Source organism: Lepidochelys kempii, chromosome 18 (assembly GCF_965140285.1).
Source record: "Lepidochelys kempii isolate rLepKem1 chromosome 18, rLepKem1.hap1, whole genome shotgun sequence".
NCBI lineage: Eukaryota > Metazoa > Chordata > Testudines > Cheloniidae > Lepidochelys > Lepidochelys kempii.
The window spans coordinates 18,432,843-18,543,329 of NC_136397.1; the positions used below are offsets into that span (position 1 = coordinate 18,432,843).

At 41.5% G+C, this 110,487-nt stretch overlaps 3 protein-coding genes across 8 annotated transcripts; 1 reads left to right on the forward strand and 2 right to left on the reverse strand.

Moving 5' to 3' along the window:
* Positions 1-3,839: 3,839 nt before the first annotated feature.
* SLC35E2B (solute carrier family 35 member E2B) lies at positions 3,840-33,746 on the reverse strand. 2 transcript variants are annotated; one of them, XM_073317107.2, is made up of 9 exons: positions 33,661-33,746; positions 21,559-22,099; positions 20,657-20,792; positions 19,683-19,810; positions 16,100-16,220; positions 13,427-13,480; positions 12,525-12,597; positions 10,060-10,205; positions 3,840-9,137 (listed from the first exon to the last, which is right to left on the reverse strand). In XM_073317107.2, the coding sequence occupies exons 2-9, from the start codon at positions 21,881-21,883 to the stop codon at positions 8,900-8,902; spliced, it is 1,221 nt and encodes a 406-aa protein (XP_073173208.1). In that variant the 5' UTR covers positions 21,884-22,099; positions 33,661-33,746; the 3' UTR covers positions 3,840-8,899. The 2 variants fall into 2 exon arrangements, with proteins under 2 accessions (XP_073173208.1, XP_073173207.1); XM_073317106.2 differs by having other exon boundaries at positions 33,657-33,740.
* Positions 33,747-37,768: 4,022 nt separating this feature from the next.
* Positions 37,769-57,652, forward strand: LOC140900231 (uncharacterized). 4 transcript variants are annotated; one of them, XM_073317108.2, is made up of 9 exons: positions 37,989-38,824; positions 38,967-39,063; positions 41,275-41,428; positions 45,965-46,110; positions 47,837-48,013; positions 48,854-48,970; positions 52,105-52,191; positions 55,875-56,022; positions 56,620-57,652. In XM_073317108.2, exons 1-9 carry the CDS (start codon positions 38,787-38,789, stop codon positions 56,649-56,651), a joined length of 996 nt encoding a protein of 331 aa, XP_073173209.1. In that variant the 5' UTR covers positions 37,989-38,786; the 3' UTR covers positions 56,652-57,652. The 4 variants fall into 4 exon arrangements, with proteins under 4 accessions (XP_078705495.1, XP_078705494.1, XP_078705496.1 ...); XM_078849369.1 differs by lacking the exons at positions 37,989-38,824; positions 55,875-56,022; positions 56,620-57,652 and adding exons at positions 37,769-37,908; positions 55,442-55,866; XM_078849368.1 differs by lacking the exons at positions 55,875-56,022; positions 56,620-57,652 and adding an exon at positions 55,442-55,866 and having other exon boundaries at positions 37,983-38,824.
* A 4,459-nt stretch (positions 57,653-62,111) lies between these two features.
* NADK (NAD kinase) lies at positions 62,112-109,982 on the reverse strand. 2 transcript variants are annotated; one of them, XM_073316399.2, is made up of 12 exons: positions 109,776-109,982; positions 101,000-101,219; positions 80,995-81,078; positions 75,304-75,433; positions 74,639-74,747; positions 74,306-74,391; positions 73,868-73,970; positions 71,979-72,133; positions 69,766-69,865; positions 68,700-68,857; positions 67,337-67,419; positions 62,114-65,309 (listed from the first exon to the last, which is right to left on the reverse strand). In XM_073316399.2, the coding sequence occupies exons 2-12, from the start codon at positions 101,176-101,178 to the stop codon at positions 65,165-65,167; spliced, it is 1,332 nt and encodes a 443-aa protein (XP_073172500.1). In that variant the 5' UTR covers positions 101,179-101,219; positions 109,776-109,982; the 3' UTR covers positions 62,114-65,164. The 2 variants fall into 2 exon arrangements, with proteins under 2 accessions (XP_073172501.1, XP_073172500.1); XM_073316400.2 differs by lacking the exons at positions 80,995-81,078; positions 101,000-101,219; positions 109,776-109,982 and adding an exon at positions 78,001-78,869 and having other exon boundaries at positions 62,112-65,309.
* Between the last annotated feature and the right edge of the window lie 505 nt (positions 109,983-110,487).

A 110,487-nucleotide genomic window follows, 5' to 3' on the forward strand; every position in this document is an offset into this window, starting at 1 on the left:
GGCGCGTTGTCCCGCTCTTCCAAGTGGGGAAACTGAGGCACGGAGTCTCGGCTGGGGCCCTGCAGGGCGAGGAAAAGACAACACCAGTGCGGCATCCCCGTCCTCTATTTTATAAGCACGAGCCATTCAGCCTCCCTTCTTGCAGTGCCATTAATGAGTTCTTTGCAGATCCTGCTATTGTCGTGAAAATGATTAAACGGTCCATGGGGCTTTCTAGTTCCCGGGGCCACTTCTCAGCCACCTCCCTGGGCCTGCAAATCTCGTTCTGAATTCTGTCTCCTTACGTTTTAGTTCATTAAATTCTTTGATTGCATTTGCAAAATAAGAATAAAAAACTGACACTACAGTTTATATTTCACAGTTACTTGTTTTGAATATTAGAAGTAGAAATTAGGGCTGTCAAGCAATTAAAAAAATTAATCACAATCGGACTGTTAAGAATAGACTATCTTTTATTTAAATTTTTTTGATGTTTTCTACATTTTCAAATATATTGATTTCAATTACAACACAGACTACAAAATGTACAGTCCTCACTTTATTTTTGATTACAAGAATTTGCACTGTTTAAAAGCAAAAGAAATAGTATTTTTTCAATTACCCAGTACTGTAGTGCAATCTCTTTATCAGGAAGGTTGAAGTACAAAAAAAACAGCATTCAAAAATAAACTAAAATTTTAGAGCCTACAAGTCCACTCAGTCCTACTTCTTGTTCAGCCAATTACTCAAACAAGTTTGTTTACATTTGCAGAAGATAATGCTGCCTGATTCTTGTTCACATCACATGAAAGTGAGAATGGGGGTTCTCAAAGCACTGTTTTAGCCAGTGTTGCAAGATATTTACATGCCAGATGCGCTAGAGAGTCATATGTCCCTTCATGCTTTAACCATCATTCCAGGGGACATACATCCATGCTGATGACGGGTTCTGCTTGATAACAATCCAAAGCACTGCAGACTGATGCATGTTCATTTTCATTATCACCAGCAGAAGGCTGATTTTCTTTTTTGGTGGTTCAAGTTCTGTACTTTCCACTTTGGAGTGTTGCTCTTTTAAGACTTCTGAAAGCATGCTCCATACCTCATCCCTCTCAGATTTTGGAAGGCACTTCAGATTCTTAAACCTTAGGTTGAGTGCTGTAGCTATCTTTAGAAATCTCACATTGGTACCTTCTTTGTGCTTTGTCAAATCTGTAGTGAAAGTGTTCTTAAAGTGAACATGTGCTGGGTCATCCCCCCAAACTGCTATAACATGATATATATGGCAGAATGTGGGTAAAACAGAACAGGGGACATATAATTCTCCCTCAAGGAGTTCAGTCACAAATTTAATTAACACATTTTTTTTTAAAATGAGCGTCATCAGCATGGAAGCATATCCTCTGGAATGGTGGCCAAAGAATGAAGGAGCCAACGAATGTTTAGCGTATCTGGCACAAATATCTGGCACTGCCTGCTACAAAAGTGCCATGCCTGTTCTCACTTTCAGGTGATATTGTAATTAAGAAGTGGACAGCATTATCTCCCGTAAATGTAAACAAACTTGTCTGTCTTAGTGATTGGCTGAACAAGAAGTAGGCCTGTGTGGATGTGTAGGCTCTGAAGTTTTACACTGTTTTGTTTTAGAGTGCAGCTATGTAACACACACACACACACAAAAAAAATCTACATTTGTAAATTGAACTGTCACAATAAAGATTGCGCTACAGCACTTGTAGGAGGTGAACTGAAAAATGCTATTTCTTTTGTTTATCATTTTTACAGAGCAAATATTTGTAATCAAAAACAACATACACTTTGATTTCAATTACAACACAGAATACTATATGAAATATAGAAGAACATCCAAAATATATAATAAATTTCAATTGGTATTCTACTGTTTAACAGTGCAATTAAAACTGCGATTAATCGCTATTAATTTTTTTTAAGTTAATCGTGAGAGTTAACTGATTAAATCGGCAGCCGTAGTAGAAATTAAGGGTAAAGTCCCCATAAAACTAAATTTTGCTTATTTTCAATAACCTCTATTAAAATAAATTTCTCATATAAAATATTTAATTTTTATTTAACAACTTAAGCCAAAATTTTTCCTTGTGGTTCTGTAATGAACTAGGAGGTACTAATTACCTCCAGTGTACCAGCTAAATCCACACCAGATGCCTTACCTGTTTATTCTGGATTGGAAATTTACAGGAAACTGTGTGTCCCCACAGTGAAAAAAACACCACAACTGGGAGTCTCACTGCAAGTGTCAAGAGAAGCCAGGACAGGTATACTGATACGTTCGTTATAATATGGGTCATCATTCTGACATTAGAGTGCCTCTGTCTGGTTCAGCTTTTATTGCACATATTCTGTCCATAAATAGGACAACTTCAGGTTTCAGAGCTATCATGCTCTGGTAATCTTTTATCAACATTAAAGATTTTTAGATTTTAAGACCAGAAGGTACCATTATGATTATCTAGTCTGACTTCTGGCATGAAAAAAAGGCACAGAAATTTAACCAAGAATTGCTTGCATTAAGCCCTAATTTCTGTTGAGCTAGAGCAACTTTTGATGAGCTAAAGCATCACTGTTAGAAAGACATTAAAATTAACAAAATCAAGACACCCAAGTTACCCAAAAGCTCTGAAGTAAAGCAATAAATGTCATAGATCAAGGACAGGTTTCAGAGCAGCAGCCGTGTTAGTCTGTATTCGCAAAAAGAAAAGGAGAACTAGTGGCACCTTAGAGACTAACCAATTTATTTGAGCATAAGCTTTCGTGAGCTACAGCTCACTTCATCGGATGCATTCAGTGGAAAATACAGCGAGGAGATTTATATACACACAGACCATGAAAAGATCAAGGAATGAATGCACACTAGGAGGCAGCACATTGAAAGAACAAGCATTACAAATTCTGACATAATGGTGCCTAGACCTTGAAAACAGGCACTGTGAAGAACAAACAGCAGATGAAGAAAGCCATATATGGTTATAGCAGATTAAGAAATTAGATGACAAAAAGCAATCAAAGTGGAATTCAGTTTAATTATATAATTATAACAAAAATTAGCACTGTCAAACAGAAGGGTTGTTGAAACATTAAACCTCACAAACTCTCACCCCAATGAGATACAAATGTATGAATCTTATTTTGCAGATGGGCAAAATTGCTAGGGTGATTAAGCAACTTGCCAAAGGTCTCAAGGCAGTTCACTAGCAGAAATGAGACTGCAATTCAGATGGCATAATCCCCAGTCCCAGACTCTAATGTTTAGACCACACTCCACTCCTAGAGACAGCATTTAGAATCTAAGGATATGACTACACAGGGATAAAAGACCTGCAGCATGGCTGCAGTTGGCCCAGGTCAGCTGACTTGGGCTGACAGGGCTCGGGCAGTGAGGTTAAAAATTGCTGTGTAGACATTTTGGCTCGGACTCCAGCCTAAGCTCTGGGACCATCAACCCTTGCAGATCCTAGAGTTCGGGATCCAGCCCAAACAAACCTGAATGTTTACAAAGCAATTTTTCAGCCCCAAAGCCCAAGCAAGCCCTGTGAGTCAGAAATAGCTGACCGGGCCACCATGGGGTTTTTTTTTTAATCCCTTTGTAGACATACTCTAAAAAAGTCCTGACTTGTTAGCTGCTCTACTCACCACAATACGCTGCTCCCCACTTTCCCCAGAAAGAGATTTACATTGTCTAATAGAAAAAGGCTGGTTTGTTTCCTCATCATCCCCAGTATGCCTGGGGTTTGGGAGTTTCGGCTTCATTACTAAGGTACAGTCACTGATCACTGAAGAAAGTTTTCATATATATTTAAATAACCACATTCACAGATAGAAACTTACATGATGGAATTTTTTATTTTTTTCTTAGAAGAAATAATGAATAAAAACATTATACATTAACTTTCTTCTTTTCAAGAATAAGTAAAAAACGAGGATGTTTAATCATGTCTGTTTGCATCATACACAGGAACAATCACGACTGGTATTCACAGGATCAGATATTTATTACAAACAGAATTAACAGTTATATTTAATTGATTATGCATGAGGGATTTTATTTTTTTTTATAAAGTACTCAAATGTCCTACCTTACATAAACACTGGAATTGTGACTATACAAAATACCTACAAAATAATATGTATCATGTATTTCAGTCCAACATTCGTAGTTTGGTATCAAATACATAAAGGTTTGGCCCTGACATAGAAGCAGCAATTAGAGTTACTGTGTTTTCAAGTTTCTCAGACGCTAAAGTATCTTCCATTTAAAGGACTGCTGAATGGTGAGCCAATACCCTTATCTAGGGTGACCAGAGATCCTCATATTATTGGGACCATCCTGATATTAGGGGCTCTGTCTTACATACAACTATCTCGTTCCCCCGGGGAAAAAAAGGGTCCCGATTTTTCTCACTTGCTATCTGGTCACCCTACTATTACCCACTTGATAAATTCCTCTCTTCTGTAACATACTTATTTAAATCTTCATTTAGAACCGTTTGCCTGCACTGAAACAGCAATTCACTGATTCTTTCTTCTGATCAATGACTAGTTAGCAAAAACTTGGCTCTGAGGGTGCTGAACCATGGCAGCTTTCTGAGGCTTCCAGGAAGCCTTGCTTTATTGCAGTTCAGGAGCTGAAATTCTCTCCAAGTGGATACTGATGACCATTTCTGGTGTCCTGCTCCTCCTCCTCTTCTCCATCCCTTACCGACAGGATAGAGAAGATGTGATTAGATTCTCTCCTAAAAACAGTTAGAAGAGGAGCTGCCCAACTGGGGTAGTTCGAGTCATATTTTCTTAGATAGGGTTACTAATGTGACTAGCAAAATGTGGTTCGGGAAGCTCCATTAAATTAATAAAATGCTGCTTAAATAGGCATGAAGTGTTCAGCTTTCAAGAAGTGGCTTAAAAGCTAAACATTCACCCCAGTTCTGAGGCATCATGTTGGACTGTGCAAAAACTGGGCTTGGGAGCACTTTCATTCCTTAAGACAAACACAAGAGTGATTATAGAGATCTGCAGTGGCTGGAAAGAGAACAAGAGAAAAGAAAATGTCCGAGTTATTTTCCAGACACCTATCCCTTGCTATTGGTATGAGGGGAAACTTAAAAGCAGCTACACTGGGGATATAAAATATTAAACGGTGAACCAGTAAGCATTAGTCTTACTGGTTAACCCACCCTAACCGTTAACTCCCAACCCTAGGCCAGCTGGCTGAAGCAGCCCCAGTCCCGAGCCAGCTGACCTCAGCCCCAGCCCGACCAACCAACCCCAGCCCCTCTCCCTTTAATCGGTTAACCGATTAAACCATGTAATTTTAATTGTTTAAACAGTTAACTTTTTAAACAATATTTACATCTCTAACCTACACCCACTAAAAGACAAAAACACAGGGGAAATAACCTGCAGAAAAGGGGAGAAACTATGAATAAAAGTCAGGAATAGGCCATGAGCTATAATTTTTAAAACAAACAAAAAAAATATTAGCTTTGATTCATATTTGAAAAAGAAATTATTCCTTATGACTGCTTAAGTAAGTCACTTGTGCTAAAATCCAGGCAGCAGAGTCAATGCACGATAATGGAGTCTTCACAGTAACTCATTTGTACCACAAATGCTACTCAGATTTTTATAAGAAAGTTAGAGAAAGATCAAATTGCAGGGTGACTAGAACACTGGGATCGCTTAGTCATAAGGGGAGAGAGGGATTCAACATGAAATGGTCACAACCTAATTACAATTAACCCAGCATTTTATATCCATGGGGAGATTAATATATATAATAATCATTGTCCAACAGCAGCTTTATTAACCACATCTTCAGATGGCAGATATGTAGTTTTGGGGATAGTATCATCATCGTTAATGTACATAATGAACTGTTTCCTTATATCTGCAAGTCAGTTGGTCCCGTCAGTCAAGCATCAGTATGCCATACTAGGGGTGAGGGGGATTTTAAAATAAATACCCACCCTATCCTACTGTGATTTATGTTTACCCTGTGGTTTTCAGTATCACTCTCCTTGCCAAATTAGCTAGGTATTTACACAATGGTTTATTTGAAGGCCCTTTGACATCCCAGAAATCCAAGGCGATATATTTATTCTGATGTAGTAAAATCATGCATGCAAAATAAGGATATGCCCTTTGATTTTCAAATAAACATATTATACACTTTGGCAACAGGAAATCTGTCATGTTTTCCAAAGAGAAAACATTAGAGAACTCTGTTCTTGGACTTCAATGGACCTCAAAGGCCTGACTGTTGAGCCACGTAATAATCCAAATCCAAACAATCTTTGCATGCAGTTCGCATATTTTCTCTTTAACAAAAAGGCATATGCAATCAAAAAGAAACTGGCAGTGAAAATAATGCATTGGGTAACTTACATCAGGACAAGCTTAAAAAAAAATCAAATGTTTTCATTAAGCCACTTATATTACATCTTAGAATGGCAGTTCATGGAAGATGTGTACTTTTTATAAAAAATATGCTAGACAGTTAAAATATTGGTTCCGTGCACAACTATTGACAATTATCTACCTTTATGTAAGCCAAGAAGAGATACTGGACTTTGAAAATCTCAGTGAAATTGCGACTGTAAATTCTTGGCAGAACGCTAAGTCAACTATTGGAAGGCAGAACTTAAAAATGAGCTTGATCTCACATAGTCCACAGCTTTACCTATGACTTTGCATCTAGATGACATTCATCAGAAATTTGGCTGATTCACGTAGTTGATTTGGCTAGATGTTGAGCTGTCACAAGGCAAATGGAGCTACAGATCTGTTTATCCCTTGTGTAGATGAGAAAAATAGTGCCAGGCTGGAAACATATGCCAATTGGCTATGTGCAGAATGTGTCCAATAAATTCTACTGACTATGCTCAATTTATTTATGGGATAGATGGTGGACTCTTTCATATAGACAGACTCTTCTGAAGCTAGCATCTTGTCAAACAGAACTCCAAGCTTAACTTTTTATTTCCCTAAAGGGATCTAGACATGCAGCAGATTTGCCCAAATAAGTAAACAGGTCTAAAGAGACCACTACAATTGCAAGTTATATCTAACAGCTAAAAGGAAACAGTTTTATATTGCAGCACGTCCACTCTACATTAACTACTGGATTTTTAAACAATGCATAGCTTTGTTTCGGTGTGTTCCCAATATCCCTGACCTTACAGCACAGACCACTCTCCAGATCATGTCAGATGGTCAGACACAAAGCTAGTGCAATTAGTGCAATTTTACTGCCTACATTAGTGTGTAGGCAGTAAAAAAGGATGAACACTTTGAGAATAATACCTTAGCTTTGTTTTTTATTCCCAATTTTTCACAGCCCAAACTCTTCATGATCCCCAGATTGCATCTTGTATGGATTTGTTACTTGTAGTTTAATGCTTTGGTTTACTGGAGAAAAGCACTTATTGTTTGCAGTTGGAGGGGCAATTTCTTTTATATTAAAAGCCCTATATGAGTGAGCAAATCCATCACTTTGTTTGAGAGTGAAATCTGGCTGTACCACAGATCAAGTTGCTATATTTTTGTCTGGTAAAAGTTAGACATGCCTATGGCATGATACACTGTGCTTCACGGCACTGATTTGGGTTTCACTAACATTAGGTAAAACCAGGACTACACCGGTTATTGTAGGGTATTTCTAAATCTTGATTGATGACCATGGCTGCCCTATGGAGAGAGAGGCCTATGCTGTAATTCTGACAACAATGAAGAAAGATTTAGCGTTTTTTAAAAGTGAAATAATCAAAATGAAGCTGAAGCTTTCTACCTTCTTTCTCTCAAAGCACTGATTTTTTTTTTAACATTATATCATGCAAAATTTTTAAAAAAAACTTAAAAGAAACAGACGTCAGAATATTCTCAATTTAAGGTTAAAACTCTATCCATTCTGACTTATCACTGTAACAGGACATACTAAAATATTTGAGCACAAAAGCTAAAGACAGTTGTAACCCCGAATTTCAAGAAGTCTATTGTTTTTTTACTGCTCTCCTATAGATTAAAACAAACAAACTCATTCCCCTCTTGCCTCAAAAATATTTTATGATAAATTACAATGCAAAGGAAACTTTTGTATTTCTAAAATTAAGACAGTACTTACTATAGAAATGCTGATGCCTCATTTATTTCTGAAAATTTCCAGTGGTTTTTGCCTGATAGCAACTATACTTATTTGTGTTGACTCCTAGTTTATAGGCATGTGTGCGTGTTTCATTTTTGCAGAAACATGCATGTGGTCGGTACCCAGGCAAACTGCAATGCTCCAGTTGTTAGAGAATTTCAAAGGAAAGCAAAATTCTCTTTGCTGGCTTTATACTCAAGAGTAGCTGCCTATTTTCATCATTTACACCAACAGCTGTGTAAGCAAAAATTACTGATTTTGTCTTTCAAAGTGCTTTCTCCCAGATCCTCTCCATACACACAGGCAGTCTAGGATGTTTAAGAAGAGTGGCAACTAGACATTTTTTTCCTCCGCACTAGTTTCATCCTACTGCAAGCATGCAGAAAACAGGGATGGGTCATGTTATCACATTACTTTGGTGGGGCTGGGGCACAAGTTATTTTTCCATCCGACACTGAATTTTTATCTCCAGTATAGTCTTGTTATTTATTTGCAGAGTCAAGAAAGGAGTATGACGCCAATGTTTACCATATTGGATTACTCTTGGTCTTCTGTTCTACATGTCAGTTTCTAGTAAGCCAGGGCTTATAGGATCTTCTCCTTTTTTCCTTCTCTGCAGTGAAGTCCATTCTTTCACCTGTTGTGAATTCAAAGAAACCAAGCATTGCCAACAGCTAGGGTAGCGTCCATTTAAGAGAGAGTTCCTCTGAGTTATGTCAGGTTGTGGTAGAAGAATTAAGAGCCGTATCACTCATATGGCTTTAAATCTTTGGATATTAGTGGCTTGGTATCTTCAGTTGTGTTCTGTGAGGCTGCCACTGCCAGGCTTTGTATTGTTTCTTGCTGATGTTGCTTTGCCTTGTTATATAGCAAAACGCCAATTGTTACTAGAACTGTCCCAATGGCTGAGAGGCTTGTAATTTTGTTACCAAACACAATAATACTTAGCCAGATTGACAACGCATGCTTCACAGTACTAGCAACACTGAAACAACAAAACACAAATATTAAGGACTGAAAGGCTTTGACACACACAATATATTCAAAAAGAAGAGTACTTGTGGCACCTTAGAGACTAACCAATTTATTTGAGCATGAGCTTTCGTGACCTACAGCTCACTTAGGTGCTCACGGAAGCTCATGCTCAAATAAATTGGTTAGTCTCTAAGGTGCCACAAGTACTCCTTTTCTTTTTGCAAAGACAGACTAACACGGCTGTTACTCTGAAACCTGACAATATATTCAGTATGCTCTAATCACACTTGGATCTTTCGGTGCTTTATCTTGCAGAAAGTCAGATTCCACTTTTCCTACTTAGGCAAATAAAAAAGTGACTGTGGAATTCTTTAAGTATCAGCAATTACATTTGTGTAATATCCCTAAACTGAGAGCTAGTGGGAATAATTAAAGTCACCAAGTAAGAGACATGCTATTTTTTGAAAAGCGTACAATAGAATGTCACTAATTCTCCCTTGGCTAATCCACTTACCTACTCATTCCCACCAGAAAACTGGCAGTATTAGCAAATATTTTAAAATTAGAATCACATACCTAAAACTTCATTCCGCAATTTGTAAGTGTATCCCTATGTAGTTGCTTATTTATGTGAAATGAGGCCAAGAACTGTGCGTATCTGTCCCACAAGCATAATGCCAAGGGTCAAATCCTGTTTTCCTTACACACAAAAGCAGTAGTCCCTTTGCAACCAATGGTACTACTCATACAAGGAAAGTACAAGGATTTGGCCCTATGTTTGCTTTTAGGATTTGGAAAACATCCTTATTAATTTGGACTACATATAGAATTTATTTTATTTATTCCACCATATAGCATTTTCAATCAGTTACCTGTATGAGATGGTCTAAGGAAGGAAAGAACAATAATTTTGACACAATCTATAATTTTACCTGAAAGTTACAGGAGAAATCTTTCCCATCAAGGCATATGCTGTAACACTCTGCAAATGGAACAAGACTCCATCTATTAGGAGCAGTACAATGACATCTTGGTTGTAACTGAAACGCCTTCCACTTTTCCCAATCACTGGCACATCCTAAAGCCAAAGAATGGAACAGGATTTTAAGAGTCTAGCTGTGTCCTGTTTTCTTTTACAAGCAAACATAGGCTAGGCAACTTAAATTTTACTCCTAGGCCTAAGGGAGACACTTCTTTATACTGGAAATAAAGACAGGAATATTTAATCTAATTTTCAGAAGTAGGAGATGGAATGTTTATACCCTTCATGTTTTATCTTCTCTGCAGGAGAGAGCAAGGAGAGCCTAAGCCCTATCTATCTGAACTTTTCATTATTTGTCACTTATCCTGTGTGATATTTCCTCCTTTGAATATTAACATGTTACAACAAAAAGCTTCTCTATTAACCCTCCACCAACCCTGACACCTAGCCTCAACGTGAAGTTATTATGACAGATTTAATTTTGTAACTGTTGATGTAATTTGATTGTCATGATGACTTGGTCCATTCACAATGAGATGAGTTCGTAACCCACCCTAAACAGAGCACACTGACCCTGAGTTAGTGTCCAAACTCATCCCCTCTCAGTATCTACCCTGAATTCATGTTGAGGTCTTAACCAGCTATTATAACACTACTAATGAAAGGTTTTAGCACCAAAATCTCAGGTGATTCAGCAGAAGAACTCTCTATTCCTGTAAAGAGCCTAAAGTCTGCCAATCTGTTGTAGTCATCTAGCACAGGAATTTATGGTAATCACAATTAGAGGCATACGTTCTCTCACTATTGCTGCTCTCTTCCTCCCTTTGTATATGAAATGGTGATCACACAAGAGGATTTTAAAGAGAACCAAGAACCATGCATCTTCTGAATTAAACACTGATGTGTGCAAGCACCGCATGGGGATATTTTTGAAGACATCTTTAATCTAGCTAGCATGGTTACAATAATTGCTTTTGTGACAGATATTGTAACTGCCTACAGGATCTTTGGTGGAACATATCATATTAAGTTTATATATCACTGTGGTCCAGGGATTGTATGCAGGATTGTGATCTACTGCATGATGGAGGATTATCACAGCTCTTCCAGGAACCAAAACCAGTAGGGGGTTATTAAGATGACTCACATAGGATTTAAACACATCCAGAGGGGTACCACCCTTTGGTATCCACGCATATGCTGGTTCAAACTGGATTTTCCAGAGACCAAGTAACAAACAAAGAAAGGGTTCTGGCAAAGAAGGACTGCAGTTAAAATGACTCAAGGCCTTCTTTCTGATCCAGCAAACAGGATCTTCTCTCCAAGGGGGTAGGGGGGACAACCCTTGTTGAAGCGTTGGAAGGACTTTGTCCTCTTAGGGCCCCAATACACTGACGTGTGACCTTTAATAAGCTTTCAGCATGCATATAGGAACTTCCATTGTTTTGTATAGGTTTTCTCAGTAAAGCTTTTGCTTTAAGAATGAATGTGCTTGATTAGAAGGAACCGTGAAGTAATTTGTAGCTGCTGGCAATACACTGTTCATAGCCGTTTGGGAGAAAACAAAGCACAGGTGCTCACATGTAGGCAGACTGGCTTGCTGGGGACCTTACAGTGCAAGGCAGGGAGCTGTGCAGCCTTCAAACCCCAGTCACGGGGTAGAGAAACGCAAGTCTCCACCCCAAGAGAGGTGATGGCTAGGGAGCCAGACACCTTAAGTAAGTGCCTTCAAGGGACCATGGAGGGGAATATGGGTGCAGTTACTCTGAAACTATGATTGCATTTATCTCCTCTGTTGTCATACATAAGGTAATAGGACAGGTTTATCTATCATTATTTTTGCTATTCTATCACTATCTTACCACAGCATATCATACTTTCATGTACTGTTAATTAAGTCAACTTTTTTCTGCTGCATTTGGTTAATGCAGTTTAATGGTTGGAACACAGAAATGGAAGCTAGGAACCACACAGTTCTACCCAGCCTCTAACAAATTGTATCTACTATGCCTCAATTTCTTCTTTTATAATTAAGGTTACAAGTACCATGTGAATACAAAGTGCTATTATCCAAGAAGCCTACAAACATTAGGATTTATTTTTTAAGTCTTCAAGTGTCTGCCTCTTTGGGTATTACCTCATCCACCTTGCCCCTTTGGAGGCATTTATTCAGACTAAATTACTTGCTCCCTAAACTCCTGAAACAAACTTTCTCTTTCTGGTTTACTTGTCATGTCATGTCTATATGAAACTGCTTCTTAAAACATATTTTCTGAATCTCTTGCTTAAACACCACAAGTAAACAGGGATGCATGCCAGCATGATTGTACGGAAGGGGAAAAGAAAACTGAAAGTTAGCCATTTGGACAAATCAAACAGCAACATTAATCTTTGTTAACAAATAAAAATTCTTACCATGAAAAATATCCAAGCTGGAATGAGCATAATAACTGCAGCAGCACTTGTGTAAAACTGAAGTTCTGGAGCACTATAAATGGAAATCAAATAATACAAAAATAAATATTTTTAAAAGCTTTTCCTTAACTGTAACAGAAAGAAAGCTGTATTACATTTAAATAGAAATCTCTACACTGACACTTTACAGTGGTCAAAAAACCTTTTAAAAGCTTCATGGAAGATAAATTCAAAGTTTCTGAAAGAACTAACAAAGTTTGCTTTCCATGCTGGCTGAGATGGTCTTGAATTTAATAGGCAAGCTGTTTTTAAAAAACAAATTCAGTTTAAAAAAAATTGTGTTTATGGAATTGCTTCTGAACAACACACTGTAGTGTTCATTTAACATTCTGTATCGTTTGTTTTTAAAGGTGTTGTAATTGTGGATAGGCAGAATTTGCTGCAATAATTGATTACTGATTCATGCGTTCTGTATTGTTCATGCCTTCGTGTACTGTTCATGAGTTTTAAACTGTGGAATGGAAATTAAGGGCCTGTTTCTGCAAGCCTACTGATTTCAGTGGGAGTTCTATGCAGATGGAGGGCTTCCAGGTTTGGGCCCCAAGGAGTTATTTTTGTGTTTGGGAGTAAGTGACTGTCATTTTAGGTATCCTGAGGGAATTTCTGGTTGATCATGATTTAATCTCCCCAGCAAATGCTTATGGGTATTTTGGATACAAAAGTTTTTCCTCCCACTCCTGACACACAATCATTTAAAGTATATAGGATACCTGTCATCAGCAAACTACATAGAGAAGACAGAAAGTCTTGTCCCAGTCCCACATGACTATAAACAAGTAGTTCCCAGATGTTTCCTGGGACCGTTCTGTACGCTGTATATTTGAAATATTGTAGATACTTACGAAAACCTATATTTGTCTCCACTGAGCAGCTTTTTGGAAAAAACATTTTGCAAACTGGGGAAATAAAAATAAAAAAAATTATCTGTAGGCGCCATTTATAATGAACAGATGAAGCAATGAACTTAACGGTAATTTCCATAAGACACAAAATGAGGTTTTCGATAAAATACTTGCTGACAGTCGCATACAACTTCAGATTTACACTGGGTTTTCTTCTATTTCATGCATTTAAACAGAATACTTAACAGATCACAACAAAGATGTATTCAGAAAGAAGTCCTTTAGTAAGCAATTTAACTTCTTTTGCTCTGTGTGTGTGTGTGTATATACATATAAAAATAAATACATATCCTATAACATACTGTAAAATTTTTCAGAGTAACAGCCGTGTTAGTCTGTATTCGCAAAAAGAAAAGGAGGACTTGTGGCACCTTAGAGACTAACCAATTTATTAGAGCATAAGCTTTCGTGAGCTACAGCTCACTTCTTCAGATGCATATCGTGGGAACTGCAGTTCCCACGATATGCATCTGAAGAAGTGAGCTGTAGCTCACGAAAGCTTATGCTCTAATAAATTGGTTAGTCTCTAAGGTGCCACAAGTCCTCCTTTTCTTTTTGTAAAATTTTTATATCCTGTTTTAAATTTAATTAATTTGCTTTAAAATTCACATTTTATAAACAGCACACTATTCACTATTAAGTAATACACTTTTTAAAAAGAAATGAAAGCAAGATCAGAGAATTACAGAAGGCACTATAACACAATTACTGTATTGAACAAAATCTTCCCAGACTTATAAAGTTACCACAATACAACAATATTAAAATGATATATGGTATAACAACTGCACTACTTTTTTCTTTTAACCAGTTAAGTCTCAGATTCATATATTACTGTCTTTGGAATATATACAAAACACCAATCTACTCCACACATTCTATATAAATATTGACATACTGCAAGTGAAGATGCGAATTTACATTTTTGCATTGCCTTATTAACTTTTAACATTCAGAAGCAGCATAAGGTTCCTTTGCAGTTAACATTGTAAATATAAATGATTTAGACTTTAAATTTTCAAGTGCTTCACAGAGAACTGAACTAAAATACTCTTTATTTTTCTTTTACTGTTCAGCTGTGCTCTAGGAAACAGTGATAAAAATTAAAACAAGACAAGAATATCCAGCCTGTGATGGTGTAGTGCACTGACATGGGCATTTAGAACAAATGAGTGCGTAGGTTATTCAGTATTCAGACTAATCTACAACACTGCAATTAACCAAAAGCAGAAGCACACACCTGATTTGCAGGTACATAATTTTAAAAATAAAAAATGCACACACCCTCTCATGCCTGTACTTGCATCTGCCTTGAAATATAGACACAAATTATTTGAAATATAGGCTGGAGGCATCACTGTCTTGCACCTTGTATATTTATTTATACTTGTGCTAAGTGAATACAAATGAACATGTGTGGAGAATCAGGCCTACTATCATCTTATCTGCCTATTTTGTTTTAACACAGGGATGGATATCTGGACTCCAATTAGATCTAAAAGGCAAAACTTTTAAAGGAAATGACAGACGCTGGACATGAATACTAATCCAAATACAACCATGGCAAGAACCAGTGTCCCCTGTAAACAATTCTGGACCACAGAATTTGACATTTCGTAAACAAAAATTCCCAGCAGTCTATTACACTGATTATTTTTGAATTGCCCACCATTTAATGGAGACATGCAACTGAAGAGTTTTGTAGACAATCTCGACTGCCTTAAACATATTTAAGAATCAGAAAGTTCTCCGCATTTTAGTTTATTTATTTTACCTTGCAATCAGATATGAAAAGGCTTTCTTTACAGAGAGAAAAGTGTTCTTATAAATAGAAATTTATTAGAAAACTGTCATGGCTTTCTGATTACTTTGAGTTTAACTACAGTCAATGATTTACCATGCCTGAAGTTTTCCATTTTCTTGTGTTATCTGAACTCATTGTTAACCTAGCATATTAAAATATTACCCCAATAACCTAACTTAGGAGTATTTCAATTATCTTATTAGCAACATTAAAAATATATATCTGCTCAACCTGAAGTTTAGAGGTGCTAGTGCTCTTCCATACTATATTAGTTGCAACATATTTGTGCATTACTGGTTTTACGCATTTGGCAATTCTTCCATAACATGGTCACATATTTTATTAAAAAAAAACATAAGCAACTTATATTCACCCTTTGTGTTCACCAGCAATAAGAACCTGCAGTTGACTGGCTCTGTCCCACCCTCCGCCTCGTAGTTAAAAGACAAAGCTACCACCGGCTACAAACCAGGACACTGCTAGTCACAAATGACAAAATGGTTGCATGCTGGTAATCCCTTGTAAATAGACTTTGTCAAGAATCATGAACGGAGATAATTCAATTGTACATGACTTTGTAGCATAGGAGTTGTTCTATTCTTTATCCACTGTGTTCTGACAGGTATGGCATTCTCACCTCTAAGAGCACTATGTTTTCTATTAAGAAATAGATATCTGAATACCAAGAATTAAAATACTGTATGGGAAACACCAGCTGAACTGTACAGCCTGGGACAAGATATGGCTTAGTTTACAAATAAACTAACAATTCCTTCTCTGCTCCACATGCAACCTTCATCAGGCCTCACCAGTCCATGATGTTAGTAGACAAAGCTGCCGAAAAACCCAGAATGTTGAAACTGATTTCAGTGGCTGTACATAGAGCTAATCCTCCCATGACAGGAATGAGAGACAGATTCACCAGCAATCCTGTAAGTAAAATAAATAAATAAATAAAAATTGGCTTTAAACCAGAGCTGAGTGAGTAATGGATTTTTCTGTTTGCTAGCAGTTCCAATTTAAAAAAAAAAAAAAATCAATCATTTTGGGTCACACAAAAACTAATTTTTGGGGAATTTCAGCAAAAGGAAAAAATTGAAAAATATCTGTTTCAAGTTGAACAAAATGTTCTGTTCTACATAAAACTTTTGTTTCTATTTTGACTGCTTAATGTTTTTGCATCTTTTAAAATAAAATTGAAGGTAATTTCAAAATGAAAACATCAAAATGTTTCATTTCAAAAATGTCAAAATGAATCATTGTATGCAGTACTGAGCCCTGTCAGTCCCAGGAAATTAGTGAAACAACGTGGGTGAGAACTTTTATTGGACCAGCGTCTGTTGGTGAAAGAGACAAGCTTCAAAGCTTACACAGAGCTCTTTTTCGGGTCTGGTTTTTCCAGAATATATCCTAGTTATGATATACTTTGTACCACGTATGCCTTGTGAGGTATCACTGGAAAAGTCATAATCTGTTGAACATTACTGTCCTGTTGAAATGTGTGTGTCACTACATATGAAGTTATGAGATTTTGCTATATGTTTGTTACTGAAACGTGTTGAGAGTCTGGGAAATGCCCACAGACCAACTCCTTAGAAATAACAAAGGAACTGTGAACACAAATCTTACATGTCAAGCCTCATGTACACAAAAGCAAGAAATTGCAATTCATATGAAGGACTGAATGCTGGGCAAGTAGGCAATGGGGCTGATGAGGACTGGATTTACCATGAAACAAACCATCCGGTGGCACGGAGCCCCCAGTGACGGGAGGGCGGGGGGAAGGGGGGGCAAAAATGCAGGACAAATCTCATCTCACAACCTGTACCTGAGTCCCGGCCAGCAGCATAGCAGGGCTCAGGCAGGCTGCATGCATGCTACGGCCAGTGGCCCCATGCTGCTCCTGTAAGCGTCCAGCTACTGGCATGTCTCTGCGCGCCCCCGGTGTGGGGGGAGGTGCCCGCCCTGGGTAGCTCACGGAGACCCACTGCCCCCTTCACCCCAAGGGGTGCGCATAGACGTGCCAGCAGCAGGGCTAAGGCGGCTCCCTGCCTGTTCTGCCTCTCTCCCTCCATGCTGTGCCGCTCCCGGAAGCGGCTGGCATGTCCCTGCAGCTGCTGGGGGGGTCTCTGTGGGCTGCCCCCGCCCCGAGCGCCGACACTGCAGCTCCCATTGGCCAGGAACTGCAGCCAATGAGAGCTGCAGGGGCAGCACTTGTGGGCAGCGGCGCGCAGAGACTCCTTGGCCCCCCGCCTAGGAGCTGCTGCCAAAGGGGTGTGTGCGCCGGTGGCTTTGGGAGCTGCATCTCCTGAGGTAAGCGCTGCTCCCCTGCCCTCCTCCCACACTCCAACCCCCTGCCCCAGCCCGCACCCCAACTTCCTCCCAGAGCCCAACCCCCACACTCTCTCTTTCACCCCAACCCCCTGCCTCAATCAAGGTACCTCACTTTATTTTAAAATACTTCCCATTACTTATAATATAGGGGGAGGATGAAGAAAAAAAGAATGAAAAATGGGGGCAGGGGGGAGGAAGATGTAAGAGAATGATCTTTTTCTTGGCTGGGTCCCAAGGGAGGGGCCCTGAAAATGAAGCTGTGCACAGGGCCCCACTAACTCTATATCCGCCATTGGGGCTGCCTAACCCCAGGACATAGTAAAGATTTTTCCAGCACCTGGAGGAGAGTATAAAATAAGGGACAGTGACATCATCAGGCCCCCTCTCTTCCCCAACCTTTACTGAAGGCAAGAAGATCACTTGGAAGACAAAGAAACATTTGAACTGGGAGAAGTGGTCCTAACTGGAAGAGGTTTCCAGTTAGCACAGACTGTTGTAGGCTTTTGGGTCAGAGAAACCTTCAAATCTGACTTAACTTGATAAACTTTAGGAATTAGACTGAGATTTTATCTTTACTTTCTTTTTGTAACCAATTCTGATCTTCAAGATTATGTCATTTATAATTACTTGAAATCTATTTTTCTGTAGCTAATAACTTATTTTTATGTTTTATCTAAGCCAGTGTGTTTTTGACTGAAGTTTGGGGAATCTACTCAGGTTACAAAGGCTGGAGCATATTCATACCCTTTGATGGAACAACAAACTAATTAATGAGTTTACCCTGATCAAAGCGGTTTTAAGCAGTGTAAAATGGACATTTCTGGGGTGCAAGTCTGGACTAGGAATATGCGGGTGTTGCCCTGTATGTAATTCAAGAGTGGTTGTGCACAGCACTCTGGTATATGTCTGTGGGTGACTTGCATACTAGAGGGCTGGGGTGGGCGGGCAGAGCAGCCGCTCACATAACAAAGCAGGGCATAGTGCATTCCAGACTGTAGAGTTAAGAGGGCACAACGATCCAACAATCCAGATTGTACTCTGGGGCATGTCACAATTACTTCACGCACCCTGTCTTTCTAAAATGAATAATTACGACTGAGAGTTTTTTTTCTGTGAACAATTCACCTAACCAGAAAGGAAATCATGAATTGTTTCAGTGTCGCTGAATCTGCCTTTTTTCAGTGAAAAAATTCTGGCCAAAAAAATTCATCCAGCTCTACTTTACATTACTGTACTTACAAAACTACATGCGTCAGATAATACAAATTTAGAAAAACTTAATGAGCTCCATCTTAACTTGTTTAGTAATGACTCCTCTCATTTCAAAACTAATGGATATTTTAGTTTCAATCAAAGGAGATTTCAGACAAGCTGTTGACCTGCACTTAAAGATATTATAGGTGTACTGAGTTACCAGCACATCTGCCCTGCAGAGGTAAATTAAAATTGACCTTCTCCAGCCTTGGTTTTCTTGTCAGTGTCCTCAAATGGCAGAAGAAATTAATATTTGCCCTCCATCCCTGCAATGGTGCTAATCCTCCTTCCTCTGGCTTCATTCAGTCCTCAACCCCTCAGACTTCATGTCAGGAAGAATGCACATTGCTGATTAGGGCAAGGTCCCTCAAAGACTAGAAGATTGGAATGCAATTGCAATTCAGTGGTGATTATGAAAAAGCATTTAAGAGGCCAGTTTTATTTTTTAGCCTCAGGCTGGACACAGTGAAGACACTCAAGATTTTTAAAATGCTTGTCAGATCAGCGGCTTTCCACACGGGAAGAACATACACATAAACGTCATTTTTAGAAAAATGTATCTAAAAAATTGTAACAGTATTTTTTTTTTTGGGTCAGAAAAGCAAATTTCCAACCAATACTGTCCTTTGACAAATTACTTTTTATACGGTCCTTGCCTGCTCAATTTATAGTTGAGACTCTGTTCAATAAGGACAACTTTTCCAGCTGCATTAATCACTAAACAACTCAGATGGAATCTCTTTATCAATCACCAAATAGCCCACATTACATTGCAAAATGATAACATTCCAACAAACTACTTACCAGTGTATTCCCCTAAAATCATCCGGGACATAATGACAGTAAAAATAGGTGCAGAGCTTTTAACTGTTTCAGCAAATGAAACAGCCACATTTTTCAAGCTTACTAGACCTAAAACCACTGTTGCAAACCTGAAAGAGAGACATACAAAGTCAAGCAGAGACAGTAAAACAACGCTTAAAAGGCACATTTTAGCTTTAGATGCTTAACATAATTTAGTTACTGTGCCACAATTTTTAAATATACACATTTGGGGTATAGTAACTAAATTATGTATGCTACATTTAAGCTTCCTATTTCATCAGAATGAAAGGTCACTTCTATTCAGTTTCCTTTTAAATCATAAAACACAACAGTGCTGAAAGACTCTGTTCAATAGCTGCTACCAGTTTAGTAAAAAACAGTTTAGACTTGAAGTGAAGGTGAGCCCAAACAATGTTTTAATAGCCTCTCATCAGGCATGATATATAGTCTTGCTCTGTCCAAGGCTATAGCAAATACTTTCTTTTAAAGGTGTAGGTTTAAAAACAAAATGTAATTTTATAAATATTTTAAATAACTTCTGATATAAATTGCTGGGAAAGGATAATAGGAGGACACAGCAACACCACAATAAGTAGTAATAATCAGAACGAGAACAAAGTACTAGTCTTACAGAGAAGAGAAACATCACATCACCAAAAGAAAACACTGAGAGAGAGAGAGAGAGAGAGAGAGAGATTTTTTTTAGATGGCGGATTAAAACCGATGGAGTGCAAAGAGTTTCAAAGACTTGTTTTTCAGAAGAAAAGAGGTGTTTAGAAAGAGCAACTAAAGGATGGATGGATCATTGTGAGATTTCTGAGAAAAAGTTTTGTTTGAACAATGCCCTCTGCCCTTCTCATGAAGGAAGAAGAGATGTGAAAGTGGGTCTCCTGCAAGGCAATACACAGTGCTACCACGTATACTGCCCGCCCTGGAAATATTCAGCCATTTACCTCATCAGTCCAACAAACAACATTGTCATGATGAAATTGGGAGGGTAAGAGATACGTGTTTTGTGCTGGTACAAACAGCACGGAACAAACATTTTTATACAGCCAATGAAAGTGGTTGAAAGCATCTGAACAGCACCTAAGAAAAAATGAGAAACCAAGAGGGGTCAGAAGATGAATACAGCATTAAGTACCAAGCTATTAATTAGATTAATTTAGTTTCAGAGATCCTTGGTAGGTGTCAACAAATATGGATGCTTATCTCTAAGCTTCATAAAATTCTAGTAAAAGCCCTTTCCCTCTGAAACGACCAGCAGGATAAGAGACAAAGATGGAGGATTAACTGTGTGCCTATGCAAATTAGTTCACAGTTACCATGTCCCTCTACTCCTTAAAAACCAGATATGTTAACATGGTCATATGAAGACCAAACCTTTGCAATTCAGTGAGACCTTAGATACATGTAGGTCTCTGGAGATAAGAATACAAATAATTTATTTAAAATTAGACTAAGTTATTAAAAAAAACCCTAAAACACAATTTTACCACTCAATAGACTACAAGGTTTCATTGTATACAAAAATTATATAGCACTCCTCTTTAAAGCGCTTTACAAACATTACCTTACAAATCATCACAGAATCTCTATGAAATAGTTTTATCCCACCTTACAGAGGGGGAAACTGAGGCACAGAAATTTAGCAGATTCACTAAAAGCCAGAGGGAGTCCATGTCAAGTCCAAAATTACAACTTAGGCATTCCTAGATCCCAGTCCTGTGCTTAGACCACTTGACCATGCTGCTCTCACTCTGAACAAACCGCTCGTCAATTTAAGTCTATCGCACAGAATCTGACACTCAAATATTTTAATGGAACCGAAGCTTATAATGAAAATCATAATTACCTAGCATGCTGGGTTCTCCTTCCAGTAGTGAAAGAATGTATTTGTTAAGAAAAAGGGTACAAAAGCTAAAGAAAAACCACAATGTGAGGTAGATCAGAGCATGATAATTCCAGATGCCCAAGTCCGACTCAATGACTGTAGTCTCAGTGATGGTTATTTTCAGTACATTTTCTTCTGGTACACTGTCACTCCTGGCAATTACAATTTTCTCACTCCTGTTAGCAAAGAAGGGGCCCAACTGAAATAATGATTTCCCCTTTGACTTTTCCTCAGGGACAGGAGGATCAAAGTCCGCTAGAGTCTGAGTGTTTGTTACAGACGACATGTTGATGTCAGGAGACTACTGTTTGGTCTTAACATAAAGCAACATTGACTTGGTACAGAACTGCACAGTGAAGAGACAAAAATAATGTCATGTAACTAATCTTTCGGCTCCAATGGTCCATAAAAGTTTATTTGGTCCTCCAGACAACATCTTGTTTAGAAATAAACTTCACATACTGGTGAACTTCACATTCCTTCTGGTGGTCAACTGCTTTTTCTGAAGATTTAAAAAAAGAAGAAAAGTTCACAGTTATCTGAGTACACTTCCATTTTCTGAATATTTCACATCACAGAAATGCCATGTTTCATCTACAGCTTATGAAGAGGATAAAGATTTGTATTTGTTTTAAAAACTGATTTCTCCCTGCTAGCATGATCAAGATATCAAGTCCTAGAAGAAAATCTTGCCTAAACATAGCTTTTGAAGTGCTCAAGATAGCACTGGCAAAATGAAACCCCAACGGTCTGTTTTTTCCTCTCCATCAAAATATATTAAGTGAATACCTTCACTTTCAATTAGAGAATCTATTCTTATTCAATGTGCTGTTCTCTGTTCTGCTTATTCATAGATTCAAAGGCCAGAAAGGACCATTGTGATCATCTGTCTGTCTCACCTCCTGTATAACACAGGCCATAAAACATCTCCAAAATAATTCCTAGAGCAGAGCTTTTAGAAAAGCATCCAATCTTGACAACCAATTGGTGGAAAAATCTCCATGTAAGAGTCAATCACTGCTTTACAACTCAGTTATCGGCAACAGAGCATGTCTCTTCATTTCTATTCTCTTATGAGTTACACAAAGTCTGGTGAACCACAGAAGAATTTAGTGAGTAACAGAACAAGGAACAACACTCTATGCTGTCTGTTCTTCCACATAAACTAGGTGACATAATCACAGTAAGGCAACTGATCTGTTTTCACAAATAGGGTCCAAAGTTTGCAACAAGGACTAAATTGTTCTACAGTAACTTTTTACCATCAGCATAAAAAGCCACCAACAGATTTACTTTTTTAGTTTTTAGTCCATATTTTGGGAGTGGGGGAGAGTGAAGACAAGAGAACAGCTCAGGTAGAAAGGAAATGAATTATAGGTGGGGCTTTTCATGGTTCCAAACAAGTAGTTCCTACACGAATGAGCAAGTTGGAAAGGTATATTTAGAGCAATGACACAGACTGAGGCTCAAGAGCCACAAAAGTGGCTCTTTACTTTGTCTCCTGCGGCTCTCTGCAGCACATGATGTTAAAACACTGTATGATTTAATTATTAATAAACTAAATTATAAACGGAACAGGATGCATTTACTATGTTATTAACCAATTGTAGTAGATAAAATAATAATACTTGGTCAGTCATTTTGCTATGAGAATACATACACACACAAAATGGTAAATGAAACAATAAATTCACATTACTGCGGCTCTTTTGAGTAACGTTGATCGCTAAGTTGACTCCTGAACCACCGAGGTCTTAGTATCACTGATTTAGAGTATCAGTGGCTCTGAGGACACTCAACTGATTGAAGAGTTTAAAAAATGCCACTATTTGGTGGCAGGTTACCATGGACATTTTGGAAACAATGTCTGCAATGAGGTCTTGTGGCACAAGTACTCCTTTTCTTTTTGCGAATACAGACTAACACGGCTGTTCCTCTGAAACCTGCAATGAGGTCGTTATACAACAGTGCATCTGAACAATGGCAGCACAGCAAACACTACACAGCAAGTATAAAACCCACAGGAGTTAGCAAGAGCTAATGCACTGGTTTTATGGGAAAATGTTTATTCAGTAAATTGGCCAGGATACATATTTGCTTTCTTCACTTTTTTTTTTTTTAAGCCAGACTTGACAGGGGCATTACAAAACCTTTGATAAATGAGACTGAAAAGTTAATAAGTTTTCACCATATCACACCTCTTGTATTCCCCCTGAACTTCAACTATTTTGTATTGAAAGTTTCTACTTTGCAGATATGACTTTTATTCTGTAGCAAAATGGACCTCCGCCTACCCACCCCTGGCCCTTTTTCTTCTACCAGCAGCAGAACACCCATTGTTATGAAGTGATGCTAGGGCACTGGCTCTTCCTATACTGATTCCAGTACATAATATATTCATGTTGATCCAAAAATGCTTTTATGGTGGTTAATTTCACCCATGAGCTAAATACATTCAGTATTATTTCTTTTAAACAGACAAATTGCTTAAGAGTGCTGCAGCACAAATTCTGGGCAAAGTCCTTTCTTCTCTAAGTCTGACACTTTGAAGCACTGAGTTTTACATAATTGTAAATTCTATAGTAATACAGAAAGCCCCCTTGCCCTCTGATCCAACTAGTTCAGCCTGGATTCGCCCACATGCACCCTCAAACATTCATGCAGAACAAGGCCATGAAATTGTAGGATCTCATGATCTGAGGATGACCAATTTCTGAACCTGTCAGTGAACCAGAACTGCTAACATTTAACATTTCCCTGGGAAAAAATGAACATTTTCTTCTGTTGCACAGGGATAGATTTAGGCTCGGTACTGCTCTCTCTCAGGTACTTATAAGTTACCCCACTACCACAGTATCTGAGAACTTAATCTGATGACTTGGCCTGACCAAAGGAAATGAATGGTAGCAATCTCATTAAAAAATATGTCCAATTCTAAAGCTCGCTAGCAGGAACACCGTTCATATCAGCTCTAGTCATTATCTGCTGATTATAAATTTATTAAGAATAGTGTTAATTTTCCAAAGGTTTCAGGGAGACAGCTATAATATTTGGGAAAAATAAGAGATTCATAAAAGTCAGGTTTGAACCCAGCCAGTCAACCAGCTTCCCAAAACATCCGTCAGCATAGTGAAAGACACGTCCCTGTTCCACAGTGATCCAGGATTGGGGGAACCTACAACAGTGTCTCTGAGGAGAGGCACATGAAATCCTAGAGGTGGGGATGGGAGGTAAGCTGCTTCAACTGCTGACTGGTTCTCAGTAAATCTGTGTTTTATTATACCTGTCCATAAGTTTTGAGAAGTATTTCAACCACTGTATCCTTTCTCACAGAATTCCCTTGATTAAATTTACATTGTACACTGCTGAATCAGTAAAGAATAGGCGTTCAATGAACCATAATGTAGTGAAAAATTTAGTTCCAGTACTAATCGCATTGACTTCAAAAGCATTATCTTCCTTGAGCATAGTTACGAATGTGGAAGTGTTCACAGGATGGGACCCTAAATATATTTACAACATGACAACCAATGAAACATGTACGGGAAACTACATTAATGCCATGATGAACAAACTAAAATAGACTACAGCAGCTGCTAGCCAAGAGAGATATTAAATGTCATAAAATATTTATCTTTATCATTCATAGCCATTTAATGTACAGCAGAATTGGACTGAGTCTTCTGTCTTAAGATCAGTGCTCTGTTTATTGAGCTGTTAATGAAGATAGGGAATCCAAGATTGAGTTCTTTGCCACATATACAGTAACTGTGTCCTCCCTTCAAGAACTTGGTTTTAAAGGGGGAAAAAAGGTACAAGGACACAAACCATGGAGATTACACAGCAAAACATCTTCCTAGGGCAATATGCTGGTCTCTGATCAGGAAAGAATTCACTTGTTGAATTCCTACTACAGCAAAATAGACCTATTTTCATATAAATGCGATTTTTTAAAAAAAATATAAATCAATGGAATAAAAGGGAATGATGCAGAGTGGGGAAAAGCAATGTGTCAGTTACTCACTATAAAGCAATTATACTGTAGTAATACTCAGCTATTTCTGCACAAGCATTACATTTGCAGGGGATTAACATAAACTGAAAAAAATCACTCTCTGGCCTGGAGGTGGGCTTCAACTGTCTTCAGAGCAATCCACTACCTGGAGATATAAGACAATAGTGGCAAACTTCAGGGAGGACTCCATCTCTGGAGAACTTGATGGGATAGTACAATGTTTTTCTGATTCCTTCCAGCATAAGAATTAAGACTTCACAATTCCCACACTCAAGAAACAAAACTCCCAACTGTAAAAATTGTTTATAGTGCAAAGTAACTCCACGCAATAATGAAAGACAGGAAGTGAAGAATATATCCACTTGAAACTGCAGTGGGAGCTTTGGTTGGTGGAATGTAATTACACAAGTTGGAATTTAGCCAAGTCACTTGGGCTTTTTAGTGACAAATGGTCAAAAAATATCAAGATGGCAGCAGTTTTAGCAACACTGTGTCCCCTACTTCCATTCTATTATTTTTGTTCAGTAATGAAACAAAGGAAAGACTGCTACCTACTGAATCAGCATTACTATTTCTTATAGCCCCTGGTACACCTTGGGAGTATTGCATCAAACCAATGACTTGCCATCCCCTTCTGAGATATGAAAGGATCACAACATATGGTGGCTTGGCTTTGCCCCTTGGGTACAGATGTAGTGAATCCAAAACAGTGGCTAATAATTTGTGGCTCCCTTGCGCCCGGTACAATCCTGCTGAAATATTCATAATTTGTAGAGAGAATAGCTACACTTTTTTTCCTTTTTTTATTTGGGTAGAACCATTGTTCCTGGTTTCCTACTTTTTAGCTCAGAGAAAATACCCTGAATATTTAAGATGAAAGTGCCATCGCAGCCTTGAGATGGTGCCACTGGTGCTATAGTAACAAGGGCAACAAAATATAATAATGAGGTTCCCAACCCCCGCACCATTGTTATATCATATTTGGTATCATTTTGTTAAACAGCATGACATTCAGTAAAAGTTAACACTCTAGCAATGAAAGGATTTTAAGAGAAAACAAACACACACACCCAAATTACTGACCTGCTACCTTAAATTAACTGGAAAGTCTGACACTGGCTGAAATAGGTCCCCATCTGGGATTAATTTGGTCGTCTTCCCCTGATACCAACAGTCATGCTGTTTACAGATAGATGAAAACGTGGCAGTAGTTGGGAGACTGGGTTGGATTACACACAGAAATTGAATCTTCTGGCATGTTAGAACAAGCAGCAGGCAGTGTACTTTATAGAGCTTCCCTAGTTCACTCCCAACACCAAAAGTGCATTAAAAATAAAGCATGCTACATTAAAAATTAGAAAATTAATATACAATAAAACCTTTGAGTGACTCAAATCAATGCTGGAGTATAAAAGAAGAAACTAGATAAGAATCCAGAGACTGCTACCTCTTAGTTAGGCATGAAAACATCACATTTGAGAAGCTATTTGAAGGATATCCTGCACTTGTAGACTCATAGGATACATCTATACTGCAAAAAAACCACCCACAGCAGTGAATCTCAGAGCCCAGGTCCACTGACTTGGACTCATGGAGACTGCACTATGGGGCTAAAAATACCAGTGTAGATGTTCCCACTCGTGCTGGAGCCTGGGCTTGGAGAGGCTCCCCGGATTCCAGAGCCTGGGCACATGCCCAAGCCCAAATGTCTACACTTCTATTTTTAGCCCCATAGCACAAGCCCAAGTCTGCTGACCTGGCCTCTGAAACTTGCTGCCACAGGATTGATTTTTTTTTTTTTTTTTTTTTGACGTGTAGATGTACCCAAAGATTCCAAGGCCAGTGAGGACCATCATATAACACAGGCCAAAAAACTACCCCCAAAATAATGATTTTTGAACTACAGCGTATCTTTTAAAAAAAATCCCATTCCCCCTTCCTCTCCATTTCTAAAAGTTCACAGTTTGACCATAAATACTCTAAACTGAAACTGACAGCTCACTGAAGCAGCAATATTTTCTTAAGGAATTTGATAAGAAAAATGTTAGACAACAAATAAGTGGCCTTTGTCATAAATATACTCTTACTGATGGCAGCAGCCAGTTTGCACAACTATAGGAACAACATCCAGGTGGCAATCTGTAGGATACTGTGTAATGGATAAGCCTGTCTTATCTAGAAATTTTCTTCAAGACAACCAGTCATCATAACAGTTCTGCAGAGTATAAGGCAATTGTTCTTCTCCAAGTACTCACAAAGAAAACATACTTCTGAAGAAAGATTTTTTTTCTTTCTAGAAAATATGAAAGAAAGGACCAGTGTCCTTTTAAATCAACATATACCTGCCTCTGGAAATTTCCACTACATGCATCCGACAAAGTGGGTATTCACCCACGAAAGTTTATGCTCCAATACGTCTGTTAGTCTATAAGGTGCCACAGGACTCTTTGCTGCTAAATCAACATTGATCAGTAAGATTACTGATAATTACATTCTGCTATCTATCTACAGTTCTTTAGTCAACACAGATTTGTTCATACTAAAGCATAACATTCCAAATTAATGTAACTGAGTATGGTGGACAAGTTAATACATAGGTCTCAATTAAAGCTTATGTAGCAAGATAATCAATTCCAACTAGAACTGGGAGAATAACTGATTTTTCAGTTTGGTGGCAGTTTGAAATTTAAAAATAAAAAAACTGGTTTGGGTCTGTTCTAGAGTAGGGATTCAAACTTGGATCTCCAACACAGGGCCAAATATTATAAGGCAGGGAGAGGTTGGCACTACCTCTTCCTTCTCCTCCTTTTTTGTGAATGGCCAAAACTTTGTGGGTCAATTTTGCAAATATTTTCAGGTCAAACAATACAATTCATCCAAAAATTTTCCTCCAGCTTTACTTACAACAATTTTAAAAATAGGCAAAAGCTTTTACCTCTAGGAATGCATCAGAGATGCCAAGGAAACAAGAGGCAGCTGGTGAAAATCCAGTTGGAGACACTGAGCAGAAATTGAGTACTTGTGGCACCTTCGAGACTAACCAATTTATTTGAGCATGAGCTTTCGTGAGCTACAGCTCACTTCATCGGATGCATACCGTGGAAACTGCAGAAGACATTATATACACAGAGACCATGAAACAATACCTCCTCCCACCCCACTCTTCTATTACCAGCAGGAGAGTGGGGTGGGAGGAGGTATTGTTTCATGGTCTCTGTGTATATAATGTCTTCTGCAGTTTCCACGGTATGCATCCGATGAAGTGAGCTGTAGCTCACGAAAGCTCATGCTCAAATAAATTGGTTAGTCTCGAAGGTGCCAAAAGTACTCCTTTTCTTTTTGCGAATACAGACTAACATGGCTGTTACTCTGAAACCTGAGCAGAAATTATAACACTGACCTGAATTTTCCTTGCACAATCCTTTTGAGAACTTCTGTGGCAGAGCTACAGATGATTGGACTGTTTCCATCCAACTCTGCCTAAGAACACCCAGTAATCTTGTTTACAAAGTGAAAAAGCCAAGAGCCTTTCAGAGCCAGGTTCTCATTAACAACAAAAGACCAGGAAAGATAAAAGTAACTGCAGATTCAAAACCAACTTGGGTATCAAACCTTGTTCTATATAAGACTGCCTCACTATCTAACACAGGATCAAAATCCTCACAACAGTTATTTAAACTAACTTTTTGGAGGCAAATGTAATTATGACCCTCATTTAGAAGTGTGTGTTATTATATATATTATGCAGAAGTTGCATAAGACTAAAATCCAGATACACAGGATTTATGTCATAGATAAAATATGCATGCACACACATTTACTGTTTTAAATTGACCAAAAGAAATACATTAAATACATGAAAGATAGCACGTCAAGAAAAACAATACAAAGAACATAAAAGAATCACATTATAAAAGAAAGCATGTATGCTAACAAGAAATACGATATACAATAGAGTAGAAATAAAAAATATTATTCCCAATACACTTGGTATCTTACTTGTTAAATGCATATTGCAGCTCAATATTTTGAGTACACAGTACACTGCATAACCTTATAACAATCTATCATGGCAGTTCCAATAAGCATCCTGAGTATTTCTATATTTGAAGAATTTTAATTGGAGGGTGCAGAGAATTTCTTGTGTCTGCGATGTGTGGTCTAATAGTTTCTTCTGGACACTTCAATTTCTCAGCTCATGTCATTTTCAGGTATTTCACTGAATCTTTAGCGCAAAATTCTGCCCTTGTACCCAACTGATTGGCTTCAAATCAGATACCCTGCGCACCTGACCTAGGTGTGTCTGCCATTAAGGAAGCAGACTCTAAAGATCAAGATCTGCCCTGTGCACCTGAGAGGAGAATTTTCCTCTTAGTCCACTTATTTTTCAGAGACTGGAAATTCAATAAGCAATCTGAAGAGACTTCTTGTGATGACTGGGACAACAAATTTACCCTAATTGTGAGTTCAAGTGTAAAAAGTATATTAATGTTCATAAGATATTACAATAACCTATAACAACAAATGATAATGAAAGTAGGTCAAGTTGTTTTTAATAGTGAATGTTATAAACAGGTGCAAGAGAACCAGACAGAGAGACTAAATTAGTCCAAACAAAAAGCCAAGTTGATATGATTCCAGGACTATGTTGGAATCATGTTTGGTAAAAATAGATTGTACTGGAAATTAAGGAACCAAAACTGATGTGTTGGATATTAGGCCTACCTGGTGGACAAAATAACAAGAGGATGGGCTATTCCACCCATCACTCCCTTTTTGGGTCCTTCAAAAAAAGAGACTTTGGAGTGAAAGAACAGATGGAGGCTACTGAAGCAAGCTTCACTATCATGGCTGCCAGCCACACAACCTGCTGGGACTCTTGGCCTTTGTCATCCTAATTTTGAGAGGTGTCCTGACGAGACCAGGCCAAAGAGAGGGACACAGATAACACTGCCACCTCTACCAGCTCCAGTTGAAACCCATACACCACCCTGGATGAAACGGGATCAGACTTCAACAAGAGCAGCAGCAGCAACAGCTCCAGCAAATCTCAACTAACTTTTTCTCTTTTGCCCAAAAGAACAGTTACCACCATCTTTGATACCATCTAAGAGACTGTCAGACAAGGGTGATTTTCCTTCTTAAACTCTCTCCAGATAAAGGGAAAGGGAACAAGAAATGTTGCTAAAATTAAAGCCTTACTTAAATGCTTTAACTGTTTTTCCTCCTTTTCTGTATCTCTCCTAAAAGGTTAAAAAGGATTCGTCATGGTACTAAGCAGAAAGGGCGATGGAACAATTTGTATAGTGGAGGTGCTGAGAGCCACTGAACCAAACTGTAAACCCTGTATATGATGGAAACCACTTCAAGCCAGGGGTGCGTCAGCACCACTAGTTCCACCACCTGTGCTAAGCAGACTGAGGTCTCTGCATACCAAACCCTGAACACTGTTCAAAACTGTTTAATGTTGCACAGTGAGAGTTTATAACACTGTTAACACTTTTGATTAATACAATGCCCTCAAGAGGAACACAACCTAGCAAAGAGAACAAAGAAAATCTGTGCTATGTTCTCTCTACCTACAACACCTATATCTCTTATACGAAACAGGATATTCTCCGTGGGCAATTTCTGCAAAGTATACTGTAAACAAACTCTTTTTCATCTCAAAACACCAGAGGAAGATGGTTGCAAACTATTTAAAGTAGTGAATAAAGCTAATCTACTGGGAAAGACAAATCCCAGCCCCCTTCCTCTGCCAAGCATAGTACCCTGCAGACAAAAGCTCTGTGTGCACATCTCTCATTTTAATCTAGTATGCGATATGGGTCACTTAAACATTGCCTACAGAGCGACAAACATGCATAAAATATAATTCTAAACATTTACAAACATGCATTTCATTATACAGAGATCAGAACACTCAAGACACTGATGAGCAAGTATTTAAGATGTGGCTGCTAAGCAAAGACCACGCAACACTCGCTTTTGAGAAATGTCAGCATTTGAACACTAAGAGCAAGACTGAAGTTGTTTGATACTTCATTGTGCCCAATAGGTGAAGCATCTAAAACGGAAGTAACTCAGTGAGAGAATATTCAGCCCTAAGCACCACCCCTCCCTGACCTGATGTCACCAAACAGGGTTTTATTTTAAAACAGCACTTGGAACTAGTGTGTAGATTGGTGCCACAAAAGTGTCTCTGCGCCCACAACAGCTTTGCCAGTGCATCTCAAACCCAGTGCTACCATTCCATGCCTCCATTCTACTGACACTCTGGGCTTGTCTATACTTGAAATGCAATAGCGGCACAACTGCACCACTATAGAGCTTCAGTGTAGACACTGCCTATGCCAACAGGAAGGATTCTCCCATCAGCGTAGTTAATCCACCTCCCTCCCCGAGAAGTGGTACCTAGGTCGACAGAAAAATTATTCTAGTGACCTAGCACCGTCTACAGCAGGGGTTAGGTTAGTTTAACTATGCAGGGATGTGGATTTTTCACACCTCTGAGCGACGCAGTTGGGTCAACCTAACTTTTTAGTTTAGACCAGGCTTAAGATCTGCTAGTGCACCACAGTCTTGGAGCATCTTTACTATTCCAGTTCAGGGAATCCCACACAGCACAGCAAATGCATCTAAATCAATCCTGACCGAAAATCCAGTGCAAGGCCTCTCTAGAACTCAACTGTAAATCATACAGCAGCTTTGCAATGCAGACATCTCTCTCCTGAAGACTAGACTGAGCTGATAAAAAAAAATGAATACACATGTTTTTTTAAAAAGTAATATTTTCACTCATGACTTACTCCAGGCTTTGAACCTTCATCTCCAGAGGTGAGAAGCTGGTGTATTAAGCCAATTATTAATTAGCCTCCAAAATGGAAACATTAAGAATTCTAAGGCATAAAAATAAGAGCTGTAGTTCAGAAGTGATACTCTTATCTGGAAGGGTCCACCTTGAACAGAAGTGTAACTCAGCACACGCATTTCATGCCACATTCCTGACATCTGCACTTTCTGGACTGCAACAAGCTGCTCCACACAGGCAGAGCCCTGCACTCACATTGAGCCCTGGGTTTAAATACTTATAATAGAATGATACCACCGCCTAGTAGCTGAATTCCTGATAGTCTTATGCAAGGAACTTTGCAGGAGGGAGAAGGGGAGGCCTACAAACTTGCATTTATTTCAAAACCTTTTTTTGTTGTTAGATCACCACTGGTTATGCTATGAAACAAGCCTTAGTTGTTTCAAATTCTGCAAACTGTCAGCCATAAAAGTGTTTTTAGTTATTTTACTTCAGAGGTCAGAAAAGTAAATACTCAAAACTACTGTCTCAGGGAGAAGCAAAACTCATAGTCAAAGATGATCAAATCAACACCTACATAGCACCTCGATCACAGATCCCCAATCATTCTACAAAGCAATGCAGGTGTTATTATGCCCATTTTACTGAGAGAGAAACAGACACACAGACTTGCCTAAAGTCAGTTTGTAGCAGTCAGGATTAGACCCCCACAAGCTCCCAACTCCCAGTCCAGGGACCCCCACCCCAGATTATACCTGCCATTGTGATACTGCACCTACCCACTACCCCCAACAAAGACCACCTCCCCCAACAGAGACCCACCAAATAAACTGCCTACCCCCTCCTCCAGCAAACACCGCCCCCAAATAACCACCTGCCCCTCCCCAGCAAAGACCCCCCCAATAAACCGCCTGCCCCTCCCCCAGCACAGACCACCCCAATAAACCGCCTCCCCCCAGCACAGACCACCCCAATAAACCGCCTGCCCCTCCCCCAGCAGACCCCCCAATAAATCGCCTCACGCCAGCAAAGACGCCCCCAAATAACCACCTGCCCCTCCCCAGCACAGACCCCCCCCCAATAAACCGCCTCCCCTCAGCAACGCCCTACCCAAATAACCGCCTGCCCCTCCCCCAGCACAGACCACCCCCCAAAATAACCGCCTGCCCCTCCCCCAGCACAGACCCCCCCCAAAATAACCGCCTGCCCCTGCAGGGGGCCGGCCCGCCCCACCTGCCTCTCGCCGGACCTCAGCCCGGGCCCTCCCCGCCACCTGCCGCAGTCCCGGCGCGAGCCATTCCGCCACTCGGCTCCCCCCGCCCGGGCCGACCAAAACTCTGTCCCCGCCCGCTGCCGGCAGGGCCAACCGGCCTCCACCGCGGCGTTGGGAGCGGGGCCGGCGCTGTGGGCTGGCCAGGAACGCCCCACGCGGCTCCACCGGCAGCCTCCGGGGCGGGGGCCCGAGCCCCGCACCCCCGCGGGTGGGGTAACACCCCCCGTCCCCCAGGGGCCCGAGCCCCGCACCCCCCCAAGAGGGGTACCTCCCCCCTCCCCCAGGGGCCTGAGTCCTGCACCCCCAGGAGGGGTAACACCCCCATGTGCCAAAGGCCTGACCCCGCACCCTCCAGGAGGGGTAACACCCCCATCCCTGGGGATCCTGAGCCCTGCATAATCCCAGGAGGGGTAATGCCCCAACCCTGGGTGGCCTGAGCCCTGCACACCCCCAGGAGGGATAACCCCCCAACCACCTGTGGGGACTGAGCCCCCCCATTGCCCCCACAGAAAGGTCAACCCCTCAATCCTGGGGGGCGAGAAGCTGAGCCCTGCATACCCTCCCAGAAAGGGTACCCCTCCAAATCCTTGGAGGGCCTGAGTGCCTTTTGCCCCCCTCCAGCACCTAGGGAGAGGCCCTCCCACAGGGTGTAGTTACACCCGCTCTTCAGACATGGTCCCTTTCACAGCCTCTCCAAAGAAAAACAAGAAGCAATTTTCTGGCAGGGAGCAGAATGCTTCTGAAGAGACAGCCCACCACCACCATTCCAGGGATGGGGAACCTGGGTGGGGTGGCAGGGTGACGGGGGACAGCCCCCTAATGGGGGAAACAAACAAAGGCTGTGAATCCATCCTGTTTAGGAGTGCTAGTTGGGCAGTGCTGAGGTTGCCATCTTTGAGACATGTTGCCACCTCAAGATGTGGCGCTGTCCACAAAGACACTTTGGGGCTGCTTGGACTCTGGAGGTTCAGGATGTGGCCATGAAAACCAGGCTTGTCTCTTGCATAGGCAGCAACCTGTGCAATTGTGTGAAATGAGGACAAGACCTCACAAAACCCACCCACACGACTAGCCCCCCTTAGTGGCAGGCTCAGCAGTGCAGCCAAGCAGTAATGAGCTTTGGGGCCAAAATTCCCTCACATTGCTGGAGAGATTTCAGAAACAATACCTACAATTCTGGAGTAAACAGCATTTAATGAATAAACACACATAAAAATGTAATGGACTAAATGAAGGAAGCCCTGGAGTTATTTGTCTCAGTCCAAAACTCTGCTGACTGTAGACTAAATCTACCCAGTTACACTGCAGAAAATCCAGAATAACTCTACTGAAGTCAATGAATCTGGTCCAGTCTCATTATGATAGATGCAGGCTTGTAATACTGATAGATACATGGGTAATACTGCCCTCTACTGGTACATATGTGTTTCAAACCTCCCCATGTTTAAACATACAAAGTTTAAACTCCCCCCACCACTGCCAGAAAGGAGGCTCAACTTTCATAAACCCACTGAGTCCAAAAGTAAAAGAGAAAACTATGCGTCAAAAGTAAGGTCTGAAGACTCTACACTTCAACCTTTATTATCCAAACTTTCAATATCAGCAATTCCTAATTATCCGCTACAGGATCATATTTTCCAACATCTATTAATCACATTGAAATTTTTCTAAAACCTGGTTTATCTGAAATTATTCATTGTCCTCCTTTACCTTTCAATAACTGAGCTTCATGTGATACTCCACAATATAAACCCACTAGGGCAGGGACCATGCATGATATTCTGGCCCCATTGAAGAAGACAAGGACAAAACACTCCCATTCACTTCAATGAGCCCAGAGTTTCACCCCATATTCTCTAGAGGTCAGAGGCTACTCTGGAGCCTTAATCATAATAAATGTGCACTGACTTGGTTTTTACTGGTAGTCCTGTAAAATGTCAAGAGTATCTTCTATCACAACTGCAGTCAGGAAAGAATGTTATACTTTACAGGTCTGAGTGGGCAAATAATCTACTCAAGTCTTCTCAGTGATGATCAACATCTACAGAAGTGAAAACTAGAGGGTATTATTATTTCAATTTTGCACATTTAAAATGTCAATATAGACAATTTAGTAGTGTGGTTCAGAAAATAATTGGGTATGGCACAGCAACTGAAAAACACAATCATGCACCCTTTAATCTAAGTATATGTACATTGGTGATTCCAGGAGAAACAGACAAATGCTCAACATACAATTTTATGACAAACATTCAACAAAATGGGAAAAACAAATAGGAATTTCTAAAATTGCTAGTTCATTCTGAGAGCCAAAATTGGGGAGGCTACTAGAATCTGGCTAGTTTGTGACTGTGGAGAGGGGATAGTTGGTGTATTGTCTATTACTGGGTAGACAACATGTTCAAAGGAAGAAGATTTAGATTAGAGATAAACAAGAACTACATGTACAGGAAACAGAAATATCAAGTCAGAATTGGATACTTGGGTGCAAAACTCACTCAATTTGTTCTTCAAAGATTGAGAGTTCACTGCTCAGATTTTGGTCTAAACTATTTGACAAGACAAGTTTATTAATGAGAACAAAAAAGATAAGACCAACGTGAACTGATTTAAATAACTGATTTTAATCATTATTTAAACCAGAAAGCAGGAAATCTTGATTAAAATGACCTAGATCAGTTCATGGAGAATAGGTCCATCAATGGCTATTAGTCACAATGGCAGGGTTGGTGTCCCTAGCTTCTGTTAGGTCACTTGATGATTACCTGTTCTGTTCATTCTCTCTGGGGCACCTGGCACTAGCCACTGTTGGAAGACAGGATACTGGGCTACTTTGGTCTGATCCAGTATGGCCATTCTTATGTTCTTATCAGTCTTAACCTTGTTTTGCATTTGTACTTTTAATTATTTTCCTAAAGGAAGGTCGATTCTCATTGATTGGTTACCATTAAAACATCTGTGACTAAATATAGCCTTTACACTACATTTGCTGCTTTTTTTTGGCTAATCAGGAGGATAAACTATATATACACATTTATTTAAGCAATTACAGCATATACATCATAAGCAGCATTTCAAGACTCCAGTAATAAATATAATACTTCTGATAAAAATAGCAAAAATTGGCAACCTGCGCCATAAGGAAGGCTGAGGCTGAAGGACCAAGCTCTGGATTCCAGCCTTGCTGCGGAAAAGATCAAAAAATGCCTGAGAACGGGATATTATTGGTACCTGGGTAAAAAACACTGGCTTCCCTGCTCTGCAGAAAGATGGAGCACTTGATCTAACAGCTCTTTTCTCTCTATCTTCTGTTAATTTATCTCAGTATTATTCTGCAGCAAAGACATGCTCAGAGAAGACATGGTTTGAAAGCTTCTTGATCTTGGTACATCACCAGCCAGAACTGTAACCAGCTCCTTTCAGGTCAGTGGAAATACATAATTTAATAAGCAGAAGCAAGTACTAATACAGCTGCCTGCACGGACAGAGGAGGTTACAGCAACATACTCAGTATACTCATGTCACTGAGCCTAGGCCAAAGGGTGTTTCTGCCCCCAGCATAGTCAAGCACTCCAGTTTTAATGCTCCAGTGTGCACTAGATCAGATCCTCATGGGGAAGATACCTGCATGTGACCACTTAATTATATTTATGTCACAATATATGGGGGGCAGGTTCACCCTCCAGGGACCCCTCTCCAGCACCAGCTTGGGTTGGGCTGTTCAGCCTCCAGGAGCCTCTCTCCAGCTGTTGCAGGGTCATCCTCCAGGGGCCCCTCTCCAGCACTACCTTGGGGGTGGGGGGTTCAGCCTCCGGGGGCCCCTCTCCAGCACTAGCTTCGGGGTGGGGGGTTCAGCCTCCGGGGGCCCCTCTCCAGCACTAGCTTCGGGGTGGGGGGGTTCAGCCTCCGGGGGCCCCTCTCCAGCACTACCTTGGGGGTGGGGGGTTCAGCCTCCGGGGGTCCCTCTCCAGCTGTGGGGGGGGGTCAGCCTCCAGGGGTCACTCTCGAGCTGCGGGGGGGGAGAGGAAAATTCAGCGGCAGCCCAGCTACGGGTCGCGGGCGGGGGAAGTGACGTCTAGCCGGTTGCCAGGCCCCTCCCGGAAGCGCGCCGAGGACCCGGATGCCGAGCCCAGCCGCTGCAGCCATGTAGCCACCGTTACCGGCGCGAGGGGGGCGGAGTGTCGGCGCTGCCATGGAGCCGCTGGACAACAGGTAGGGGAGGGGCGGGGCCTGGTCCCAGCGGGGTCCCACCCCCGGGCTGCACCTTCGGGGGAGGGGAGTCGGGGACACCTTGTTGCCTGAGGGGGGGGAAAGGAGGAGTTCAGCCTCCCCCTCTACCTGTCACTGGTTGGTACAGTCCAGCCAGGAGGGCAGGAAGGGCTCCCTCCGGCCCACACCGTAAGTCCTCACTTCGGTCCGCTTGTGAACGGGGGCGGGGGGATGACATCATTGTGTCAGTGTGCAGCGCCCCCCCCTTCCCCACCGTCGACTCACGGCACTGCCCGGTGAGCTCATCCCACAGCGCTGGCTTCACCACCCGGCCCAGTGACGTCATGCATCTCTGCGCTGCCCTGCGATGAGGTTGCCTCGCTGCACGGCAACGTCACAGGCTCTCTGCCCTGTGACATCATTGGAGCCCGGCCCTGACCCGCGACGTCGTTGCATCATCCCACTTGTCCCATGACATCACAGAGGCAACACGGACGATGACGCACATTGTCGATGACCGCCTGCTGCCCAGGTTCAGCGGTAGCCTAGACGCACTGCATCACGCCACTGAAGATGCCATCGCTTGGCCAGACGGCTGTGCACACACTCAATAAAGAACAGAGGCATTGTGGCACTACACTGCACTGTCACATCAGCGCACTACCAGCATCACATCCAGCCTTTCCCGTAACACATCGCTACTGCCCCAACCTCATGCTAGGCCAGAACGTGCCTGAGGATGTTGCATGAGGAAGGTGCTATGATGCAGCAGCACAAATGCACCCTGACCTCACGTTTTGCACGAAGATGTCACGGTGTGATGCATACCTCCAGTGGCATCCCCCTGCTAAAACTGGGCCATCCTGGAAAAATTGGGAGAGATGGCAACTGAACATCTGCAGCCACATCTCTTAAATAGGTACAGCTTGGCAACCTCATGAGGAGGTTGTAAGACCATGTTTACTAAATGCTTTGAGATGGTTGTACTCCTGTCTTTCCTTCCTGCAGAATATTGCTAATAAAACATATCTTAGTTCCACTCTTTTTTATTATCATTTAAGGGATCCTCTTTTTCCTCCACCTAATGAGACTGCAGATCTTCCACTGCCAAATTTAACACCAAGGCATCAAGAACTTATTCCTACTCCCTGTGGCCCTGTAAGTACCTGTACTATGTAATCTTGATTTAGAATATGTCATTTTAGTAATTTTACAGCAGAAAAGGGTCCATAACCCCTCAAGGAAAATCTCTTACAAACCATCTATAATATGTAATACTTTGGCTCTCTAAGAGGCCAGATGGGCTAGGTGTGTTAGCAGCATATTTAGCTCTTTTAAAGATTGACATGCAGCTGTAAATCATTGTTAGAGGTGAGGGCAGCATGAAAATGCAGATCTAAAATGCGCACAATGGTATCATCTTTAGTGCCATTAATTACAGACACTATCAGGTTAAAATCACATTTTTAAAAACCCACACATTGCCTTTCATAGGTTACAAAAACAACTTAGATTATTAAAAAGGAAGGCATTTTTTAATGCTCTGTAATAAAAATAACTAGTCATTCCCTCTTTAATTTCTAGTCAGTTTCAGAGTTTTGTACTTGTATAACATTGGGTTGCAAGCACAGCAAGAGAATGTGTGTTTAAGACTTCTTCCTACTGGAATTTTAAAAGAAGCAAATGGGAAAAAAAAGTAGAAAATGAACCAGATTTGATCTAGAATTGCTCCCTTAAAAAAAGAAAAAAACAAAAACGAAACAGTAAAAGGTAGGGAGCATTGAAAACATGTCCACATTGTCAGTTGATTCTTTACTAGCCCAAAAGCAAAGTACCAGAAATGCCACAGTCCAATAGTTTAAACAGCTTGAACTGTATTACGTATGCCTGCATAGCTTTTGTTGTAAAAATCCAGAAGACAATAGACACAAATGGTTACTTTATATGTGGTCTCATTAGAAATTTTTAACTAATTACTTGTGTTCATAACTGGCAGAATATTTATGCTGTGAGGTTTTTGTATTTGCTGTTGCTGTGATCTATAAAGTGAAATCCATTATTACATATCACCCACTGTGAAGCAAATTCCATTATTTAACTCCAATGGGTATGTCCAGATGGAGATAAAAGCCCTGCAGCATGGTCGCGGCTGGCCCAGGTCACCCGACTCAGGCCACAGGGCTAAAAATTGTTATGTAGACATTTGAGCTTGGGCTAGGGCCCAAGCTCTAGGACCCTCCACCTTTGCGGGGTCTCAGACCCTGATCCCAAACATCTACACAGGAATTTTTCAGCCCCGGAATCCAAACCCTGCAAACCCAAATTAGCTGACCCAGGTCAGCTGCAGGTTTTTTATCCCCATATAGACATACCCACTGTGGCCAGTGTATTGCCAATGTACTTATGTACGTGCTTAATTTTAAGTATGTGCTGAAGTCCCATTGATGTCAGTGAGACTTGCACATGCTTACATGCTTTCCTGAATAGTGGTGATCTTAAGCATGTGCTTATGTGCTTTCCTGCACCGGGGGGTCTGTGTGAATAAATCCTAATATTTTAATGGAGAAATGTTACTGGTCTATGCAATAGATATTGTACAAAGGGAAAATGTAATAAATACAACCCTATCATATGCAGTAAACTAATATGTAGTAACCTCTTACTGTCATCAGTAAGGGAAAGTTACAAAATGAAACTGTGTGGCAACAATCATGTTCTGCTAAACCCTGTCTCCAGATGACTCATCCGCTCTATGTGCCTGTTAATATTTAAGTCTTTTTCGTGTTGCTAATGGCACAGAAAAATGAAGAACATTGTATCTGTATGGCATAGTTTCTCAGTAACTCAGCTGGATCTGAGGTTTTGGCTGCCCTGGGGAAGAGAGAAAATATGGCTCATTTACATTCTCTGGACACGGCTGAGGAATCTGAAGGATTCAGTTAATTTTCTAACAAAAGTTCTATAGCTAAAAACACTTTTTTGTGTCGATGGGGAAAATATCACTTGATATGTTTTAGTATGTGTATTTGTATGGGTCAAAACCTTGGATTTCAGAGGGTGGAGGGTAACAGCATTCTGGCCTTCTATTCAGGGCTACTAAGAGCAGAATTTGGCCCCTCTGGATAAACTTGAAAATTAATGATCAGGTCTAGGGATAGGAACTACTACACAACAAACTGGCCATCTCTGGTCCTGCATAGTTTTGGAGTAATTTCTTCCGTTCCATAGAGTTTCCCTTCACCTTTGTAAGTAATGCCCTGTAGTTAGACAAGTATCATTTAAATAATTTAGTGTCATGCATTTTTTTTAGAAGTGTTAATGTTCTGATTTTAAAGAGACCTGTCTGAGTTTAAATATTTTCTATTCCAGATAAAACCTTGGTCAGAATTATCCTCTCCTGTCAAGATCTACTTCTGTGTAACTATCCTTTCTCTGTTGAGCGTAATAGGACTAACCACAGAGACCCTCTTTCGACAGACTCATGAAGATTTCACCATTTCTCTTATACAGTTAATTGGAGTTGGTAAGAAATGACCAGTTTCTGCACTTCAAAAATAGATGCACTAATTCATTATTTACTAATTTGGTAAAGAACACTCAGATTTTGGATTTTGTTCTAGTTGATATAATATACACATTGAACCTCAATACCTGCAGAGGCAGCATTACACAAGTTGAGGAGTGTACATGCTAGATACTTCTGTGGCAGTTGTTTTTTGGTGTTATTGTAGAAGGAAGATCGAGTGTCATGTAGAAAGCAGTTCTCTGAATAGCATAAAATAAACACTCTGGTTTTAGGATGTTTTGGCTTAGGACTGTTTTGCTGCTTCTGTTATTATTTGGTTAGTATAGTAGTTTCCCACTGAGCAACTGTACCAATGATTTCGGTTTTGGACAACTATCATTTTACTAGACCAAGTCCTCATCTGTGCCAGAGTGTACCTGTCAGCTCCGGTTTAAATTTCTTATGCTCTAACCCATCACGGAATTTGGGCAGGTCAACGTGCATAGTACTTCTGGTCATCCCTGGTCTCCTTTGAGTGATATCTGGTTCCAAAAGTGCCTTCTTCCACTGCAGGAAAACAAGCAGAGGCAGTTTGGTTCTTAAACATCAGAAAGTGCAGACCATCTCTCTGTGCCAACCCTTGAATAGTTCTTGTCCTTTTAGTTTAAATTGCTGCTCTATAGGAAATCCACAGATAAAATATTTCCAATGATCATAACTTCAATAGAAACCATACCTCACCTTTTGGGATACTCCCTAATTAAATCAAAATGAAGCTTCATTTGAAAATAAATAAAACAAAGGTGTGTGAGGAGGCCCTGGCATGTGGTACTAGCAGGTTTTGGCTGTTAGCTGGCCAACATAAGCCTAGGAAGAACTGCTCGTCTGTGTGGGAATCACACCTGGAGACTGAGAAGGGCAGCAGGTCTTCACGCTGGGTGTAAGCAATTGCTGCCAGCCGGCTTTGGTGTTGTCACCAAAACACAACGAAGGCCGTTGATGATGTTCCATATTCTCTAATTAACACACGCACAAACACATTAATTCATTCGGGAAAACTCTGCTCTGATTAGCAGCTTTTCACACAGGAATCATCAGTACAAGATAGAATTTTGGACACTAGTGCAGAGCACTAGTCCAGCCAATCCAGCATCCTGCCTCTGTTAGTGATAGAGTCTGAGTCTTCAGAGAAAGATGAAGAATCCCATAACATCCCAACCCAACTATGCAGTGTTACAGATGGGGATAGCGAGAGCATTCCTGACTCCAACCTGTTTTTTTCCTACCTCTTATGGTTGAGCGCAGAATACTAAGTTTTCTACTCTCCAGCCAGTAGGTGGAGACAGGAAATCTATCTATCTATGCATCTCTACCACCATGTTCACAACAAGAAAAAGAGGTGTATGTTAACACAGGTGACCGAATAGGATTTTAACACATTGCTTAAGACTCAACGTAGATAAGCCAAATTGCAGTTTTAACACATGAGCTGGTTGAGGTAATGGGAGAATGGGACTGGGACCAGGAACCAAAGGTGGGGAAGAGACGGGGCTGGAACAGGGACAGGTTGGAGGGGATGGGGCAGAAGAGGCCAAGCTTGGGTGGGGAATGGACAGAAGAGGCTATCCCCACTAGAGCACACTCTCTTTCAGAGGCTGGAAGGTAACCCAGGATTCCTTGAGTCTCACCACCTCTCAGCTGTCAGCAAATATCTGTAAAATCCACTGGCTAGATTTTTTTTCTTTTCAAGATCAGTCTCCTGCCCCCCTCCCCTTTTTTTAAAAAAAAAAATAAGATGAGAATCATCACATTTGTTCTTCCTGGTTTTGCTGGAGGACCTCTTGGAGGGCTCAGACATATGATCAGTGAGCTCTCACACTTCACCTTAATTGAAGGGGCAGATGTCTTGAATCTCTAACAAAGATGTCCTTTCTCTCAAATGTGCATGAAGCTTTGGAATTTAACATGTGCTAACAAGACTTGAGTTTTAAAAAGAGTCGGATTAAAATCCCTTTCCCTTTTAATTGGTCAGCTTTCATCTCTCACGGTAGCGTAGTTTCATTAGTTCTGTTATCACTATACAGTCTTCCACGGTGGACAAGAACTGAAGTTCTAATATAAACAAAAATATCAAGCAGAAACCACTTTTCTTTTTGACAAAAACATTTCACATAAACATACAAACAAAAAATTCACAAGGCTAATTTTTCAGTTTTGCCACTTATTGTTAGTGGCCTTATTTACCATCAGCAAGAGTGAAAGAGGAACAGTCCATTGTTCATTTCCTGGGGTGGTTTGTCTGGGGAAGAACACGTATCTATAAAATTATGGTTACATTAGCTGGGAAACTCTGATGATGCTCCATCCACATGTCCCAAAGAGTCAGACCCACTCACATCCCACTGGTACTTGCTCACTCGATGTGGAGGGAAGGAGAGTTGGGCAGAAAGTCAGATGAATGAAATAGAGTGGGATCAGAGAAGCAAGTAGAACAGAGAACTGATTCTGATTCTCACAAAGGGAAGGTTTGTTCCTTTGTTCCAGTCTGGGCAGAAGGTGATGCAGAGATGAACAGAGACTATTGACTAAAAATCTTGGTGTTCTTTGGGGTGCCTCAACACAATTTCACCCTCAAGTATCTATCCTAGGGTGGTTCTTACCTGTTTTAGGGATTACTATAACATCGTTTTTCAAACTGGGGTGAGGTGCGATGAAGTTATCATGGGGGTGCCAGGACCCAAGGTGAAGGAGAACATCCCTGCATCCTTGCTACTTTCTGAGGAACAGGAACCAGCACCTCTCTGCTGGCAGGTGTGGCAGGAGCAGCCAGCACACAACGGGAGACCTGGAGGGAAGGGTTGGAGAGTAACCTACCCTCACAGTGTTTATTGCTGCCCCCCACACCCCCACCCCACTCAGCACATGCCTCAGATGCTAGGTTGGTGGCAGCAGGCAGTGGCGTGAGGAGCCAGGGTTCAGGATCCGCAGGAGATCAGGATTGTACTTGAAGAGGGAAGAAAGGATTTAATTTCCCAGAAACAATATTGTTTTGTATGGTGTGTCTGGGCCAACTGTTATTTTGGGGGACTCTGCACACCTACTCCTAATGTGGTTTATGAAACCGTTCCCCAGCAGTCATATTGCAATGCTTTTGTCTTCACTAGTCACATTTGCTTACAAATCTCATCTGGGAGCACTCCATCTCTCTCAAGGACTTTATCAACATTTGCCTGGGAGGTGGGGGATGAAGCCATTCTTTTTTTAACTGTTCATTGTCAGCCGTGCTAACTGTACTTCGCAGCTGTAATAGAGCACTAAGCCCTACTACGGTTGAAACCGGTCAAGGTTTGGGAGAGTGGACAGCAGGTGCTGTCATTGCCTGCATTGTTAGTTAACTGCATTGTGCTCCAGTTAGTTTTCTGCTTGTGAACGAACCATAAAGAAATACGTACCCCTTTTCTGTGTGGTGGAATTCTGCTGCATTGAAAACTATAGAGCTTTGTGTAAGCACATATCACTAACTGCATTTTCCCCATTCCTCGCCTGTGTCCTTGGGACTGGGGATATTTCTGAACGTGGGGATGGGGGAGAGATAGAAAAATGTGTGGTGTATGACGGCACCAGGCAGTCACCATATTCCATTTCCATGGGGTGTGAATCATGGATATGAGTCAGGAAGAAAAGGGCTCAGTGTATTTTGGGAATGGGGGTAGAGGACTATTGAAACTTGGGACCTGATACACACCCCTTACCCTAGCCATGCTACAGACTGGCACGGGTACAGGGCCATACCACAGCTTGAGGCATGTACTTACCCATACCCCTCAGCTATAAGTAGAGTTGCCAATTTGTTTGGATGTATACCTGGAGGTTTCATCACTTCACATCATCTTTCATTAAAGATTAATCTTTAATTCCTAGAGACACCAGGACAATCCTGTAGGGTTGGCAACCCTAGGTATAAACTAGCTTATTTGTCCTCTACTTGCCTTCAGACACTTGCTTCTGTGACCAATAGGGGGGTTATTTATGACACAATCATGCACATAGACGTGTGTACAGTTGCTAGTATAGATGTACCCTAATGTTTCAACCCAGCACAGAAGTTGACATTAGACTGCTGTCAAATCTGTTTGTCTACCTTTCGCAATAGTCTATCCATTAAGGCTTGAGAGCTATCCCATAATGTACTTAGCCAGTTGAACAGTGCTGTAAACATGTGTGTGTGTGAGCGTGTGTGGTTAATTCCTTGCCATCCATAGAATTATTGCTCTCTCATTAATTACTTCCACTAGGAAGGTTAAATGATTTCCCTTGCTTTTCTTTAACACACACACACACACAAATCAAATACTATTTCATAGAAGCTGCTAATTGGTTGAGGGAGTTGATAAGGTAATATTTGTCAGATGGAGTATGAAAGGCAAGCCAAAAAATGGATCTCATAAGTTGTGTGTTAAACACATTGTGTCATCTGCATCAGGGGTCAAGAACATATGCCCCTTGTGTGTTCTCAGTCCGAGGTGGTTACTGACCTGTCTTTCTCCTTCTCAGTGTTCTGCGTCTACTATGTAACCAGAGGGATCCTGCAGGAGAATCGCCAAGAGCTCATTGTCTTCGTTCTCTCCATCTTGCTGGTGATGTTTCGATCCATTGTCAACTTCACACTTGTCTCTGCTCAACAAAAGCCAAATGTCCTGGTCAGCATCTCAGTTTCATTCTCTTTGCTTTTCTCTAAATACTGACTTTGAAGATCTTAGGAAAGTAAAGAATCCTGCGAATGTGGTAAGACAGCTGACATGGGGAAAGTCAGGCATCTTATTCCATAGAGTTTTCGGTGTTCTTATAGAAGTTGTGGAAGTTTGATTATCAGAGATGGCAAATTTCTTTCTCTCTGTTCAAGTAGTTTTGTGGTTCTCATCATGGGAGTATCTGAGTGCAGCACAAACATCAATGGATTTTACCTCACAACACTCCCTCTGAAGTAGGGAACTACTATCTTCACGTTACAGATGGGTACTGGCACAGAGCAGGTTAAGTGAGTTGCCTAAGATAGGAAGTCTGAGCTAGGAATTGAATGCAGGTCTCCTGAGCCCCTAGCCAACAACCCAAACATTCCTACCATTATGTTCAGTGGGAAAAGCAATAATTTTGCCATGCTGGAAAGTTGCAGTGTCTGTTGGAAAACAAATGGCTGGTGGGGCTTGTAGTTTTGTTCTAATGGCTTGTTTACACAGCAATTTACTGCACTGCAAGCCAGGGTTACAGCAAATCCACCCTCACTGCACTGTAGCAGTGTCCACACAGGATATTAGTGTGTGGCAAACTGGTGCGCTGTAGATTCACAGCTTGGCTTGCAGCGCAGTACCTTGACATGTAGACAAAGCCCTATGTTATTATAAGCAAATAGGGTGCAGGATTTGGAGCTAAGCTGCATCCTTCACACACCTGTCACACCCAGACTGTCCTTCTAGGTACTCCTTCCCCCTTATTTGCATGCTATCCTCCGGGATGGGAAAGAGGTTCCTTCCTCCAGAGTGACACTGAAATATGAACTCTAGCAGGGAGGAACACTGCAGAAAATAAGCTAACAAGATTAAAGCAGCATAGGATTGGCCTGCTCAGTTTACATAGCAATGGCTCATTCAATTCCTGGTACTTATTGGCAGTGAACAGAATCTTGGGGCTTACCAGGGGAAAGGCATCAAGGAAATGCTGATTAATTTAATGTACAAACCCCAGCTATCTGCCTGTATGGTAAACAAGAACCAGGAAGGAGATGAAAACAAAGCTATGTTTATTGATTCCAGCCAAAAAAGAAGTTTCAGACTCAGGTGAAAAAAACATGGTATTAAAATTAAACTGCTTTTCCCATAGAAACCAGTAGGAAAGATTCTCTCCATCTCAGCCAAATTAGACATTTTACTTGGTAACTCCCATGAAGTAAACTCAAAGCCAGCCACTGCCAAAGAAAGGTTGGCCCTTTACAGCTATTTCTTTGATATGTAAAATAAAAATCAAGCATACCATTGCAGTGATGTTATGTTTGAATATCCAAGTTAGGGAATGCAAAGGTTAAGGTATAAATCTCCCACACTGAAGGTAGCGTATGATAAGTTGCACCTTAAACATCATAATTACATTAATGTACAGTAATCCATTACATCAAATGGCCAGAATTTTAGCTTTATGAAGGCATAATCAATGCCAGCTTCTATTCTAGCAGTACATCTTATGTGAAGTTAACTGCTATGTTAGAACTTTTGCATTTGCATGGAACCTGATTTCCTTGTTCCTGGTCCCTGCGATTTTCAGCAACAACAAATGAATATTAAATGTTGTCCCCATTTTTTGAAGATTAACCCGACTGTAGTGTGGTCAGTCCAGGTGTGCCATTGTAACTCTCTTGCTTTCCTTTCTCATCAGGCCCGCTTTATTCTGATCCTCTTGGTTGGATCCTTTGACGTAATCTGCGCCATCATCCTCATTCAGAGTCAAAGCATGATGGCCTTCCGAGTGGGCGGGGCTCTGGAAAGCCTCCAATCTCAGTATTTTATGCTGAATCTCTGTTTTTCCATGTTGACCTTTGATCTTCAGGCGCAGGTATTAATACATTCTACATTGCTTCTCTCTCCCACTAATATTGACCACAACTTGGAATTGGACTAGTGTATGTAAGAGGCAACTGCAAGCCAGGTCTTCCAGGATCTCACCAATTGACTTACTGTGTGATCATCTCTAAAATTTTCCTAGTAATGCTTACCTCCCTAAGTATCCTTCATAGGGAAAAATGGCTAAACCCCATAAAAATAGACCTAAAAAATATTTTCTCATTGTCCTGCCAGACAAAACAGAAGCAGAATCTTATTAGGAAGTCAGTTTGCCTGGAAGACCAGTGATTTCCAGAAGTACTGAAACTCGACTGTTTCAGTTTCCTAACATAGGAAAGGGAGGATAACACAATAACTTTACAGAGTCAAGCTTCCTGCTTCTGTAGCATCCCAACTGCTACCTACACTTGGGAACAGGACACTGAGGTATGAGAGAATCACATTTTGATAAAGAACTTGATGTAGCAGAGCAGTCAGGTCAAGATGCCAACCTGAAACTACAGATATGTAAAGTGAACCACAGAGGCCTATTTGGAGAGAGATTGTACTTCAATACCTGAGCTACTTTGTTACCTATACTTTCACCTGGGAACACATATTGCTGCCCTCCCTGTTCTTTTGCTGGGCTGATACATTGGTAGGGTATAGTATATGCCCTTGTCTCCTCTGTTTGGTGCTGGCTCAGTTTTCTTAAGAGAGAAATCTTGCCTTTTAAACTCTGCCCTTTTGTCGTTGCTGAGAGTTTGTGCCATCTCTTTGGACGCTGCTTGTTTGTGGGCATACACAGTTTAAAACCTGAAATTTCACTCAACTTCTGCCTCTCACTTCTCAGCTCTGCCTTTGTGCCCTGCTGCTAAGGAGTCTGCATGTAATCACCCTCTTGCATAGCATCATCCTAGCAATTGGCGTCTTCTGGGCTTGCCTGAAAGTAACAGTTGGCATCATCGCAGTGAGTGTGAACCTCAGAGTGACTCCATGAACTTTGTAATGGGATGTGAACTCCTTGGAGAATGGGTTATCAATCTGGGTTGCAAATACATGAGAGGAGGTCACTACCACTCCACCCTTCCCATACTGCTGAATCGGAGGTGGGGTCCTGGCTGGACAGGAGGGAGACCCGGGGGAAGGGGACTGGGGCGAGTCCCAGTATGGAGACAGAAAAGAAGCATTAGAGGGCCCTGTTTAAACGTAAATGACTATATTAAGATTGAAAATAAGGGCTTGTGAATTTAAAATTTTGTATTTGATCTTACTCAGGCAAAACTTCCATTGAAATCTTTGGGTGCTCAAGTAGGGAGTGCAGGATTAGAAGCAAAGTAGGTTAACCTCCTTTTGTCTGATACCCCAGGGAAGCATTAGGTGCGATTCAGATGCATTGAGTGTTTTCAGTTTGCTTCAACACTCATGGAAATTCTTAACAGCTGAAGGATAGTTTTATTCTGATATTAAATATATGCTCCTGGATGCCTGCAGTTGGTTTGTTTCCTTGCCCAGCTACACAGAACTAGCCAGAAGCAGGGGACTTTTACAATACTACTTCCTTCTAGGTAATATGTCACATGAAATCAACCCTCACTGGTAACCTAGTTGTAACAGTCGTAGCCTCCTCTTCCTCCTATTGCTGGGAAATAATAGTACAAGCCACCGTAAGTGTTGAGGCCGGGAAGTCAGGTAGTGCAACTCCTGTCTGCACTCCCACTAGCAGCTCCCCACATACCTTTGTAAAGTGTTAGATCTCTGACCCCCATTAGATCCCTGTAGACAGACAGCTGGGGAAGTGGGAGAGGCAGCAAGATAGCATCACTTTTCCTCAGTGACCGGAAGTGCACAGCCACCGATTTGTTTTTCCACCACCACCTGCCAGCCAGTCCTCAGAAACCACCTGGCCTCAGCAAGTAGCCTGCAGAAATCTCTTGGGCCTCCGAGTCACCCGGAGAGGGTGAGCATTAGGACAGTCACTCCCTAATTAGATGGAAAGCTCTGTCCTCACACACACACAGGCCCTACACTGAGGCCGTGCAAGGCTGGGTATCTGTACATTAGTAACAGCAAATGCTCTAGTGGACCATCTGTCTTCTTAGCCTGCTCGGAGCCCTGTCTACACTACAGCTACCTCTGGTGGCACGGCACTGCAGGGGTAACAGTGCTGAATGCCAGCCCCATTGTCCCCCAGTGCAGACACAGCCTTGCACTGCTCAGGAATAAGAGAGCCAGTACTCATGGTGTAACTAAACACCTGGTATATTTAAAGGAATAAAAGGGCAATATCTCAGTGCTACATCTTGCCAGCCTGTGGCACACACTGCTGCAGAGGTCAAAGACAGGGCAGCTAGATTTTAGAAGGGCTAGAGTGTTTCCCAATCAGATCCTTGTAGTTCTGCATTCAAAGGTAGGGGCACAATTCCATCTTGGGCTTTGGGGCATAGGTTCATTGCTACAGGGTCAGGAAGGGGACTCCCTCCCCAGCCCCACAAGCTTCTACACGAATCTACAAGAGGTGTAAAAGCTTTAACAACAATAACCTGGAAGTGCCCCACACAACATGGTCCTGTCTAGAACCTGAGGGACCTCAATTCCACTCCAGCCCTTCCAAAACACCCCCCTGCCTCCATTCCTTTACTGACAGTTACCCCCATCTCACCAGGTTTGGACCTTTATCCTGCTCTTATTTATTCATCTCATCTCCCTTTTCCTCTCCTGATATTTCTTTCTAGTTCCATGGTTTAGTCTGTTGTCCACCCCCATCTCTTTTTCTCCCCCCTTGTCATTTTCTAGTCTCTCTGTTTCCAGTTCTGTTCTTCCTGTTATGCTTCCCAATCTCCCCCATCCTCTTTCTACAGCCCTCGTTCATTGCTACTGCCATAGACAGTGCAGGGAGCATAGCACCACCCAGCGGAGGGGAGAGAACACAGGGCCAGAAGTAGGTGCCACAGCGAATCAGGCATATCCCCCATGAAGGGTTTGGCACCCCCAACTTTTGAATCCTTGCTATAGAGTTTCAGGTACTGACCACTGCTGGAGGCAAGATCCTGGGCTTGATGGACCTGTGGTCTGGTCTGTCCAAACGTGGTAAATCCTGTGGGGACAGTTGTTCCAGACAGGTGCATGGGTCCTCTGTGACTCAGCACTTTCTCCTCTCTTTGGTCAGAGCTACTGTTCTGGTTGAGGAGGGCCAGAGGCCAGTCCTGGGTAGGGTGCTCACTCAGGTGTGATGTGCATTGCACCCTTCCTCTTTCCCTAACCCTGCGCCTGAGCAGAGACAGAAATCACTTTGTCCAAGTTAGACTTTTTTGCCACTCTCTCAGCTCCCTGAATTTAGTCTTCAGTGACTTTCTTTCCCTCCAGGGAGAAAAAGATTGTCCACACCCTGCACTTTTCAGTCTGCAAGCTAGGTAAACATTAATGTTGTTGGAGCAACTCAGGGTGTTGAGAGGAGAGAATGATTTTGAGGCACGTTAAGCAAACACCAGCTTCAAGGGAATTGTCCTCTAGTGAAAAGCTGGTGGCTTCTCCATTTAAACTAGCTGTCAGCCCCATGGGGAGCTTTACAAGGCTGAATGAATTGAAATTCAGGGCAGTGGAGGGTGAGTAGACTGGCTCAAACCAGACAATAGTCAGAACTACACTTTCCTCATACAGCCGGGCAAACATGCTTCAGTTCTGACCTGCACTATCACCGGTCACACCAGTCCCTGTTCCCTCTCAAACAGAGAGCCTCCATCTGTGTGTGGTGAGGAAGGCGAGCAGAGACTAGAGGGCAACAACTGAGACTTGCCCCTATGGGTACAGCAATGAAAGACCAATACATTAAACATTCTGACTCACTGAGCCCCTCTAACTCTGGGCAAGGGCAGGGGGCTAGTTTTGTGCAGAAGTCTTAATTAATCTAGACAGTTTGATGTTGGGTGGAGGCGAGGGGACAATTAAGGCATATGTCCATTCCTGCTAAGGTGCAGCCCTGAGTGAGGGGCAGGAGGGGACTCCCAGAGCTGAGTTAGACCACAGATTGGAACCAGCCATATGCCTCTTCGAAGTCGTCAGCATCCAGTTTTAAAGCTGCTTGTATCCGATTTTATCTTACAGATTTTAAAAGAGTTAAAACCTCTGGTCTGGATTTTTCTGAGTCAGAACATACCAGAAGTGGCTAATCTCATCTACCTGCTCTACATGGTAACTCGTCAAGTGTTTGTTGATCTAAAATAAGTCTGGGGACAAATTTTTACATATTGCTGGGTCCTTGTGACAAAGCTCTACCCCCACACATGCACAATCCGACTCCTGTTAAGGCAGCAGGAGTTGTGCATGTAGCCACAGCTCCCACTGAAATGATTGAGAGCTGCAGGCATGCCGTACCCTTCAGAATCAGGACCATAATATTTATCTGCTAGCCAGAGAAAACACCCAGTGTGATGTTGCTCTTGAGTTGATTGCATACAGGGAGTGGCACTGGCAGTCTCTCCCACCGTCACAGGATCAGGAACAATTAGGGAAAGGAGGCAGAAATCCCCTAGCACAAGATATGCAGCTGTTGATAACACCACCCATCCTCCCTCAAGAGGTCTCTCAGCATACAAGCAGCTTCTAGCCCAGCTGCAGGCCCTCAGGGTCAGAGTGTGCTGAAGATATCCCTAGGCAGCGCAACCGCCACCCTTTCTTCCAGACACAGCTAAGACAGCATAGACACAGCAAACTGAAATGCTCTGCATCTCACGTACGTTTCCAAGGTGCTTCTCACTAAGCTGTCTCCGCCCGTCCGCACCATTTGTGCGAGGAGAGAGGAGGTAGAAGATGAGCAAAAGTCATTTCCAGAGAATCAAAAATGAAGGATTTTATTCGATGTCCGTTCCCGCATCTGGCAGCTTCCCTCCTGATACACAAGTGACAACAGCTCAGGGAAAGTCAAATCCACTTGCACTTCTGCGTTGCCATGGTCAACCTGCAACAATCTTATCTTAGCAAGAGAGCCCGCCAGTGGAAAGCATTAACAAACAAGTCTCCAGATAGGAAAGTTAGAGGGAACAGAAGTTACCTCAAAATAATTCATCTGAAGACCTCAGAGTGCTTCACAAACATCAGTGACCCTAGGAAATCCCTACTAGCAATCAGAAAAGGAGTACTTGTGGCACCTTAGAGACTAACAAATTTATTTGAGCATGAAATGCAGCCACCTTCCTTCCCCCCCCCCCCCCGCCCCACCCCATAACAGTTTGACAGAAAGTGAAGAATGCAGCATAATCAACTGAAACCACCAGGGAATTTTTATACACAGAATTGAATCACTTGAGTTGGAATTTGGTCAGAATCTTGCTTGTACATCTCAGCTGGGCAACCCCTAGCACCGTGCTGGGACACTAATTCACTTCGGACTCAAAGGGAAGAGTGCACCAGCATCCCTAAGACCACTTCCTGCACCCCTCAATTTTGGTAGAGGGTATTAACCCTCCTGGTTATTAATCTCCTGGTATTAACATGCCCAGTCCTATGCAGCATGAGAGCTGAGTAGCTTACAGCCCCCAACTGGGACAGCTACACGACATGATAAAAAAATGTTTTTAATTGAAAATAACCATTCTGCCTTCACTCTGTGCTCCAGTCCCATTCAAACAAGGCAGTGACAGAATTTCACTCAAAATCATAAATCCTCATAGCAAGCAAAGTGTGGGGAGGAGAGGGAGGGGAGAGAAAGCTTGTTATAACTTGTTAAATCACTAACAAAAATCCAACTACACCAACATACTGCTTTGTAAGTGCCTAACCTTGGATGCTACGTACAAAGCTTGTCCAAGGAAAGCGTGGCAGAGGGTGCAGTTGGGCTGTGTGATTCTTGCACTATTTGGACTTTTCTGCTAAGTCATTATTGAGTTTGCAATATCAGAGCCAGATTAGCTAATGAGATAAGGAATGTTTGCTTGAAAAATTCACAGCAGTGCCCTGCCCAAGAAAGGGTTTGAGATGATGTGTTGGGACGCTATAGTAAGAACATAAGAATGGTCATACTGGGTCAGACTAAAGATCCATCTAGCCCAGTATCCTGTCTTCCGACAATGGCCAGTGCCAGGTGCCCAGAGGGAATGAACAGAACAGGTAATCATCAAGTGATCCATCCCCTGTCGCCCATTCCCAGCTTCTAGCAAACAAAGTAAAGGTGAATAACTAAGAAAATTGGTTGTGTAGGAGCCCAGAGATTTTAGGGTTTTGAGGGATTCGGTGTGTGACCAAAGCTGTTTCTTAATAGTTCTAAGTAGGTTAATGCTGGAAAGGCAGCAGGGACTACTGCGCATGGAACCATTTCATAGGCAATGGTTGGAAGACCCCATTGCTGATTTAAGTAGAAGCACTGGGGAAACAGAAGCTAGAAAGGGAAAGTGATTCCTGAAATAAGCTGTTTATGTAGGCAGATGCTAATAAAAACCTGCAAGGCTAAAGAAAGATCTGTCAGCCTACTAGGAGAGTCATAAAGAGAGCGTCCTTACCATTCATGGCAACATCAGTGCAGTGAAAGCCATGTAAAATCAGCTTTATCCCCAAACCCACAATGGAGAGAGGTAACTGGACGAGAGGGTCCTGGGTGTCTTGTGCCTGATCTGGCTAATCTTTCAGTTTAGGGAGATCTTGTTTTCACATAGCTTTAATAATGCTATTAGTACCAGGCATAAGGCAGTTTGGTTGCCATTCTGTATCAGATCAGTGTGTGGTTTTGTGTGATGGGATCAGGCTGGAACAAGGCAAGGATAAAGAGATGAGTGGGGGAACGTGTTGGCGTTAAAGGACACCTCAAGGGGAGGGAACAGACTCCAAGCTGGAATGTTCAGGGGCCTGAATAAGACGGGTGCAGCAGAACTTGAGAAAAGGGAAATGTTTGTTTCTCCTTCATTTTTTAATATAGTACCAGTGAAAGGGGCAATAGTGTTATGCAAGGTAGCCTGTTTCCTCTTGTTTTTTCCTACCCCCCCCCCCCCAGATGCTCTGGTTTAACTTGGATTTAAACCTGGAGAATGGTCAGTTTAGATGAGCTATTACCAGCAGGAGAGTGAGTTTGTGTGTGTATGGGGGCGGGGGGGATGTGAGAAAACCTTGATCTATGCAGGAAATAGCCCGACTTGATTATGTTAAGAGTTGTCACTTTGGATGGGCTAGCACCAGCAGGAGAGTGAATTTGTGTGGGGGGGTGGAGGGTGAGAAAACCTGGATTTGTGCTGGAAATGGCCCACCTGTTGATCACTTTAGATAAGCTATTACCAGCAGGACAGTGGGGTGGGAGGAGGTATTGTTTCATGATTTCTGTGTGTATATAAAGTCTGCTGCAGTTTCCACGGTAAACATCTGATGAAGTGAGCTGTAGCTCACGAAAGCTCATGCTCAAATAAATTGGTTAGTCTCTAAGGTGCCACAAGTACTCCTTTTCTTTTTGCGAATACAGACTAACACGGCTGTTCCTCTGAAACCATGGAGACTGAAGCACTGCCTATTTACAAAACAGGTACAGCACAGGAAGCAATATGGAAAATTTCCTACCACTATTCCTCCGCCCTGCCCTACAGGGATCACTGCTGTAGCAAAAAGTCTCCCTAGCCCGTTAACTCTAGTCATTCTTCACAGACTACTAACAAGCTGCTGGTTGGGATAGTTTTTGTGATCTCTTGGGGTTGGATTAGGGAATCATTGTGTAACCAACACAAAACCAGAAGAAGAAACCCAACCACATGTCATAAATTCAGCTCCCTCCTTGGCATCCACATGGCTGCCTCTCCACATCCCTGTTTTGGCGGATTGACGGCTCATTACATTCTATGGCAGCAGGTTTCTGTCAATGCTTTAAGTGCTGATTGTTTGGTCTCTCCATTTTTCCTCAGGTTTTAAGTGACTGGGGCCAGGGAACGTCCTACGCCCTGGAAGCTGCCGTCTTCATTGGCTCCTGCATCTCCGTGGCAATAAAATCTGTTCTGTTCTGGGCACTGCTCCATGTCTATCGCAGCTTTGGGCAGGGGCTGAGAGAGAGAAGTGAGTTTCTAAGAGTATAAACTGGCCCATGCAAGATGACTGCCGTCTGTAGCATTTCAGCCACAATCAAGCAGGGAGTTTGGCAGGCAGGAAAGGAGATTTGGAACAACTGAGTTTTATGACAATAGACAGACCCTTAACTACAGCAGATGCTTCTGTAGCCTCTAAATTTTCTGACCTGGCCATAGGCTCCTCAGCTCCTGCAGGGCAGTGCGTGACACGTCCTCTTCATAAAAGTAACGTCAGTCAAAGTTGTCTCTTAGCCTAGGCTGCAGTGGGCACCCGTGTGGAGAGCAGCCTTATGTAAGATTTAATTCATGCATCTAGACTAAACAATCAGGCACTTTTTATTTTCATAGTGCTTTCCAAACCTGCTGAACCTCACAGCACCTCAAGAGGGGCAGCTTAACAGCAGGAAAAACGGAGGCACAGAATGAAGGGACTTACTGGAGTAATTGGCGCTGCTGGGATTTGAACTCGCACACTTCCATGGCCCACTCTTGTGCTTAACCACCCAGCCCCTCTCATACATCTTTTCTATGACAGTACTAGAAGGTGTCTCTGACAATGACCTTCCTTTTCCTTTCTCCTCCACAGTGTTTTCTTCCTATGGAAGGATTGACTCCTGAGGGGCAGCAACCCTGTTCGGTCCCATTTGGTGCTCTTATAAGTGAAACCACAGTGGGAAGGATCCCATCCTTCAACCTACAAAGCATGAGACGGGGTCCATTTCACTGGGGGTTTATTCAGAAAACTCAGCCCAACATGGGGAATTCAAGCACCTTGCTGCTTTGGTCCTACCATTTCACAGTTTCGTCTCTACACGTTCCGTAGTTTGCGTTGTGCTTTCTCAGGTCCATATGTCCAAGCAGTTGTGGCTGTGCAGCGAACTCTTTCCAGAGCCCCCTCTGCTTTCCAGACCAACGCCACCCCTTCCATTCCACCCTTGCTCCTGCTGACAGGATAGCACATCTGGCATTTTATTTCAAATGGCTGCAAGGACCACCACTTTGTGACCAAAGGCCAATAAGACGTGCATGTGAGCGGAGGTTTTACTTATTTACCACCATAGTGGAGATTAATTGCAGAGAGTTTAAAAGCAGAGCAGCAGACTGCTGTCTTCTGGCTCTCACATAGACCACCGAGACTCGGGTTTTCTGACTGAGCAGTGAGGCATAAGCGTGGATTGGCCTGCCATAGTTTCCCAGTGTGGTGTGCAGCATTGTCACCAGTAGGACCACTGTGCATGAACCATCCTCCATGCACTACTGCAGATAGTAAATTGTTTTGTTTGTTTTTTTAAAAAACAAGATGTTTATATAATTGTTACACATCCCCTGGCTTCTGATATAGCTGTGGAATTGCTTGTACCATAACAGCATGGGTAGGCCTCTTGCTCCTCAACTGTTTTCTTAAATTGGAATATTTATTTTTTTAAATCCAACTAAAAAGTAGTTTGCAAAACAAACTCAGATTAACTAAATCTGACTGTGTGAGTGTCTAATAAATGTGCCCTGTCATAACTGAGATTGATGGTTACATTAAGCCTTTAATACTGTAAAAAAGTTTGATATATTAATTGGAAGCTTTTGTTACTGGCTTTGTATTTTTCAATAAAGCGTAAACACAGTTTGGGGGTGGAGAGTGGTTTTACTAAGGTTGTCAGCATGGTAACTTGCAGGGGAATCCATCATATGGACTATGGATTGGAGCTACAACTGCAGTTTTTGTGTTGTGGGCAGAGATTCAGTTGGGGGGCTGATATTAGAAATCATGGATTAAGTGCTGAGAGTAAGTAGCTAGTGTAATATTTTGCATTTTTATGTATCATTTCTTACATCAGATGCTTTCAAAACATTTGAAAAATTAATCCTCTCTGTACTCCTGTGAGGTGGAAGTACATCCACTTCAGAGCTGAAGAAATGGAAGCAGATAAGTCAAATGATTTGTCTGAGGTCACACAGCACATAAGTGGCAGCATCAGGAGCGAACAAGGGAGTTCTGTCTCTGCCCCAAGCCATTGGACAAATACATTGGCTTCACTTCACTAAGACAAAATATTTTTACTTTTATGAATTGTTGCAGAAATGCAGAAGGTCAATGAGATTTGCTCAATATATTTTTTGAAATAAGCAAACTTGCCCTGGCTCTGTCCTCAGCAGACACCGTATGGTATTTGCAATATTTCTGCTGTGCAGCTGAGCTCTGCCAGAATGTTGTTTCAGTTAAAAAAAATGGACACCTTGTGAATATGTCCTTATTATTTACTATTCCTCTCTCACATCATCCTCCTAACAATGTGATAGCAGAAATGGTTTTATAACTAGAAGTAACAGCTGTGACCACACACAAGCATTAATCTAGAAAGCAAAAGTATGTTATACCTCAGGGAATTAACCTTCACCATTTAAGAAAAAAAGGTTCTTATCCCTGACTGAGGTCTTGTTGAACTCCTCTGGCAGTCTCTGTTGCATTTCACATTGAACTCATTTAAAAACAAACTTACTTAAGAGCAACAAGCTACCTATTGAGTTCATTTTAAAAGCACATTAACAGCCCCATGGATGTTTAATTCTTTAGTTACCAGCTCAGCATAACTGTCAACAGTAATATCTGAGCAATAAGAGGTTCTGTTAAAGCTAAGTTTGCTAGTGAATTCAGTGCATGTGCAAGTGAGGGACAAGTAGGGTTGGCTGAATCATGCAAGTTTCCCCACATACAGTTACGCCAGTGCATTGGAGTCATGATCTGCAGCACACCCAGTTATACCAATCCTGCGCACCTGTCACCAGCTCAGCCAACACCCTCCAAGCCTGACCTGCAACACTTTCCATCACGTCCCAAATATTCCAGATTGAATCATTATAGACTAGGGTGAGACAAACAAAATCACTTTCACCAATATCTAAGGCAAGAGCTGAATCTAGCTCTCAAGCTGAAAATCCAGCCTTACTCCACCAGCAACCAGAATATAAAATCATTGATACGGCAAGAATGGGATCATTTGTTCCCAAGAAATGAATCCCAGCTATTTTATACAGAATCTAATGGGGCTACAGCTATCAACAAGCTTCACCTTGGGCAGCATGGATTTAGGGTTGTAGCACCTTTCACCTTCAGATCACACCAGTTCAAATCTGCACCGTGTCAGCTGTTACTGAGTGAAGCTGGCTGAAGACTTCACTCAAACTGTCAACCCAGCCCCTGTCATCAGCACTCAAAGTTTCCCTTAATAGGATTTGAAAAGGCTAATGATTCACAACCATGAAAATTGTAAGTGCACATAATAGAAGGAAGATACAGTTGCTTTTTTTTTTTTTTTTTTTGGTATGATCATCTGACCCATGGCTCTTTTCTCAGAACTGTTTCTAACCACAGATATCTAGAACAATTGCTCAACATGCTGACTTCGCCAGCCCATCTGTCAAAGTTCTTGGCAGTGTTTACTTCCATTTCCCTAGTTTCAGACTCTAATTTTAATTCAGAAAAAGAACCCACAGGGACTTGGCCCAACAGTCCTTGCTCAGGCAGATCTCCTATTGAGGTCAGTGTGAGCTCTGCTTGAGCAAGGACCACTGCTTGAGGGCCAAGATTATCCATTTTATTTTTACTACTGTCTTCTCTCCTTACTGACTACAAGCCCCCCTTTGAGATGTTTGAATTTGCAATGGATTATTATACCTGCTGGCAGCAGACACTGATTTGGCTTTAGGGGAAAAAAAAATATCAAAACATTTGATTTAGAATACACCCCGCAGAGAAGCACATGAATTGGAAAACAAATACGGAAGAAAAGACAACATTTTAGGCCTTCCAACTTTGCAAGTGCTCTAATATACCAATAAGGCATTAATTGTTATTGTGGATATAAATGCCAGTAAAAGCATTTTAACAGTGGTGTTTATTGTGAGACAATCCAGTTCAAGAATGCACTTGCAATTGCACTATATATTCCCTCCTCCCCCTTTTTTAGTATATGTTGATCTTTGAAAAAGTGTTACACAACAGCAGGACAACATCAGAAAGATAGTTCTTACTGTTGTCTTCTTCGGGCCAAATTCTCCTAATTTGCACCCTTTAAATCTCATTAACATTGGAGCTGCACAAAAGCAGAATTTGGCCCTATTTCTTTTAAATGAACTGGATGACATGGTGGGGAGGGGAGAGAGGTCAGGCCCCGATCATAGAATCATAGAATATCAGGGTTGGAAGGGACCCCAGAAGGTCATCTAGTCCAATCCCCTGCTCGAAGCAGGACCCCCTGCTCGAAGCAGGACCCCCTCAGTGAACCAAATTCTCCCCTCAGATATATACATGCAGTTCCCACTGGTTTAAATGGGAGTGATCCAGGTAGCCAAATGGCCCCGATTTTATTGCTACTTTAAATACAAACTGGAAAGAGAAAAGGAGTACTAGTGGCTGTAGCTCACGAAAGCTTATGCTCAAATAAATTGGTTAGTCTTTAAGGTGCCACTTTTAAGTCCTCCTTTTCTTTTTGCGAATACAGACTAACACGGCTGCTACTCTGAAACTGGAAAGGTTTCTGAAGATTACAGGCATTCCTGAAAAGCAGCTTTTTATGAATATAAGTGGTCCCCTTTTGTGCTTCTTCCTCCTCAACCTATAAGAAAAATTACAGGACCTATTTGTTTTTGACTGGGGTAAATCTAAGGGTTTTTTTTTTAAAAGCACTTAAAACCCCGTAATTTAAAACTGGAAACATTACTTGGAACACTCACTTTGACAGGAGACAGAAAGAGAGAGCTTGTGACCCATATGTAAACAACTGTGGGAGTCATCCTGTCAGGTGATGTCAGGAGTCATCCAGCAAGGTGAGTTCAGCCAAATGAGTCCCCTGATGGGGCAATGATATTCCTCCACAGTAGAGGCAAGAAAAGGAATCACCATCATGTGAAAGTCTGGGTGTGGTTTTGGGCCGTGCTTTGGTTACAAATAGCAATGTTTCTCAACTAGTGAGACATCTCTCTGCAGTGAGGAAGTGAAAACCCTCCTGGCACATACTCTCAGGCATGTCAGCTCTAATGTGGATACACCATTCAAAAACGGCCATATTAACCAGGTTCAGCAAACACTAAATTTCCTTCACTGCTTGTCAATTCCCTTCATGTGGCCTGAAAATATGCACCAGCTGTTGCTTTGTTGGACAGATTACAGGCTAGGCTAGTCAAGAAATCCTGTAAAGATGCCTTAGACTCCCAAGCTAATCAAAGATTCCTTAAGTATTTATCTCTGGGTACAGGTCAGGATGAGCTGTATGGCATCAGAGCGGAATGTTCATTCATAAACTTCTTTGGGGTCAAATTTTGCATAGAAGGATTGTGTTTAGTATTCTTCCCAGTGTCTCAGAGGTTGTCCTTAATTTCACTAGTTCTTTATCCCCTTCTCTTGGATCCTTAAGAAATTCAGTGTAGCTATGTGAACACGATGCTTTTGTTTTAGCCTACACAGCGAATGCCAGAAGCTTATTTTGTACCTTTCCCTAAAGATTGGAAGTCTTTTCTCACGAGTGCACACATACTGAGTTTCCACCTCCATATACCAGTAACACTATAGAAGCTAGTGTTCAATATGTACCCTAAAACACACTGTACTTTTGAGAAATTACTGCATATCTATTTCTATGATCTAGAGACAGGTCAAATGCTGATGCATAAAGCCAACTTTTAAAAAAGTTTATTGAACGGTTTGAAAAATATTTGATGTTTCAGGAATATGTAACAAGTTTCCAAAGCATTAACTTGAAACATTAGGATTTTTAAAACGTAAGTATACACTGGATTATACTGTGTTACATCAGTTTTAGTACTTCAGTAACTTGCATTTTCCTTTATTAAAAAAAAAGGTATCCTTTTGGAGATCACCAACTCATTTTTCCTTTCAAAGGAGTAAATTACAAATCTTTAGGCCTTGCCTACATAGGAAAGGGTTTGAAGGTATAGTTATACCAGCAACCCACACGCTAGTAGAGATGCAGCTTGTCTCAGTAAAAGAGGTCTTTTGCTGGTACAGCTTAAACCATTTCCACAGAGTAAGCTACACTGGCAAAAGGACGGTTTTTTTGCCAATATAACTGCATCTACACTAGGGCTTTTGCTAGAATAGCTGTATCAGTAAGGGGTGGCGGAAGAATCATGCCTCTAACTGACACAGCTATGTTACCAAAAACATTTCAGTATAGACCAGGTGTTAGTAACCTGCTTGTGTACGGCCAATTAGGAGAGACAGGTCTTGTAGTGGGGGGGGGGGGGCATTCTTAGAATTAGATAAATTCTTAAAGTATTAAAACACAAACTCACTGTTTGGGGTTTTTTGTTTAAGCAAAGCTGGTAAGAAAACAGGATTAAGTAGTTTGTCCGAAGTGAAAACTGAAGCATAAATCCACCAGGTTACTGTCTTCCCTGGAGTCATGGTTGTAGCTCTCTCTATTCAGCTGTGTAGCAATCCACAGATTTTTGTCATCAAGGTGGCTTTCATAGGCAAAACTATGAAGAAACGTCACACAGAGCCAAATAATGCAACTGCCTGTGTATGTTAGAGTAATTTTAATAAGAAACATAAGTCAAATTTAGAGGGAGTAGTTACATAGGGTTTTAGAGATTACATTTTATGAAATGTACACTGAAAATTGAAGTTCCATAATTTGCTACATGTAATGAATGATATTTACTATTATAAAAAAGCACAAATAAAAAAGGTGCTAAAATGCTAGATTTTAGCTTTTTTTTTAAAAAAAAAAAACAAGTTCTATATAAGCCTCATTTTTACTTATTTTGCCTTACCATCTTCTCAAATGGTTTATTTTTTTCACTTCCTATCCAGCAAAGCCTTCTGTCCATTCTCATTCATTTTAGTATATTTATACACTAAATGTTAAAATTAAAGGCTCTACTCTGTTCCTTTTCCCAATTATTGCATTTTTAAATAGGGAAATGTATCTTTTTCCAAAACAAAAGGTTTCTGTAGCTCAGAAAGTAAACAGCTATTCGAAAATTGAATACTCTGTCGGCTAAAAAACCCGTAAGCAACTTTAAGCAGTGATATAACCATTATACTGTAAATTCAAGTGAAAAACAAAGATCTAAAGGTTTCAGAGTGGTAGTCCTGTTAGTCTATATCACCAAAAAACCAAGGAGTACTTGTGGCACCTTAGAGATTAACATTTATTTGGGCATAAGCTTTCGTGGGCTAAAACCCACTTCATTGGATGCATGCAGTGGAAAATATATCTTCCTACTGCATTTTCCACTGCATGCATCCGATGAAGTGGGTTTTAGCTCACGAAAGCTTATGCCCAAAAAGGTCTAAAGCTGTCTGAACATACTCAAGGATGTCACAGATTTTGCTGGTCCAGACGGAATTCAACCAATATTCTAGATAACAAAACATTTATATACTTAACATGAATTTATATTAACACAATTTTAGCATGATTTACACTGTTACCAGAGTTTAAATCTGCTGCTTTATGCAGAGTGCTCTCACCTTGATTTGACAAAATTAAACAGACCGGGGCAACATGCAAAAAAAGAGACATTAGCCCATGAATCAGAGGACTGCAGGGTAGGTAGAACATGGGAATTAATACATCCCCCATTGTTACCCCTGACTGCACAAACATTAATAAGAGCAAGACAACCATGAAAGTTCAATAGAGCTTCTTTGCAATCCCCCACTTAATCAGTAAGAAACAGATTCCTCTGCAATAATATGCTGAAGACTTCAAGATTAGCAGAGAACATCCATCCCTTTTAATGGTCTATGCAGAGATACATGAAGATGCTAGGATTTGAACAATATGGTTATGAGAGACTGCACCACAGAGAACATAAATGTAAACATTATAACTGAGTTTGATTTTTAGTAAAAGTGATTTCAGTACAAACCCTTTTTTCAAACTACTTATTTTCATAAAAGCATGTACAATAAAATATGTACATAAACAGGTTAGAAACATTTGAAAGACTTATAAAAGTACATACAAGACTTAAAATATCTTGAAGTGTGCTGAAGGCACCATCGCTACTATGCTGGGAATGTGTCCTGTTTCTGATCAGCCTATCAAGGCAATATCCCTTTTCTCCTTACTCAAGAGCTCCATCCTGCAAGCAGCACACTTATCTTCAATGGGCGTGAAGACCATTCAGATCCTAATTTAGAATGTGAGACTAGTTAACGTAATTAGTGGTTCAAAAGAAAAACAATACAGCCATCCTAGAAGAGACTCTGCTGGTTGGGTCAACAACACTTGATGAAAATCTGTAGTTTACAACCTCAAATGCTGCTGCTTACTCCAGAGGTTAAAAAGAGAAAAGAAAAAATCCAAACCATTTCTAAGGGTCACAAACATGCTGAAAAAGCAAGGAACTGCTCAGGCATAATTAGCTCATCAACAAAAAAGTATGCCACTTCACCAGTTTGTCCACGCAAGCAGTTGTCAATGCTGCCTATGGGGACCCTAAATGATGTCCATTCAAATGGGCAGAAAGAAAAAGGGTTCTCGATACTTACAAAACTATCTGTATTTCTGATAGTAAGTTGTATCTGTAGAGTAACTGTATAGTGGTTCTTTCCCCTAATTCTTGCTATATTTTTATGGAAAGGCAAAATATTTAATTAGTTCACCTGATGGGAAGACATTTTGACTACTATGCATTCATTTACGTTAACAAAGAGCATTTTAAAAAGAAAAATTCCTTTGAGTTTTAGATGAGAAGTCTTAACCACAGAATTACAAATCTACCAAATTAACTGGAATATTTTAATGCAATTTTTCTATTATGTATCTAGGTACAACCTAGAATGCTACTCTGCAAATTACTCGTTACAATCGTGTTTGAGGTGGTTTGTAGATGTGTGTTGATATTGATTAAAAATACCAACCCATTATAAATAAATAAAAAAAAAAAGGCTAACAAATCAGATTCTAAATTCTTCCACTCCTATTCTCAGCAGAGAGGAAGCAACATGATAATTTCTGGTCATCAGCAGAGCAGACTGATATGAGGTACGTCACTATTTAAAAAATATATGTATTGGTCTATTCCCCCTAGGCTGAACAAACATTTTTATACAAGGGATACTGCCATTTTAAGTTCCCACGAGTCTCATTAGGTGGCGACATTCAAAATTCTTCTTCAACAGCAAAGTGATTTTGCTTCTTCCGAACATTCCAGTGTAAACACTCAGCCAGGCTTTCAAACCAGTCGCTCACAGGATCTCGGAAACAGATCGAAGGGAGGGGATAGCAAGAGGTAGTGATGCTAATACTGCAATACAGGAATACCCTCAGTTAGTAATAAGGGAGGATAAATAGTAGTAAGACTGTACATTTGTGGTTACAGAATCAAACTGTCCTGGATTCCCAGATTTATCTTTTTCTTTCTTTAAATACACCCTTGGGACACTGGCTACATCACTAAAAATTCAACTCTTTGGAGAATGGTCAGTTTCCAAAAAGTCTGGGGGTGGCAAAGATGGGGCACAGTGCCTAAACAATACAATGAGCAGAAACAACAAGGAGTCTGACGACACCTTAAAGACAAACAGATTTATTTGAGCATAAGCTTTTGTGGGTAAAACCCCACTTCTTCAGATGCATGGAGTGAAAATTACAGATGCAGACATAAATATACTGACACATGAAGAGAAGGGAGTTACTTCACAAGTGGACAGCCAGTGTTGACCGGGCCAATTCGATCAGGGTGGGTCGGCAGCTTTGCCTCTCCTGGAATTGACACCTCCTCATCTATTATTGGGAGTGGACTACATCCACCCTGATTGAATTGGCCCTGTCAACACTGGTTCTCCACTTGCGAGGTAATTCCCTTCTCTTCATGTGTCAGTATATTTATGTCTGCATCTGTAATTTACACTCCATGCATCTGAAGAAGTGGGGTTTTTACCCACAAAAGCTTATGCTCAAATAAATCTTAGTCTTTAAGGTGCCATCGGACTCCTTGTTGTTTTTCTGGATACAAACTAACACGGCTATTCCCTGATACTTGTCACAGTGAGCAGAGTGCTTTACAAATGTTGAGATCAAAGCTCTTGGGAGCAGAGGGTTCTAGGCCAATCTGCCTTGCCCATGACCCTCTCTCATCTTACTCCTTGCTGGGGTTTAACAACCTCACCTTTGGACCAACTCAAAATTTAAAGTCTTAAAATATTAAACTGTCACCATGATCCTCAAATTTCAAAAATAAGGGCAGCAAATACTAAAGAGTCTAACTTTTCTACTAAAGGACCAATCACCAAATCTAAGATTGGGATCTCTGACTCTTGCTGTCCACCTAATCTGTCCATCCCCTCCATTCTTCAAGTGGTCAGGGCAATACAGAAGACTCCAAGTGCAAGATCCTGGCAATTTTCCAATTCCCTGCCTGCCCACAAATATGAAACAAAGGCAGCGTGTCACACAGCATGACTGGTCTATGAAGGAAAACACCACACTAAGCAGAAGACAATTTTGGGTTTCTTCTTAGCGTATCCTCTCTGGGCTCTCACACTTCATTGTATCTATAAAGAGGTTAAGTTCTTTCAGCTACAGCACTGTGTCTCATGAGTTGCAGAATCCTGTCACTGAACGTAGCAAGGGCCCATCAATGCATCTGCTGTTGTATAAGTTTATTTGAGCACAACAAAGGGATACATCTTCTCTTTATGATGTTTTATCAGCCTTGCCAATGGCACAGGACACAAACATGGTCTTATCCTGAGAGGTACAGAGTACATGAAATTCACATTCCCTTCACTGTACTCAACAGGTCTCACGATCAGGACCGGTTTCAGAGTAACAGCCGTGTTAGTCTGTATTTGCAAAAAGAAAAGGAGTACTAGTGGCACCTTAGAGACTAACCAATTTATTTGAGCATAAGCTTTCGTGAGCTACAGCTCACTTCATCGGATGCATCCAATGAAGTGAGCTGTAGCTCACAAAAGCTTATGCTCAAATAAATTGGTTAGTCTCTAAGGTGCCACTAGTACTCCTTTTCTTTTTATGATCAGGACCATAACTTGAAGTCCACAGAATTCTTTAAGGACATGCATTAAGTAATGTTTGTATGATTTTTCCTGACACTTCATTGCTTTTAAAATGTAATTGAAAAAAAATTATTTTCAAGTGAGAAAATGCCTGAAACAATATAGCATTTCTAATTCAGCTTGAAATTTAAGGGTCACGATGGTCTATCATAAAGGCTCCAATCATTTCCCTACTAACCCTAACCCAAGTTTGAAAGTGTGGCCGTAGGAAGATTACAAAGGAAGATGATAACAGTCAAAGAAAAATCTTTACCTGTCTCCATGGCAGACTTCCTGTCTCTTCCTCCCATCAAATGAAACCCATGCTGTGTTCCTGGCATCTGGGGACAGCATGATCTGAGGAAGAGTAAAGCAGAAGACTTAAGACTGAAATAATTACAAGAGCTTTTGTAGCTAAAGGGCAAAGAGGAAGCACTCCCCTGAATATTACACTTTGTTATTACTCTTCAGTGATCTAACTGTTGTACTGAAATTTAGCTTCCTCTCCTGCCATTTTTTACTGAAAGGTTTGGCATATTATGGATAAAAGTTTAATATTTTATATACAATTTACTTCATATGCAGCATATATGTCCCCTTGTTATATATGTACATTGGAGCCTTTTCCTAACGATGGCAATAAGCTGATTTACCAAAGGCATCCCAGTTACAAAAGACCTGAGCTGATAAAGAAGTCAATACATGACCCAATTCAATGAGATGAGATTATGAAATTCTCTGCAGACAGAATCTAATCTGCATTCTAGAATGATACATTTGAACTTTGATGCAGGGTGAATCTAAGGCTTGCAAATTTAAAAACAGTTTTTCTTTTAAATAAGACATGCCATAAAGTGATCAACTACCACCATAATAGCATCATCATCTACTGTGTAAATAATTGTGGGTTTATAGAGATGCCATTAATAAGTAACGAATCCATGAAGCAAAAATTTATCATTTCTTTAAACTCTACCCTGCACTCTCCTGGCCACATTTTCTGCCCCGCACCCCTCTAAGAAATAACCCAAGACTTCCATATTATAGATTACTATATAACTGAAACAGTTATATAAATTAATAAACACAAAACACCTGACATTCATTTTTTGAACTCAAAAATGTATTTGTGAAAACAAAATCCACTCTGTACTAAGACCTTGCCTGTCAAACTTTTCAGCAGAACTATATTATTTAAATCACAGCAGTAAAAGACAAAGAGAGTTTATAACAGATGTGATGATACCACTTTCACTGCACACCCGTGAAAGCTGTGATACTACTTTTGACACCAGGTTCTGATCCTTCACTGCCTTTCACCTTGTGTAGTCATCTACATCTATGCAAAATGGATATAGAACACTTACTAATTAGAATGGTAGTGTATTTACAACCACTCTGCACAGGTACAGATGACTATATAATGTGCAAGTCAGTGGAGACTCATGGTCTAGAAGTTTATTCTTCTAAGCAAGTATATGTTGCTTCAAGAGTACTTTACAAAGTTCTACAGTATTCAGTAAGGTTTTGCCATGGTGGATAATAATGAACACATTCTACCCCCTTGTTTTTTTTCCAGTTTCAATAGTTATCGCCACAAGTTTCTATCTTTAAAAAACAAAAGAACACAATTTAACCTTGAGCTCAACTCCTGCAGGAACAACAATGGGTCTGAAGGACAGTGAGTGAGGGCAGATTGGGGTGATCATTATTGCAGGAACATTTGGATGAATCATAGATGCTCCTGCTGCAGCCGCATAAGCCGTGCTACCAGTTGGTGTGGAGACAATCACTCCTGTGAAGGGAACAAAAGTTTTATAAATGTGGCTGCTTGGCTTGATGCTGTTATTTAAAAGGAGGCCAAGAAACAGGACTGTTGCACTTCCTCCATTTGAAAATACTTTAAAAAAAAAAAAAAAAAAGAGCTCTTTCCAACTTTAGTCATTAGCTGGATTTCTCCTCCACTCAACACAGGTATAGTAGAGACTGAAATTTTTAGCTAAATGCTTTAAAAGATTGCTTATAAAAAGTTAAATTGGTGAAATGGAAACGTCTAAATCACAAACTCACATTTCATATGACAGGTGTGGTAATAAACACATAACCAGGAGTCAGAAACATCTTTCCAAACCGAGCACTGACACAGACTACACCTCTAAAGCCTTGGGCGAGTCAAACAGAACTACTGTGCCTCAGCTTGCACTTTTGTATAACACAGATCTATTTACTTTCCTTAGAGGGATAGGAGGATTCAATTTTTTGAAGAGCTTTGCAGGTGAAGTGCTAATATTAAATAAGTAGTGACTTCATTAAAAAATCTTAAGATTGCAGCAAACTCAGACATCCAACTCCAGGATCTTCCCAAACCGTTTTTTCCCCCCTTGCCTTTTGTCCCTAATTCCCCTACACAAACAAGTGGAGACTTGACACCAGGCCTCCACAAAATAAGATACAATCTGTAAGCCTCTTTTCTGCTTTCAGTGCTGCTCTATGGACTGCAACAATTGTTTAAATGAAACTTACCACTCCTCTGCAGACCTAGTTTTCAACAACCCAGGAGCAGAAGCCAAGGTCTTGATTTCTACCTCATAAAACAATGCACCCTTTTTTAAAAAAGTAGGCGCAACCTAAGTAAGAGCTGATTAGCCTGTCCCCGTCTTAACAGTATGAGGTATAGGCTTTTTGATTATGAAACGGACTTACCGTCACCTTGCACTGTGGTTATGAGGTGTCCATTTAGAAAAACATCCACATTGGAAAGGTAGGAGGAAGGACCTCGATCCACTACAACTTCATTTAGGACCTGACATAATGTACAATACCACTAATTATTTCCCTGGAAGCATAATATTTGACAAGTGACTAGTTAAGTACGTCTCCCAGATCTTTGAAAGGTTAACCCCCCACCCACCCATCCCATTACAATGTCAGTTTAGCTTAGTCCTGGAGTCACATACTTTTGTTTTAGATTATTTGGTGCAATGGATCAAAAATTAGCTAAAGGGCAAAGAGGAAGCACTCCTCTGAATATTACACTTTGTTATTACTCTTCAGTGATCTAACTGTTGTACTGAAATTTAGCTTCCTCTCCTGCCATTTTTTACTGAAAGGTTTGGCATATTATGGATAAAAGTTTAATATTTTATATACAATTTACTTCATATGCAGCATATACGTCCCCTTGTTATATATGTACATTGGAGCCTTTTCCTAACGATGGCAATAAGCTGATTTACCAAAGGCATCCCAGTTACAAAAGACCTGAGCTTGATAAAGAAGTCAATATATGACCCAATTCAATGAGATGAGATTATGAAATTCTCTGCAGACAGAATCTAATCTGCATTCTAGAATGAAACATTTGAACTTTGATGCAGGGTGAATCTAAGGCTTGCAAATTTAAAACAGTTTTTCTCTTAAATAAGAGATGCCATAAAGTGCTCAACTACCACTATAACAGCAGCATCATCTACTGTGTAGATAATTGTGGGTTTATAGAGATGCCATTAATAAGTAACAAATCCATGAAGCAAAAATTTATCACTTCTTTAAACTCCACACTGTACTCTCCTGGCCACATTTTCTGCCCCACACTCCTCTAAGAAATAGCCCAAGACTTCTATATTATAGATTACTATATAACTGAAACAGTTATAAGAAAAGGAGTACTTGTGGCACCTTAGAGATTAACCAATTTATTTGAGCATAAGCTTTCGTGAGCTACAGCTCACTTCATCGGATGCATACTGTGGAAAGTGTAAAAGATCTTTTTATACACACAAAGCATGAAAAAATACCTCCCCCCGCCCCCCTCTCCTGCTGGTAATACCTTATCTAAAGTGATCACTCTCCTTACAATGGGTATGATAATCAAGTTGGGCCATTTCCAGCACAAATCCAGGTTTCCCCCCCCCCCACAAACCCACTCTCCTGTTGATAATAGCTTATCTAAAGTGATCACTCTGCTTACAATGGGTATGATAATCAAGGTGGGTCATTTCCAGCACAAATCCAGGGTTTAACAAGAACGTCTGGGGGGAGGAGAGGGGTGTAGGAAAAAACAAGGGGAAATAGGTTACCTTGCATAATGACTAAGCCACTCCCAGTCTCTATTCAAGCCTAAGTTAATTGTATCCAATTTGCAAATGAATTCCAATTCAACAGTCTCTCGCTGGAGTCTGGTTTTGAAGTTTTTTTTGTTGTAATATCACAACTTTCATGTCTGTAATCGCGTGACCAGAGAGAGTGAAGTGTTCTCTGACTGGTTTATGAATGTTATAATTCTTGACATCTGATTTGTGTCCCACAGTATGCATCCGATGAAGTGAGCTGTAGCTCACGAAAGCTTATGCTCAAATAAATTGGTTAGTCTCTAAGGTGCCACAAGTACTCCTTTTCTTTTTGCGAATACAGACTAACACGGCTGTTACTCTGAAACCTGAAACAGTTATATAAATTAATAAACACAAAACACCTGACATTCATATTCTGAACTCAAAAATGTATTTGTGAAAACAAAATTCACTCTGTACTAAGCCAAAAGCCAGTTCTCATTGGCATTGATGGATTTTCCTTTTGCTTATATGAATCAGTGGGAGATTCAGTGGTAAAGATTACTATGAGAAATTTTTTTGTTTTGAAAAGGTAAGGAAACCTCTGGTGCAGATACAGAATATTACAGAAATTAAACACAATGAGGTTGCTTCTGCACACTCCACCCACCCTTCCTTCATTATCCTTAGTAACCATTCTGGAAATTATGTGGAAGCAGATAGCATATATGTTATAATACTGGGTTAATATAATTTGGTGTAGATACAGTATGCAAAAGAGAACTGGTGATTATCTCAAGTGAAGAGTGAATTATTTCTTAGTTCTTTTGCTTATTTCCTATTTTATGCTATTCAGACTCTGACCTGATATTGCATGATTTGCTTGCCCATTTCCATCTCTAGACTTGTAGAGATCACTCCATTTTCTTCAATACCATTTTGTATCAATGTCTTCTTCTCTCTGTGTTCCTTTACTACTTTCACTTTCAGTCTGCTCCGGAGAACAAGCGCTGCATTGCCTATAAGAAAAAAATAAAACCACACACACTAGAGAGTGGCACCTACTACATTATCAGGAACTGCACCATTTGCACAGCAAGCTGGTAGCATTCACTGTGAAACGTTTTTCCCCATTTTTCAGTTGCTCATTTCTCAAGTTTCTTTTGCAGGAGAATTTTCCATCCTTTGTCTTAATTCAAAACAGAATTTTTTTTTTTAAAGGAATGAGCAAAACTTGAGTCAAATTTGAGTAACACAAGCATAAAAACCCACTTTCCCACATACGTTGTAATGAGAAATCTGAGAATTTACATGTACATAACCTAAAGCTGCTGAACCTAGCAACTTTGCATTTGGCTCAGGGAGACATAAGTAAGACAAAAATGAAGACAATTAGTTCATTTTTAAAAAGGTATGAACTCTGAAAGACAACAATTTAGCAACATGAGAATCCTGTTAATATTTTTGGATGTCTTAATTTTGGGATGCAAGCTGAGCAGCTTTATTTCTCAGCGACCAGTGCCAGCAGCTTTTTTTCCTTTTCTTTTATTTCAAACACAACTTAAATACCAAGAACTACTGTAAATGCAACTTTCAGGTTGAGAAATCAAGCACTCAAGAGTCAAACTTCGAAAGTTAAGATTTCTCCTTCAGTGCTAAGGCACACAGCTCATGATTTTCTATTCCCATTTTCCATATTCGGTGTAAACTTGACTAGTTTACTATTTAACAACATATCAATAGGCCAGATTAGATTCACAACATAACGTTCAAGAAGGAACTTTAATTTTTGGGAAAAAGTAAAGGAGTACTTGTGGTACCTTAGAGAGTAACCAATTTATTTGAGCATAAGCTTTCGTGAGCTACAGCTCATTTCATCAGATGCATACTGTGGAAACTGCAGAAGACATTATATACACAGGTTTCAGAGTAACAGCCGTGTTAGTCTGTATTCGCAAAAAGAAAAGGAGTACTTGTGGCACCTTAGAGACTAACCAATTTATTTGAGCATAAGCTTTCATGAGCTACAGCTCACTTCATTGGATGCATACTGTGGAAACTGCAGAAGGAGTTTTTTTTTTTGCGAATACAGACTAACACGGCTGTTACTCTGAAACCTGTCATTGTAAGGAGAGTGATCACTTTAGATAAGCTATTAGCAGCAGGAGAGTGGGATGGGAGGAGGTATTGTTTCATGGTTCTGTGTATATAATGTGTATATAATGTCTTCTGCAGTTTCCACAGTATGCATCCGATGAAGTGAGCTGTAGCTCACGAAAGCTTATGCTCAAATAAATTGGTTAGTCTCTAAGGTGCCACAAGTACTCCTTTTCTTTTTGCGAATACAGACTAACACGGCTGTTACTCTGAAACCTTTAATTTTTGGAGTTTTCTGACTTTTGGATGCTTGATTTCTTACCATTTTAACTTGGCATTGTTTACAAAAACTAAGAAGTTACATGTGGTGGGGTCATCTACCGTATGTCCATGCGATTAGATATAGGTTTTTGCATTTTATACTCAGATTGTGCAAAACATTAGTTCTATATTCTTTCCTTACACACCACAACCAAGCAAGGAGTGATTTCTGGACCATTCCAATTTTTCAAATCAGCGAGGAAAACAATATTGAAAGTTAAATATCTATTTATTTATGTATTATAGGACTCAGCTGAGTCCTACTTTAAAGAAAAACTAACAGGACAAATAAAGGATAACTCTCTAAAAAGCAGCAAAGACATCAGAAGGCTTACCTTCTATAACTTGAGTAACTTGGGACTGAAAGTTCTCGAAGTTAAAGGGGGTGAGAAATCCAAGAGATCCCAGATGAAAAGCCATAACTGGAGGTACGCTGCCCTGTCCATAAAAAGAAGAATTGGGAAGCTGTTAAATGTTGCACAAATCAAACATTTATGTTATTTCCATGATTTTTAATCTATAAAAGGTACCATATTACAGCCCAGTCTGTCTGCAAATATCTTAATTATGGGTTTTACTTCAGTTGTGCATAATAGTAAAAAACAAAGGTATAATTCACTTAAGTAGCTCTCATGCTTTTTGAATGAGAAGGAGAGACTTGGCAGGAGCAGAATAAAATAAACACAACTTGGCAGAAAACTTCAAGATTGTCTCTAACATAGAGGACTTGATTAGGGAAAGGACCTCTAATTACTATTCCCTATAGGACTCACCTGAAAAAGTGAAGAAGCATAAAGCAAGGTACCATCTCCTCCCAGGCATATGATAAAGTCTATCTGATTGGAGATATCATCATAATCTAGAGGATAACATTGAAAATAAAGGTTTAATTTACATAACGTGTCACAGGTTTCAATTTATGGAATAAATTTGGTGCAGCACACTGATGCTAATTTACATGTGTAAATGATTGACACTATCAAAATAGCTACATGGGTTTATCAAGGATAGGTTTCCATCAGACAATTCTGATTCATTTGAATGGATCACTAAGGAAACAGAATAAAAAGGCAGTAAACCTAGATTTTAAGAAATCATTTCTGTACCTTCTCTGAAAGTGCAAAATTTCTTCTTCACTGGTCCAAAATTATCATCATTAACTATGGCTGGGTCTTCTAGCACTTTTTTTTCTACATAAACTATCATGTTGTTCTCCTAAAAGAAGCATAATTATTTACTAAAAAAAATCTGTTAATGAAATGACAAGCGCCTGAGCAATATTCTATTAGTTTACAATGATTTAAATTACATATGATTATGTAAAATATTAAAAGACTGATTGCCTACTTCTGTATGTATGGTTACAATTCTGCAGCATTTAAGCATAACACTTATTGTCATATGAAGGCCACATAACGATTGAATTAATGAAACTAAACTTCGGAATTTTCATTACATGCCTGTGATATGGTAACACTGCTATGTTTTCTAATATTTTTTCTCAAGGCATAATCAAATGAATATTTTACCCTATTCATCTACATTAAAGAAGCAGATTCCTTTAAGCTAAATTAAGCTGAGCTCTTATAGCAAGAGTAACTTGTTTTAAAAAGTTTAATAATTTATTATTTCTGTTGTTCTCTGTATGTATTGACTTATTCATACAATTCTACGTACACCTTCTGCAAGAAAGCTAATACATACAAGTTAAATATGAGATGGTTATACTGTAACTATGCAAAAAAGTCTAAACGCTCACAATTTGAATTACCTCAGTAAGATAGACACAGAGTTCTTTAAAAGGCTGTAGCAGACTGGCATCGCGAATCTTTTTGATAACAAGGACACTCTTTGGAGGTTTGTTCCATGTCAACCGCTGACTTGCTGGGTCCTGAATATGCCTGTGGAGGGAAATCAACAGTATAACTATTATATGTGGGAAAATGGATTGTAATTTCTTGACTATCAAGTTAACAGTCCCCTTTTAGTCAAAGTATACTGGACTGAAAGAGAGGTGAATAAATCATGAAAAACCTTAATATTATAGCTAAATTTAATCTAGTAAAGAGACCAGACTGGCTACAATGCAATGCCACACCAGCTTTCAGCAAATATGTGATTGAACTTTTCATTGAGAACATTCTGTTCAGTCTTTATTAAGAAAACGTTCTAAGTTTTAATCATGAGAGGTCCGGAAAGATACAACTAAACAATTATACAGTGATTTATAACGAAAGCAGTTTTCTTGGAGCCAAACAGCACTGCTTTATACTGTATAGGGTTCTGACTAGATGGACCATTTTTCTGCCCCAATATAGCAATTCTTATTTCCCCACTAAGTTGACAGACTAAAGTAATATTAAGGTGCCTACTCCTGCAGGTACAAACATGCTAGAGAAGTTTGAGAACATGGGTCCTTTGTTTCTGGTGGGAGCATAATGATAGCTACTAAAGCCCTTTCTTGAACTACCAGACCACTCCACTCAGGGTGTGTCTACACAGCAACTAGGTTCCCAGTGCTGGCCCATGCCAGCTGACTTAGGCTAGGGTTGCAGGGCTGTTTCATAGCTGTGTAGACTTCTGGGCTTGACCTGCAGCCCAAGCTCTGGGAACCTCCTGCCTTGCAGATCCCAGAGCCAGGACTGCAGCCCGAGCCCAGAAGTCTACACAGCCCTGTGACAGCCCTGCAGCCTGAGCCCTGTGAGTCCAAGTTGGTTGGCATGGGCCACCCACAGGTGTGTAGATGCTGTGTAGACATACCCTAACAGACTTCCAGCAACTGTGCTCCCCGTCTCTTGCATTAGGGGCCACTCCACTTGGACTATCAGAGTGGTGAAGCATTAAATTGAAAATTTGAGGAAGCAGTAACATGAAAGACTACCTATGCTTTTCATCCAACACTAATATTCAGCACGGGTCTATATCAATCTAAAGAACAGTAAACACAGTTTTAATCAATGAGACTCTCAATCTGAAATCATTAAAACCAAAACAAGTCAAGAATTGTAAAAGGGAAGTTTTAAATATTTCAGCTCTAGTCTGGGAAGTTACCTACGTAAACATTTTATATTTCCTCTTGGGAGATATTACAATAGTGCTATTCAGAAGGCCTAACTAATTAGCTTAGCTAAACAGCTGTTCACTTGATTCTATTCCTACACAAAAACTTCACTAAGGTTCTTGCTGGATGAGAGTGCATATTTTCCTTAAAAAAAAAAAAAAAATTTTACTGTCCAAGTCACTTTGTCAAACTCACTTCTAATTTTACAAAAAGAACCTTAGCCTCAGATCTAATCTAACAATTAGACTAATATAACTTTTTGTGGATTTTTTGGGAAGGAAAAAATCTGTAATGGAACCTCAGTTGCAACCCTAAATATGAAGCAACAACTGTGGATCAATAATTCATTTAGCTGATTTAGGGAACACATCTACATTCTGCTCTATTTCTTTAGCTAAAGCTAAGTAAATCATTTTACACTTGTCCTTAGCAGTTTATAAGCATCTCATCTTTTTCCATATGCTGTAGATGTAATCTAGGCAGAAAAGTGGATTAATGCAAATGCTGAACAAGCCAAATTTGCAAACATATTTGGAATAGCCATCTTTTGATAGAGGGTTAAAACAAACACAACTGTTTTATATCCCCTAGCATCTCCAAAATACATAGGGTCAAAGTTTCATGAAGCTATCCTGAATTGCAAGATAAAAGCTGAAAAGATCAGCTCCTATATCCAGAATTGCTTATACGTATATTGTATGTACATATGTAGCATTAACTACAGACTGTAGTGAAATACCCAAACACCAAGTACACAGTCACTGACAAACAGTACTGTAGTTTTTATATAGATGTAACAGAACGTAAAAGTGAGAACAGGGATCAGAACTCATTTACCCCATACCATCTACAAGGTCTTCAGTTTCCTCCATCCTTTTCTCCACTATATTTAATCCTATTAGATGTTTTAGTTTTGAAGACAAAGAATTGTGTTTCAAAGGTCATCACAAACTAAGGTAACTACACACTTCAAAATCTCCTCCAATTTCACCATCAAACTACTAACTGAACTGTTATTAAAAATAAATCCTGAAGGAGTAAGGAACTGAACAATGAAGAAAAGTCACAAGCAACACATTTGAGATTAATTTTGAATTGCTGCAAAAATAATTGCAAAGGGAAAAGGGATTCAAATTTTACAAGTCATTTTCAACATTAATGACCATGAAGGAAGCAGTGTTGTTTCTCCTCTACAAGTTTTCAGAAAGTAAATTAGAATATCCTCATCTCTGTAACAAAGAAACAGGATAAAGACATTTCAACATAATCAGGCTGGTTCTCTGTCAGCTGTAAAAACTGCAGATTGTATCAGTACGATGTCACTTAGTAATCTGAGAATACATCGGAACTCATATGGACTTTATTCAAACAAACAAGACAAACAGCTTATTATTTCACTGTACTCACCATTTCCGTGCAGTTCTATTAAACGAGGGATCATGCATAACATGCTTAAAGATTTTCATGGCTTTCTTCAAAAGTTGTGCAAGTGCAATAAACAGAACTCCAGAAAAGGCCTTGACCTAATCATTTTTAACTGAACTGCTACCTTAAACAAATCATTTTTGTCTGAAGTTGATATCCAGGTGAACGTTTCAAATAGTCCTGATAAAATGTTTTTGCTGCTTCACAGAAAAATTCCTTATACAAGTGCTACAAAAAAAGTATTTAGACACATCCTAATGTCTTTCATTTGCAAAACCCCCTTTCAAAGAAGTTTATCTGAGCCTAAAAGCTACCAAAAATATAGTATTTGACTTCATTAAAATTCATTCCATTCAGTCATTTCAATAGCTTTTTCACAAACAAACTCTTCAATTCTGTCAAACACTAGAACTGAAAAAGACTCAGATTTTGTGCTTTTATATAAAGTGCTGCCTTCGCACTCTAGTGTAGGATTTTCTGTTACATTCCTCTTGCAGAAAGTATTTTAAATGACAATCAGAAAAATAGCTGACTTTAAAAATACAATTCTTAAAAGCTGAAACTATCATTTACAGTTTAGATTTCTAAACAGCCTTTCACTCTGATGACCTGAGAATGTCCTTATCTCCCCAGCAATTCTGAACACTGCATGAGCTGTCTTTTTCTTGGCAATCAGAGCGCTCTTAGTACTGCCTACAGTCTCTGTACTGGACTAATCTTGACGTACTATCATTATATTGTACAGCTCTGGGTCAGCCCATGGGGAGGAGTATATTTGCCACAATCAGGTGGTGAAATACATGATGTAAGCGAAACTTTAAACAAATTACAGTCTGAGCCACAGACTCCTGCTGACAGAGGGCATAAGGAAGTTAAAGACCTGCCTGCAGATCACAATTTCCTCCACACCCTCACTGGAAAAATCACCAACACACTTTGAGGAAAAATTACTACTTTAAATGCACATTTAAAAATCCAGATCACTTTACTTTGGAGCCGCGATCGGCCGAACCTGCAGACGCGGCAGGTAAACAAACCATCCTAGCCTGCCCGGGGCTTTCCCTGCACAAGCAGTGGAACAAGTCTGGGAACCACTGAATTACAGTAACAGTGCACCCACCAACTTATTTTAAAGAGGTGTTTACCAAGATAGTTAGTCCAAATTGGTATTTACCTTCTCTCTCATCCTACTCCTGTTTACCAAATTAGGAATGAATTCAGCGTCTTCTCAAGAGAAATAGGCATAATTTTTATGCTATGCAACCGATGTCCACTGGCCAAGACCACCTGAAGAATTGAAGTAATGCCTTATTTCTGCACTCACTTTACCAGCAGTGCATGAGGTAAGCAAAACTGCCAGGCTGAGCTGAGTTTCACCTACAGCAGGTGTCACACGCAAAGCTCAATTCGTGAACTGCAACTACAGTATTGTAACTCTAGCACTATCAGCTTGAAACTAAGCAGCACAGGGGAAGAAGCATTTACCACACCATGATACCAATTAGCAGTTTCTGCACTTCACAATGCCTATGCAAATCTTTGTCTCTCCCCCCTCTTTAAATGGAGAAAAATGCCAGTTTATAGGTAGAGTAACACAAGAATCCCAACAGTAAGGAATAAAAGAAAGGATGCCGCTCACAAAGAGGGAAGAAATGGTAAGAGAAGTAGAAGTGGGTGGCAACCTGGGCAGCAGTAACCATGAGATGGTCGAGTTCAGGATCCTGACAAAAGGAAGAAAAGAGAGCAGCAGAATACAGACCCTGGACTTCAGAAAAGCAGACTTTGATTCCCTCAGGGAACTGATGGGCAGGATCCTCTGGGAGGCTAATATGAGGGGGAAAGGTGTACAGGAGAACTGTCTGTATTTTAAAGAAGCTGTATTGAGGGCACAGGAACAAACCATCCCGATGTGCGGAAAGTATAGCAAATATGGCAGGCAACCAACTTGGCTTAACAGAGAAATCTTCGGTGAGCTTAAACACAAAAAGGAAGCTTACAGAAAGTGGAAACTTGGACAGATGACTAGGGAGGAGTATAAAAATATTGCTCGAGCATGCAGGTGTGTAATAAGGAAGGCCAAAGCACAATCAGAGTTTGCAGCTAGGAAGGGATGTGAAGGGTAACAAGAAGAATTTCTACAGGTATGTTAGCAACAAAAAGGTGGTTAGGGGAAATGTGGGACCCTTACTGAATGGGGGAGGCAACCTAGTGACAAATGATGTGGATAAAGCTGAAGTACTCAATACTTTTTTGGCTTTGGTCTTCAGAGACAAGGTCAGCTCCCAGACTGCTGCACTGGGCAGCACAGTATGGGGAGGAGGTAAGCAGCCCTCAGTGGTGAAAGAACAGGTTACAGGCTATTTAGAAAAGCTGGACATACACAAGTCCATGGGTCCGCATCTAATGCATCCAAGGGTGCTGAGGGAGTTGGCTGATGTGATTACAGAGCTGGGAAGAAAGTGGTGTATTCCTGAAACACTTTGTTAAAGCAACCCCTAAAGAAATGTAACCCAGATAACTGGCTGCTGTCACTAACAGCACAAGAAAAGCTAGTTAAACATAGGGGGTAGCAGAAATATGACTCTGAGATAATGCATAAATGTGATTTTTTAAGTTGACAAAAAAATATGAATCATAAACACAGATATAGGATGAGTAAACCAATGACTTTACAAGACTGTATTTATATGTTTTTCTAAATCACAAAGATTAAGCTAATAAGCACACTGATTTTAGTCCAGTTCAATGTACACTATCTGTCCTCCTCACAAGATGTTTTTTCAGGGCTTGTGTGGTGCAAATGGTACATAGATTTTTGGCTGCATCAGACTCTACACAGGCACATCTTAAGCTAACTGAAAAAATCTTTGTTTAAGCACTGGGTAAAATACAATAGATATTGATTAAAAACACAGATCAAGATATTCTCCTGAATGTAGGATGAAAATACTGTGCATTTTAAAAAGAGGCACTTACATTATAGTTTTAGGGTTTTGCAGCATACATGCCTTTGGTCCAAATGTGGTCACTGGGCATGGTCCATGCAAGGAGCGTGTCCTCCTGAAAAATGAAACACATGTAAGGGAAAGCTGAAGTAGGAATGAATTATATTCATTATCCAAATTACCTGTTTCTTTGAAGTAGTTAATGCTAAAAAAGGAAAGGTGGGGGAAATTTCATTTCTAAAGTCTCAGTATGCAGCTGATCAGCAAGTCAACGTAATTCTGTACAAAAAACTGCACACACAAAGTTAAAAATGCAGTTGATGTTATCTACGGGGCTGCATTTGAGCACCATATGTTGTCTTCAGTGATTATTGCAGTTGAAGCATTAGTAGAAGCTCATCTAGACTGTGTATTGAATATTTCTACATAGCATATGACTACACTTCTAGTATCCTAGTACCAAATAGACTTAGAGGTATGTCTACACTACGGAATAAGGTCGAATTTATAGAAGGCGGTTTTTTAGAAATCGGTTTTATATATTCGAGTGTGTGTGTCCCCACAGAAAATGCTCTAAGTGCATTAACTTGGCGGAGTGCTTCCACAGTACCGAGGTTAGAGTCGACTTCCGGAGCATTGCACTGTGGATAGCTATCCCACAGTTCCCGCAGTCTCCGCTGCCCATTGGAATTCTGGGTTGAGATCCCAATGCTTGAAGGGGCTAAAACATTGTCGCGGGTGGTTGTGGGTACATATCGTCAGGCCCCCGTTCCCTCCCTCCCTCCATGAAAGCAAGGGCAGACAATCGTTTCACGCCTTTTTTCCTGAGTTACCTGTGCAGACGCCATACCACAGCAAGCATGGAGCCCGCTCAGGTAACCGTCACCCTATGTCTCCTGGGTGCTGGCAGACGCGGTACGGCATTGCTACACAGTAGCAGCAACCCATTGCCTTGTGGCAGCAGACGGTACAGTACGACTGGTAGCCGTCATCGTCATGTCTGAGGTGCTCCTGGCCATGTCGGCTGGGAGCGCCTGGGCAGACATGGGCGCAGGGACTAAATTTGGAGTGACTTGACCAGGTCATTCTCTTTAGTCCTGCAGTCAGTCCTATTGAACCGTCTTATGGTGAACAGGCAGGCGATACGGATTGCTAGCAGTCGTACTGTACCATCTTCTGCCGAGCAGCCATGAGATATGGATGGCATGCAGTCCTTCTGCACCGTCTGCTGCCAGCCAAAGACGTAAAAGATAGATGGAGTGGATCAAAACAAGAAATAGACCAGATTTGTTTTGTATTCATTTGCTTCCCTCCCTCCCCTGTCTAGGGGACTCATTCCTCTAGGTCACACTGCAGTCACTGACAGAGAAGGTGCAGCGAGGTAAATCTAGCCATGTATCAATCAGAGGCCAGGCTAACCTCCTTGTTCCAATAAGAACAATAACTTAGGTGCACCAATTCTTATTGGAACCCTCCGTGAAGTCCTGCCTGAAATACTCCTTGATGTAAAGCCACCCCCTTTGTTGATTTTAGCTCCCTGAAGCCAACCCTGTAAGCCGTGTCGTCAGTCGCCCCTCCCTCCGTCAGGGCAACGGCAGACAATCGTTCCGCACCTTTTTTCTGTGCGGACGCCATACCAAGGCAAGCATGGAGGCCGCTCAGCTCACTTTGGCAATTAGGAGCACATTAAACACCACACGCATTATCCAGCAATATATGCAGCACCAGAACCTGGCAAAGCGATACCGGGCGAGGAGGCGACGTCAGCGCGGTCATGTGAGTGATCAGGACATGGTCACAGATTTCTCTGAAAGCATGGGCCCTGCCAATGCATGCATCATGGTGCTAATGGGGCAGGTTCATGCTGTGGAACGCCGATTCTGGGCTCGGGAAACAAGCACAGACTGGTGGGACCGCATAGTGTTGCAGGTCTGGGACGATTCCCAGTGGCTGTGAAACTTTCGCATGCGTAAGGGCACTTTCACGGAACTTTGTGATTTGCTTTCCCCTGCCCTGAGGCGCATGAATACCAAGATGAGAGCAGCCCTCACAGTTGAGAAGCGAGTGGCGATAGCCCTGTGGAAGCTTGCAACGCCAGACAGCTACCGGTCAGTTGGGAATCAATTTGGAGTGGGCAAATCTACTGTTGGGGCTGCTGTGATGCAAGTAGCCCACGCAATCAAAGATCTGCTGATATCAAGGGTAGTGACCCTGGGAAATGTGCAGGTCATAGTGGATGGCTTTGCTGCAATGGGATTCCCTAACTGTGGTGGGGCCATAGACGGAACCTATATCCCTATCTTGGCACCGGAGCACCAAGCCGCCGAGTACATAAACCACAAGGGGTACTTTTCGATAGTGCTGCAAGCTCTGGTGGATCACAAGGGACGTTTCACCAACATCAAGGTGGGATGGCCGGGAAAGGTACATGACGCTCGCATCTTCAGGAACTCTGGTCTGTTTCAAAAGCTGCAGGAAGGGACTTTATTCCCAGACCAGAAAATAACTGTTGGGGATGTTGAAATGCCTATATGTATCCTTGGGGACCCAGCCTACCCCTTAATGCCATGGCTCATGAAGCCGTACACAGGCAGCCTGGACAGTAGCCAGGAGCTGTTCAACTACAGGCTGAGCAAGTGCAGAATGGTGGTAGAATGTGCATTTGGACGTTTAAAGGCGCGCTGGCGCAGTTTACTGACTCGCTTAGACCTCAGCGAAACCAATATTCCCACTGTTATTACTGCTTGCTGTGTGCTCCACAATATCTGTGAGAGTAAGGGGGAGACGTTTATGGTGGGGTGGGAGGTTGAGGCAAATCGCCTGGCTGCTGGTTACGCGCAGCCAGACACCAGGGCGGTTAGAAGAGCACAGGAGGGCGCGGTACGCATCAGAGAAGCTTTGAAAACCAGTTTCATGACTGGCCAGGCTACGGTGTGAAAGTTCTGTTGGTTTCTCCTTGATGAAACCCCCCGCCCCTTGGTTCACTCTACTTCCCTGTAAGCTAACCACCCTCCCCTCCTCCCTTTGATCACCGCTTGCAGAGGCAATAAAGTCATTGTTGCTTCACATTCATGCATTCTTTATTCATTCATCACACAAATAGGGGGATGACTACCAAGGTAGCCCAGGAGGGGTGGTGGAGGAGGGAAGGAAAATGCCACACAGCACTTTAAAAGGTTTACAATTTTAAAATTTATTGAATGACAGCCTTCTTTTTTTGGGCAATCCTCTGTGGTGGAGTGGCTGGTTGGCCGGAGGCCCTCCCACCACGTTCTTGGGCGTCTGGGTGTGGAGGCTATGGAACTTGGGGAGGAGGGCGGTTGGTTACAGAGGGGCTGCAGTGGCAGTCTGTGCTCCAGCTGCCTTTGCTGCAGCTCAACCATACACTGGAACATACTGGTTTGGTCCTCCAGCAGCCTCAGCATTGAATCCTGCCTCCTCTCATCACGATGCCGCTACATTTGAGCTTCAGCCCTGCCTTCAGCCTGCCACTTACTCTCTTCAGCCTGCCACTTCTCCTCCCGGTCATTTTGTGCTTTCCTGCACTCTGACATTATTTGCCTCCACGCATTCGTCTGTGCTCTGTCAGTGTGGGAGGACAGCATGAGCTCGGAGAACGTTTCATCGCGAGTGCGTTTTTTTTTCTTTCTAAGCTTCACTAGCCTCAGGGAAGGAGAAGATTCTGTGATCATTGAAACACATGCAGCTGGTGGAGAAAATAAAAGGGACAGCGGTTTAAAAAGCGGTTTAAAATTTTATAAAACAGTGGCTACACTCTTTCAGGGTAAACCTTGCTGTTAACATTACATACATAGCACATGTGCTTTCGTTACAAGGTCGCATTTTGCCTCCCCCCACCGCGTGGCTACCCCCTCAACCTTCCCCCCTCCCTGTGGCTAACAGTGGGGAACATTTCTGTTTAGCCACAGGCAAACAGCCCAGCAGGAATGGGCTCCTCTGAGTGTCCCCTGAAGAAAAGCACTCTATTTCAACCAGGTGACCATGAATTATATCTCACTCTCCTGAGGATAACACAGAGAGATAAAGAACGGATGTTGTTTGAACGCCAGCAAACATACACTGCAATGCTTTGTTCTACAATAAGAAAAGGAGTACTTGTGGCACCTTACAGACTAACCAATTTATTTGAGCATTTGAGCTTTCGTGAGCTACAGCTCACTACAATGATTCCCGAGTATGTGTTAATGGCCTGGAGTGGTAAAGTGTCCTACCATGAAGGACGCAATAAGGCTGCCCTCCCCAGAAACCTTTTGCAAAGGCTTTGGGAATACATCCAGGAGAACCGCGAATGCCAGGGCAAAGTAATCCTTTCACATGCTGGCTTTTAAACCATGTATAGTATTTTAAAAGATACACTCACCGGAGGTCCCTTCTCCGCCTGCTGGGTCCAGGAAGGAGCCTTGGGTGGGTTCGGGGGGTACTGGCTCCAGGTCCAGGGTGAGAAACAGTTCCTGGCTGTCAGGAAAACCGGTTTCTCCGCTTGCTTGCTGTGAGCTATCTACAACCTCATCATCATCATCATCATCTTCTTCGTCCCCAAAACCTGCTTCCGTATTGCCTCCATCTCCATTGAAGGAGTCAAACAACACGGCTGGGGTAGTGGTGGCTGAACCCCCTAAAATGGCATGCAGCTCATCATAGAAGCGGCATGTTTGGGGCTCTGACCCGGAGCGGCCGTTCGCCTCTCTGGTTTTCTGGTAGGCTTGCCTCAGCTCCTTCAGTTTCACGCGGCGCACTGCTTCGGGTCCCTGTTATGGCCTCTGTCCTTCATGCCCTGGGAGATTTTCACAAAGGTTTTGGCATTTCGAAAACCGGAACGGAGTTCTGATAGCACGGATTCCTCTCCCAAACAGCGATCAGATCCCGTACCTCCTGTTCGGTCCATGCTGGAGCTCTTTTGCGATTCTGGGACTCCATCATGGTCACCTCTGCTGATGAGCTCTGCATGGTCACCTGCAGCTTGCCACGCTGGCCAAACAAGAAATGAGATTCAAAAGTTCGCGGTTCTTTTCCTGTCTACCTGGCCAGTGCATCTGAGTTGAGAGTGCTGTCCAGAGCGGTCATAATGGAGCACTCTGGGATAGCTCCCGGAGGCCAATACCGTCGAATTGTGTCCACAGTACCCCAAATTCGAGCCGGCAAGGCCGATTTAAGCGCTAATCCACTTGTCAGGGGTGGAGTAAGGAAATCGATTTTAAGAGCCCTTTAAGTCGAAATAAAGGGCTTCATCATGTGGACGGGTGCAGGTTTACATCGATTTAATGCTGCTAAATTCGACCTAAAGTCCTAGTGTAGACCAGGGCTTACTTGACTTGTTCCAGGTTCACCTCCATTCCTTACACAAGAAACACCACAAACTCAATAATGCCACTGTGACAGTGAAGTTTCCCCTACACAGTTCTGCCAGTGCACGTCAATCCTGACCCGCAACATTCCTGTTATTTCAGTCCTCGTTTCCTCCTGAGCAAAGGCTAGTAGATGTGCTGTTTTGTAATGGGACAAAAGTCCACTAGAGATAGTAGGTGAAGATCAGCTCACTTGACTGTGAAATAATGAAGTCTTGAGCATAAAAATGAAAAACTAAAATCAACAATATAAACTTCAAATTCTTCCCGACAGAGTGAAAAGTGAAAGCATATATTGTTAAAAATCTAAACTCCCATATCAGAATTAAAAATACATAATTCTTAAGAGTCAACTTTTAGTGTTTTTTTCCTAAACTACTGTAAAGATTATGCAAAAAAAGAAAAGGAGTACTTGTGGCACCTTAGAGACTAACCAATTTATTTGAACATAAGCTTTCGTGAGCTACAGCTCACTTCATCGGATGCATAAAGATTATGAATGACTAGTAGACAAGGTTTTTCCAACCACACAACATGTAATCCTAAACCAATACTTAAGCAACAACCACCAACAATAAGAATCTGGAGAACTTAGGAGTGTTCAGCTGTTGGATCAACCAGGTGATTACAGCTTTTTAGGCAGTGCAGCAAATTTCCTGAAGTTAAAGCACAACATTAAGACACTACACCAAACATGAGACTCTCAGCAAATTTTTGAAGAAGGCTTCACTAACAAGACAAGCAAAACAGCACATATATTCCAGTTGTAATATTGCCCAGCAAAACAATGTCTGTGTTCTGTCTTTGTTATATAGTTCAATAGTTTCATGGCCTTCACTAAACATTTTGCAACAGAACACGTGTGCCTAGTTAAATATTTAAAACACTAAGAAGGAAAGCTACCAGGGCTTCTTTCATACTGTATTTTAGGACATCTGCATTTTAAATGATAAAGTATTTTAGCACAAATTAAGTGTTCTCCAAACAATCAACATACAAAAACAGCTGCAGATACACATTCAGAACTTCAAAGCCAAAGACCAAAACCTATTCTTTCATATCTTTTTAATTTTCTCAGGCCATGCTCCAGGGAGACACGGCAGTAACAGTAGTGGTATTTTTTGTGATTAGACAGCTGTAAAGACTGCCTTGAATCAGTTTCGAAGGGACTTCAGTCCATATAACCACAAACACATTCATCCTAATTCAGCACACTTGTTTCCGAATTTTCTTAAAACACTATACCTTCATTAAAGATCCTACAGAAAAGGTAAAGCATCCAATTTTAGAACTAATAAGCTTTGCAAAATGATTGATATATATGGTACATGATACACAACACCCACTCCTAAAATATATTCTTAACAGGTATGCACATTTAAAAGGTACCCTATGTCTTAAACTGAGACATGTAGTGTGGTCCTTGATAACCATTTTCAATAAAATTCACCATGCCTGAATACATTTTCAGGTCCTGGGCAATGTACAAGCCAAAATGATTTAACCCCTGTTGTATTAATTTAGATAGAATAAATGGACCAAAGGTGTTAACTTAATCAATGTCTCTTTCTCTGGCCCAATCTGGTCAGGACATCCCTCTGGATGAGAATAAAAAAGATCCAGGGACTGAGGAGATAGTAGGAGTGCCAGACATGACAGTGAAGCTTGCTCAGTAGCTTTGGTTTGTTCTCCTTGAATGTTCTTCCTTTACCCATCCAGCCCCTCCAAAAAAAAAAAAAAAAAAAAAAAAAAAAACCCTCTCTCTTTTAAGGATCCAAAAAGTGACTGATGGGTAGAATAGCCCATCCCCTCATTATTTTGTCCACCAATTAGGCCTAATATACGACACACCAATTTTGGTTCATTAATTTTTGGCTCCACATATCGGTTTTTAACAAGCATAACTTCAACAGTCCTTGGATTATATCACTGTGGCATCTTTAGTTTCAACTAATCAAGTTTCTCTGGTTCTCATCCACATCTGTTATTATAGATTGTGACATTTTATGAATTTAGACTCACTTTTTACAAACTGAACTCATGATTAGGGTAAATTTGTAGGCCTTATTATCACTACAGCGCCAACCCTACAAACACTTAGGCACTTTAAACATGAAATCAGTAGGACTGCTCATAGTAGTAAAGTTAAGCATGTGTATATTTGCAGTATCAGGGCCTTGTGCATGTCCTGAATTACTAGTATTTTTCCTACAAGAGTTTTGTTTGGAACATAAAAAGAAATGCTTCCTTTTCTCTCCATCACCAGCCACTGAAAGAATTCTTGCATAGTCAAAGGCTAAAGAAGCCAAATTAAGTGTAACTTCTGATAATTAACTGAATTATTATGTGGGAAAACACTATAAAGTGATGCAGACAGGTGGCTTATGTACCATCACCACTGAGAAATAGTGGATTGAAATTATGCAATAACATTTAAGGAGGGTACACGGAGATACATAGAATATCAAACGCAAAAAATTCCTATTTTACCATCAATCTGTCTTCTTTGTTTGTTAACATTAATCTTTCCAACAACTACAATATGACAAAGGCAGTCACTAGTCAATTTACAGAATTTGTAAAGGAATCCCAAATGAGGGGAAAAAACCAAAATTCATAATTTCTAGATTCAGCAATATTAGCATTTTCTCTCTAGTATAAGGGGAGGCAGGCAAGTGATGGAGAGTTGAGACACACACTTTTCTTCTGCGGACATTCTAGTCCCAAACCAAATTTTTTTAAATTATTATTTGTTGATAGTCTGTGGTCAAATCACATGAACAGATTATATAGAATTTAAGAAGGACTATGCCGGCACGTCACAGAGCCAGTGGACTTTTGATTGATAAAATATAAAACTGCATTTCCATAGCATTTTTCAGAGCATCAAAGTGCTTTACAAACATAAGCAAAGCCTCACATTGGATAGATACCCATTTAAAGATTAACTTGAGGCACAGAGAGGTTATATAACTTATCAAGGTGTCTCAGAAAGTTAATGGCACAACTGGGAATATAACTTTGTAATCTTGGTTGCCAGTAGAGACAAAATGAGCTCCCAACCCATTTAGAAATAGGGGAGGGACTTGGCAAAAAATAAATGTGGTAGTGAAGATGAGATGCCATGAAAATTTCATCCAAAGACTGACCTAGGTAGCATCAAATGTGATGATGTTTCAGAGATAGTAACAGACCAAGTTGGAGGCCTGGGGAAATGTGTCTACACCTGCAGCAGTGAGTTTCAGAACCTGGGTCAACAGACTCAAACTTGTGCTATGGTGTGAAAAAACAGCACACAGATGTTCTTACTCTGGCTCTGAAACCCACCCCGCTCCTCAGGTTTCAGAACCTGGGTGGGAGCATCTACATGGCTGTTTTCAGCATCGCAGCGTGAGCTCAAGTCTGTAGAACCCGGGACTGCAAGAACTGGTGTCACGGGGGATTATTTTGGCAGTGAACACATGCCCTAAACAGCATAAAGGACGGCATGTGAAGGATTAAGCCAAACACAGAGGCTCCTAACTGTACAGATAAGTACAATTTTTGAATCCTTGGTGAAAAGTGAAGAGAGGAGTTTTTGCTTATAGTATATTATGGTTTCCAGTGTTTAACTGGAAGTAGCTAAAGTCAGTTACACCAACCAATTAAACTGAATAACAACAAACAACAACAAAGTGAGTTATACCAATGAACAGATTAATCATTCCACTGTGTAAAGAAACAGAGGCCATAAGACAACCTGCCAAAGCATTTAGTTTACAGTCTGGATCCTTTCCTTGAGGATAGTTAAGGACTGGTAAAAGGTAAAGTTAAACTCAAAAATCTCACTTCTATAAGACCTGGGAAATAATTAACAAAGCCATTTTAGGCTTGTTTAGTGATGTTTTACCTCTGGTACAGACCAGAAGTCCCACTTTTCATATGGACCACAGAATTCATGAGGTAGCTACTGTTAAATCACGTAGTAAAGACTTACTCCTGGGGGAACTCTGCACCACTGTGCATGCACAGAAATTATGTCCCCTGCAGATTTATTTGCTTCCCTGTAGAAAAATGACTTTCTGATGGGGAAGCAAAGGAAAGGCACAAGAGCAGCCCTGTGACCCTCCCCAGCAGTATGTTTCGGGGGCCCAGGGCAGCCGGCAGAGAGGTAAATCACAGTGGCGCAGGGGACGAGAATGGGGAAGACCCGGCTGGTGGCTCCTACCCTGCACCGGGCTCAGCTGCTAGTCACAGCTGGGCTGAGGAGGATGGGAGCTCTTCTTCCCTTGCACAGTATCCGTGGCCGGGTCAGACCCATCCCCAGATTTCTCCCCTGGCTGAAGAAAGCTATGCAAACTCCCCCCACCACCCACCCGCTTCCTGCACCCATCACTCCTCAGCTGCAAAGAAAGGGATCCCTGTAGAGGGAGTGCTCCCCCATCCGCCCAACGCCCGTGCATCCAGACCCCCTCATACCCAGACCCTTCCACCAAACCTCACCCCCGCCCTGCACTCAGAACACCCCCCTCCATGAGCCCCAATCCCCCTGCACCTGGACCACCCTGATGAACCACCCGCATCCAGATTCCCACCCCACCAAGCCCTGAACACCAGCATCTGGGCCCCCGCACTGAGGCCCCCACACCCATACCCCGCTGCTGAGCCCCAACCACCTTCACCTGGACCTCCCTGCAGAGTCCCATCACTGTTGCATCCAGAACCCCTCAACAAGCCCCTGTGCATCCAGATTCCCCCCCGCATCCAGATCCCCCACTGAGCTGTCCACACCCATATTGCCCCACACAGAACCCTCTCGACCCACACCTCGACCCCCACACACTAAGCCTCTCCACACTTGGATCCTGCCTGCCCACACCTGATGCACCTGGCACAGAGGGGCAGGCCCAGTCCTTACACTGTGTCACGGTTGGGTGCAGCCTCACCACTGAGTCAGTGTCTTGGGGAAGGGGGTGGGGGGGCGCACAGTTATCTCCCACCTCTGTGTAGCCAGTGGCCTATGCTCCCCAGTACCATGCTGGAGCCTCCGCATTTATTTGACAATAAAATTTCCAGAATGCCCACAGGAGTAAAAGACTGTTGCAGAGGGGCTTGGTTGTCAGATCATCAGAAATGCCTCCAGGACCAGAAGAAAACTTCTATAAGCACTCCTTCTGGCTCAGAAATTGGAAAAAACAGATTCTTAATTTTGCAGCAAATGTAATGCTGAAGAATCCAGCTTTCTAGGCATTTTTAATGCAGGTGACCATGAGTCCCTTCGTCCTTATTGTGAAGTAAAAGCAGCATGAAGCTAAGACAGGCAGGTAATGGAGATCAAGAGTTGTGGAAAAATACTTTTTCCTCGCAACTTTTTATTTTGAGTAAATATTTGCCAATCACTAAACATTACTTTATCCCAGAATTCATTCATATAATCTAAGAGGTATTTATTTCCTCAGCCTCAAAGAGTTGAGGCAGTAACTTGCAAAATCTTGCAGAGTAAGATACCAAACATACCCAAATGAGTGAAGAACTGGAGCAAGCACTTCCAGTGTAATTGCAGAAGGTTATGATTTTTGTTTTATACATTTAATAGAAGAGTTAGATTACATGACACCGCCAATGGAAATGTGAGTTCCGAATTTCAATTTAGCCGCAAACAAAGAGGGGCATGGTCTAGTGGCCTGAACATGGGACTAATACCAGTTCTAAAACAAGTTTACCTTGGAGAAGTCACAACCTTTCTGCTTCAGCTTCCACCCGCTTCCCCTAACCAGTAAAATGTGGATAAAGTTTACCTACCTCCCATATCTATTGGAACAATTAGCTAATGATTGTAAGGCACTATGTAAATGTTACCATAAACATTATAGTCATTTACACTGAAAAGTGACAACAGGGAAATATGCCTCTCCTGTTCCTGATTAATTCATGTAATGTGCTGACTCATTCCCAGCCCCAGAGAGTTTACAATCTGCCAAAATACAAAATTATATGAACAGTGGAAGAAAGAGATACAACATACAAGCAAGTGATTGCGGTGACATTCTGTGAGTTCCACATTTTTTTTTTTTTAAGAAGTTTGAATAAAATTTGTATTTACTAATAAAAACAAATATAACAATTTCTCCCTTTCCAGCAGGCCAATAAAATTGACATTTATCGATATCAGAGACACATGGTGGGTGAAGTAATATCTCTTATTGGACCAATTTCTGTTGGTGAGAGAGACAAGCTTTTGAGTTTACACAGAACTCTTCTTCAAGGTGATTTAACTGATGTGTCAGTACAATGTATTAGTATAAATTTCAAGCATTACTGAGCCTGTCTGAGGAGGAGACAGTAATAGATATTTTCATACTTATCCTTATTTATTCTATTATTATCAAGAAGAAAAACAAACATACAAGGACTTTAATGACACTATTTCTTAATAGTATATTAAGGATGAACAAGAATTCCAAGTATGTGTAGAGGAATGAAGGCAGCACTGATAAAGTCTTCATACATTTTGAAATTATAATGTTTTAAATTAGGATAGTAAACTATTCCCTTGCTTATGTACCTTCTGACGTCCACTCCACTCAATTTCTCCCCCCTGCCCCCCAAAATTGTTCTGTCCCTTTCACCTGCATATTTTTTCAAACCTTAAGGAGTGGCATGAAAGAAACTCCTTCCTGCTCCTCCTACAAAAGGCAACCTCTAAATACCTCTGTTCCCACATGTATTTAAGCAATGAAAGTTATACACAACGTCACGTGTTTGCAGTATTACAACATTGTGCATTGTATGGATTTGTACCTTTCAGGACCTGATCCTGCATGCTGCAGCATAACCTCAACTCCTGTGGCATTCATTGAGAATAGAAACAGCTCAGAAGCTTAAGGGATCAGATCCTCAACTCTGATGAAGAAATCCATATTTGATACAATTTACCCACTGTACAGCACCATGTACATCTTTCTAAGGCATTATATAATTAAAATAGGTTTTCGGTAAGGGTTTTATCAGGATTGAATACGTGTGCCATTTAATCAAAGAATAAGATTCTTTTATTAAGTGAATAGAGATAAGAAGGTATTACTACCATTTTCTATTCTACTTATAATGTACTAATGTGCTTTAGAAATGTATTGAACTATGGAGAGAGAGCCTGCTAAGTTGATATATAGAGAGAAGGACTCAATTACAAATACTGCATAGCAAACCTAAGATAATTTTTATTTGACATTTTACAAGTTCCTTTGAACTGGTGGTGAAAGAATCACAAAACCAGACAAAGAGTGACTTAAAGAAGTTTTAATAAAATATCTTTTAAGTAGTAAACCTCATTCAAAACATGAATGGCTACCCCGACTGCAAAGATAGATTGTAGTTTCAGAGCAATTTCTATCCATCAGAGAGCAAGCTAACCAAAAGAAAATGGAAATAAATTAAGAAATGTGTGCCCAATAGAAAAAAAAAAAGCAGGTTTCCTAACTACCAAAAAAAAAATTACTTGGAAATATTCACACCTAGAAAGGAGAGAGCAGAATTTAGGCCAACAGGCCTTTTACTCATGTAGACTAATATTAGGTGTTTAAAATCCTATGAACACAATCAAATTTCTGCACTTAAATGCTGCTAATTATAGCATATATTTCTACATAAATACTTTGTTTTCTTATATTGTACTATGTAGAACATAGGCAATAACAGGAAACTTCAAGCATTAAAAGGTTTCCACTGATCCTGCAAGAACAGCCTCCAAAAATTTTTAAGTATATTATCCTAAAGAAACTCCACAGAAACAGACTAACACGACTGTTACTCTGAAACCCCACTTATTAGAAAACATTTAATCAGCTTACAGTCTGTTTTGAGATCCTCTTCTCTTCGATTTGGGAGTCCCTCTCCCCCAGCCCCTTTCCCCCCATCCTTATAGTCTCACCTACAAATGCTCCACATTGCAGCAACAATACTGCTAGCAACACAGTTTGGATGGGAGAGACAAACCTCTCTGGTAAGCAGCTCCTTTAGAATTTTGCCATGCCCTTCAGGCATCTGGAGGATCAGAGTTCAGTAGTGCAAGGTACTCCCTCCCTCCCTCAAAGCATACTGCCTCCACAGTACAGTCTTTACCTGCCATTGTTGGTCTGAGAAATGCCACACCAGAAGTTAAATCAAGGATCCCCGTGTGACATAAGGGCATTACTAGTAGGTTAACAATCTGGCTCGAGGAAGGCAATAGAGATTTCTTGGTGCACTAATTATGATCTATGAATAAAAGGTACTTTTTTGCCACCCCTCATTACTATACAGATGAAACGCACCCAACCAGGTTCTTACTACCATGTATACTAACTCTAGGTGGAGCTGTTCAAAAGATCTGGTATCAAGTCCAGCTCTGATCCTACAATTTAAGGAAGACTGAACATTCCTTTTGGATTATATTACTATCAAGCTATTAAATCAATGTACCTCAACGTCACCATTTGTTCCATACTTCATTTTTGTAAGATGTGTAGAACTGGAAGTTGGATCCTTTGTATGATGGTTGACTTAAAACTGACAATAGTGTAACAAATTGTATCAATCTACTCTGTAAAACATTATGGAGTTCTATTAAATAAAGCCACATGTATCCTTGTAAAATTGTGTACATAAAGAACTAGAAATATTACTTGAACACCCGTATACTTATTTTCTGAGTTATGGGCAAGCTCTTTCAGTATATGATAAATGCTACAGCTATGCATTGCATCCACAATTCCTATGCTTTGTAAGAAAAAAAATGTGAAAAGTTATTACTATGTTCAAAATTCTCTCTTGAAGCCAGCAGATGATAGACCAATGACTGTTTTTTTCCTTGGTAATATACTTCTAATCTCAGAAGCTATTTAAGGGTTACCTCACTATGTAAATACAGACTAGAAGAGCAAACACAAAACTTGGGTAAATTTCACTTTTGCCCTACTTCTACAAAAGCAGGAAACTTCCTGCTCATTCAGAAATATTGGGGGGGGGGGGGGGGGGAGAGAACCAGCCTTTAATCTCCATGTTCATGGTTCAAATCCATCCAAGGTCAGTAATAACCATTACCATGGATGGATATTCAGTGCTCTAAATGAAATAAGCTGAGCCCTGATTAGGGGGCAGGGCTTCTCTGACTAGGGGTCCTATAAAGGTAGCCAGCCAGTCATGCAGCGGCACAGGGGAGTTTGTATTGTTTTTGCTGTGGGTGTGGTTTGTGTTTCCCAAATTAACAGGATTTGGGTGGAAAGGCTATGACAGATACAGAGGTAGCAGTTGGAGTGACTCATGTCGTGGAAGACACAATGAAGATGACTCGATGTGGAAGCTGCAGTATGTATATGAGCCTGGAGGTGGTACCTGGTAAGAGTTTTGTCTGCATGAAATGCTGTCTCATAGAGCTGACGGAGGAAGAAATCTGAGGTTTGGAGATGCAGGTGGAAAGTCTGGCTGAGTTTAGGAAGGGGTTTGAGCAGATTATGGAGCAAAGCCATGAGGTATCTGAAGGGAAAAGCTCAGACTTGCAGATGGAAGCAGGACTGAGGAATTCTGAGGGGAGACTGGGTGAGGAAAGTGGTCAGTGGAAGCATGTGACTAAAAGAACCAGGCAGAGGAAAAGATGGGCTAGTGAAGGAGAAACAGACCTCAAGAACAGGTTTGCAGAGTTAGAAAATGAAGAAGGGGCTCAGCAGGCAGTCACTGAAGGTGGAAGGACAAGGAAGAAGAGAAGAGCGGCTAGTCCTACAGGAAAAGGGGAAGAGTCAATGGAGACTACACCAAATATGAGCCCCAGGAGGATACAGGATGGGTTGAAGAGGATTACAAGGGAGAAAAGGAATGGAGAATAGCACCGTCACCAGGAAAAGGCAGGTCTATGTGATCGGGGACTCTTTACTGAGAAGAATAGACAGGCCTGTATCCAGAGCTGATCCAGAGAATAGAAGGGTATGCTGTCTTCCAGGTGCTAAGATACGGGATATAGACCTGAGGTTGAAAACGATCCTAAAGGGAGCGGGAAAGAATCCCCTAATTATCCTTCATGTGGGAACAAATGACACGGCTAAATTCTCGCTGGAAAGTATTACAGGAGACTATGCTAGGCTGGGGAAGACGCTTAAGGAAATCGAGGTTTAGGTAATCTTTAGTGGGATTCTACCTGTTCCAAGAGAAGGGCAACAAAGGTGTGACAAGATTATGATGATCAACAGATGGCTTAGGCAGTGGTGCTATAAGGAGGGCTTTGGGATGTATGGCCACTGGGAGGCATTCATGGACAGAGGACATTTCTCTCAGGATGGACTTCATCTGAGTAGGGAAGGAAATAGACTTCTAGGATGGAGGCTGGCACAACTGATTAAGAGAGCTTTAAACTAGGAATTTGGGGGAGATGGTTGGGAGATGTCCAGGTAATCTCCATGCCGGATTTTAGCATTGAGAGGGAAGAAAACGAAGTAAGAAAGGATACAGCCGTGGGTAGGAGAATGTATATAAGGAGGAAGGGCAGTGTGGATACCAGTCTAATAGGTTATACTGGCTGGAGAATGACCGTGCTTAATAGGATACAGAATGTGAGCAAGGGCAAACAGCAAAAATTAAAATGTTTGTACACCAGTGCGAGGAGCCGGGTAACAAAATGGAGGAACTAGAGCTACTGGTGCAGGAAGGGAAACCAGATATTCTAGGGAGAACGGAAACATGGTGGAATAGTCGTCATGACTGGAGTACGGGTACTGGAAGGGTCTGTGCTGTTTAGGAAAGACCAAAATAAAGGCAAAGGTGGTGGAGTAGCATTGTATATCAACAATGAGGTAGAATGTAAAGAAATAAGAAGCGATGGAATGGATAAGACAGAGCTCGTCTTGGCAAAAATTACATTGGGGAAGAAAACTATTAGAGCCTCCCCTGGGATAGTGCTTCAAGTGGGCTATAGACCGCCGGGATCTAATTTGGATATGGATAGAGCCCTTTTTAAATGTTTTTAATAAAGTAAATACTAGTGGAAACTGTGTGATCATGGGAGACTTTAACTTCCCAGATATAGACTGGAGGACGAGTGCTAGCAATAATAATAGGGCTCAGATTTTCTTAGATGCGATAGCTGATGGATTCCTTCATCAAGTAGTTACTGAACCGACTAGAGGGGATGCCATTTTAGATTTGGTTTTGGTGAGTAGTGAGGACCTCATAGAAGAAATGGTTGTAGGGGATAATCTTGGTTCAAGTGATCATGAGCTAATTCAGTTCAAACTGAACGGAAGGATTAACAAAAATAAATCTGCAACTAGGGTTTTTGATTCCAAAAGGGCTGACTTTCAAAGATTAAGGAAATTAGTTAGGGAAGTGGATTGGACTGAAGAACTTATGGATCTAAAGGTAGAGGAGGCCTGGGATTACTTTAAATCAAAGCTGCAGAAGCTATCAGAAGCCTGCATCCCAAGAAAGGGGAAAAAATTCATAGGCAGGAGTTGTAGACCAAGCATCTCAGAGAGGTGATTAAGAAAAAGCAGAAAGCATACAGGGAGTAGAAGATGGGAGGGATCAACAAGGAAAGCTACCTTATTGATGTCAGAACATGTAGGGATAAAGAGAGACAGGCTAAAAGTCAAGTAGAGTTGGACCTTGCAAAGGAAATTAAAACCAATAGTAAAAGGTTCTATAGCCATATAAATAAATAAATAAAGAAGAAGTGGGACCACGAAACACTAAGAATGGAGTGGAGGTCAAGGATAATCTAGGCATGGCCCAATAACAAACACTTTGCCTCAGTCTTTAATAAGGCTAAAGAGGATCTTAGGGATAATGGTAGCATGACAAATGGGAATGAAGATATGGAGGTAGATATTACCATTTCTGAGGTAGAAGCGAAACTCAAACAGCTTAATGGGACTAAATCGGGGGGCTCAGATAATCTTCATCCAAGAATATTAAAAGAATTGGCACCCGAAATTGCAAGCCTATTACCGAGAATTTTTAATGAATCTGTAAACTCAGGGGTTGTATTGTATGATTGGAGAATTGCTAACCTAGTTCCTATTTTTAAGAAAGGGAAAAAAAGTGATCCGGTTAACTACAAGCCTGTTAGTTTGACATCTGTAGTACGCAAGGTCTTGGAAAAAATTTTGAAGGAGAAAGTAGTTAAGGACAATGAGGTCAATGGTAAATGGGACAAAATACAACATGGTTTTACAAAAGGTAGATCGTGCCAAACCAACCTGACCTCCTCCTTTGAGGAAGTAACAGATTTTTTTAGACAAAGGAAATGCAGTGGATCTAATTTACCTAGATTTCAGTAAGGCGTTTGATACCGTGCCACATGAAGAATTATTAGTTAAATTGGAAAAGATGGGGATCAATATGAAAACTGAAAGGTGGATAAGGAACTGGTTAAAGGGGAGACTACAACGGGTCCTACTGAAAGGTGAACTGCCAGGCTGGAGGGAGGTTACCAGTGGAGTTCCTCAAGGATCAGTTCTGGGACGAATCTTATTTACTCTTTTTATTACTGACCTCGGCACAAAAAGTGGGAGTGTGCTAATAAAGTTTGCGAATGATACAAAGCTGGGAAGTATTGCCAATTTAGAGAAGGACAGGGATACCATACAGGAGGATCTGGATGACCTTGTAAACTGGAGTAATAATAATAGGATAAAATTTAATAGTGAAAACTGTAAGGTTATGCATTTAGGGATTAATAACAAGAATTTTAGTTATAAGCTGGGGATGCATCAATTAGAAGTAACGGAAGAGGAGAAGGAACTTGGAGTATTGGTTGATCATAGGATGACTATGAGTCGCCAATGTGATATGGCGGTGAAAAAAAGCTAATGCAGTCTTGGGATGCATCAGGAGTGGTATTTCCAGTAGGGATAAGGGTTTAGTACCGTTATGTAAGGCACTGGTGAGACCTCACCTGGAACACTGTGTGCAGTTCTGGTCTCCCATGTTTAAGAAGAATGGATTCAAACTGGAACAGGTACAGAGAAGAGCTACTAGGATGATCCGAGGAATGGAAAACTTGTCTTATGAAAGGAGACTCAAGGAGCTTGGCTTATTTAGCCTAACTAAAAGAAGGTTGAGGGGAGATATATGATTGCTCTCTATAAATATATCAGAGGGATAAATACCGGAGAGGGAGAGGAATTATTTAAGCTCAGTACCAATGTGGACACAAGAACAAATGGATATAAAATGGTCATTGGGAAGTTTAGACTTGAAATTAGACGAAGGTTTCTAACCATCAGAGGAGTGAAGTTTTGGAATAGCCTTCCAAGGGAAGCAGTGGGGGCAAAAGATCTATCTGACTTTAAGATTAAACTAGATAAGTTTATGGAGGAGATGGTATGATGGGATAACATGATTTTGGTAATTAATTGATCTTTAAATATTCATGGCAAATAGGCCTAATGGCCTGTGATGGGATGTTAGATGGGGTGGGATCTGAGTTACCCAGGAAAGAATTTTCTGTAGTATCTGGCTAGTGAATCTTGCCCATATGCTCAGGGTTTAGCTGATCACCATATTTGGGGTCAGGGAGGAATTTTCCTCCAGGGCAGATTGGAAGAGGCCCTGGCCGTTTTTTGCCTTCCTCTGTAGCATGGGACACGGGTCACTTGCTGGAGGATTCTCTGCTCCTTGAAGTCTTTAAACCATGATTTGAGGACTTCAATAGCTCAGACATAGGTGAGAGGTTTTTCGCAGGAGTGGGTGGGTGAGATTCTGTGGCCTGCGTTGTGCAGGAGGTCGAACTAGATGATCATAATGGTCCCTTCTGACCTTAGTGTCTATGAATCTAAGAGATTCTCGAAGTTTTTCCCAAGTGAAGCCCTATTAGTCGAGATTGTCTCATTGACCACCTCTCTCCAATTCACGATCACACAGACCACTTCCACTACAATTCACTATCACGTGACATCCACATATCAACTATAACAATTGTTTACACGGAAGAGTAACATTTGAAAAGTACAACTTTTTAGCTGTCTTAAATGCAAGGTAGCAGGTAAAAACAAGGAATAGGCAGCACCACGTCACCAGCCAGCTGTCTATGTGCTTCACAGACTACAGTTTGGGAACCTTACGGAGCATTCGTAGGAGAGATGCCAAGGACTGAACGGGCTATGGCGCCACAAGCAAGGCAAATATATTGTCACTGTTATACTTATTCAGTGGTTATTTAGACTGGAGCGTTGCCTTTTATCAGTGCTAAACAACATTCTATCCAAATTGCATTTTCTGTATTTCTTGCCCTCATGTTCTATATGTGTCACTAAGGATTTGTGACCAGAGGTTCTCTGATACTAAGTTTGTCCACTCCTGAATACCTAACTTTGTTTATGACAATCTAAAGCAACTGAAGATCATGAAGTCAAATGAACGAGAAACAAAAGAACACATGGACTCTTAAGGAGATCCTGTCAAACAAGATATCACTAGAAATCAAATATATATATATATATAAAAGAACAAGACAGAGCATAAGCAGAACTGTTCTAAAATGAACATTTCTTCAATTCTTGCCATAAGATGTCATTAGCTGTGATTCTTAATGCCAATGAAAGCTGCCCGCATAGGAAGAGCCTATATTATCATATTTGCATTACATAAATGTGGCACTAATGTTATATTAGTTTTACCAAAGAATCATCAGCGTAGAAGATTCGAGTCTAGTTTACTTCATACCTGAATTCTTTGGTGCTTCCGAGGGCTGGTGAAGCAGACAAACTACGAGTCTTAGCCCGACCCCGGATAGGGTTAGCACAGCTCCACTCCTCATCATCATGACATGCTGAGCAATGAAAAGCAGATTCAGTGCTCTCATCATCTTTACTGATGCAAAAGTTTTCTTGTTCCGCCTCCATGGTGGAAGTAAAGGAACTTCAGCTGAGGGAAATACAGCTTCCTTTGGGGAAAGAAAAAGTAAGATTTTACTTTATTTCAAATTTTGGAGAGTACAAACCACAAATTAAATGGACACTATCTAAGTTCATAGACCTAGAACATGACACACACTTCTCAAGCTATTCTTGAAGAGATTCCCACCCTCCGGGCAATTTCAGTGCTCTGCCAAGTCACAAGAAAAACTGGCAGAAGGATGGAGGAACCGATTGAAGTGCGTGTGTGTTAATGATGCCAGTTACCTGGGTTGTTTAGGGCCACTTTGGGCTGCAATTTTAAGACCATTACAATCCTATTTTAAAGAATTGGTAGTCACTTTCTGTTATAAAAGGAGTACTGGACAAAAGCCAAAAGTCATTTTTAAAATTAAAATACCAAAATCTGAAATTACTGTCGTATACCTGGATTCATCCTCATCAGGTAAGTGAGACAGAGGGGCATTCCTAAGTTGCACTGTACAATACACTTGGTCTTAAGAGCATTTTTAGTAACTGTGACTCCAGACAAGGGGGAACAAGACATCAAATTATGCAGTCCAATACTTTGTTTCTACCAAAGCAACTTTATTAGCCTGATATCTCTGTGACCAACAACAAAGCTGTGGACCAAACGAACAAGAACTAAAAAATTCGGTTAAGCAGTTTCAGAATAGTGAACTACAGTGGAAGGAATGGACCTCCTAAGCAAAAAAATAAAACCATTTTGAGAGGATTTGGATAGTTTACTGAAACTATAACAAAACTATTTGAGCAAATAAATTGGTTAGTCTCTAAGGTGCCACAAGTACTCCTGTTCTTTTTGCAGATACAGACTAACAAGGCTGCTACTCTGAAACCTATAACAAAACTGATCAGTTTGGGATCTATTCATCTTGTTGTTCCCATCACTTCCAGCAATGTAACTTCAGGCACAGCTCCCATCTGAGACTAGGCAACTGTCAGAATGCCAGGAACAGCACTGCAATGGACCTGAAAAAGGCACTCTTTAAGTGGACTTTCTTTCTTAAAACCCTATTTGGAGAAGATGTGGCCCTGCCAGGCACACAAGTCTCAAGCCTGAGCATATAGTTTTACACTGGGTAGATTTCTAGCCTTTAAAAAAAAAAAAAACAACAACATGAATTTCATGAAGACAAAACTAGCATGATGCCAACTCTACTCATCACAAGAAGTATGAAAGAATCCTGCACTGCCAGGGAAACAAATGGATAAAATGATTTACTAGGTCTTTCCCACCTTAAAAATCCGAGAGTTTACATGAGTGTACCAATCTGTTAACAGAACTTCCTACTGAAAGTCTACTACATCATCAATATATATATTTTAGTCAGATATGGTTGATAGTTACATACGAGTAGCTTCTCTACATAAAACATTCTATACTCCCTCCTTAGAGAATGTAAGATAACAATGGAACAAGCCATTTTAAGTCTCATTTTAAGTCCCTGAAATGTTTACTTTCCCCACTAATATTAAGAATCAACATTTGTGCAGGTTCTTATCCATATCTGAATATAGCTGCTGAAGAATCCTTGTCTATATATAAACAGCAAACAAATTTCAGTTTAAAAAGGAAACCTAATCTAAGAATAAACAGTGATTACAATAATTAAGCTTGGATTAATATTTTATACTTACTCTTTAATAAGCTCAACAGAAAATACAAAGTTATCTTGCTATAATATTTGCAGGATTGCACTTTTACAACTGCAAATCCTTTTGAACAGATTTCCTAATACATACTAAGAAAAGGAGTATTTGTGGCACCTTAGAGACTAACCAATTTATTTGAGCATGAGCTTTCGTGAGCTACAGCTCACTTCATCGGATGCATCCGATGATTAATTGGTTAGTCTCTAAGGTGCCACAAGTACTCCTTTTCTTTTTGCGAATACAGACTAACACGGCTGTTACTTTGAAACCTAATACATACTGTGAAGAATGTGATAGTATGGCATATCAATTAGGAAAGACTGATAAACAAGGGAAGCTTACCAGTTAACCTTCCCTAAACATTAACCCCCAGCCCCGCACCAGCCGGGGCAGCAGGAGCCCCCCTCCCTTTAACCAGTTAACCAGTTAAACGATATAGTTTTAATAATTTAAACAGTTAACTTTTAAAATTATATTTACATCCCTATGGTAAACAAATATGCTAATAGTAATTTGCTGTGCTGATCCCAGGATATTAGAGAAACAAGGTGGGTGACCTAATATCTTTCACCAACACAAGTTGGTCCAATAAGACAGCTTTCGCGCTTACACAGAGCTCTTCTTTGGGTCTAGGAAAGCTACTCAGAGTGTACTTTCACCCAATTTGTCTTTCTAACAATAGTAATGATACTTTGCCACCCTATAGCACAGTGGTCTCCAACCTTTTTAAGCACAAGATCACTTTTTGAATTTAAGTGAAACCCAGGATCTACCTCAAAGAAAATGTAGAAATAACAGTAAACCCAAACACTCTTGCCCCTCCCCGTCCCCAAGGCCCTGCCCCGCCCCTTCTCTGAGGCCCTGCCCACTCCATCCCCCCTGCCTCTGTCCCTTGCTCTCCCCCACCCTCACTCACTTTCACTGGGCTGGGACAGGGGATTGGGCTGTGGGAGGGGGTGCAGGCTCTGGGCTGAGGGGTTTGGAGTGTGGGAGGGGCTCCGGGCTGAGGCTAGGGCAGGGGATTGGGGTGCAGGCTTTGGGAGGGGACTGGGGTGCAGGAGAGGGCTCAGGGCTGGGGCAGGCGGTTAGGGTGCAGGCTCTGGGAGGGAGTTTGGGTGCAGGGGGGGCTCCAGCCGGGCACCACTTACCTCAGGCACCTTCCGGGTGCAGCACAGCGGGGCTAAGGCAGGCTCCCTGCCTGCCCTGGCCCCACACTGCTCCCAGAAATGGCCACCATGTCCATGCAGCCCCGGGGGGAAGAGGGGCAGGGGTCTCTGTGTGCTGCCCAAGCACCGACTCCACGGCTCCCATTGGTTGGGAGCTGCGGGGGGTGGTGCCTGCAGACAGGGGCAGCACTTGGAGTCCCCTGCCCCCGGCGCCACAGGGACATGCTGGCTGCTTCTGGGAGCTGTGTATGGAGCCCACTGGCCCTGCTTACCTCAGGCGGCAGCGCAGCGGGGCTAAGGCAGACTCCCTACCTGGCCCTGTGCTGCTCCCAGAAGTGGCCGGCATGTCCGGCAGCGGCTCCTGGAGGGGGGCACTTAGGCTCCCCGCACTGCCCCCATCCACAGGCACCGCCCCCACAGCTCCCATTGGCAGCTGTTCCCCATTCCCAGCCAATGGGAGCTGCAGGGGCAGTGCCTGCAGGCGAGGGCAGGGCGCAGAGACCCCATCTCCCTCTGCTCCCGGAGCAGCTGCCGGACATGCCAGCCGCTTCTGGGAGCGGCGTGGGGCCAGGGCAGGCAGGGAGCATGCCTTAGCCCTACTATGCTGCTAGACTGTTAGTGGCTGATCTTCCGGTTTGGCTGCAGGAGGGTTGGCATGACAACCCTAGATCGAGACTGAGATAGACTTTCAGAGGTTCCATGATCGACCAGTCGATCGTGATCTACCAGCTGGTGACTACTGCTATAGTACTTTGTAACAACTGGAAAGTTGCCTTACAAAATACTAAGCCTCTCAGCACCCTATTTTAAGATACAGCCATTGCCTCTAGCATGGGATACTGTTTCAAAACTATTGCTGGTTCATTACTGACTCAGATGGAAATGCCACCTACTGAATCACCAACCACCACTTCCTTCATTCCTGACATGAATTACATCCCCATTCCAAAAGGACACGATGACAAAAATAGATATAATTTAGTGGCATGCATTAGTTATCAATTTATAATGTCTTTCACTTTTCAAGGTACACATGTTTAGTGGCTCAGTCACCTGTGAACTTGAGCTTGGAAATATTCATTTCAACATACTTTTGACTTTCCTAATACCTAGGAATTTCAGAAGAGGGGCCTGGCTTTCAGACAGACAAATGTGTGTGCCAATTATTTGATTTGTACATAATTACTGTGATCATGCATCAATAATACAGAAATTACTTTTTGACCTGGAAAATTATGCATCTAAGCTCATTTGTATTAACTTTGTACCACGGTTTTATACAATTTCTCAAAAGGAATACTAGCTTCTTCTGAACTAATCATAAAATATAATTCACTTAAAAATTATCTAAGTTTAAGAAAATAAGCCAATTTAAATATCAGATATTAAATGCCTAAAATAAAATATGACAGGTTTCAGAGTAACAGCCGTGTTAGTCTGTATTCGCAAAAAGAAAAGGAGTACTTGTGGCACCTTATGCTCAAATAAATTGGTTAGTCTCTAAGGTGCCACAAGTACTCTTTTTTTTAAATAAAATATGAAAGGCGTTTTTCAACATATTAGTATTTTAAATGTGATAGCTGAAAATCCCCTTATTCATTTTATTTGGGTTCATTCATCACCTTTTAAAGTAGTTATTATTCTTCAAAGATTCATTTGTTTGTCACAGGTTTAGTGACACCAAACATCAGTTTTGATACAATCCTGGACTGTATTCTGAATTATGTAAAAGAACCTTCCCAGAACAAATGCCAGGAAGTTTCCATTTTACATTTTACCTTTATGGCTTGCATATAAAGTGTAACCAAGATTATATTTCATATTAGATGCTCACCAAGAAAGCACTACAGAAAGTCAGAAAAACAGAATTCTATTTCTGTCTATGCCTAGTGCTGCTTTAGAAGTGTACGTGATCCCAGTACACTGCATCTATGAATCTACTTAACATTTTAAGACAATCCAATGCCTCAACTCCCCCTCTACTTCTACCTCTTTGGTCTTTAAGGAATTATTGGTCTAGTATCAGTAAGTCTTTGAAGTGGATTCCTGTGTTCTTCTAAGCTAATATCAGCCAAACCCGGAGTAACTATAGCAAGTTACGTGCCTATAGTGCCAAGTGACCAGTATGTTTCATTTCTTATGCGTAGCAAAAGCCAAATATTGGTGACAGCTCATTAGCAACTAAAATGACAATCATCCAAGAAGTCTATTTTTTTAATTAATGTGAAATTGTTTTTATGATTGTTATTCAGCACTCCTAGTGATTTTGCCAGGGTGCTTTATAAATAAATTATTAATTACTGAGTATTTATTTTGGCAGCTTGAATACTGTATCATTAGTAAGATCCATTCATTCTAACATAAGTGTTCAATTCTTATATTAAATTCAGCTAAAAAAGCATCAGGCAATGATATGTCAAGTTTTCACAGCTATTTCATTGTAACATTATCAAAGGGGAAAAAAGTCTGAACTTTTAAATTCAGAATTATTTATTTTTTGTATCATCACAATGCCTAGGAGACCCAGTTAAGGGTCAGAACATCTTATGCTAAGTGCTGTACAAATACAGAACATAAAAACAAAAAACCCCCAGAGACTGTAAACTCTTTGGATTAGGGACTAAGTAAAAAGACAAGAAATTGATACAGATGGGGGAGAACAAGGAAACAATGAGACAGCATTGGTCAACATATAAGCAGTTTCTCAGCACAACAGCAGCTTAATCGCTCTCAAGTTTTTTAAAGGCATCTTGGCAAAGTTCTCCTTTGAGGAGATTTTGAAGGAGGATAATTAATTAGTTTTGCAGATGTTTACGGGTCACTCCTCCCGAATGTAAGGAGCAGCCTGGGAAAAAGCATGAAGGTGCCCGTTAGAAAATTCAACAAGTGGGCAGTGAAGGCTAGCATCTTCGGCCGATCATACGAGATGGCTGACATCTCAATACCGAACCAGGGATGACAGGTAAGGTGGGGATAGACCAGGGGTGGGCAAATTTTTGGCCCAAGGGCCACGTCTGGGTAGGGAAATTGTATGCAGGGCCATGAATGTAGGGCTGGGGCAGGGGACGGAGTGTGGGGTATGGGAGGGGGTGCAGTGAGCAGGAAGGGGGCTCAGGACGGGGGTTGGGGCGCAGGAAGGGATGTAGCAGGGGGCTCAAGGCAGGGTGTTAGGAGGCTCAGGTGCAGGAGGGCTTCAGGGTGCTGGCTCCAGCCCAGCTCTGCTTACCTCAAGCGGCTCAGGGGTGGGAGTGGCGCGCAGCGGGACTAAGGCAGGCTCTCTGCCCGTCCTGGCCCCGTGCCACTCTTGGAAGTGGCCAGCATGTCCGGCAGTGGCTCCTGGGGGTGGGGTGTGGCAGGCAGTTCCACCATACGCTGTCCTCACCTGTGGGTACCACCCCCAAAGCTCACATTGGCCGCGATTCCCCATTCCCGGCCAATGGGAGCTGCGGGGGGCGGTGCCTGCAGGCAAGGGCAGAGCACAGAGCCCTCTGCCCTTCCCCACCCAGGGGCCACAGGGACGTGGTGTCATCCGCTTCCAGGAGCGACGCAGGGCCAAGGCAGCCTGGAGCCTGCCTTGGCCCTGCTGCGCCACTGGGCTGGCAAGCCTGCAGGCCGGACTGAAAGCCCTGATGGGCTGGATCCGGCCCGTGAGCCACAGTTTGCCCTACCCAGGACAATTGTGCTGCTATATCAATCCCTTCATATTGTGTTTACAATACCTAATGCGGTATATATGGGTGTTTGCCTCATTAATACTTTGCAAGGAAATCAAAGTGAAGTTAGATCAAGAATTGGTATGATATATGTATGAAGGCTGTTGTACAAACACACATTTTTATTAGATAACCAGAAATCGTATTGGACATTCAGATCACACCATTTGACCTGTTACACATCTACTATTGTTATTACTGATTTACTGTAATTCTCATAAGGGTAAGACTACCATTACATTCAGAAATCATTATCTTAGCTTCCTTTTCTATTAATTTGCATTATGCCTCTTCTGTGTCAATTATTCAGTAACTCAAGGAGTCCTCTTTACCAAGAAGCCAGTCAAATGGAGGATTTCTTTACATAGCTGTTTGCACCCAAAGGTTCCCCTTCAGTCCCACCAACAATGGAGAAGCATGTGTCAGCTGGACAAGTGTTTGGTTTGTTTTTTTTATGTTTTAGTTACAGATTTCCCTCCCACCCCCTCATGTAGATGGAGTCAAGAAATACACTACAATCACTGATAGCACTTGTGACTCAGAAGCATCTTTCCAGTGTATGGTTATACAACTTCTAACTCGTCTATTTCCAGTGAAAAACAGAAAGCATCACTGTCAAGAGTCAAAAATACCAGAGTAGAAACTTTTCTGCAGCAGCCCTCCTCCCCAAGATCATCTGTGCAACATTTCAAGCCACATTCTAGCTGTACTGTTTCTCTTCCTCTTTAATGTAGAGCAAAGATAAACAGAGCAGATATAACTAGATTGCAAGGCCCAGAACAAAACCGAAATTCCGAGCAACTTCCCCAACAGTTCAACCATCAAGACTGTGTGGTTTGATTAAAAAAAAGAAGCCACATTATTAACCAGCTGAGGACTCCTTCATATGACAAGGTGCAGTCACAGGCCTTGACTAGAGAGGGGGTTATTCTATCTGTTGAGTAGTCTCTTTTTCTGCACCTAGGCTCTGAGACCACATCTGTGTGTTTCCATCCCCTCAGTGCAGATTTAAGAATGATTATTCTTGGTTCACAGGAACTGAGAGAATGTTATTGTCAGTTTTCAGAGCAGCAGCCGTGTTAGTCTGTATTCGCAAAAAGAAAAGGAGTCCTTGTGGCACCTTAGAGACTAACCAATTTATTTGTTATTGTCAGTGTGTTTCTTAGACACCACTTGAGACCATCTATGGCTTTGCGAAGGAAACCTGCACTGAAACTAGTTACGCCAGAAGGTACCCTCTATGCAAGATATATATGCACAAACCATATGCCAGCTGGGCAACTGTTTAAGGGCCTGTACCAATGAAGCCACATTTGATACACACAGTTAATGAACATTGGAGTAGCACATGGTACATCCACAGTGCGTCAAGAACCACCAAAAAGACCCAAATATCATCTTTAAGCTTGGATTGATTATTTTATTGGTAAACATCAGTTTCACCCCATGCTAACAAAAATATTGACATTTTAAATTGTAAATATTGTAATTGAAATTTACAGACAGGCAAAGTAAGACAATATGCTGCTGGAGAAGTCAAGAGATTGATTTAAGGCTATTTAACATATATATTTTGATATGCTGACAATTTATGTTTTAATTATAAAGCTTTATTTTTGTGGATCTCAGTGTCTACGGTCATTAAATTAGTACCCTCGTGACCTGCTGCCCATCGTCTGGCCACCCCATAACTTCGCATCACTGTGAAAATTTAAACCAATAAAAATGAAAAAAGTCTTCAAATAAACACTGACATCCATCAAAATGATTAAAAAAAAAAAAGGGAAAACTGAATTCTGCCAGGCTTCATCCCAGAGACCAGTTGTGTGCCAAGCATCCTCCCGCGGGCCTGCCCCGCAGCACCCCACGCAGGGGCAGCAGCCGCTGCCCAGAAGGAGGCACCACATCGACCCGGGCAGCCTGGCTTTGCTACCTCCTCAGAGCAGGTCCTACCCCGCCCCCGCGCCCCCACTCCGCTCCATTCCATTCCCCCTCCCGCGCTCGCCTCGCGCCGCCGTCCCCCGCTCACCGCGCTGCGAGCTCTTCCCCTCAGAGGCCCGCCTGCCGGAACCGGTGGTATTGGCGGCGGCTACTCCCGTCCAGTGAGTGCGGCCGAGAACGCCGGCGCGCCTCCATAGTCCTCCCTGGTTCCTCCGCCTCCTCACGAGACCTAGCCGCAGCCGGGCCCGGAGCCGGCGACGGGGCAGGGAAGGCGGGGGGAGGGGGGGGAGAGAGAGAGAAGAGACGACAGCCCTGCGCATGCGCGAGACCGCCGCGGTTTCCCAGCCAGAAGGAGGCGGTAAGAGCAGCTGGGTTGCGTACGCGAGAGTGGGCTCGGAGCCCGGAGGCTGAGAGGGGAGAATCACGCTCATGCGCATGCGCCAAACCTCCCACGACACCGAGGGGGGAGCGGGGCAAAGGCGACGAACATCGACGCGCATGCGTGGGGTGCGGCTGGCTGAGCGCGGCCGCTATCACCCGTCTGGGTTGCCTCGTGTTCTGGCGCGTGGCGCTGCTTCGGCTCGGGGGCGGGGGGGCGCAAAGCGGCGCTGCGCTGCGCGCAGGGGGAGGGGCCGCCAATGCCGAGTCCAGTGGGTTTGCTCCATTTGAAGCGCCAGGCGGCCAGGCTGTGCTGGGACAGCGAGGAGCGAGGCTCGTGCTCTTTGGGGTCAGTGCGCTGCACCGTTTTGCACCCTTGGACCCCCTGCCACCCAGCTGGTCACCGTGTTACACATGCTGAG

Bases quoted from the DNA above. Each gene is read 5' to 3' on its own strand.
- NADK (XM_073316399.2), bottom strand. From the start codon at position 101,178: ATGGAGGCGGAACAAGAAAACTTTTGCATCAGTAAAGATGATGAGAGC. The intron at 74,748-75,303 runs GTAATTCAAATT...TGCTTCTTTTAG, and splicing joins TCTGTGTCTATCTTACTGAG to GAGAACAACATGATAGTTTA. The intron at 65,310-67,336 runs GTAAAGATTTTT...CCTGTATTGCAG, and splicing joins GAAGTCTGCCATGGAGACAG to TATTAGCATCACTACCTCTT.
- SLC35E2B (XM_073317107.2), bottom strand. From the start codon at position 21,883: ATGTCGTCTGTAACAAACACTCAGACTCTAGCGGACTTTGATCCTCCT. The intron at 19,811-20,656 runs GTAAATGGCTGA...TCTCTCTTTCAG, and splicing joins TTGTTTGTTGGACTGATGAG to GTTTGCAACAGTGGTTTTAG. The intron at 12,598-13,426 runs GTAAGTATCTAC...TTCCATTTATAG, and splicing joins GGAGACAAATATAGGTTTTC to TGCTCCAGAACTTCAGTTTT.
- LOC140900231 (XM_078849368.1), top strand. From the start codon at position 38,787: ATGGCAACTGAACATCTGCAGCCACATCTCTTAAATAG. The intron at 38,825-38,966 runs GTACAGCTTGGC...TTATCATTTAAG, and splicing joins CAGCCACATCTCTTAAATAG to GGATCCTCTTTTTCCTCCAC. The intron at 52,192-55,441 runs GTAACTCGTCAA...TTGCGAATACAG, and splicing joins TCATCTACCTGCTCTACATG to ACTAACACGGCTGTTCCTCT.